The following is a 142,361-nucleotide window of genomic DNA, read 5'->3' as shown; positions in this document are numbered from 1 at the left end:
GTCCCTTAAAAACTTTATGAATTTTGTACTAGATGATGTAATTACAGAGTTATTAAACGTGATTTTTATTTTTTATCATATATTTAAAATGTTATAAGTTTATTTTTCGTGAATTGAAGAGAGAAAATATATACCTAAGGATCAAAGTATTACAATAAAACTAATGTTATGTTTCATTTACCTATTTTCACTTGTTTTAGAAAAATAAATCTAGTACGTCCATATAAAATAAATTTTGAAAAAATTACAAAAAAATAAAATAAATTCAAATTACGTTTACTCCTCTTATATGATTCCAGAAAAGTAGGTAAAATAAGTTTTATATATATGTCAAATGAATGAATATAACACACCTAGGGTGTAAATGAACGAAGATAGTCAATAAACAACTCGGTCTCGAGTCAACTAATGCTCGTTTATGTTTTTCAGTTCATTGATCGAGCTTGGACTGTTTTTGAAGCTCGTTTAATAAATGAGCTTGAATATGAACAAAACTATAATCGTTCATATTTGATTAACAATTTGCTTGTTTATGTTATTGAACGAGCTCGTTTATTTCTTATCATGAACAAGCTGATTTATTTATAGATCACCCAAGCACAAGCTCGTTTACTATTCAGTTATTTTAAAATTATTAAAAAATATTACTTGTACAACATATATATTACCATAAAGTTTCAATTTTTAGAAGATTGAATCACATGTATGCAACTTAAGTTTGATTACTAAATATATTCTGCATTTATAGAACCTAAATTAAAAGTATAATTTATAAGTAGATTTAACATGCTTAATTTATTGTTTAGGTTGTGACTCTTGTGAGAGAACAAGATGTAACAACAACTAATAAGGAATAGTAATACTTTGTATAAGGAATTATAAGGTCTAGTGGTGGATAATTTAAAGACAGTTGAAATTGTTATTTGACTTATTTCTTTGGGTGATGATAAAGGTCGCAAGTTGCGATAATATTTAGTTATCGCAATTTTATGTGTCGCAGCTTAATTGGTACATATAGGCGCCACGTAGGATGTGCGTCATCAGAATATTTTTACTATCAATGCAATATTTTTACTATAAAAATATATAAATAAGTTAATCGATGTAAAGAGGGAAACAAATTAGAATATTAAGATTTTTCTACCTTTTTATGAAACATATATAATAGATTATATAAGTTACATATTTTAATTTCCAATTTAAATAATGAAACATAAGCATGTCATGTCATCATTGTGACACGGCTTAAAGGTCGCATGTTGCGACCTTTATCATTTTCGTATTTCCAATCCATAATTGTTAATTTCAAACCGTTTTCTTGTTAATCAAATAAACAAGCGCAGTAAAGCATGTTTATGAAAAAAACCCGTTTATTGAATTTGACTCGATTTAATAAACAAGTGGTTTACGAACAAATGAATATAAAATTTCCTAGACGAACCATGCTTAGATAAATTATCGAGCTCGAACGAAATTTGGTTTCAAACTCGAAATCGCTTGACCTAGGGCGTGTTAGACTGTCCGATGATAGCGTTTTAGGTAGCAAGTAACGTTTTGACCTAGTCAATACACTACTTGTAAAATTTATAAGTGTTTGGTAAGATAGCAGTGTCTAGAAAGTGTTTGATAAGTTTTAAAATGCTACCGTTATCGAACACTATACTACTTAGCGCTACTATAACAGCTTATCATTATCCGCTACTCTCTCCGTTAATTTTTGTTAGACAAAAATATATTTTATTAAGGGTTGGAGCTAAATTTGCAAGGAAACGGAGAAAATATTATCTTTTAATCTTTATGAGTGTATGCAAGTGAGAGAAATAACGGGGACCTATTACTATATAAGAAAATAGGGCAATCTTTAAGAGACAGACTAAAATAGAATATGAGACAAATAAATAGGATCAAAGAGTACTATTCACCGCTAACCACTACCCGAAATGTAAAGTTAATTTTGTCGATCAGCGCCTCAAGGGTGCGTTCTATTCACCTAATTTTCACTTATTTTTTCTGAACTTATCTTATTTGAATTTATTTGAACATAATTGAGCTTATCTAAATTTATTTGAACTTATTAAAACTTATTCTAGTTATAAGTTGTATTTGATCAACCCTTATTTTTCCTTAACTTATCTTATATATACTTAGGCCCTGTTCTGTTCACCTTATTTCCACTTATTTCAGGAAAAATAAGTTCAGATAAGTTCAGTTAAGTTCAGATAAGTTCAGATAAGATAAGTTCAGGAAAAATAAGGGTTGGTCAAGTACAATTTATAACCAAAATAAGTTTTGATAAGTTCCAATAAGTTCAGTTAAGTTCAGATAAGTTCAGGAAAAATAAGTGAAAATCAGGTAAATAGAACGCAACCTTATCTGAACTTATCTACACTTATTTTTTCTGTAATAAGTGAAAATAAGGTGAACAGAACATTGTAAATTTGTAATAGTTAGCTCGGTGTTTATTAACACGCCTAAATATACCCATGTATTTTGAAACATAACTAAAAAAGAAAGCAAAATTTTAAATCGTTTGCGTCACTATTACTAGAGGTTAGGGGTGGGATTGTAATCTGGACAATAACGTCCCTCTAACAGATCTAACGGTTAGAATCACATACATCAGACACGTGTATGGCAAGCATAGAAGAAGGTACACTGTCATGAGGCTAGCTAAACGACAAAGAACAACAACCGCTTTACCGGAAATGATAAAAATGGATGTTGTCATTCGTCACTATTACCGAATTAGCCTCAATAATCTTACCGATAACATAATACTCCACTCGATTGTATTCTTCTTCGGGCCCATAATTCTCATTTCCAGGCCCACTTTTCACTCAATTACAGTGACAACAAATCGATGTATTTTGTTTTTATGAAAAGAAAAGGTTTACAAAAGTTAGGATATTACGGAGCGTTTTAGTGTATAAAAATCAGATAATCGGAATAAAAAGGGACGGGAATAGGGAGTTGATGAATGAGATAAGGATCGAAATAAAAAATGGTTTTCCTTTGTTTGGTGATACAATTAAAATAAGTGAAAGAAATTACTAAATTATCCCTACTTAAAGATAAATTTGGCATTTGTTTAGAACCGATAAGTTAAAAATAAAGGTTGGTTAGTCCGTATAAGGTCGTTACGGTATAGAATTACAGTTTGTGACTAATTTATGTTCTAATTCTAGTTAGCTCACATGCAATACAAAAGTTCATTAATTTCTTTGAACATTTAGTAAATTTCAAAGTGGGTATTGATTAACATTAGTTAATAAGGATTGTTAATTTTTAATTCAAACAATGAAAGAATGGAATTGCATTTAGATGCAATAAAAATACAGAGTAATAAAAAGAATATGATCTCCTCATAATTTAGTGCACAACAAGTATTTTAAAATCATTCGTATTTCCAAGAAGAATTTGTTATTGGTTGTACAACTCAACTTATAAAATTAAATCAATAATCTACTCCAACCCTACTTGTTTTATTACTTTATTTCCTTTACTTCTTCTTAATATTTGTGTCTGACCAAGTGTATCACTTAAATAAATACGGAGGAAGTATAAAGTAACTGACTTATTATTAAATAGGAGTATATAGTAGTTGATAGTGGGGCATTTTTAAATATAGATAGGGAGTATGTGTCAACTTTTTAAAGGGCGTAAAGGGAAAGGGGTAGGGTGCATGGGACCACAAAATAACACGTGAAGGGAGTAGTTGATATCATATTAATAAAAGTTTATCATTTATAGAAACGGTGCAAGTAATCCAGTATTCCGGGACGGAGGGAGTATATATATTAGGTTTACTAATTAATGAAAAGTCCAGAAATTATTTCTCACATGAAGACATGAAGTATAACATTCTAATGGTACATTGTCTTCACATGAAAGCTATGGAACTTTGCTAAATTGGCTAAAACTTAAAATAAAGATTAAAGTGAGTAAGTTCGACAGATTAAAATTATTAGACATGATTGAAACTTATTGAATTTAAGAAAGTTGTATTCACATAATTTACGGCGTACTTACCTGAACTTTTTAAAACTATATCTTTAAGCTTAGCTAAATTTATTTGACCCGAGAAAAATAAATTTACATGTTTGATTTTAGAAAATAAAGGTACTACGGAGTATTGTTTTTTTAATCGTTGGTGAACAATTGCGCAATTTATACAAAGTATTTTGGTAATAATATGGGACTTGCCAATGTTATGTCACTCACACAGTAACATTCAGGTGCTTTTAAAAAAATACACCTAGTGAAAAATTAAAATTGTCACGTCGTCACTCACTCAATTTCAAAAATTGAGCAGTTTTCACTTTAATAAACAAACAAATTTTAAAATTACGATCGCACCCTTGATGTATCTCAACTTTTTTAGACACAATCCTGTCCACTTTCACCTGTCAAAGTGTCAATCATCAACTTTTCTCCAGGTGCATTCCCGTCATTTCAACCCTCCAAAAAAACACCACAATCAAAATCCGCCACGTGTCGTAGCCTGTTTTGAAAGTCCCCGCATTACGAGGGGGTATGTAAAAGAAATTAAAAAGAAAATAAAAAGAAAACTACACCAACTTCCTCCATAAACCACCAAGGGGGGCACACTCGTCATTTCCCTACCCATGAAGCGTAACCAACACTATAACGTGTCTCTAAAAGGTCGTACCACGAAACCACACTTCCCGAACCATAAACTTGAAAATTAGGCGTGAACATGGATCGGGTACCCAAATCAGTAGTATTATCGGATCGGGTAATCGATAATCAATAAGTTAAATTGATATCGATGAACCGAACTGTTAAGTTCAGGTACCCGTATTTCGAGTATCTTAACTTTCGGATCGGAATCGGGCACCCGTTATGATGTCCAATTGGAAAAAATAGAATTTATAATTAGATTATTGTATTATCATTCAACACTAAACACCAACATCAACACATGATTTTCACTACATTACTAATGAAATTATAATTTACTCAAATTATATATCCGATTATTAACATTTTAGGATTTTGAGAACTTCGGAAAAAAAATTTAAACATAAAAAAAACTTATTAAAAGTGTTTATTGGATCGTTATTGGGTACCCGTTATTTATAAAATGATATCCGTAACTATATTCAATAAATTAAACGAATTTTGGATCGGGTACCCAAACCGATAATCATATCGGTTCAGAAACCCACTTTTTCAGATCATACTGGTTCGAATTTTTGGTTTTTCGGATAGTTTTGCTCGGCCTATTGAAAATGCTAACAACGTAGCTTCGGAAGACCCGAAGCGAGCGATCTTCGCCACATAGGATATCCACGTGGCGAAATGGTCAATCCTAGTCAGCTTCACTCTATAAAACTCACAAGACCTCCACTGTCTCTCCTCTTTATCCTTCTTCATTCACACATAACACTCACCTCTTCCTTTAAAAAAAAAAACAGATGAACTAAAACCACCAAACTCACAAAACCAGAAAAAAAAACTTCCATTTTCTCTCTCCTCCATGAAAATTCAGTCCAACCGCTTCACCTTTTCTCTGAGAAATAATGGCAGGATATTCGTGTGAGTTTGAACATTGATTTTCTTTTTGTGTTTTTTATTTCATTTTTTTTTCCAAATTAAGGAAAGAAAACCCTAAAAAAAAGTGAGTTTACTTAGCAGAGTTTACAAGTTATTCCATGCTTTACCTCGCAAATCACAAGGTGATGAAGTTGAACAATTTCTAGGGTATAATTTAAGCTTAATCTTTCTCGGATTCCGTGAATTATAAACCAAAATTTTTGTTTTGTTTATCGCTTTTTTCTTTGGAGATGCGAGAAATGGCGATGAAGCGCGATTTGAAGATTATCTACATCGATTGAAATTCGCGATTAAAAAATTAAATTCGAGCTGAAAATTCGTGTTTTTTGGGAGGTTAAAATGACAAAAATGGAGTTCCGAGGAATTGATAACTGTGACAAAACTTCATCAGAGTTAGTGTAGTACAGCGACATAGAGGAGAGTAGAAGAGGAGAGAGAGAGAAAGTGAGAGACTGCTCAGACTGGTTGTGGCTTTGATTATGCCTTTGACGATGAAGATTCAGCCTATTGACGCCGGCATCGGCGAAATTCCGGCGACTGAGCCAGCAAAGCCGCCGATGGTGAAGTCAAGGCTTAAACGGCTCTTCAGGATCTCTGTCTCTGAGCCGACGGTTCCATTACCAGTGGCTTCATCCGAGCTTTTCGAGCCGAGCTCAGTTTGTTTAGCTAAGATGGTCCAGAATTTCATAGAGGAGAACAACGAGAAACCCTCGCAATCCTCTGCGATGAGGTGCGGGAGAAACCGGTGTAACTGCTTTAACGGAAACGGAAGCGACGGTTCCGATGTCGAATCGGACAACACTGTTTCCTCGGCCGATGTCTGTGATTTTCTCAAGGTATGCCTAAATGCCTAATTTTATCAATTGAATTTATCAAAATTAATTTGTGTTTGATTTTGTTCAATTGGAAATGAACAGAGTTTGGTGGTGTGTGCAAGTGTGAATGAGAAGACTGTGTTGGCAGATACAACAAAGATAATCTCGGAGAAGAAGACATGCAAGAGAAAAAATGAGCTCAGGAAGATTGTTATTGAAGGTTTAATGGCTAGTGGTTATGATGCTGCAATTTGCAAATCTAAATGGGAGAAATCCCCTACTTATCCTGCTGGTAACTATCTTTCTCTCAGAATTAATCAAAGAAATTAGCTTAATTTGGTATTTTTTTGTGTGTTTATTCAGTTGATTATGTTCTTAATTTGATCTTTGAATCTTGAATGCAAGATATGGAAGTTTTAGTTATTGATTTTGTTAGAAAATATATACAGTTCCATTTATATTGCTAATACTATAAATTTGGGTTTTAATTCTCTAAATTCCTGCCTATATATCAGTGATTTCTGTTTTGGGAAGATCAATAAAAAAATAGCCTCTATATTTCTGCCAAAAAATAGTGATTTTTTGTAAAAAATCATTTACTGAGGATGTAATTGCGAAAAATCTACAGCTGTGTGTTTGCTGTAATTGATTTCTGTTGTTCATTTTTTCTACCTGAATTTCAGGAGTTGGATATTTTTTTTTGCTGATTTTGATTAATTAAATGCAATTCAATTGATTAAATTTCTGGGGAATTTGTGGAACAGGGGAATATGAGTATGTGGATGTGATTGTGGGAGGAGAGAGACTGATAATCGACATAGACTTCAGGTCTGAATTCGAGGTTGCAAGATCAACCAAGACCTACAAATCAATCCTTCAAACACTCCCTCACATCTTTGTAGGGAAATCCGATCGTCTTGCCAAGATCATTTGTATTCTCTCTGAAGCAGCCAAACAAAGCCTTAAGAAGAAGGGTATGCACATCCCTCCTTGGAGAAAAGCTGATTATGTTCAAGCCAAGTGGCTCTCTCCACCCACCCGAATCTCCACCATCACCACCACCACTGCCACTGTTACTGCCACTCCGCCACCGAGCCCACTCTCCCCAATGACCTTTATAATCAACTCCGACGGGCCGAGCCCGAATAAGGGTGCAGGGTCTGATCAACACCAGGCTGATGAGTCAGAGCTGAGCCGAAGCTCGCCACCATCGGAGTCTGTGTTCGAGATGTCCGAAAGCTCCGGCGAGGAGGATGTCAAGGAGAATAGGAATAACAACAATAAGAACAATAATAATAATAGCAATAATCCCAAGAAAACCCCTGAAGTTGAGGTTGAGGTTGAGGTTGAGGTTGAGGTTAAAGTAATCAATGGCTTAGCTTCTATCATGGAGGAGAAACCATAGAGATGAAGAACAAGAAAGAAGAAGAAATTTTGATCCTTTTTTTGTTTGTTTATTCCCCAATTTTTCTTTTTTTTTTTTGGGAGGGAGTTAATTTTTGGTAATTACTACTACTAAGAAGCAAAAAAAGTTAATAGAGGGTATTATTATGTTAACTACTACTTACTACATCTAGCTACTACTACTACTAGTCTATTACTACTACTACTTCTATGATCAAGAGATTTGCATGGGTGGGTGGTAGCTTTTAGACCTCTAGCTCTCTCTTCCTTTCTATCCCTTCTGGTTTTTTGTTGTAAGGGTTACATTCTACTATCTACTGATATCAATAATATACAAGAAGCAGAAAAATATATTGTTACATAGTACATCATCCAATCTCTCTATTTTTTATTCTTAATGTTCGATTTTCAGTTTTCGACTATATAAATTGATCTTGTTCTTGGTCATTTGATCTCTGTATCTTTGATTCTTGTTGATCTTGTTCTTGGTCATTTGATCTCTATATCTTTGATTCTTATTTCTTAATGTTCGATTTTCAGTTTTTGACTATATACATACACCTTTGATCTTGATCTTGTTCTTGGTCATTTAATCTCTGTATCTTCGATTTTTCCAGTTTTGAACTACATATGTCACACCTTTGATCTTGATCTTGATCTTGTTCTTGGTCATTTGATCTCTGTTTATTGACTCATATTGGATTACATACACGGATACACCTATGATCTTGTTCTTGGTCATTTGATCTCTGTATCTTTGATTCTTATTTCTTAATGTTCTATTTTCAGTAATACATACACCATTGGTCTTGTTCTTTTTTCATTCATTTGATCTCTATATCTTCGATTATTATTGTTCGATTTTCAGTTTTCGACTATTTAATACACCTTTGATCTTGTTCTGGGTCATTTGTACTCTGTTTATCCGACTTGTATTGGATTTACATACACCTTAATAAGTTAATTTGGCCTTAATGAGAGAAAGAACAGGGTTTTGTTGATTTTGTTAAGCTTTAATTATCTGATTTGCAGTAGCTTAAGACAATATAAGAGCACAGAACAACAAGACAAAAGGGAGAAGAAGAAAGGAAAAGGTTAGAATTCTAATTCCAGTATTATTTTTGTTGTTTAGCTACTACTATATCCTTTTGCAGATCAATTTTTAATTTACTTTTTTTTTATTTATTAAATTAAATACTTTCTTGGTAAGCTGCTAAGCTGGGAAGTGGAGAATCTAGTGAAGAAATTGGAATGAACCCTCGTGCTATCTCGATTATTACACTGTTTGAACATTATTTTAATAAGAATTTCTGCCATTTTTCTGAGTTTAGTTCTACTATAAAATAATCTCCCTTCTGGATAAGATCAATTGGATTTTAATTATAATTAGGACTACTTAATTAATTAGTTTATGAGTACAGATTCTGGTTTGGGTTTGATCAGCTGTACAGTAGACTTTTTCTTTTCTTCTCAGTTTAATTTGACTAATTTCTCTCTTTAATTTTTCATGTGGAAAACTTTAAATGGTTTTTTTTTTTCTTTTTTTCTTTTTGTTCTTTTTTGGTGCTTCTTTGCTTGTCTATTGGGTAGGTTGTGATTTTGATCTTTTACCTTCTTTTCTTTTCAATTTATGGTGAAAAAGATAAAGATTGTGTCATTCATGGTGTTGATTTTTAACACAAAAGAAAAAGGACCGTTCTTTACTCTTTTACTCTTTAGGGAAGCCCTCCTACATTCACTTGTAGACTTGTAGCAATAAAATCGAGGTCTTTAGCTTGGTCTCAGAAGTTTATGTATTGGAGCTAGGTAGTTCGTCTAATTTTATTTTCTTATCATAAAATTATAAAATAAAAGTAAAACCACGGTTTTTAGCTTTTGGTCAAACGTCAAAACTACTCAAAACTGAGGCCCGTGTATTATTGTGTGTACCCATGAGTATCAACATAAAGAATACAATTAGAAGACCATCCTTTAGAGCGGTAAATAAAAAGTTTGCGGGCTATAAGTATTGATATAACATAGATGAATTGCCATCCAATCTTTTGGTCTATTTTCTTCGCGATATACGTGTTTGATTTCCCAATGCTCGAAATGATAGAGAAATAATTTTATGTCGGTGATGATGTTCTGGATCTCCCATAAAGTGTTTCAGACGTTTTTGATCGTTTACAACTTGTATATGCTAATACTAACAAGTCGTACTCGTATACACTTGTTACGACATTGAATAAGATTAGACCATACAACGGGTAAAACTCGTTGTTTGTCTTGAATTATCGTTAGCCAATTAATAATCGAACGAGACATAAACTCAAAATCAAGATGGGGGGTTACCCACAAAATGGTACTATGTGGTAGTGATGATTTGAACACTCGAATCATGTTTTATTATGGTTGTGCAATCGTTTTCCTTAAGTTAATTTTTTTTTGGTTCTAAATGTTCTAAATTGCCTGGTGAAACGTTATTCTCTCCAAGCTTTAATCAAAAACTTTAATGGGGTTATTTAGGAGAGAGAAAGGGGGATATTTATCAACTTTAGGCTGACAAATGGGAGTATATTTGGTAACCTGGAGGAACAAACAGGGAGGAGAGGAGCCCACTGTTTGTGACCCATTGTACACGCAAAGAGGGTAGTAGTAAATAGTCGGTGGGGAATTGGGGGGAACCCTTTTCCTTTCCATTCATTTTACTCGAACCTTCTCTTTTTTTTTTTGCTAATCCATTATCCTTATCTTTGAACCACTGTATTTCTGGTTTAATTTACACGAGTAGGTCTTCTGTCAAACGGGCTAATGATGGTATTGGGATGGCTCGACTCGAGGCACAATACAATCCATCATGAAAAAGCATGTCCGATACGGGTTTGAAAAAGGATGTCCTACACGGGCACGAAAAAAACTAGCACTAGCATGGAGTCGTGGACTGGGTCCGAGCCATAGTTTTTCAGAAAACGCACAACAAGCACGAAGTTGACAAGAAAAACACATGCTAAAATAAATAAATATTCAACCGAATGCACGACACGAGAAAACGTGGGATTGGACCATGTTTGAGTCGTTTTTTTGAAAATTTTGTCCCGATTTGCATGAAGCAAGTTCATGGACCGGGCCCGTTTTAGACCCTAAGCACTTGGGCTCGGGATGAACCATGACCCGACCTGAACCACATCGGAAGATTAATAGAACTTGTCTAGTCATTTGACAGTTTTTTACAAGAATTTATATTCTAGTATTGATTTATCCTAGGCACTTGGGCTCGGGATGAACTATGACCCGCCCTGAACCACATCGGCAGATTAATAGGACTTGTCTAGTAATTTGACAGTTTTTTATAAGAATTTACTTTACTATTGATTTATCCTAGGCACTTGGGCTCGGAATGAACCATGACTCGGCTCGAACAACATCGGAAGATCAATATGACTCCTCTAATCATCTGACAGTCTTTTACAGGAATTTATATTTTCGTATTGTTTTTTTTTATATTTTTTAAAAATTTGGTGAGGTGGGGTCGGAGTGGAGGGGTCACCAACTTTGATGGGTTTTACTCAGATGTGAAGGAAGAGTCTTTAAAATCCTTATTTGAAAATAGTGTTTAGATAATAATAATTCGTGTGCTACACTTTGAGGGTCTTTATTTACCCTTTAGCTTTGGTGTTTTATGTGAACCTATTATTGATGGTTGTTGCGCATAAAGTTGTATTAAGGTGTTTGCTTGTTAACGGCTACATTCCCCTGTTTTTTTATCTCTACCTTTTATTCCTCTTTTGAAGGGCAAAATATCAAAAACTAATTAAATTGGGAAAGTTGGTTGTTTGGCTTTCACAATTTGGTTTAAGTCTTATTTGAAAGTCTTGGCAATTCATTCTAATTGTAGAAATTCGGTATATGTTTAGGAAATTACCCAACTTTAAATACGGCAATAGGTACTAAGTGTGTGAAAATATCTTAGCTCTTTTTTTTGGTTGTAAATGAGTTATAAGACCAATACAAATTATAAACGAAAGCGGAATGAATCAAATTTGAGACATATCGTGTACATTTTCTCAGTCTTAGGGTGCGTTCTATTCACTTGTTTTCACTTATTTTTTTTGGACTTATCTTATCTGAACTTAACTGAACTTAACTGAACTTATTAATTAGAACTTTATCAAAACTTATTTTAGTTATAAATTATACTTGGTCAACCCTTATTTTACTGAACTCATCTTATCTGAACTTATTTTTCATGAAATAAGTGAAAATAAGGTGAATAGAACGGGGCTTAAACTCCACTAGGCCAAAAATCTTAGCTCAAAATCCTAGTACAAACAGAATGTAGTGTAGTAAATTGGTACCCTTGATAATAAACCCATGCCAAAAATACCTTAGAAGTGGTATTAAACACACAAACTATACACAATTACCATAGTTAAGAATCAATAATTATGTGAGGGATGTTCTATAAATTACACAAGATGTGTGTGTAATGTGTTAATGATCTTTACTTAAACTTCATTTATGTATTTGAAGAAATACAATTGTAAGTATATTCTATTGTTGTTTAATAAATTAGATTCCTCAAGGCCGGAGTTATTCCCTTATTAGGATTTTCTCCGTCCAGAAGTAGGGTAACATAAACACACTCATATCTAGTGTTGTTTTCTTTTACATTAACCGTACCACCCAACGATCGAAATTAGAATTACCACTCAATTGGTGTGAACGTCTTAAATTATCAAGAACGTTCCTGTTTAACTTTTATATTATTTTTAACATCATGGGTTTACCCTTATTAGGCTTTTCTCCGTCGAGAATTAGGGTAACCTAAACACACTCATATCTAGTGTTGTTTTCTTTAACATCAACTGTACCACCCAACGGTTGAAATTAGAATTACCACTCAATTGTTATGAATGTCTTAAGTTATCATGAACGTTTCTGTTTAACTTTATACTATTTTTAACATCATGGGGTAACATAAACACACTCATATTTAGCGTTGTTTTCTTTATCATCAACCGTATCACCCAACGGTTGAAATTAGAATCACTACTCATTAGACTATACTACATCTTAAATTGTCATGAACGTTCCTGTTTAACTTCTATACTATCTTTGACATCATGGTCGAGATACACAACAAAATCCGCAACTCGATTTGCCCCCACAAAGGTGACAACCATACATGCCAGAGGTGGTTGATATCACTTGGCATTACATGCAAACTACTATTGTGTTATAGGGTTATAGCTCTCTCTGCATTCTGCATATTGTATTTAAAACACATTACTTCATCATATCGATCGAAAATGTGGTGATGTTATTACAATTTCATGGTTTAGAGTAAGCCTAAGTTTGATTATATAATTATGCACCTCGTACTTAAGAGGGTGAGGGTCCACATTAATTAAACAGAAAAAATTAGGAATATCTTGGAAATTGAAGCTTGTATATTTATGGAATTATGGAACTGCTCGAAACAATCATTGCGTTTTTTTTGGGGCTAAAATATTTTAGAGATATAATTCAACACCTCCATTTTTTCACCAATTTTTTGAAAGCTATATGCTTGTCCTTTTGCTCTTGCTTACATAATTGATTAAATTTATGACGTATGAGATTGAGATATAGAGAAGCATAGACTTTTTCCCCCCTAAGTAGATAAGAAAAAGGGAGTTATTGAACCAATATTTATCTCAGGTTAGTCATCATAATTATGTAGGTTAGTGATTGAGTTACTTTGAAGTACTTCGTGTATTGTAGTTGATGCCTTGATGGGATCGATGTTGTGAGTTTCAATACAAATTTTTATATAAGACGGTCTTACACAAAAAAACACTTTGGTGTCGTATAAGTAAGCAATGGAACTAATTAGTAAGCAATGAAACCAATTAGTTAAACACTGAAACCAATTAGTTAAACACTGAAACCAATTAGTTAAGTAATGGAACTAATTATTTAAGCAATGCAACCAATTAGTTAAGCAATGAAACGAATTAATTAAGCAATCAAAACGGTCTTTTCAATAAGACAGTCTTACACAAATCACAAATGTTGTCGGATCTTCAAGTAAGATTGTGAATTTCCCACCAACTCCACCAACTTATATCGGTGAGAAACATAGAGTTTTGGGTTTTTGGTTATTTTAAGGAGTTGTAAAGTATTAGAGTATAGGCAAGAAAAACTAATCAATTTAAGGAGTATTTAACAATAATTAAAACCATTTTAATGTGGAGAAAGCAATGTTTCACCTAACTTTCTGACATCTATTTCTCAGACTTAGGTTGTTTATCAAATTTCTTTCCTCTGTCAACAAACTTAATTGCTTCTTCCTGTCAGAAAATTAAACCTCATTTTTTATTTTGATTTAAAAAAATCTCTCTCTAGGTTTTCAAATTCATCTCACATTAACAGTTCACTTGTATGAAGACGTGATTCAATTTCAGAACTTGTGTGTCATAATTTCAGTTTTTAAGATTTGCGTGTCATTATTGTTGCGATTAATTTGAAATAGACGGATCGAGATCACGAAGTCTCCGTAATAAGTTAGGGAGTAGTTTTCATCTAGTTGTTATACTAATGTTTAGTGGTTATACATAAGTACAAGCAATTGCATGGTTTCGAGTTATTAGTAAATCTTGGTTGACCTACTATATCCACTACAAGAATTTATATCTTTAACGACAACCTAATTACGACGGGTCAAAAATCCCGTCGCAAAAGCCTTTTGCGACGGGGCTAACAACCAAACAATGACGGGAATAACTGTCGCAAATGTCTTTTACGACGGGTTTACGATGGATTTACGACGGAATTTTCTATTAACGATGGCCCCTTTTATGACGGATTCGCGACAGGAAATCCCGTCGTTAATCAACGATTATTGGCCTTTCGCGACGGGATTTCCCGTCGTTAATAGTACAATTTCTCGTAGTGTATATTTCCCATTGTAATTTTCTCATTACAAAATATTGTTTTCAAATACAAAGTATGCAAACTAAAAAAGTCAATAGGTTAGCTCAGACGGGAAACTGATTTTAGCATACCACTTTGTTGATTTTACATCTCTATGTGTGTAGAGACAATTTTTTATGCTCTTATAATGGACGTGCTAAAATAAATTTTTAGTGTGCCAAAATAACTTCCTATTCGATCAGATGATTGTCAAATCTATACGTTTTGGTGTAGTAGTCTTACTAACTCCTTAGAGAAAGGAGATTAATTGTTGTATTAAGTAACGTATTATAAAATTGATAATAAATTAATAAGTGGAGTTGATCTTCAACTCTTGTACTACGTACTACTTGAAATTTAGAAGTACCTGTACTAACTTATTCGTGTAGGATCAAGTTTGGCTCAAGGCTGGTGAGTTTTAGTCAAGTATGGACTAAGTTGACCTAGAAGAATTTAGGACATAATTATCCAACACAAAGCAAATTATAATGCTTTTTTTTAATCAAGACAATATTTAATTAGGATTCATCAACTTTGATTAGATTCGTTCTATCCACCTGATTTTCACTTAACTTGAATTGATTTTTTTCTCGCGTTGCCTACATCAGGCAGGCAACAGTACTACAATTATGAACTTGTTCAACACGGAGTAGATTTTTGGCCCTTTTCCAGTGAAAAAAGTTGTTCCCTCTTTATTGATTTTTTCTTCATGCTGTCTAGATTAGGCAGGTAACGGTACTACAATTATGAACTTGTTTAATACAGAGTAGAATTTCTGCCCTTTTTCCGGTGAAAATTATTGTTCCCTCTTTATTGATTTTTTCCTCGAGCTGCCTAGATCAAGAAGGTAATAGTACTTCAAACACGAACTTGTTCAATACGGAGTATAATTTTGGTCCTTTTCCAGTGAAAAAAGGTGTTCCCTCTTTATTGATTTTTTTTCTCGCGCTGCCTTTTTCAGACAGATAACAGTATTACAATTATGAGCTTGTTCAATATGGAGTAGAATTTTGCCCCTTTTCTATTAAAAAAAGTTGTCCCCCCTTTAGGATTTCAAATTGGTGAACAAGGTTTTAATTTCATGATCTTTTCAAGAAGAGTAACCCCTTATTTATTGATAAAATGTTGTACGTAGTACTTGGTATGTATTTCAATCAGTGAATGATATTAATTTCTGTACAAAATTAAAGAAAATGTCGTAAGGGAGCAATGAGCATCAATAACCTTTGAGTACACTTATTCTAAAATGGGGAGTGTATGCATTAACTATGACAATTCTTGCATTCAAGACTTATCAGGTGATATCACTTGTTTGTTGGTTCAGTGATGATTGAGGCTGAACTTGGTAGGGAGAACTCGTGTTCGATCCCCCGCAACAACAATTGGGAGGGGACTGGAACCTAACCACCCAGAACTCGCCCCGAATCCGGATTGACCCTAAGGGTGAACCGGTGCTAACACCAAAAAAAAAAAAAAGACTTATCAGGTGATAATTCAATAAAGCAAGAAAGGAGGGACGTACATATATTTGACAGATACTCCATAACCTAAGAAGTCGTACTCCGACCCTCAGCTACGTCCTTTAAAGATTGTTTCAAATGAATCGGATCGGACCGGACTAAAGATGGCCGTGGGCTGTGGGCCTAACCGGGCCGGGCCCACGTTGCTCGGGCCGGGCTTTTTTCGTATCGGGTCGGACTTCGGGCCGACCCGGCCCACATCCATCTTTAGACCGGACCAGGCTGAAGGCATTCGGTCCGGACCAGGCTGAAGGCATTCGGTCCGGTCTCCGGGTCGAGAAATATCAATTTCCAGTCTTCGATCTGGTCCAAATTGGATTGGCCGATTTTTCCTTAATCTAATATACATATATAAAGGAGGCATATTTGCTGAAATATTAGAGCGCCACCTAGGATTACTAATGGTTTCGGCTAATAAAAAATAAGATTTCTAATTTATTTTTGAATTAAAAAAATCGAGTGCCACGTAGATAATTAATTAGGTGCCACGTAGATATTTAAATTAATTAATTAATTACTAATATATACAATTCCATCCAAAATCAAACGCTCTAATAATTAAAAAAATAAATCTAAAATAAAATTCATCCAAAATCAAACACTAATCTAAAATAAAATTCAATCCAAAATCAAACATTAATCCAATATTAGAGCGCCGCGTAGGAAATCTAATGGTTTCAGCCAATGAAAAATAAGACTTTAAAATTATTTTTGAATTAAAAATTCGAATGCCACGCAGATAATTAATTAGGTGCCACGTAGATATTTAAATTAATTAATTAATTACTAATATATACAATTCCATCCAAAATCAAACGCTCTAATAATTAAAAAATAAATCTAAAATAAAATTCATCCAAAATCAAACACTAATCTAAAATAAAATTCAATCTAAAATCAAACATTAATCCAATATTAGAGCGCCGCGTAGGAAATCTAATGGTTTCAGCCAATGAAAAATAAGACTTCAAAATTATTTTTGAATTAAAAATTCGAATGCCACGCAGATAAATAATTAGGTGCCACGTAAATATTTTTATTAAATAATTATTAATATTTCTTATATACAACTTCATCCAAAATCAAACACTATAATAATTAAAAAAAAAAATCTAAAATGAAATTCAATCCAAAATAAAAAAAATCAATTTAATATAATATATAAAATATAGCAGTTGATATATGTAGGAGTTTTATTTTAACGTAACAATTGAATAGAAACCGTGCATCGCACGGGCTAAAGTCTAGTAAAATATAATATAAACTATTTAAAAATTTAACTCTCTCATTTAATATGTTGTAAATTACTTTCCCTCAAAAAAAAATATGTTGTAAATTACTACGTACTATATTAGAAAGAAAAAAAAATACAACCGGTATGGTCCGGATTTTAGACCAATTTTTCCGTTCCAGTCTTGCCCAAGCATAATCAGTCCTTTTTCCGGGTCTTAAATTATCGAAATATCGATCGTCGGCCGATGCGGGTTGGTCTGGTCTGATCTGGTCTGGTCCGAATTTGGACCGATAAACACACATAATTTGGGGCACCGTACTACGTACATAAACAGAAAAACAAGTGATCGAGAATCACATAATCACATACCAAAAATGGTGCGAGACAAATTCAAAGCTACACATCAAAATTTAAGTTGGTAATATTGAATCAAGGGGTGGAGGGAATAGTTGTTGGACGGGTCGGGGCGGGTCGGGGCGATCATCTTATATTAGTCCGTACTTTATAGGAGATCATCTTACATTATTGTATACTTTGTACCTTGTCCTAAGTCAATAGTGACCGTGTAAGTATTACTTGTTACTCATCTCTAAAACTAGAAAGTAAGTAGGTCACCTTGTCTTATAAATTACGACATCGATTTCATAAAGATTTTTATGGTTACTACTTGCATAAATTTTAAAATAAAAATGGAAATACTGGTTAAACATAATAAAATATGGTGAAGTAAAAGAAATGTGTAAAAATGTGGTAAATGTAAGAAAAAATGAATAAATAAGAGAAAGTGAGTGGAGAAATTGTAAATATTGTGGGGGTGAGAAAGGTAAGTTAATAAATTTCATGTCAAAAATAGAATAAAGTAAAGTGTAAATAACATTATGAAACAGACTAAAACAGAAAGTGTACAAATCATTTTGAAACAGAGCTAGTACCTAAGTTATTGTGATTTGTGAAGTTAATTGTCTCATATACTTCTTGCCAAATCGGTTGAGACTTTGTTTTATTCACTTTGTTTCCACTTATGAAAAACAAGTTAAGATAAATTCAGGAAAAATAAAGATTATTCAAGTATGCCTTCCGTATTTATTTAAGAGATACACTTGATCGGACACGAGTATTAAGAAGAAGAATTGAATGAAATAAACTAATAAAGCAAGTAGAGTTGAGTAGATATTTTAATAAGTAAATAAGTGGATACCATGTCATTTTAGGGGGGTGGGAGATGAGGTGAGTTTCTGAAATTATTTGTTTAATAAGATGGTGGGTCATATGGTAAATATGGCAAGTGTATCTCTTAAATAAATACGGTCGGAAAAGGCAAATGTATCCCTTAAATAAATACAGAGGAAGTACAATTTATAACCAAAACAAGTTTTGATAAGTTTATATAAATCCAGGTAAAATAAGTTCAGAAAAAATAAGCGCGAGAAACGGTTGAATAGACTCGAGTTGTTGAATGAGTACGTGAAGAAGGGGTTGAACGTACTGTGAGTTGGCGAAGGGGTGGTTCAATACTTGTGACCTAGTTAGAGATTTAGAAAAGGGGCTTTCCTCTTTAGAAAAACAGCCAAGAACACGAGGTATTCATCATCCTACGTTGGTTATTGGCTCCTTGTTTAGGTAAACATGCAATATTTTTCAATTTAAGGTCCAAAGTTTTTGTACTACCATGCATATTTAATTTGGACCACCTGTACTTCAAATAATGACGACATATATGATACAAAGTGAGTTAGATAATGAATATATTAATGAGACATACTACCTTCTTAGAGGTGATTAAAGTTCGGGTCGAATCGGGATTTAACACAGAAAATCAGGTCAAAATCTATAAACTTAATTTGGTGTGGGCTTTGTGGGCCAAAACGGGCCTCGGGTCTGGTTCGAATTTTGGTCTAAAAATGCATATTTTAGGGTGTCCAAACTCGCGATTTTCCGTCTCGGGCCGAGATTTAACACAAAAATTCAGGCCCAAATCCATACATTTGATGTGGGCTTTGCGGGCCAAAACGGGCATTTTCGGGCTTAGCTCGGGTTTTGGTCTAAACATGCATATTTTAGGGTGCTCAAACCCGCACTTTTTCGAGTCGAGCTATAGTTGATCAGGTCTACTCTCTTCGTCTTTTAAAATTGCCCCATATTTCTTTTTTGAATGTCCCTATTTGTCTGCTCATACCTTATTTGGAAGATACTTTCTCTCCTTTTCAAGGTTCTACTTATCGATCTATGAACATTTACCACCGGATAATTTATATTTCGAAGTTTGATTTAAGGTACAATATTTTAGGGACGGATGAAATAGTATATGGTTTTGTTGTTTATTCTAGATAGTTAGGTAGAGTAGCATTATATTGAACAATGTGTCATTGGGTGCATGGAAATTTGTAGTTATGGCATTTCCTTTAATTTCCAGCTTTTGCTTCACTTCTCACTTCTCACTTCTCACTTCTCACTTCTTGTGTCTCCCTTTCTTTGGCCGGTGCTCTTTATTCTACATGCGGAGAGTAGTAAATGTTTTCCATTTAACCATTTTTTTTATGACAACTTATTATGAGTTTATTTATGTAAGTTTCTCCTTCCAATAATTTGTGTAACACTCACGGTCGAGAAATTCTAAATCAATATTCCAAATGTATCAATATTCTAAATCAACATATGATGGTTAAAATGTGGCATTTTTGGAAAATAATGTACAAAAATAGGATATTTTAATAATTTCGAGCTGACGGAGTTTATGGGAATAAAAACGGTGTACTTTTTAAGTTTCTAACACAAATGTTGTTTTTTTCTAACAAAAAACTTAATACTCCGTAATTATTTACAAAATTGTCATCGATATATGCATTAAATGTGGATATATTTTTGTGCCTTGGGGACGCTTCTTGTGTGCCACTTTTTTCTAATCGTTGGAAAATAAATAAAAAATACACTTAATTTTGTTACTAAATCAACATTTTCTTCTTCTTATAGACTTAATTTTGATTTTTGATCTTCTCCAATGTTTGATGGCAAAGCCGAATAATTTCTAAATGTTCTCCAAATATAGAATTAATCGAATTAGAATTTTATTGTTGTAATAATCAACTAGATATTATGATAAATAAATAAACTATCTTAATTAGTGATTTTCTTCATGTTCACTTCTCCATACATTACATGTCTTTTCTTATACTTTGTATATATAATCGCAACATGTTATTTTGACACATATCACTACAAGAAATTGTACTATATACGACGGGAAATCCCGTCGTAAAAGGACAATAATTGTTGATTAACGACGAGATTTTTGACCCGTCGTAATTAGGTTGTCGTTAAAGATACAAATTCTTGTAGTGTATATTACTCCGAACGTTAAACGTAGTTTTTATTTTGTAAAAAATAATATTATAATGTGTGATTTCTTTTTAGGAAAATAATAATGTGTTGTTTGGTAGTGCGTACGTAATTTGTATCCCCAAAAAAATGTGATGATATTGAGTTGGGAAATGTACTAATTGTAAGACTACGCACAAAACAAAGAGTGCAGCGTAAAAGCATAATGCGTTCACGTGCAAATACAGATCCATCTGTTACACTATCTACGAGTACCATAATATTCCTCTAGTGTGTAACCAACAAAACCTGATTTTTTTTACTTTCACCAACGTAAATTTAATAAAGTAAAATAAATAAATAAATAAACAGAAATTTTTGTATAAGAACGCTAATAATTAGACAAGTTTTTTGTACTGAATAAATTAGTGTAAAACATAACTAAAAGTAATAAAATCATAACTAATTAAATAACAAAATATTTAAATTTATAAGTCGAATATTTATTACTCCGTATTTTTTAACAAGCTTATTATTAACTAAAACTCATAAAATCTTAATAAATTGATCTCATTGCTTAACTAATTAGTTTCATTGTCTAATTAATTGGTTCAGTGTTTAACTAATTGATTCAGTTGCATAACTAATTAGTTTCTTACTTAACTAATTAAATTTCAGACTTAACTAATTGGTTATTAGGTGACAATAAAACAGTCTTGTGTTAGACCGTCTTTTCTAAAAATTTGTACAAATATAAAAATGCTTGAGGATATACAAATATGGAATGACGTGAAATTATATGATTGGTAGAGTCACATTTTCGGCATGGGATAGTCTGGTGAAAAAAAAATACAAGTATAAAGTCTGTAAAAAAAATTAAAAAGGAAAAAAAAAAGCTGACAAGAATATAATATAATGTTAATTAAAGTCGTATGGCATAGGCATTGATCACTCAATTCTAGTTCCATTGATGCCTAACAAAAGTCATGACATGAATAAAGATCACCTTCATGGTCTCTAATGTCAAACTTCTATAAAGGTAAAAATATTAAAGTTCAAGGTTTAAAAAAATATGGAATATTTGGTAAATAGAATTTTTACTGTTGTTTATATATAAGAAAAATCTTTGTTTTTTTTGGTTGTTGTTGTTGCTGCTGCTGTTGTTGTTGTTGTTGTTGTTTTGTGGGGTGCAAATGAGCTAGACGCCTAATCAGGGGCGGATCTTTGTTGTGGCTGGGGTGGGCCTGGCCCCCCCGGCCGGAAAATTTTATAGTGTATTTTTAGTTACGGCCCCCCCCAAAATTTGTGTATAATTGTATAATTACATAGTATATTGCTTAATTTTTTTCTACCGGCCCCCTCGTAAAACCGTTCAAGGTCCGCCACTGCGCCTAATGAAATCACAAATGAAGAGAGAATTCAAAATAATTAAGAGTATAATCCGCAGTTGAGCATTACTTGTACCACGTTGAAGAAATATATAGTACTACTGTAATATTGACTAACATAGTAACATACTACCTCCGTTTCAAAAAAATCTTTACAGTTATTATTTGCACGGACTCTAATGCAATATTTAACTACTAATATATCCAATTTCGTATTTGAAAAAATTATAAAAATTTGATATTCTGAAAATATATTACGAGACCAATCTAACAAGATGTTACATGTAACGTTCTGATGTATATAATGGTGAGAATTTACGGTCAAAGTTTTTATACTTTGGACACATTTTCCAAAGCGTAAAGAACTTTCTGAAACGGAGGTAATACTCCATAAATTGATTGGCTAGTTATTCCATCTACCAGTTGATTTTAGGATTAAACCATGACATACATATATATATGGTTAGTCTATCCTCTTGTATGAAATGGGCCTATTGAATTTATCAGAAATGTTATCTATCGTACATAGACAGTTGGTCTTAACCAATTGGTCAAGACTCGTACATCGCATCCTATCCTATTTATGCATAATTACTACTTTCTCATTTCCTAAAAGATTATTCTGTTGCAATATTTAAAAGCTTAACTATGTTATAACAACTACAAAAGTTTTTCCTTCCCAATTATATAGTTGTTCAAGTTTATTTCATGAAAGTATAATATATGCATACGATTAAGTTTATATAAGTATAGGGTTAATGCAGATTCCATAACCGGATATATATTTTTCTTCATAAATTTCAAATCATGCCAATACGACTTTATAAAGTGAGAATGAATAATTGTGAAGAGAACTCAAATATAAAGATGAAATAAAAGTTTGACTACCATGGATTATTACCAGGGGCGGATCTTTGTTGTGGCTGGGGTGGGCCTGGTCCCCCGGCCGGAAAATTTTGTAGTGTATTTTTAGTTACGCCCCCCCCCCAAAATTTGTGTATAATTGTATAATTACATAGTATATTGCTTAATTTTTTTCTACCGGCCCCCCTCGTAAAACCGTTCAAGGTCCGCCACTGATTATTACCTACATCAAATATGCATGCCATTAAAGCTACTATGAACTATGGAGTACAAGTTATGATTGTTTGTGAAATATGCCATTAAAGGAATGCAACTATGTTTTATTTGTAATTATGAAAGTTTTGAGTGTCTCTTCATAAGGTGGCAAAGCAATTCCTCATCACTATAATTAACTTAGAAATCATTTCAGCATAATTTCATTGTTTTAAATCTGATCTTACTCAAAACAACCCACAAAAGCCCAATCGTGGTCTTGTTTAAAGATATGGCCCATGGGCCTCATAACAGTAAGATTTTCTAAGTGGGCTGAATGACCTTCTGGTTTATGGATTCATTTCGGCCTGCTTTTTGTGGATCCGAAATGTATCTCGTTGATAAATTAACTGAAAACCCAAATTCTTATGTGAGACTGTCCTCACCATCAACTGATGGTGAGACCAATTCACACTTGCGAATTTAGGTATGTTACTTCTATAGTTTAGACATGTTACTTTTTTTTTATATAATTTTAGAGGAGGTACGGAGTACTTTTTTTAGTTTAGGTATGTTACTTCTATAGTTTATACATGTTACTTTTTTTATACGGAGTAGTTTTAGGGGAGATACCTTCTTAATTTAGGTATGTTACTTCTATAGTTTAGACATGTTACTTTTTTTTTATATAATTTTAGATGAAGTACTTTTTTTAGTTTAGGTATGTTACTTCTATAGTTTATACATGTTACTTTTTTTATACGGAGTAGTTTTAGGGGAGATACCTTCTTAGTTTAGGTATGTTACTTCTATAGTTTAGACATGTTACTTTTTTTTTTAATAATTTTAGAGGAGGTATTTTTTTAGTTTAGGTATGTTACTTCTATAGTTTAGACATGTTACTTTTTTTTTAATAATTTTAGATGAGGTACTTTTTTAGTTTAGGTATGTTATTTCTATAGTTTAGACATGTTACTTTTTTTATACGGAATAGTTTTAGGGGAGGTACATTTTTAGTTTAGGCATGTTACTTCTATAGTTTAGACATGTTACATTTTTTTATATATAATTTTAGAGGAGGTACGTTTTTAGTTTAGGTATGTTACTTCTATAGTTTAGATCTGTTACTTTTTTTATAGTTTTAGGGGAGGTACGCTATTGGTTTCGCGCTCGTCACACCATCAAGTTGATGGTGTGACTGGTCTCACAGGGGACGCGCTGAACTGAAAAACACCTCATTCTTTTGGACTGTAATTCTCAAATGTAATGATATTAGTTGGTACTAGATTCTGTTTTATTCGACTTATTTTGACTTATTTCAGACAAAATAAGTCAAGATGAGTTCTGTTAAGTTCAAATAAGTCCAACTTAGTTCAGATAAGTTCATCAAAAATAAGTTCAGATAAGTTCGGTTAAGTTCAGATAAGTCAAGATAAGTTCAGTTAAGTTCGGTTAAGTTCAGATAATATAAATTCAGTCCAATAGGTAATGTTTGGATTAACGAGTAAGAGTGGTTTTTTCCCCCTTTTCTTTTTTGAGTGTGAATGAGTTATGAAAGACTAATATAAATTATAAATAGAAGAGGAGGAATTCGAACCTGTGTCTATCATACACAAGTCCTCAATTATAAACCATTAGGACAAAAATTCATGGGTCACAATTAGGAGTAGTAAATAATATCCTTACCCATAACATTTTATGATGAGTTGGTTTACAAAATTATTTTTATTACAAAGTATAAGTCTTAATGGATCAGTGTATCGTTGAAACTTGAGGTCACGGGTTCGAGTATTATATAAATTGTAGTTCTAATTTTAAAATGTAAGTGGAAGACATGGAATTAAGGAGAGTATCATGTGGACACATACTTTCTTAATGCACCTTTTAATGTATAGCGTAGATCGTTAACCACATCCTAAATGTAATGAACTGAGTCAAAACCGGCTTTAACAACATGATTGACATCAAGTCATCAAACTATGCCTTAAGAGCAAACAACCCTATTGTGGCAAGGTGCGGCGTAAGTGTTAGTGATGGCACATGTAACACATTTCAATTACAATGCAAACAACAAACGTAACATACATTGTAGCACGCATACATGTGACACATCATACATGTAATATAACGCTGTATGTTTAAAAAATATTCAAATTGACTTGTATATACTATAAATTTTACGACGAGTTATTTGTTATTGGATTAATTGACCAGAATAATCCCAATTTTAGGTGGTTTGCTTTTAATAATCCCAACTATAATTTTTTTTTTAATAATCCGAACTTTTACACCTATTGACTTTTAACGGGCCTAGCAGGTAAGTTACTTACTGTAGCAGGTAATGTATGGCGTGGCGCTGACATGGCAATAGAGAGTTAGTTTTTTCTTTTCTTTAAATGCATTTATTCCCCCTTATTTATTTTCCTTAATAAATCTCCTTATAACCCTTGTTTCTCATTTCGTCATTTTCTTTGATTCTCCACCCAAAATTTTAAATGTTTTCAAACCTCATATTTTAATGTGACATTTAATAGCTGAACGAAGTAAACCTCATATGTTAGATCCACCGGGTCATTTTCGGGTTCAAGGGGTGTATTCCTTTGGTTTTTTTTTTAAAGGATACAGAGTTCAATTTATTTAAATGGGTTACTACCAGTAACTTACTAGTAGTAACAAGGTTGATGACCTTTGATTTCAGTTATTTGAAAGGGATACAACCATAGCAGAAATGGTGGTTACCAAATGAAGCACGATGAAGATGATGTAGTATGATTTAAGTTTATTTACCTGCCAAATTAAACAAATAACACAAAGTAAAAACAAAAATGTCAAAATGAACCTCCTTTTACAATCAAAAAATTGTCAAATTACAATCTAAGGTTAAACATACGAGCATGGAAGGTGTTTGATTTTTGTTTTTATTTTATTTTACAGCAGATGAAAAACAAAAAGGGTTTAACTTTGGGTGAATGGATATTGAATGAATGACGTGTACCAAATTTTTTAGAGAGAAACTAAAAGCCTAAGTCCCAGTTTGCAAGTGTTTACCATTTTAACAGGTTACCGGTTTTTGGGATTGTTAAAAGTCATTAGGGGTAAAAGTTTGGATTATTAAAAAAAAACCATAGTTGGGATTAATAAAAGTGAAACGTTCAAAGTTGGGATTTTTCCAGTCAATTATTCCTTTGTTATTTATCTCTACGTAATTAGATTATACATTTCACATATGATTTTTTATTTATTAATAGAAGTATATAAAATTCCATTTGCATCAAAACAAATGATCTTCAACAACGAGTAATACACTTAAATAGTTACATCCACTTACAATCTTACATGAAATTGATGATCAAGTCAACTTGTTTCGAAAAATGGGCATATTTAGAAAAGTCTCCTCATCCTAAACTCCTCTCCTCCAATAGCTACAATCCACGTGTAACAATTTACATTTTAATCAACACAAATGACCAAAAATACCCCTATCCTTGTCCTAAATTACTCTCCCATCTTCAATGGTTCAAATCTCAGAGCTCATTCTCAACTCTCAAGATCTTCCACTTTCCCACTCTTCCACCGGAAGAACAACCGTATTTACCGTTTCTTTTTTCTTTTCTTTATAAACAAATTAATTAATTTTTAATTTGGAAGAAAACCTTAAACCTCCCTAACACAGAAGAGAAGCGGTGCAAGGCAAGGATTCTAAGCGTATTAAGACCCCATTTACAAAATTTGTGGATTTTGATTTGATGCCATTTTAATCTAACTGGGTTTTCTGGGTTGTTATAATTATCTATTACAATGATGGGTTTTTTGATTTGAATTTGGTACGACCTGACCCACCTGGGATCTCAGAGCATTTGGTTGACAAGAAGCAAAGAAATTAAAACATTGGGTTTTTGAATCAAGAAAAATGATGAAGATTTGCAGTTGGATTTTGATTGTTTCGATTCAATTATCGATTTTAGCAACTGGGGCTTCTTCAATTGATGATTTCCACCAAGCGTATGTCATAATTTCTCCCTGTCTTTCATCAAGTTTCTTGCTTTTCTTCATTTGTTTTATTGATTGATGCTGGTTAATTGAGGTTTATGTTTCTGGGTAGTTACTGGAACTTTGTTGTGCAATGTGGATAATTTCTTCTCCATTTGTGGATTTGGTCTTTTCCTATTACTTCTTGCATGTGTTGATGCATCTTTCATTTATAGAGCATTGAGTGAAGTAAAATAGGGAGCTTGACTATGGTTATAAGTCATAGAACATGCTATTGTTATTGATATGCTTATGGCGGTGAGGCGGTACGACCAGTACCTCAATGGAGCAAATGCCAGTAGAATGGATAAGTGGCACTTTCTATGTTCGACAAGAACTTGGTTTTAGCATTGAATAAGAGAATAGGAATAAGGAAAATTGTCAAGATTCAATCTTATTTAGTTAAATTGAGCCTGTCAGTTGTGAATATCTTTAGTTTTATCTTATGATATGGTGCCTATGGAAGTATGGAGTATCTTATTTAGTTAATATTTGAGCCTTTTAATGTGGATAGCTTTAGTTTTTATCTTATGCTTAGGAATAATTTTCTGTAAGCTTTTAGCTTGGCAATTTGAATTTATTGTTTTTTCATGATTGGAACAAAGAACTGGCATTGGTCCTGAAGTTTCAAATTCTGGTGGAAGTTAAAGTTTTTTGGCATCCATCTATATAACAAAGAACTCTTACTTGGAATTCATGGGGTAGAAGATGAACATAGTCAAATATTTTTCTCTACATGAGTAGAGGTTGTTTATGATGACCTCTTGAACATTATCTATGTGTCAAGAGGACTCTGCGGTTTCAGAAAGTTTGTACTCCTTTGGTCAGTAAATGATAGTCACACATAAAATGTTGGGATGTCTGAAAGTAATTGTCACCTATTGTAATGGTTTATTGGTTTATGATTGGAGTTGCTAGGATGCCTTTGTGTAGGTTGAGTGATTGATTGAGTGAAAGTGATTCCATAGGTCTCATTTGAATTTTAGTACTATGAAGTTATATCTTAATTACGAGGAGTTGGAACTGTATGACTATTGTTTCTAGGTAGAGGGACTAAGTTTACATCTTGCATAGAACAATCTATTCTTTCATACGTGTTCAGCCATTCCATCAGAATTCTAGAATAGCTTCTTTGTACATATTTGAAAGTTTATGACTTCAACTGATAAAGGTAGTGAGTTAAATGGCATTCTGTTTAACAGATGCTGTACAAGTGTCAAGAAATGTCTGTTATGAAATGCTAGTTACCAAATAGAGACGAGACACATGTTCTGCACCAACACTAAGATTTTGATTGGAAACAACATGGCGAAGTTGTGGTATATTAGTTGACTTAGTAGACCTCTTTGTCACGAGTACTAAATTTGCTAAAATCAACTGCATTTATCAGTGGATGAACTCTTTGTTTGCTGCTGTAGTCTCATTCCAATGTACAATATCAATAAGTCAGAGTGCATGCCAATAAGTCCTGCAGTCATAAAATTTTTGTGAATTTTTCTTAACGATTAAAAGTGAGACAGTTAGGTTAAGTCAGAGTGCATTTTCCTCCTTCCTTTATGTGGATATGAGCTTTAACCACAGTTTGTGTTCGAGGTGTTCTTTATTGACTGCCATAATACAAGAAAGGGTTGTGTTTTTCAATCTTGAATTGTTGTTATTTGATAATCATGCTTGTGTCGGATAAGGCGGTACAGCCAGTACCTCACTGGAGCAATGCCAGTGGAATGGATTAGCGTGGATTTTCTGTATTCGACCAAGAACTTAGTTTTGGCATTGAAAAGAGAATAAAAGTAAGGAAAATAGTCAAGATGGAATCTTTTTTAGTTAAAATGTTAGAATGTGGATTTCTTTAGTTTATATCCTCTGATTTGGCATAATTTTTTGTAAGCTTGTCATTTGGCAATTTAAATTTATTTTTTCATGATTGAAACAAAGAACCGATATTGGTCCAAAGTTGAAGTTTTTGGAATCCAACTATTCAACAAAGCACTTCTTACTTGGAATTCAGGGGGCAGAAGATGAACATAGTCAAATATTTTTCTCTACACGAGCACAGGTTGTTTATGGACCTTTTGAACAATATCGGATGTGACTTGTGTCAAGAGAACTCTGTTGTTTCAGAAAGTTTGTACTCATTTTCAAAAAGTCACATACAAAATGTTGGGATGTCTGAAAATAGTTGTAACCTATTGTAATGGTTCATTGTTTTATGATTGGACATGCCTCTATATAGGTTGCGTGATGGATAGAATGTGAAAATGGTTCCCTAATTGTAATCTGAATGTTAGTACTATGAAGTTACATCTTAAGTTATGAGGATTTGGAACTGTATGACTATTGTTTCCAGGTAGAGGGAGTAAGTTTACATCTTGCATAGAATAATTTATGTTTTCATGTATGTGTTTGGTCATTCCAATCAGAATTCTAGAATAGGTCCTTTGGATGTATTCTAAATTTCATGACTTGAAGTAGTGTTAATCCTCCAATCAGCCCACAAACCGAAAAAGCGAATTATAACATCAAAATGGTATAATTTTGGTCTAATTTAGCAAATTAGGTAGCGAATTGCGAACCCGTATCCAATCTCATACTAGCGAACCAGGTAACACTGACTTGAAGTGACTAAGGTAGCGAGGTAAATGACAGTCTGTTTTACAGATGCTGTACAAGTGTCAAGAAATGTCTGTTTTGAAAGGCTAGTTAGCAAATAGAGACGAGAGACATGTTCTAAATCAGCAATAGGATTTTGATTGGAAACCTCCAACACGGTGAATAGACTTCTGTATCAGGAGTACTTAATACAGCTAACTCAACTGCATTTATCAGTAGAATAACTCTTTGTTTGCTGCTCTACTCTCTCATTCCAACATACAATATATATTAGTTATATTCTTTCGTTTCAACACACCATTGTCCAGTAGTTACTCCTTGAAAGTAAGAAAGCAAGTGAGACAGTTAAGGCTATGTCTGAGTGCATGCCAATGAGTCCTGAAGTCGCAAAAAAATTATGAAAATTTCTGAATGATTTATGGTGTGGCACTTTCCGCCCTCCTTAATCTGCATGTTAGCTTTAACAACAGTGTGTGTTCAAGAATCTTTTTTTCGGCCTCCCATAAGAAAGGTTGTATTTTTCAATGTTGAACTATTGTAATAGTCTTGTTATTGTTGCTATTATGTCTCTACAACTATGAACACATATTATTCTCAATCATGTTCATTTTTTTCCAATGCTTCTGTTATTCTGAAGCAGTTGTTTTGTTTTGGACTTAGTATTTATGTCTCAAACTTGTTTTCATTGGCGGGGAAGAGCGTACTAATGTCCATGTAAGGCTTGTTATTATATTATATGGGGGCAACTTGTTGTTTTGTGCAAGTTTGGCCAATGCAGACCCATATTCATAGGTAGATACGCAGAGCTTAATGGTTGTGATGTTGTTCTTGACACACCTTTTATCTTGTTGTTTCTAGAACCTTATCTTGGGTAGGTTTTGCTTGTGAAAATTTTGTTCTGTGCTATCTTGATTCTACACGATTGACAGTTCATCTGTCGTATGTAGGATGTGCACTTTATACCAGGGATCTTAGCTTAATGTTAGCTAACTTAGCTCACTCCATACGGAAATATGCTTGTTTGATTCCCATATCTGCTCCTCTTTTTTAATTTTCTATATGTTCTTTTTTTGGGTGGTGGTAGTTCTTATGATTGAGGAATGCCATAGTGAAGACGATGCTGACAATTGGTCTCTACTTTACAGGTTTCCCATCGTAGAACCTGATCCTGGTCATACGAAATTACGCCTTTCTAGAGAAGGATTGGAGGCCATTAAGAGAATAGAGACACCAATTTCCGCTGTTGCTGTAAGCTATTTTTTTTGTTGAGTCATGGCTATCAACTTAGTCCTATTTGTTCTCTTCTACAGTCCCTTTATTCATTTTAATTTTTTTCCTTCCACATGTCAAGATGGTATTGTTGCCTTTGTTGGTGGATAAGTTTTTCTCTTTTTATGAATGCCGATTTCGGCACAGAGATTAGTGATGCTTAGCTTCTTGCCTATATAGATTCGTGTGTTTCTCTTGACTTCATTGTGGTTATATTGTTAGGTGATTGGACCTTATCGATCAGGAAAATCTTTTCTACTTAATCAACTCCTGTCACTTTCTTGTGATGAAGGTAATTTTCTAGTGTTTTGGCTACTATGTAAATTGTAATGTTGCTATGAAAGTATAGTTTCCTTGCATTTTGCATGACCATAATTACTTCTATAACTGTTTTCTAACAGGTTTTGGCGTCGGACACATGCGAGATACTAAAACCAAAGGTAATTTTGATATGTCAGAGTTTTACTCTTATGGAAATTTCCATAATATTTATGGTATTTGCTAGGTATTGTTTGTCCTTCCTGAAATTTCTTTATTCAGGTATATGGGTGTGGGGAACGCCAGTTGAAGTAATGGTTGATGGTGTCAAAACATCTGTACTTTATCTTGATACGGAAGGATTTGAAAGCATTGGTAAATCAAACGTTTATGATGATCGGTAATTTTTTACCTTGTTTTAACCTTGAATTTGGAGTTCAATGATTAAGTAAATTTTGACTAAAGCTATTCTGATGTTTACTTCACAGGATTTTTGCTTTGGCTACTGTTATGAGTTCTGTACTTATCTATAACTTGCCTGAGACGGTTTGTTCTCTCTGCCTGTAACACTCTTATCTCTTTTCCTTGTTACTGTGTATTTTATATTCATTAGTTTTTCCTACCCGATATCTGTAATAGTTAAGCATAGGCGTCTTTTTATTTATTTATTATTTTTTATCTTTTGACCCTTTCAAGTTTCAAGTGTCAACAAAATGATAATTGTGATCTTCTGATGTATTGTACCGCGGAGTGATTCATATTACTTGTTTCAGGTGCGTGAAGCTGATATATCTCGGCTATCATTTGCTGTAGAGCTTGCTGAAGAGTTTTATGGAAGGTTAAGAATATAAATTTACACATTTATCTAATAATAAGCTAATTTTCTTGGACTTCATATTTCTTAACAGCATTTTTTAGATATTCTTTTTACCTTTAAATGTCGCTAACTTTTTTTCTTCTTTTTTTGGTCTTGTATGCCTACTTACACACAAAACAGAGTTAAGGTATGTCCTGTGACATTTCAATTGATTTGGAGTTTCTGATGATACCCTTTTGCACTATTCGCAAACCCCACTTTGATCATGATTTTAATACGTAAATACACATGTTATCATGCAACATGTTATCGGATATGTTTCAATGTACTCATAGTTTTTACTTTAAAAAATTGTTAAATATATTAATGGTCAAAGTTGTGCGTTGGCAAGTGTTAAAGTAAAACCATATACAACCAAAAAAAACAATGGAGTTATTATTTTAAATGTTCTGATGTAGACTATTGTTTGCAATGGCTTCATTGTTTCAGGGTGAAGATGTTGCTTTTGAACCTGCTAAGCTTTTATGGCTAATACAGCGTGATTTCCTGCGTAAGTTCTTTACAACTTTTTATAGTGATTGCTTCTCAGATGGGGAGTTAATGATGAAAATTTTATAAACATGCATTCAGTAACACATACATAGTACTTCCTCCGTTCTTATTTACATGACACAATTGATTTTGGCACACATATTAAGGAGAGGTAAAAGAGAAAGTTAAAGGACAAAAGTGCCCCTTAACAACAACAACAACCAACCATCACTTTCACCTCTTTAAAAGTGAGGGCAAAGATGACAATTCATCATATAAAACTTTCCCATAATAAAATTGTGTCAACTAAAAAGGAATTTACCTAAAAGGAAATTGTGTCATGTAAATAAGAACGGAGGAAGTATAAGCTAAGGATGGGTCTCTATTGTTGCTTGAATTTCCTCAGCCCTTAAGAATATGAGAACCCAAAAAATCTTTGGACAAGGCTAGATTCCTGTGAAACTTAAACCTAACCTTAGATGTTAGTTGCATGGGTTTTGATGAATTATTTTTATACAAAGGATGATATTTGGTCATGCAAAGTCTGAACTGATTCATGTTGGTGTTTTACAGAAGGGAAATCTGTGCAAGAAATGGTAAATGACGCTCTTCAACGTATCCCCAATTTAAATGGTTTGTCTTGTTCCCAGTTACACCTGTCTATTAAGTTAATGAGTTAAATTCTTGAGTCTTGTTACAATTCTGACTATGGGTTTTGATGTAAACGCGCAGATGACAAAGATATTGAGCAGGTATGAATGCTTAACCAGATTAAAATGTATGCTTCTATGATGATTGACTATGTAATGGAGAGGACTCACAGTTGAATTTTGTTTATCAGGTTAACCAGATCCGTGAATCATTGGGTGTTATGGGGGACAGCAGCACAGCTTTCAGCTTACCTCAAGTATGTGTTATGTTTTATGTACTGAGTATTTCTTTGCATTGAGTTTTGTACCAAGGCCCTCCACTTGCTGCCTTTGTGGTTCATGATCAATAGTCAATATAACTAAATAAGTGACCTTATTCATGAGTGATTAATATCCAAGGTGTTCAATAGTACACGATAACTCGAGCATGCACCTCTGCATAAAGATGGCTGTAGCCCGGCCCGAGGCCCGACCTGGCCCGGCCTCGAGCACGAAGCCGTAGGCCTTGGCCGCATTTTTTGGAAAAAGCACGACAATGCACGACTCAACCCGGCACGACAAAGCACGCTAAATTTAGTAAAAAGTAGGCTTTGGCACGACGGTCCGTTGACCTTGACCCTGTTTTGAACTTTTGACCCGGCCCGATGTAGAGTGACCCCAGCCCATTTAGGGCCCACGGCCTGTTGGCCGGGCCGGGATCGTGCGCTCTGCCCGAAGACCAGGACATCTTTACCCCTGCATGCATGTTATGTTTTGGGGGGTGGTGGACTGGTGGGAGGTAATGGTAAAAAAAACCATTCAGTATACTCCTAAATTAGACATTTTTTTGCGGGGAGCTCTTAAACTAGATCTGAAGGCTGGTTATATGTATGCTGATATTTTCTGACTCATTTTCTCACCCATCCTTCTCCACTGATGCATACAGAGTATTTAGCTGTCAAATACAGTAGTTCATTGGCATTTTAGTTAGAATTTTTTGGTTGATTCTATGATTACTGAACCTAATAACTATTTTTGTTTTGAACTTAAACAGCCTCATCTACAGCGAACAAGACTCTGTGAAATGAATGACACTCAACTTGATCCCGGATATGTGAAAAAGAGGGACCAGATGAAAGAACTTGTTGCTTCTATCATTCGACCAAAAGTTGTGCAGGGTAAAATGCTAAACGGGAAGGAGTTTGTTACTTTTCTGGAACAGGTGCACTCTCTGAAATTCACTTGAACTGTGGCTATTTCTTTTAAAATCTATTTTAGGAGCTAACACTTATCCCAGAATGTGGAATAGTGATAATTTCAGCTAGGCTTGGATAGTTGGATGTCTAAATTCTAAATGTGTGACAAAATATGTAGTGTTCTGCCTTCTTTCGCTTGTTTTTAAACCTGAAATTAAAATTCTCCCATTTTATTTGCATGATATTAAATAAACTGAATGACTCCCGTTTGCAATAGCGGAACCAGGATTTCTTTGTTAGGGGGGGAGGGGGCTATTAGTTAAAGACAAAACTCTAAAATGTGTGTTAAACATTATACAAATAAGCAATATTTAAATATGATATTTTGCAAAAAAAAAAAAAAAGAGTTGGAATAACATGCTATTTACTAAAATATACTGCATTCCGCATGTGTTACACATAGTTTTTGGTAGAGTAAAAAATGTACTCCGTATAAAGGATTTTGAGCGAGTTGAGATGGGAGATGTTCATTTTGGCTTGTTTGATGTACCTTTTTACTTATTTATTCTGAAAAACTATTCTATTTTGATGTTTCAGATAATTGAAGCCTTGAATAAAGGAGAAATTCCATCCACTGGATCACTTGTTGAGGTTTTTAATAAGAAAATAATCGAGAGGTGTCTGAAGTCATACAATGAAAGGATGTCTGTGTTGAGTTTGCCTCTTTCTGAAGAATCATTGAAAAAAGCCCATGAAATTTCTAAAGATGCTGCAATGAAAGCTTTTGATCAACAGCATTTCGGTCGAAATCATGCTAAGAAGTCAGTTGAACAATTGGGTGAAGAAATTGAGAAGGTACATGTATCTGGTCGAACTGTTATTATAGCATCAATTGTTAGTAGAAACGTTGAAATGGCGTGCTCAAACAGCAAATGATTAGTTTTTCTCCTACGATTGTTAACTTAGATGACCGTTTTTCCAGCATATTGTGTTGAACAATTAGTAAACATCATACTCTATCTGCAAAGGGAATCTTATAGCAACTGTGCCTCTTTTTGAAATGCCAATTGCCTTTTTCAATATCTCGGTTGCACCACAAGCGTTGAAGCACATTTTGTATACATGAGTACATGCCAACATTTCATTTCATTCTCCATGTTACTGTTTTTTCTTTCTTTATATCCACGCTTAAGGCGCCGTTTGGTTTGGTATAAAACGTTTTCAGAGCAAAATGATTTTCCATGGAAAAGATTTTCCAAAGGAAAACATAATTCAAACTAGTTTTCCTTTGTTTGGTTCCTTAAAAGAAAATGGGAGAAGATGGTGAAGATTGAGGGGAAGAAGGGAGAGGGAGGTAAGGAGGAAATGTGGAAAAGTGATTTCCCTCCCTTTCAAATGGAAAAGGTTTTTCCACCTTTGATGAGGTTATGGAAAACTGTTTTTATCCCTTGTCAAACCAAAAAACGTAGAATGATTTTAAAGGGGTAAATCGTTTTCCATGAAAACGTTTTACACCCTACCAAACGGAGCCTAAATGAAAACGGTAGAAAGAAAGATGAAGTCTGAAGTAATTTTGGAATAATTTTAGGTCATATGACATGTACCTTATTTTCTGTGTGTATTGGATATTAGTCTAAGGATGAGTGTTGCTTTTCATGCAGGTCCTTCAAAATTATGTAATGACAAATAAATATGAATCAACAAAACTTTGCGAGATGCTGTACACGACTTGTGAAGACAAGATGGACCAACTTCAGGTGCTCAGACTTCCGTCCATGGCAAAATTTAATGCAGGCTTTCTCAAGTGTAATGAGAGTTTCGAACAAGTGTGTGTTGGACCTTCAAAAGTCAGCTATGAAAATCGGATGATGAAGGTTATGTTTCACCATTTATTCTTTGACAAATCAACTATTCCTCCGTCCCAATTTATTCTTTACGCTTTCCGTTTCTAGTGTCCCATTTTAATCTTTACACTTCAATCTTTCCTTTTATATTGTAGCATAAAGGTCCCTACTATTCTGTCAAAAATCGTGTCAAATGATTATTTCAACCAATCAAATTCATTGGGTCATTTTAACCATTAAATCTCTCGCACTTTTCCGTTGGAACATTAAAGCTTTCTCATTTTTCCAATGTAAAACTTTTGATAAAAATGAAAAATTATTTATAAACGTAATTTACATTGTTTAGTTAAACAAAAAAAGAATCTTTATTCACATTTATTATTTGTTAAATTGCGTGCATGATACCAAATGTAAAAAATAAAATGGGACGGAGGGACACAGGGAGTAGTACATAATGATTACTATAAAGAAGACATTTTTTTGGAAATGTCAATGTCTATGTGAGTGATTTAGTAATACTTGTGCAATGTTCTTACACAGATGATGGGAAAGTCGCGCTCCCTATTTATCAAGGAATACAACAACAGACTTTTTAATTGGTTGGTTGCGTTTTCTTTGGTGATGGTGGTGGTGGGGCGGTTTGTCATCAAGTTCTTGTTGTTTGAGATCGGTGCGTGGATAATGTTCATTTTCTTGGAGACGTATACAAGGATGTTCTGGTCAGCAGAATCTCTATATTACAATCCCGTTTGGCACGTCATAGTGAGCACTTGGGAAACGGTTGTTTACAGCCCCATCATCGATTTGGACAGGTAATCAAATCAAAACTGTCACTTGTTATGTTAAATAAAGATTTTTGGTCTTTTTCTAGTCTGTTTAGTTGGATTATTTCCCAAAAGTTCACAGCAGTTCAGCAATTTAGCAAAAAGTATGTTCTGAATCTTCTGATTGAGTCTTTAGCTAAACATTCAGAAGGCCTCTCAGAAAGGTTGATACTTGATCCTGCAATTCTGATTAAATTTTTTAAAACTTGGATCCAGAACCAGATTGGTCTAGAGTAAAGGAGTAGTACTATATACATTGAATCCCCCGTCCAATCTGACGCGTTTTAGTGCCAAAAATATCCCTCTTTTTAGACAGGAAAATCCCAAGACACCCTTTTGGATGTAAGTTTTATGGGAAAAACTAGATTAGATCCCGTGCACGTACGGATTATTATAAAATTATAATTTGACCATTTTTTCATAAAATATTTGATCAAAATATTGTCCGAAAATAATGTAGTATGGAGTACAAAAGATTTTGACAGATTTCAAAAGATTAATAAAATTTTAGTCAAATATACTGAATCTTTTTCATAAAAAGTTTTTGAAACAAATAAATGAATAAAAAAAAGAAAAAAAAAATTGGCGTCAAAATTTTACACCAGAAAGTGACACGTGTCATTCCCGGTGTCTGTTTTAGTATAAAGTAATAGATTCCCTTGAAATTAGATGCTTTTTGCTCGGTTCTGAGAAGTGTGCATCACAAAATCATCATCATATGTACTACCTTCAATTCTTCATTCTATTCATGTAATATGTAGAGTTATTTGTTCTGATTAAAATTTGTAAAACTTGGAATCCAGAACCAGCAGATTGGTCTAACAGCAAAGGAGTACTACTATACATTGAACCCCCCGTCCAATCTGACGCGTTTTACTGCCAAAAATATCCCTCTTTTAGTCAGGAAATTCCCAAGACACCCTTTTTTATGTCAGACTTATGGAAAAATGCCCTTTCGATTAAGACAGGAAAATCCCAAACCACCCTTTTGTTGTGTCAGATATATGGGAAAATTCCCTTGAGAACTAGACGTTTTTTGCTCGGTTCTGAGAAGTGTGTATACCTAACATTAATCATTAGTCAGTTAACTAGTGCACAAAATCATCATATGTACTATCTTCAATCTATTTGTGTAAATAATATGTGGAGTTTTGTTCTGATTCGGTATCTTTTATGCTTAAAACCAGGTGGGCGATTCCCTTATGTGTGATCGTAGCTCTATTCATTCTGTACTGGCGGTGTTGTGGGAGGAAGAAGAACGCGTCTAGTTGGTCATTACCTTTGTACAACACTCAAAAAAATAGTTCAAATCGGTCAAGAACAGATTAACCAATAATACCCTTGTATACCATTATGATGATTTCTCCTGATGTTGTTCAATTGAGCGAGCTTTTTGATGTTTCTTTTTTAATACATAGAGCTCTCTCATTTCGAGTCATCACTGGGATTTTGGGGTGACCCTTTTAAGTTACTGTAGTCTATAAACAGGTTTAAAGGATGATCAGATGCAAGGCTTTGATAGTGTTTACTTTAAAATGTAGCATAAAACTTCTCCATATGTATGATTATATATTACTATTAATGAAAATGTTCTTTTATCATTCGTTTTAAGAATTTTTTTATCTATGTTTCTGTTTTTTTGGATGTTGTTTTTGTAGCCTTCTTCTGTTGAAGTGTAGTTAGGCTCTGCAAATCAGTAAGAAAACCTAATTAATGAATTTGTGGAGCTTGAAATTAAAGCTGCTTCAACCTTTGGGTGATGCAGTTGCCTGCATCCTACTTCTTAGGTAGATGATCTTTTACTCATGCAGATTCGTGTCTGCTCACTCTATGTGATTCAACATCGCAATTTAGATGGTGGACCGTGGTGCACGTACCTCTACGTGCACCACAGTCCACCATCCACGAATTGGCAGTTTGTATACAGTGTTTGGTAAACTAGCTGTTACTCGTAGCTATTACCAATTTAATGAGTAAAATGACCATTAAGGACATTGACATAAAGACGTAGGTTGATAATGTTCTAAATTTAGACAATATTAGGACAAAAATGTCGTTTTACGCTCACTTCTTCAAGCCACTAATGCAAAAAGTTCATGATCCTTTTTGGTTATTGACACATCAAACAACTAACATAAATCAGCTATTTACCGAACACTTTTATAAAACCAACTTTTACAATTAGTTAGTCAAACCAGTTAATAGAAAACAACTATCCAAAACTGCTAACCGCTCAATGCCAAATAAGGCCCATATATTAACCTTTTTCAACATTAGCTTTTTTCATTCACAACTCTCTTCTAAACCTCTCATAACCAAACGCTCCCATTAGCTTTTGAAATGGTTCAAACCTCTAATTCACCTCAAAAGCTCTTTTTTCTCCAAACTCTCGTAACCATACACCCCCTAAACATGCTAACATTTTGGAAAGGGGATGAAACACATATTTACATTATTATGAAGGCAAAATTTACAAAGCCATCCAAGGAACTTAAGAACGAGATGGTCTTAACTTAAAAAACATAGCAATATGAAAAAACTGCTCCCTAGCTAGAACTCTAACTTGTCTCATATACTCATCTAAACTTATCACACCTTGTTCAAGACCCTCATCCAACCCATACACAACATCATCTAAAGCCTTATAAGAAGCCTTACAATCAATCATCTTTGACTTGTCACCAATTACTTGAACACAAGCCATTGATGCACCATTTTTGTTCTTTCTCAACCAATCCAATAACTTATCATTATACTCTCTCAAATCCACCACTCTTTTATTAAGATTGTCGCGTTCAACTTCAAGGATGGTAACAAAATCGTCTATAACATCTCTTCTTTTTTGCAGTTGGGCTTGGTTAGTGGACTCTCTCTCGATATCCTTTCGAGTTTGAACTTCTAAGGCAGCCAAATCGGTAGAAATCTTCGCAACAAGATCGTATAGGATGGTAGATTTCGACATAGGCATGGAGGGGTGATCATGTTGAAAGAGGTTTTCAAGGTTGTGTATAAGGTCACATAAGTTGCTCCTTTTTTGGTCCCAATGTAGTATGTAAGGTGGGGTAACAACACCAGACGGGTTAATGTATGGGTGGTTTTCGTAAACTGGACATTCTGGGTTTGATGGGATAAAGATCATAGGAGGGGCGGAAGGGTAATTTTCGTGGAGCCAGATGATGAGAGGCACCTCGGGTGAAAAATCAGAGACGTGAAGAAATCCAGAAATGTTTAGAAGATTCGTAGTTGTACCATCATAATGATCGAATTTGTTAGTTGATGGTATGAAACAGGGAAAATCTTTGAACAGTTTAAGAAAATGTTTTCGGATTATCCATTTTTGGGTAGGATTTTTGTATGAGAGTTCAAATGAACCACTTTCAAAGAGGGATGTGTCTATGAACTCCATTGAAGATGTTGGTTTCATGGCTAGAAAAAAAGAGAGTATTGTTTTGGTTTAAGGAAAATGGGATAAGATTTGTGGGATAATTTATATTATTATCACCAAATATATGGGGGTTATATTGTTATAAAGTATAGTTTTGGTTTTTAGTTGCTTGGAAGTTTTCTTGTAATGTTAAGGGGGGTTCATAATGACATGGACCGTCAAATTCATGATCTTGTTAATCTTAAGGGCTAAGATTATCCCAAGTCACACATCTTCTAGTAATATGAAATTAAGTTGTCTTGACCAAAGACTAAAACCAGCTTTGTTAGTCATTTTTAATAATTTTTGGTGAGCAATCATATGTTAATTACGCGTTAAGACATTGGTAACAGTGTAAGGAAGAAAAAAAATCGTGTGTGCAATATTTTTAGAGATCCTTCCATGTATTTCTAAATAAGAATATTTTTTTTTTTAGAAATTACAAAGATAATTTATACAAAAATCAATCATAAGTTTGACATTTCACCCCTAAAACTTTACTACAGAGTAAACTTAATTGCTAGAGTAATTGACATCCGCATATCACAAGCTTTTTAAAACAATTATTTTAGGTAGATGGTAAAATTAATATTTTTTGTATATTTTAAAACCATTTTAAAAGGCTAGTAGGTTACTTTGTATTATAATATTATTTTAGAGCTATAGTAGACACACTTCGATCACCAAAATATTATTACCTTTAGTGATCAAGTTGGTGTCAATAATTTGTTAATTACATTTAGTCATAAAAAGTTGAGATAACAGAGTAATTCAAAAGGTGAAATTGCTACCCATCTCTTGTAAAAGGGTTAGTTAGTCATAAGTTTGTATCACCAATTGTTATTTTTTTTAATGGTTTGTTGTAAACAAAACTCTATATTTCTTTTCCTAAAATTATTTTGAATTCTTTTATACGAAGTATAACATCAAACTCTATGTTTATCATAATAATTTAATTAAACACATTATTTACTTATTAATTATTTAGTGAGATGATACACTTATTTGAAGCTTTTGTATACTCTCGAGATTTCCTATTTTTTTCACTCTAACTATTGCACCATGTTGACTTTTTACTATTCACACGCATTACTTTTACTATTTATTACGGAGTAATAAAAAAATTATAGTTAAGTGAGATCTTGCTATATTCTTTTCATCTATACTTTTAAATTTTTAACTTTTTATACTTTTAAATTTTAAATTTTTATACTTTTAAAATTTCAACTTTTTATGCCTTTTATTTATTGAAAAATAAAGTTATATATAGTCAAATTGACCCGACCTATACCTCAAGTATACAACGCCCGGGTTACATACTAGTTTCACATTATAATCCGTAACATTTATAACTTATAAGTCAATTGACCCGACCTATACCTCCACCCGAAAGACCCCGTTTGCCACCTCTCCGTTTCGCCGGAAAAGGCCGGAAAACCGGGGTGAAATTTTAGCACTCCATTATTGTTTCCTTCCCGTAACAGGAAAACCCGACCTTTCTACTCTCATCCAATGGACTCCCACCCACCGCACCTAAACCCCGCCACCGCCGCCGCCCGTTCACGGAGTTCTCATTCCCACTCTCAATCCCAATCTCCTTCTCACTCCTCCGCCTCTGTCTCTGCCGCAACCTCCTCTCTCCACCACCACCCTCACCACAACAAACGCAAGCGCAATCCTCTTCCCACTACCACCACCACCCCCGCCAATGACGCTCCTCCCTCCTCTTTTCTCTCTGCCGATACCACCGACGATCTCGACAGTGTTTCTGCAGCTACACCCGCCGATAACTCATCCGACGACGCCGCTGCCGCTACTCCTGCCGATAACGAAGACGACGATGACGACGACAACGACAATTTCCCTCCTAACGACTCCTCCTCTATTCGCACCTTCACCGCTGCTCGTCTCGACAATGCGCCCAGAAGTTCCAAGCTAAGTAAGGTTGACGGTGCTGCTGTTAAGGTTGAGGTTCCTGATTCGGTAAAAGACGGCGCGAATTCCGGCGGTTCCACCCCTGCGGGTCCCACTACTGCGAGTGGCGTGACGGTGAAGGAGGATTCAGTGAAGAGTATTTTCACGGAGAATATTCAGACTAGTGGTGCTTATAGTGCTCGAGAAGAAGGTTTGAAGCGTGAGGTATTTCTATATTTGTTGATTTATCATCAATTCAGAGCTTCTTACTGCAATTCTGCAAATATTGTTGATTAATTGTGTTTTTTTTCCGCGTAAATTGGGATGTAGACTCGTAATCCAGTGTGATCAGCATATAATAGAATGTGTAATTATCATCTTGTTTGCCTTTGGTGATTCTGCTGATTAAATTGGACTCATAACAAACTTGATTAATTGTGTTTTCGTGTAAATTGGGATGTAGACTCGTAATCCATTGTGATTAGCATATAATAGAATGTATAATTATCATCTTGTTTGCCTTTGGTGATTCTGCTGATTAAATTGGACTCATAATATACTACGTTGATGCTATTGAACAAGTTCAGATTCAGATTCAAGAAAGAAGTGTATAGATTTTTACCGTATCTAGTCTTATACTCCACATACTTTGTACTACATTGATGTTGTTGATCCTTTAGATGCTAATTGAACACATTTTGGGGTGCTACTCGAATGTAATTTTATCAAATTGAATATTGAAATGAAGGGGTATTTGGTGAGCTTTTGAGGAATATCAGCTACTCTAAGATAATCAAGGTTTATAAAATGTTGGATAAATACAAAAAGGAAAAAAGAAGAATTTCTTAGGTTTAAGTATGATGATTGAAATATACTAATTCACAGGCACTTATTCAGGCGTGTATTGCTTTCATCTGCAGAAAATTATCTAGTTAGATGTGATTGTTGAACGAACTGTAAAGTCTACCTGTAGTTTCTTTTTGTGTTTAAGGCTAAACTACACTCAACATATGGAGTACTGTTGTTGTAGTTCCTGTGAATAGTCTGTTTAATGGTGTAAACCGGACTGGTACTAGCAAAAAAACTTTCATCGTTTCAGTAATCAGTCTTATCTAATTACCTAAATCTGAAACAGTTTTGTCATGCTACACCAGCAAAGGAATCTTATGGTCCGTTTCCCTATAGAAAACCGGTTTTTGTTGTTGGTCTCGGTATTGTAGTTTTACCTCTCTGGTTAGGTTTACATTTCTTACAAAGAAACCTGTCTGAATTTTGCAGGAAGAAACTGGAAAATTGAGATTCTTGTGTCTTTCAAATGATGGAGTTGATGAGCATATGGTTTGGTATCTTAATCTTACTCGCTGTGTGCTTTAACATATAGATTTTCCCTTTTGTAATTGTGAAAAAGATGTGATGGCTTACACATTCTGTCTTACATTGACTTTTATAAGTCAGGATGCCAATTGTTGAAATATTGTGATTTTGGTTGCTCAGGCTTATAGGGCTGAAAAATATATTTGCCAGACAACTTCCTAACATGCCAAAGGAATACATTGTTCGTCTTGTTATGGACAGGTATGTGTATTGTGTAATGACTATTGCAATTTTATGTTGGCCAACAGATTATCTATCCATAACATTCATATAATTTTTTTGCAAAAAGGTCTCAGATCTGTAGAGAGGGAAAGATTTTAAATGAATAGGGGAAGGAGGAGTGGATATATTGCAAGCATGGAATTATCTTCATTTTCTTTTTCCAGACCTTACTGATGCTTTCAAGAACTTCATCCATTATTGTGTTGTAATGTTTGCAGAAGCCATAAATCAGTGATGGTTATCAGACGTTCGACTGTTGTTGGTGGCATCACTTATCGTCCATACAAGAGGTAAACACCATGCTGAGGTTATTCATTATCCTTATTCTATTGTGCAGTGGGGATCCTGTTGTTCATGAATAAAAGGATGATGGAGGAGAAACCGAAACACTTGCCTTAGCTATATTGCTTTGATGTGAACATAATATTTTAGGGAGTGATGCTATAAACAGATTCCAACAAGTTTTCATCTGAATGTTAAATACGTATTCAGCATAATAGTCAGTAATGGGAAGACACAAAACACAATTTTCAAAAAGCTTGAGAAACGTGGGGAAGTTGAAACAAGAAATCAATTTCTTGCTTAGAAATATTATACTACGTACTCCTTAGTTGTAGTAGGGTTGATTTGTGTTTGTTTCAAGAGAGTATTAGAAGGAAAACATCATTTTGGAACTTCAAAGATCCATTAACTTGCTGGTCATTTAGAGAACAATTGTCCTCCAAGTTTCCTAGTTTCTAAAACAGAAACGTGGTCTTCAATATAGTTGATGTGCATCATGGCTTGTATAGTTGTATCCCTTCGAAGAATCCAATTATGCTTTGCCATAGAATATCTTAAGACAAATCAAATTGGGAGTGGCAGATTCTTTTGGAGTGGGCTTATTGTTCAGTTTCAGAGTCTCTCATTGGATTCACACCTATTAGTGCCTTAGCATGACCTATCTATAGTAGATGCACTGATGCAGTTTCTAACTTTATTCTCAAGTTCCTTTTATTGCTTTGCCGTGCGTGCATAATCATCACTTCTGCGTAGGTGTGAAATAGTCATTTTATAAATGCATTATGTTTATTTGTTTCTTCTAACTGTGCTGTTCACGGTATCTGACAGCCAAAAATTTGGGGAGATAGCCTTCTGTGCTATTACTGCTGATGAACAAGTGAAAGGCTATGGCACTAGACTGATGAATCACCTAAAACAGCATGCACGCGATGTTGATGGATTAACTCATTTTCTTACTTACGCAGACAATAATGCTGTTGGTTATTTTATCAAACAGGTGCAGTTCTCATCGATGTTTATTTTGGCGTCAATGATTTCATTAGATTTAGGGGTCACCTAGATCTAAGGAAACAATACAAGCTTCTTCCAACATGCCTTATTGTTCATTAAAATAGACGAGTTTTGACTAAGCTGGAGAAACAGGACACTCTAATTGTGTCTGTTGTAATCTGTCGTTTGTTCTATTATTGCCAAATGTAGTAGTAAAACATCCACATGCCACATGAAAACTATGATGGTTCTAGGCTCTCTTACTTACCTATATAGATGTCAAGTTGATGATCTAAATAAAGCTAGATGTATCTTTTATTATTTATTGTATATTTGCTTTAACTTGCCCGTCAAGTTATGTCAACAGTGAGTCTTATGTTAAAACTATAGATTTGTAAGAAAACTTTGTGGTATAACTGTAGTATTGTATCGGAGTATTATGCCCCTAAAAAGTCAATCGCACAAAAGAAGATACTGTGGTACTTATAGTGGATTAGTGCTGAGTCTGCTGACTTCAGAGTGTTAACAAATTACAAAACTTCAAATGAAGAGTGAAATGAAATGGTTTCTTGTTAATAAGATATAACAAGATATGTAATGATTTGGAAGTTTGAATATGAATTTATTGGACCTCTGAAAATGTGATTTTTCCTGAGATCAAAGTCACTACATAGGTGAGCCAAGGTACAAGTGCAGAACATGAAGACTATTAAATCAGCCTTTCAATTTAGGGATTTGTTTTCTGTTTATCAAATGGTGGTATAATTATATGGCTTGGCCTCATATTTGACTTCTAGCTTTGACTGTTATAATGGGCTTCAGTTGTAAAGAAGAGTTGGATTCATGACTCTTCATGTTGGATTTACCCCTCTTTTTTTTTGGCGATTTCAACTGATCGATGCTGCATTTTCTCTGTACAATTCGAGCTATGGGACTGTAATGAGGGCTTCAATTGTAAAGAAGAGTTGGATTAACGACTCTTCATGTTATATTTATCTCTCTCTCTCGTTTCTTTCTTTCGTTCTTTTTTTTTTGTTTGTTTATTTTGCGTTTTCCGCTGATTTATACTGCATTTCTCTGGATTTCACCCTTTTCTTTTACTTTCATGTTCAACGGAAACAGTAGTTGACATTGCCTTTTTATATTTGAAGGGGTTTACTAAAGAGATCTCCTTGGAGAAGGACATATGGCACGGGTAAGTTTTTCATGCTACTCCACTTGTTTTTCAGTTACACAGTTCTACAAGTGAATGATATTTGTTCACTGTCTTCCTTGTATTGCTACCATCTACTTTATGGTTTCATTCGTTGAAATAAAGCAAGATGCTCTACCCGTGATTGCTCATTGTTTGGACTTGTATGGCTCTGTATAGAAACTTTATTTTGGTTGTGATTAGTTTTCTATTTATATTTATTACAGTACCATCTTTATGCATTTATGTGTCATCATTAAGGTATATCAAGGACTATGATGGAGGAATTCTTATGGAATGCAAAATGGATCTAAAGCTTCCATATACGGATTTGTCAACTATGATCCATCGTCAAAGGCAGGTAAGAGATTTCGGACCTGTAAATGTAGTTTTGACGTATTAGCTCCTCTTTTTTGCTTTTTGGTTTCAAATTAATGAACAACATCAATTGTTATCAATAACTGTATAAGTGCCTCATGTAAACATTTTCTGGTATAATGTGAAGTACTATATGATTTTTTTTTTCATTTTCATGTGAGCGTGAATATTATAGGATTGCTCATTTTGTAGCCTCAATAAAACTTTAACCTACAGCTTTTTAGGATCGTGGCAATCATTTTGTGTGAGTAATGGGAGTAAGGTCATCATAAGGGTGTGTAAAAAGACATTTTGAGGAGTTGGAATGAAATTGTCATTCCTACTTTCCGTATTTGGTGTACGAGTATGAAGTACTGGAATGGAGTGAAACTAGCTAAATTGAAATTTATAATGACTAATGAATTTATATAGAAACTAGAAAGTATTTCTCTTATCCCACTCCCAAATTCTTTAACCCAGTACCTCCCTGGGAATTATAATGTGGGAGTCAAAGGTCTCTGATTCCCTCTCCCGCCCCCTTGCAATTCCATCTCCCTTGTACCAAATGTGGATTTTGCAGGAATCAACCCCTCAGAAGCGTTGTTCCTACTCCCATGAGTCCCATCCCATTTCACATACCAAGTGAGCCAAATGATAGCCTTTGAAACACAAAATTACTACTCTTGCTGAAATGGTTTCTCTTTCAGTTTGGTCTTTGTTATTTCATTTTTACAGTTTTTGTTCTGTTAGATTACAATATTTTGTTGTTGAAGTTCTTCATTTTTTGATATACAGGCCATTGATGAGAAAATCAGAGAGCTCTCAAATTGTCATACTATCTACCCTGGAATTGATTTTCAGAAGGTAACCTCACAACTCTACTTTCAAAAGGCATGAGATGCACTGAGAGGATAGATACTCTACTTTTAAAAGGCATGAGATGCACTGAGAGGATAGATACTCTACTTTTAAAAGGCATGAGATGCACTGAGAGGATAGATGTCTTGGAGAAGGCAAAGTCACATGTCTGGGTGAAGTGAGGCTTATACATCTTTAATTCAAAAACGTTATCATATTAAGAACATTTACTCAATCATCGTATAAAAATTACTCAATAAGCATTATAAATCACATAATTTTCATTGTAATTTTTGCGGACTATTTGATTGATTGTTATTCATCATAATAGAATATTTAACAAAAAAAAAAGATGCATTAAGTTGAAAGTTGCCAAAAGCTGACTCGCCGATCTTTTGTCAAGAAAGGCTGATGACAGAGACGCACTTCTAGGCTCCCTAAATGCAATTTCTTTTTGAGCTTCAGACACTTTTTAATGCACTATCGAAGCAGCTGAGCATATAATCCGTATTATTTAGTACCCGAGTATGTGATTTCTTAAGGATATTAGGTTGTGAAGGTGAGAGTGATAATTCTCAGTTTAATTTATTTAGTGAATGTTAAGAGGCATCATTAATGTGGTTTCATGCGGAGGTGACTGGTAGTTGTTGCCTTGTTGGGGACAAGAGGAATTTTGAATTGGAAAAGAGTATTAAAATCGAAACCTGACGGAGATGCCTCATGTGAATTATGATGACCTGGCAGAGGCCCCCGATAACCATCACCTACGCAAGAAGAGACAAGGGAAGCCGTAGAGAATGAAGCCAAAACAATTAAGGCAAAGCTGACAGAGGACAACAGCAGATAACAACAACGGCAACAGTAGTAGTGGTTTGGTTGGAGTAAAATCGTGTTAGTATTAAAAGGGAGGAGTGAAGTAAGAAGGGTATTGTGTTTGTGTTAAGACATTAGAGAGTTGTGACCTAAAGTCACTATTGGAGATTTACAACCTCAAGCTTTTACTTTTACTTTTGTTCCTGAGTATTTTGGAAGTTCTATCTTCAGTAATTAAATCAATCAACCTTCCTATATTTGCTTCTTGAATTATACATGGAGGTGTGAGTTTATTACATAGTTGTTGGGGACAAAGAGGAATTTTGAATTGAAAAGAGTATCAAAATGGAAACATGGTGGAGATGCCTCATGGAGTTCCTTACAAAGATGAGAAAACATATTGCACTTTGAACAACAAATACAATTACGTAGCACAACTAAATTAACTTATCTCTAGGGTGTTCAATGCTAGTACTTGTACATGTTTATTCATTAAATTGTAGTCGGTGGATCCGAGAGACATATACTCTTTGACTTTTCTATCATTTACTTTGTCTTTATTGTTACACGTGGATCTCTTTGACTTTTCAATCATTTACTTTGTCCTTTATTGTTACACGTGGATGTTCAAAAGACACAAATCTTGGATTATTTTTATAGAAGTTAATTTTCTCAAGATTGGATTATCCTACTCATACCGGCAGAATTCATCTAACTGTGTAGCATATGATTCAGAAGGAGGCTGGCATTCCCAAAAAGGTCTTCAAAGTTGAGGATATTCCAGGATTGAGTAAGTGATTTTTTCTGCACTTTGTGATGCATGTTTGATGTCTATATACATTTACTTATTTATTTCATATGCTTGGCATATAGTATTCTTTGAGTGGGGTTAAATATTAGACCCGTGGGTTTATAATGAGTTATAACTCCATACTCATACCTAAAGCTAGGTGTTTGTTAATCAAACAAAATTTAGAACACAATTGTCTAATATTTTTTTTAAAAAATAAATAAATCTATTTTCGACAATCAGCTTCATTTTCTCTTTCTCCTATCCTTTCTTCCTCTATGATAATGTTGAAGCTCCAACAAATAATGTTCCTCCAACAAATATCTTAATGTTTCTTCTCATTCAATTTTTTATTTGCCCATTAAATGTTCCAGATGTGAAACATTAACAACCAAAACCATAATTTATAAAGTCAAAAGACACATGTTGATTTTGGCCCTGGTGGTTGATGTTTGATTTTTCCACGTTCTTTTAGAGTTGTCTTATGAATTTAGCTGATATGCACCTTCTAATTTTCACTCTTAGCAAATCATGTCAACCAACATACTATTGTAGTGGTAAAGCTATTAAATATATTTTACTGTAACTGTGTGCACATATACCACTAATCGACTTTGTTAATATATGTTATTGTAGGAGAGGCTGGGTGGACACCTGATCAATATGGATATTCAAGGTTTAAACCGTCAATTGCACCAGGGGACAATGCCTCGTATCAAAAATCTCTGACCGTCTTCATGCGGACTCTCTTGAAGGTTAGGTCTCCTACTTAGGCATATGTTTTTTCCCCTAGCTTTGTAGCAATTTTTGAAAAAAAAGGCTAGTGCACTAGGTGGGTCCTTCAACTTAGGTTCAAAGCAAAGGATTGAGGCGCACTTTTTAATATCAAAGGTTTTAGTGTTGCGCTTTTGTGCGCCTGAATAAAACACCATACCCAGGATCCTTCTGAGTGTTTGGGAACCAGTGCAAAGTGTGCCTCGCGTGCCTTTTCAAAGGCTTTCTATATTGGTGGAGTTAAACTCCTGCTGGAACGAATAGCACAATTAAAACTGAGAACACAAGAGAGCTTTATGGGAATGTTTTGCTTGTATTAAAAACTCTATGCTTTACAAATGATGCCTTGGTGCCTATTTATAGGCCTCCATCCCTAACTCTATACAACTCCTTACAAGAAATGTCCGCACTATTCTATGTTGTTCCCACCTCCTTAGAAACTCCTAGACACATGGAGGCTTCTAGAGACAACTTATAGCATATACAAGAGTGTTCTAGACTCAACCTATCTAGAACCTTCAAGCTCCATTCATCCTAGAATGCTCATCGGAGCACTCTAGAACCTTCCAGACCCATGCACTACTGATCTGCTGCACAATGGTCCTCTGCGGGCCTGATCGGGAAATTCTGACCCGTCCATCATCTTCATTGGGGCAATTCTGGTGGGTCCCCAAAATTTCTGCTCGTTTGGACTTTGTTTGGTCCTCCAAACAACCCGTTATTATTATGTTAGTGTCAAGTGGGTGTTCACTATGAATTTATTCCTCATTCAAAATATTCTATACGGGGTGGGTGCTCCACTTGCTGCTAGCGCTCAGGCGCGCCTCTATGGCCCATGATGTTGCCTAGCACCCAGTGTCAGCGCCCACGATGTTGCACCATGATGCATCCGGCCACTCGACGACCCACGATCCGACCATGCACCATGTTATCCGGTGGTGCGTAACACCCTTGCTGCCTTGTCCGATGGTGCATCGCCTAGACTTGCGATTCCCATAGCCACACATATTGCTGCACACGATGGTGTGGAGGCCATCTGTGACATTCAGCTGTCTTGAAGCTACAATGCTCGAGCATTTGCTCGAGTTGGACACCAATGGCTTAACCTGTTTTTCTTTTTAGTTAGGGGGGGTAGGGAGATTAGATATCATAAAAGAATATGTTACGTTAAGTAAATGGAAAACAAGTTAAGTCATTCTTAGCCTTAGCCATTGTGTGCCTTACTGTTAGAATCCAATCTTCCTTTATTTGTATTTTGCTTATCTAGTCCTTTCTAGGATCTTTCTAATAATTTTCTAGGCTCTATATAGAATTAGTATGTTACTGCCAATCCAGTGTTCACCGGTAGTTTGTAGCTAATTCAAAATAAACCTATATGAGGGGTATGAATGAATGAATTCCTACTTCTCACCAATTGTTGTCATCGCTTTATTACTTGTGTTTTGTTTAGGCCTTTATAGATATTGTGCCGCCATTTGCTCTAAAGCATCCCAAATCCCACAAAGTCCCACAAACAGATAAATTCTCGTCGTCAGTCCCGGTTGTGCCTGCTGTGCGCACACAAGCGTCTCGTCCCTCGCTCTTCTCGCCAATAGGCAAGAGCGCCCATTCAGAATCAGACGCTTGCTCGTGCCCTTACGAGTCACAAGACACTCATTCCGCACAAGGCTCGCATCCTTGCCTCCAATAGGCAAAAGTGCGCCGCACGGATCCGGTGTCAAAACATTCGGACCGTGACACTTACGGTCTTACTAGACTTGGGCTCAATATTAAGGTTCGATGGTTGAGGTGATGACCTAAGTGAAGCTTTAACCAATATTAGTCACGGGCTCGTTAAGCTGGCTTGGATGCAATAACTGTCCTAGCTAATCATTATTTCCTTGTTTAGTCAGACGGAGTGCTCTACTTGTCTTTTGCACATCTGGTTTCCCATATTCCATCTAGCCATGGATTGTGAATAATTGTTTAGAAGCCTGAAAAGCTATTGGATCATTTGAAGCGTCCGTGAATCCTGCTATGACTCCTGCTATGACTGTGTTGCAACACCCTGCCATGATTTACTCTTTTAATGCTTCAATAATTTTAAAGGCTTGCGTAAAATAACTTGTCTCCTCTTTCGAACAGTTAACCATGACCATCCTGATACTTGGCCATTTAAGGAACGAACTACGTAAATCTTATACTGATTGTGCTGTAAAGTCCCCCCTCCCTGGTTTTACTTGTTTTAATGCTTGAATAATGCTGAAGCACTGAGTAGATAGTGATGATATGTTTCTACTCTCCTTAAAGCAGTCTATGCAAGATCATCCCGATGCTTGGCCATTTAAGGAACCAGTTGATGGACGAGATGTGCCTGATTATTACGATATCATCAAGAATCCTATGGGTAAATGCAATTTCTTTCAAGTTCAGTTTCTTTTGGCATCAACATCATAATAGTGCCGGAGATGACAAACTATATATGTCAATGGTCTATTTTTTTTGGCATCTATATACATCATGATCAAACACAGGGTGAGTTGGGGTTCGGGGTGTCCTGAACTCCTGATTGTGGAGTATGTCTCTAATGGTAGCTGTTATTTATGATTTACGCTTGACTGACTTGTAGACGCTAGTGAAAGACTCCTTCCGTCCTAATTTATTCTTTACGCTTTCCATTTCTAGTGTCCCATTTTAATCTTTACACTTATAATCTTTCCTTTTATATTGTAGCATAAAAGTCCCTAATATTCTGTCAAAAATCGTGTCAAATGATTATTTCAACCAATCAAATTCACTGGGCCATTTTAACCGTTAAATCTCTTATTGGAACATTAAATCTTTCTCATTTTTCTAATGTCAAATTTTTTATAAGAATGAAATCATTATAAATAAACGTAATTTGCATTATAAGTTCAACAAAAAGATAATCTTTATCCACATTAACTATTTGTTAAACTGCGTGCATGATAACAAACTTAAAGAATAAAAAGGGCCGGAGGGAGTATCTGTTTTTTGGTATACAACTTATAAGAGGAGAATTCATGCCTTGTGTTTCTTCTCTCCTCTATCTCCAACCCAATATCCCTTGTTTTAGACTTCTCCAGTCCGGTAAATTTTTGTTTCCACTTGAACTAGGTGATCACTTGCATAGTTATACTATATTTGCATGTCTGAACCAAAGTGGAATCACTGCATTTCAAATTCTTCATGCTCAACTTTGAGATTGCTGGTGGATTTTAATTATGATCTTGTATGAAGGTTTCAATGTGTAACACTAGAATCACAAATTTTATGGTGCAGATCTGAAAACAATGTCAAAGAGGGTGGACTCAGAGATGTATTATGTGACATTTGAGATGTTTGTCGCTGATTCAAAGAGAATGTTTGAGAACGCCCGCACCTATAATTCCCCCGAAACAATATATTATAAATGTGCAACCAGGCATGTTTTCATCTGTTTTACTACCATTCCCCATTTTAGGCTCCGCTTGGTACTGTGTAAAACGTTTTCATGGAAAATGATTTTCACCTTTTCAATCATTTTACGTTGTTTTGTTTGGCAAGGGATAAAAAACAATTTGAATGGGAGGGAAATCACTTTTCTACCTTTCCTCCATACCTCCATACCTCCCTCCCTTCTTCCCGTCACTCTTCACCATCTTCTTCCATTTTCTTTTAAGGAACCAAACAAAAGAAAGCTAGTTTGGAACTATGTTTTTCCTTGTAAAGTGTTTCCATGGAAAATCATTTTGCACTGAAAACGTTTTATAGCAAAACAAAAGAGCCTTAGTACACTATTGTTTCCCTGGATTTTTTTCATTTATCAGGTTGACTTTTCAGGTTGGAGGCGCATTTCACAAGTAAGGCAAATTTGCAGGCTGGAGTTCCATTTCTCAAGTGAAGCATCAGGCAATTGTGCAATCTGATCCAAACGCGGCCTTAGTAATGTGTATATATTGCGAGATGGACACCGGTTAGAAGCCTTAGAGAACATACTGAGTACTGACTGTAGTCTTTGGTGATGGGGAATTCTATTGTTAATCCATTGATATTGTTGTTAAATTACTCTGTAGTACTACGTAGATAATAATTAATCTCACGATTAAAATGCAGGTGATTGTTTAAATGTGTGATTATAAGTTGTATGAATTAGTTTATTGGATTTTGCTCGTGATGTTTAGTGATTTTAACGAGTTCCTAACTTCTGATAGCTTGTTCAACTCCCAGATCTTCAGTTCATTTGCACTCTATAGCTTATATTTTATGTACAGCTTACAGTTTAATGCTTGAAAATCAATTGTTTGCTGATTTGCATTATGCATACTTAAAGATGGTTGTGGGTCAGGTTGGGCTTTGGAGCTAGCTGGCTGTAGGCCCCGAACAGGCACGTCCCATGCCAAGCCACTCTGCATTGGACAGGGCCGACCCGAAAATTTCAAAATAGTGCCCATGCCCACGGGCCGTTGTGCCTAAGCCTAATTTACTTATTTTTGCAAGCTTTGTCGAGTCTTGTCGTGTCTTGTCATGATTTTTCAAAAAACTGCTTTGTGCTCGTGTTGGGCCGTGCGTTTTTCGTGCCCGTGTCAGACTGTTGTGCGGTCGTGCCTAAGCCTAATTTACCTAATTTACTCAATGAAAATGATTTTGTATGTAAATTTGTAACGAAAATCAATATCCATTCCCATGGTAATGATAATTTGCTCAAAATTATCTTTTTTCTTTATAGTCCATTGCCGTCTATTACCATGTTTGAATGCATAACTATGAAGAAAAAACTCCATGTTTGTAAAAAAAAGTTTCATTATCTGGACATCATGACGTTATTTTCTTTTCTTTGAATCACTGAACCCAACCATACGTACACAAATATTGAAAAGAGTGTAATTTATATTGAAGTATTAAACTCATGGCTCTTGAAAAGGAAACATAAAACATTAGCTTAAACTACTAAGATCATTCGATTGAATCTGCTTTATATCTGCATAATTAGTTATGGTTTAACCTGGGAGATGATACAGTTACACTGGGGGTAATTGGGGCCCAGGTACACTGCCATCTTAGTGGTCCAAATCAGCATGGATTAATTGAGTTTTAGGGGGAAATGCATTTGGTTTTAGGGGGAAAATATTTGGCATCAACCGCCCTTTAGTGTTTTCAAGCGGGAACATTACCTCCCCTTTCCTCCCCAAAACAAATCCCGCCCAAGCAGCAAAATAATTAAAAAAAAAAAGAAATAAAAATTCAATCTTCAACTTTAAAAAAAAAAGCTCATTCAACCTTCAACGGTAATATTTTCTGGAAAACGGTTCAGCAAAGAAAATAAAGGCAAAGCTGAAGGGGTTGTATCATCTCCCATTTTATCGAGTTTGCCACAAACAAAAACGCACAGGAAAGTTTTTAGCAAAACGTTTAGAGCTGCTACAACATTATTAAGCTTCGAAATTCAGCTTCGAAATCTCGCTTCGAAATTAATGTAAGTTTTTCGTTAAATTGTTTTTGTCAAATGTAGTTAATTAATTCCTGAAAATAACAATGCTATATGAATGTTTTATTTTTGGGTAGTTAAATTTGTTTGAATTAATGAAAAATTGGAGTTTCATGATATTGATGAATCTTGATTGTTTGGCAGATATTGATGAGTTAATGAAAAATTGTAGTTTCATGTTAATTTGATAAATTCGTTTTTGGTGAGAAAGTAGATCTGCACGACGGAGAAAACAAGGTGTTTTTTTTGTTTATTTCATACATTCTATAATTACGTAGTATTAAGAATGTTATTAAGTTGTATGTTATCCTATATGGTTAAACACTAAACTAAGTGGTTATTCTAAAATCGTTGTATATAATTTGTTTGTTTGTTGTATTTTATAAAACCCTAAACGTTTGGCAGCATTTTATAAAACCCTAAACGTTTTTCGTATTTTGTACAACAGTGATATACGTGGGAGTTCTGTATGGCTTGGGTAGACCTAAACGAAAGTGTCCCTGATCTGAATGAAAATGTTCCTGAAAGCTCACAATATAGATTAATAACTGATGGACAAGAAGTTATCGTTAACCCCCCTAGTGTAGGGATGTGTTTTACAACGGGCCATGAGTTTTTCGAATTTTGTCAGTTGTATGCCTTCAAAGAAGGATTTGAGATGTTTATCAAAAGTAATAAGCTGAAAAAAGAGTACAAAGAAAAGGGAGTATCTAAGTCTGGTGTGGGAAAGTATGAGGCAAAGCCGCATATGATGGAACTTATTAGATTAAAATGCAAGAAGGGAGGGGTGAAAAAAGGTGTTGGGTCTAATGTGACCGGTTGTAAGATGAATATTTACGGTGTAAGTAGAGATGGGCTATTTACTATATTGACTTGTGACTTGCAACACAATCATCCTTTAAATCCTGACTGTAGTAGACTGATGGTTAATTATAGATGTATAGACGGTACTACATTTAAGAGGGCGATGATCAATGACATGGGTGGTGTTAGCATAAGTAAGAACTTTGGTACGCATCTAATTGAAAAGGGAGGTTATGAAAATATTACATTTAATAATAGAGACTTGAGGAACGCAATCAACGTCGAACGTCGTTCATCAAGATTTAGTGCTGCAGATGCCGCAGGACTCGATGCTTACTTTAAGGCACAACGTGATTTGCATCCCGAGTTTTATAGCTCAATACAAGTAGATGATGATGGTGTTTTTACGAATGCATTTTGGTCGGATGCACGTAGTAGGGGTACATGCAAATATTTTGGGGATGTTATTACTTTTGATACTACTTTCGCTTGCAACCGGTACGTGTTTTAATTAAGTTTTTATTGATTAAAATTCTTTGTAATTGTACTTTGGTCCATTTGTTTGAAAAAGTAATATCCAATACATTTATATTGTTTTAGGTATCGGATTCCATTTGCTCCATTCATTGGTGTAAACCATCATGGCAAATCAATTATATTTGCTGCGGCCTTAATTTCCCATGAAAATACTCCCTCATTTGTTTGGGTATTTGAAGAATTCCTGAAGTGTATGGGGAAGGCACCACTAGGCATCTTAACCGACCAAGACAAAGCAATTTGTAGAGCAATTGAGCTAGTCTTCCCGGGCGTCCGTCACAGACTATGTTTGTGGCACATGCTCCAGAATGCTAGTAAGAACCTAGGTAGTCTCAGTGATTGGAAGAAAATAGACACCCTGATCAGAACTGCAATACATGATCTGATTGATCCAGATGAGTTCGATGAAGCTTGGTGTCATGTGATGGATGAGTACGGTTTAAGGGGTCCTGGGTGGATGAAGGACGCGTATGATAACAGGCGTCAGTGGGCTCCGGCATATAATAGAGGAAAGTTTTGGGCAGGTATGTCTTCTACACAAAGGAGTGAGGGTATGAATAGATTTTTTAAAACTCACGTGAACTTAGATTGTGGTTTAGTTTTGTTCATTCATAATTATGAATATTGTATGAGGATAAAAGCTGAGGAAGAGAAACAGGATAATTTTGATAACATTGATAAGCCTGCTAAGATTGATGTTGATAAGAGTGTTTTAGTTGAGTATGTATTGGTTAAGACGTACACTAGTGAGAAGTTTGCTGAGGTTGTTAAAGAGCGTAGAGGATTGACACACACAAATGTCACGAAAACCTCATGTCATGGATCAGTGGTGTTGTATAGAGCTGATGAAAAACTAACCTCACCGTTTTGGCGGAAAAGGTTTAAAAGTTATGATGTTAGGGTGGATAAGGAAAATGGTGATTTACATTGCTCTTGTAACTTGTTTGAATTTACGGGAATACTTTGTAGACATATAATGCGTGCAATGGATGTAGAGGATTTTCAATTTGTTCCAGAAAAGTACATACTACAACGGTGGATGAAGTGTGTTAGGTCGTACGAGAGCATTCGAGTATCTTACTTCGACCCTCTTGAATCTATCAGATTGGGCAAAGCCAAAGAGCTTTCACAACGGCATAATTACTTGTCTGAATTAGCTATGCGTAATGATGATGCACTTCGGTTGTACAAGGAGGCTATGGATGTTGTGCGGCTAAAAATGGAGGATGTAGTCGGAATACGAAAGACTGGGGAAAAAGGAGACGACCTTATATGTTGGTGGGACCCAGATGCGAGAAATGTATTTGGTCGTCGAAGGCTACGTCCACGAGAATTTGGTGAGAGAGCCAGATTAAGGGATGTAGAACCGGTCGTGGACGAGAACAGGATCAAAACACCGGTTGACAAACGGCATACTGGTAGGGCAAAGACAAAAAGGAATGCTCCTTTTGGTGGAAAGGCCGGTGGGAATTCTAAGAACAAAAAAGTGGTTACTGAAGAGGAAGTTATTGCTAATGAGGTAAAATTTATATTTTATTTGTTTGGTGATTCGTATCGTATATGCAAGTTTTCATTAGGAAATATAACTTTACTTTTCTACTTAAATGTTGTTTGTGCAATGTAGGAACTTATTTGCAACGCATTTGGAAATCTTCCAAGTTACCGTGCTAGGCAACAACACGCGAATCACGTTGGGGGTACATATGCGGAGAACGTCCCACAAAGTTCTAATGTACATCCTTCTCAAAGTTCTCAAGCACACCCGTCCCAATTACATTTGTCTCAGGATTGTTCACAGTCATTTGAATTTGATATTAACGATTGGCGCACCAGATTGTGAATGTTTTGTGTAAATGTAATTTAATTTGATTTCTTCAAAGATATATTTTCGTTTAAACGGTATTTTAAGAATTGAATTTTTTAATCCAATCCTCCCTTTTTGCTATGTACTTTACGTTATGTCTATATATGTAATTGATGTAACCTCAATTACTTTATCAGTGTAAAAAAAAAAAAATACAAAATGAGTTGTATTAGGCGTCGAACCCACAACCAACGGGTAGACAATATGCTCAATGAGGAGGAAAGAGTAACCATTGTGACAGTGAGGCTAAGCCAGTGATATTTGTGGGCAACAATACTATTTATTGTATAATTTATATTAATTAATAATGTACATACAACGAATCTATTACACTGGGAAACAATTATAAAAACAACGACTTCATTATACTAGTCTTACCAAATGTAAACATGATGTGTTTGGTCATTGTAGTCAAAAAATGCATTCCCATGTCATGCAAAAGTCAGCCCCTTATTTTTTGTAATATATGAATATTATTTATTGGAAACAACATGATCCATCAATGACATGTTAGAACTAGGTGAATATAAGGGTGTGTTCAATCCCTCCATTTCAAAGAAAAAGTAATTATAAGAGATTACTACATCACAAAGAATGGCTACTAGTGTAAACAAAATCACAACGAGATGCAGTGAAATCGATTCGATGATGAGTGGGGGAATAACAATCGGTGAAGTGACTGAGGTGTGTGGCGAAAATGCATCAGGTAAGACTCAATTTTGCCTTCAAATTAGTCTCTCTTGTCAATTGCCGCCTTCAAGGGGTGGTATTTGTTCCTCGGCTATATATATCCATTCACTTGGTCCCTTTCCCATACGTCGTTTAAGTAGATTAGTTCCATATGTTTTAGGGGACCTTGAAACATTAAATGGAAATCCTTTGGATTACATAACTACAAAGCAAGTTGACACTCCTCATGAAATACCGGATGTGCTAGAATGGACTGTAAAACTTATTAAAATGTCTCAAAATTCATCAATGCCAATCCGCGTTGTTGTTATTGATTCAATAGGTAGTATGTTCACTGGTCATTTTGAAAACAATGTTGTTGGCTCAACCGAAAGAAAGGATCTTATACAAGCTATTGGTTATGGGTTACGTACAATTGCCGCATCCAATCATGTTGCCGTTGTTGTGGCTAACAATGTGATTGACGTATTTCCATCTGATCACGATACAACGCAAAATTTCATTATATCGTCCGGGAGAATATATATGGCTATTGAGCAAGGAACACCCAATTCGGCAAATTCTTCGCGAGGCAGTTCTTGTAAGGCACATTAAGTTCAATGTTACCATGGTTACAAGGCCAAGCTACAAACATGCAAACACACAAAAAACAAGGGCCAACAATTTTACTCTTGCCCGGTATGGAAGGTAATATAATCGATTCATTAGGTAGATTTAAATCACTTTTTCCCAACATTTTGGTTTTCAGAATGATGATCGGTTTTTTTACAGGATGATACTTGTGGTTTTTTCTTTTGGGAAAGTGAGGTAAACGGTAACATTCTAGATGAGCTACAAGATGAGAATTGTAATCTCAAGCAAGAAACTGTGCGCTTGAAATTCCAAGTTGAAAAGATATTTCTAGAAAATAAAATGCTGTTGGAAAAAGTTGCATATTTGGAGGCAAGGAATGAGGATATCATGCTACGCTTTTATGAATCAAAATCAAATGAAAAACTAAGTTTTAGAATGTGCGTTATTTTGACATTCTTTGTATTATTTTTTTCTCTAAATACTTGGAGAGTGTAACAGTAGATAATAAAGTAGGGGTTTCTGTGGACGCAGTATATTTCTTTATTATTTTTTTGGTTACAGGTTTTTATTCTAGTTTTATTGTTAATTACCGAATAATGGAATGTATTGATTTAAATTATAAATTCGGTTCAAAAAAATAAAATAATAAAATACACATCATTTTTATAAGACATACAAATGTATAACATAATAGGGGAGGTATCATCATACATTATATAAAAACGTACAACACAATGATGGGGAGTCAAAATTGATCTACAACGTAAAATTAATTACTCAGTAACGTTTAGAACTACAAGGAGTGCTTAACTAGAAATTTGCATGACAATTGCCAATGGCTTTGCCTCACTGTCACAATGGTTACTAGCATTATCAATAGCTCTTTCATTCATCCACGCTGAGGTACAGGGTTCGAGCCTTGAGAACCTCTATTTTTCAATTTTTTTTGGGCACCTTTTAAAACTGAATATTTACATTACGAAGGGTTTTACACTGCTCGAGTTGCCCTAATACACGAGCCATGCAGTGATAATTTAAGCCTCACAGCAAATGTAACTTAGTCCTATTAATCTTCTCAGCTAACAAAATATAAATAGGATACTGTGCTACCTTTTAATTTGGATATGTTTTTATGTTTTACAATATTTTTAAATAATATTTAATTTATTCATATGATCATTTAAATTCGATATTGGTAATTTAAGGCGTGTTTGTTAAACGCTCGTTTATTAAGGCACGTTTGGTAATACCTCGGCTAGGCTCGAGCTTGAACTTAAACAAGCTACTCGTGACCTAAGCTAAAACAACGGAAAAATGAAAGCTCATTTAAGCTCCGCTCGAGCTCGAGATCGGAAATTTCTCATCAAGCCTAATCCTAAGTCGAACACCGAAATACTCGGTTGAGCTCGGCTCGTTGACATAACATGCAAAAAGATCTGATAACTAAAATTGTTAATTTATGGTTATATATTATAAATTATATACTTATTTAAATCAATAAATTTTTCATTACCACTCTTTAAAATATGAGTTTTTTACGATAATTTACATTGTTATATCTATCTAATATTGTTAATGTCGTTATAAAACTAACATGCGAAATAAAACAATATTTATACCAACTTATCTGATTTTTTCTTTTACTAGTAAATAAACCAAATGAATTTTACACAATTGTGAAAAAATTTACCAAAATTGTTTACGAATTTTTTCAGAAAATACATAAAAATGAACCCACTTTTATTGCATTATTGCGCTGGCTTCCTCTAATTTATTACATGCACCACGCGTCTCACTTATATCAATAAAGCTGATTTACTTTTTCGTTTTTCAACGAAAGTAAATTTGTTCAAAATCATATACAACAAAACTGTAAATAGCAACAATTAATTGTTCACAGCTGGGGAATGCTCTAACATCTCAATACAACTTAACTCATTTGGCAGTGTGAAAATAAAATCCGGAAGTTCAAAAGTTTCTCGTATTACAATAACAATTCAAGCCTCACATTATAGGTTACATTGCCCTAAAACACTTACTTGGAAACACATTATAAATAGGATCTTCAAGTTCACTTGAAAAATCCTACTTCACCTTTCTTCCACCCAACACTCTCCAAAACCCTCAAGTTTCCACCAAAAACCACTCAACAATGGAGGAGATCAAGGTAATTAAACATTTTCTTTTTTTTAGTTACTCAAATGGGAGGTTGTAAGATCATGATTTCGATTTTTTTTAGTAATAGTCATTTTTTGGTAATTTTGGCAAGTTTTTTTCGTAACAAATTTACCACTAAACTTAGGGTTATTTTTGTTAATTTTACTTCAATTCTATTTAGGGTCAATTAGGCTTAATGAGTGTTAATTTTAGTTAAATTATATTGTTAATTTTGACTTGAAAATAATATTTTGTACAAAATTTAAGGTGAAAATATTAGTTACTTTCTATTCTTATTTTTGGTTTTGGTACATAATTTAGGTGAGAAGTTTTAATTATGTTTGTTAGTGTTATTATTCCGAAATTTTGAAAATTATGTTTTGGTCTTTATTTTGATTTTAATTTAGGTTGCGTAATGTTAGTTTTAGTTAAACAACAATTCCTAACTAAAATGTTCAATGTTGTAGGCGCATGATGTGTTTTATAACGAACTCATTTTAGCTCTTCATATTTTCCCGATTTTTTCGGCCCGTCAAGGGAAAATAATTCGAGCTGTTTGCAAGGAATGGAAACGTATTTGGGACGACGACGATTACGGGGAGTCGTTGCGTAGGTTGTTCGCTGAGGAATAGGTTTTCGGCAATAGACTAATATGTAACATTTTGTTTATCGTTACTTATTAGTGTCTAATTTAAGTAGTAAAAACGGTACTTAATACTGTTTCGGAGGGGTTTAGGACTTTGGTATGACACTTTTGAATTTGTGTACGGTACTATGATGTAACATTTGTGTACGCAATTAGTATATAACAACGTACGACTGTGGACTAAAGGATATATATTATAAGTTGTTATTTTGATGTACTATTTGTTTAACAAGAAATTTTAATTATTGAATATTCTTATAACTTGCAATTATAGTTTATTAATGAAATGATTGATTTAAATTATAACTTCGGTTCAAAAAAATAAAATAATAAAATACAAAATAAATTTGGGCATCATTTTTATAAGACATACAAATGTATAACATAATAGGGGAGGTATCATCATACATTATATAAAAACGTACAACACAATGATGGGGAGTCAATATTGATATACAACGTAAAATTAATTACTCATTAACGTTTAGAACTACAAGGAGTGCTTAACTAGAAATTTGCATGACAATTGCCAATGGCTTTGCCTCACTGTCACAATGGTTACTAGCATTATCAATAACTCTTTCATTCATCCACGCTGCGGTACGGGGTTCGAGCCTTGACAACCACTATTTTTCAATTTTTTTTTTGGGCGCTTTTTAAAACAGATATTTACTTTGGAAACTCCGCAGTCATCTTCTCCGATTGGATCTTATCAAATCTGAAATGCAGAATTTTTTTTTCACAAATTAAACATTAATCAATTCGACAATATTGATTTCGTGCCCATAACAGCTCTTAATTCGAACAAAATAATCCAAAAACACGACGGAAATTGCAATCTACAGCACAGCTCTTAATTCGAACAAAATAATCCAAAAACACGACGGAAATTGCAATCTACAGCGATATTAACATGGTGACCTTAATTAAAATGGTGTATCGCCTTTCATCACCTACCATAGACAGAGATGAGATGAAATGGAAAAAAAAAAAATCCTTCTAACTTTGGTATCATCGACAGAAAATAAAGGAAAAAAAAAACCTCAGCCATTTGAATTTCAAATTCAAAGTGAAGCTGAAATTTCAAATTGAAATTGGGGGATGATGTGGCGATGCTGAGGTGGATTGAACCAATATATGGCCAGGGTACACAGGGACCACTTACCCTCTGTGTATCCATAGCCTTTGCGGTTTAACCTCCATCTATCTCGATTTCCTCTCTCTTCTTAATTACTACCTCCGTTTTAAAAAGATTTTTACAGTTATTATTTGCACGAACTTTAATGCAATATTTAACTATTAATATATCCAATTTCGTATGTGAAAAAATTATAAAAAATTGATATTCTGAAAATACATACCGAGATCAATCTAACAAGATCTATGTAACGTCTTGATGTATATAATAGTGAGAATTTACGGTCAAAGTTTTTATATTTTGGACATATTTTTCAAAACGTAAAGAACTTTCAGAAACGAAATGCTTGCCAGTTGCCATTGATTATCTTGTTCTTCTCAATCTTTCCTCCCCCTATAATTCTTGCGAATCATCCTGTTCTTCTTTGTAATCGAGCTTGTTTTTCCTCGTCTTAATCGACAATAATCTTCGCACCCATATCGTATATCAACCATATCATCATCACCATCATCACCATCATAATCATCATCATCATCATCATCATCACCATATCTTCTTCTTCCTTGAGATTCTTGGACTTCTTCACTCGATTATTATTATTACTCCCTCCGTCCCGGAATACTTGACATGTTTTCCTTATCGGGCCGTCCCGTAATACTTGACCTGTTTCTAAAAATGGAAATATTCTAACAATATTATATTATTTCTCACTCCACCTCTATTAACCCACCTACCCCCTACTCCATACAAAAAATAATTAAAAATTCAACCCCTACTCTCCCCCAACCCCAACCTCTTAACCCACCTCCCACTAACTACATTAAAATAATACCCCACTATCAACTACTACCTATTAAATTAAATAAGTCAATTCAAGTTCCTTAAACTCTGTGTCGGTCAAACAGGGTCGAATATTCCGGGACGGAGGGAGTATTAACCCTAACGTTAACACCATCCTTCTTGTTGTTGTTCTTGTTGTTGTTCTTGTTCCTCCATCATCTTCATCAACTTACAACAAGAAGCGTAATCGTCAATGAAGAACAGATAGAATCATGAAACTCGTTACCGTAAACTGTACGGACGAGTTCGTGAGTAGCCTTGTTGACGTGGACGAACTGTACGGGCAGAGTACGATCCAAACACGGCATAGCCACGTAGAGATCTTGAAGATATACTGGTTCGAAACTCCCTCGGGTTCGGGGTTCACTTTGCAGGAAATCACCTCTACATTCAATATATGAAGATCCGACCACACCACCCGATTCCAATACCGGAACAGAAACAACCCATCATCATACCTGGTCGAGTTTCGTAATGGTATAAGAGAGGTACGTTGTCGCTTACATAGGCCATTGTTGTCTTGTGTTTAATTAAGGTCAAGAAAAGGATATATTGTTAGGAAGAATAGAGATAACTATGGGAATTGAGAAGTTTGTATTGCTAATTACTCTCTCCGTCCCGGAATACTCGCAATGGTTTGACTTTTTGCACTATTCACATAATTCATTTTGACTCTATTTTCTTTATAGTATATGAAAATAAGAGTTAGCATATAATATATTGTTGGCTTCATCTTAATATATATTTTCAAAATATTAATATTTTATAAGTTTAAAGTTGTGCATTGGCAAGCGTATTCAGTCAAACCGTTGCGAGTATTCTGGGACGGAGGGAGTAAGTAGTAATAACTATACTTGTGTATTTATAGAAGAGATTGATTAAATTAAGTCATATCAACTTCCTATATATTCTCCCTTTTGGTTACGGATTAGGATTACATAAGTATATTCGGTTAAGGAAAGTCTAGGAAAGTACATTCAATATTTTGAACAAAAATGATAAATTATTAAATTAATTGCAATATTTTGATTCTGGCAAGCACGTTTTTAATCGTTTATATTTCTAATTCGATAAATAAAAATTTATATATATAAAAAAAAGTTGATATTCTGAATTTAACCAGATCACACATGACTGCTTATTTTAAGTTACGAATAAAACACAAAAAATATGGTCATATCTATTACTTCTATTACTTTACTACTCCCTCCGTCCCGGAATACTTGACCTGTTTTCCTTATCGGGCCGTCCCTTAATACTTGACCTGTTTCTAAAAATGGAAATATTCTAACAATATTATATTATTTCTCACTCCACCCCTATTAACACACCCACCCCCTTACTCCATACAAAAAATAATTAAAAATTCAACCCCTACTCTCCCCCAACCCCACCTCTTAACCCACCTCCCACTAACTACATTAAAATAATACCCCACTATCAACTACTACCTATTAAATTAAATAAGTCAATTCAAGTCCCTTAAACTCTGTGCCGGTCAAACTGGGTCGAGTATTCCGGGACGGAGGGAGTATATACTAAAAGAGACACCAGGAATGACACGTGTCATTTCCTGGTGTGATTTTTTCCCGCCAAAATATTTTTTTTATTTTTTTACTTTAAAATAAATAAATTACATTACGTTTTTTTAGGAAACTAAGATAAAAATATATTATAATTACCATAGATGTGTACTGCAAAATATATTATTAGAGGAAAGCTAAATCAATATTATTTTTTCCTTTATGATATAATTTTATTTATGTCGTTACCTAATTTAACAATTGGAACAAAATAAAAATAAATAAAAATAAAGGTTAATTCCGAGTAGGTGGCAGTTGAAACCTAATTCGATACGAAATCAATCGTGTTCTTAGGTAAAATTGTACAAGCACACCTAGAATTAGAGCTATCAAAACGGTTACTCGAGTCGGGTCCGGATCTGGTCATCTTGGATCTCGGGCCACGATCAAGTCTGGTCGTGCCTGGTCATTTCATCACCCGGGTGCAGGTCGGGTTTGGTCAGGTTGATTATTTGTCGGATCATGTCGGGTTATTTATCATTTTGGTAAAGGTCGGGTTCGGGTCGGGTCTTTTCTAGTCGGGTACAATTTTGGGTTCGGGTGTTAACGAGTCGGGTTTGAGTCAGACTTGTAGCAGTTAATTTCAGGTTCGGGTCAAGTTCGGATCGGATAATTATCGGGTCGGTTAAAATTCAGGTCGGGCTCATTGTCGAACATGGGTTAAGACCAGGTCTGATAACTATCAGGTCTAGTCAAGTCTAAACCTTATAATTAACTTTTATAAATTTAGTTAATTTGGTTTAACACTTTTCAGTTGTTCTAGATTAGGTATTCATAAAAAATAATATTAACTTGATTTAAGCTAGTTTATTATTTAGTTAGGTCAATGACAAATCGGGTTGTCAACAGGTCGTGTAAAATCAGATAACGATTTGTCATAAGTTGGGTCAAAACAAGTTTCATCGTGTTATAATCGGTTTCGGGTTGACATCGGGTCAGGTATTGAATCGGGTTCGTCTCATTTTTCGACCGAGTCAGTTGACTCAGTTCTGTTATCGGTTATATTTCGGTCAGGTGTCGAGTCGGGTCCGGGTCATGCATTAACGGGTTGAAATCGAAAGTAGATTTTAACAGGTTGGATACAGTCGAGTTAAGAATTTTCTATTTTAACAACATTTCGGGTCTCGGATGGTTCCGGATCCCTAAAAATACAAGTCGGTTTCTCAGGTCGGACCCGTTATAGTGGTGTCTTAAACATACGGAGTAGTTCCGAACCAAAGTAATACTCCGTACGGACCAAGAAGGCCACGTTCGGGGGTAAATAAAAAAAAAAAAAGAAAAAAAAAAAGAGAAAAATAGTAGTGTATTGTGTAGATGATTGAAGAAGCTCTTTCTTTATCGCAGATCTTATACAGAATCAGTGTTCATCATCCAAGGTCCATAAACTCCCAAATTCGACCAAAAATCCAGCTTAATCGGCATTAATCCCAGGTTTATCTCTCTGCAATTCTCGATTTATTTTAGCTCAATCTACATCCCGCAATTGTTTAATTTCGATTCGTTTTCAACAAATTGTAATAATTAATTGACGCCTAAAAATTTAGGTTTTTATGTGGATCGATTTGTTGTTCTACATGGTTTTCTTCGATTTTGTGTTCTTAATTAGTTTATCGTAGATGCATAAATTTGATGATAGCATGAGTATAATCCCTCTTCTGTTTTTCAGAAACTTTGATTGTTGACCCTGTTTGACCATGGCGAACAAACCTCAAATCCCGAATAAGAATTCTGCACTTATTGCTGTTATTGCTGATGAGGTATCAATTTTTTATTCTTTTTTCATCTTTTCTTCACCCAATTTTGGTTCAATTTTTGGTTTAGTTGTGGAGTTCAACATATAAAAACAGATGAAATTTTGGGTTGACTTGGTTAATTAAACAAGGGTTAAGTTTGTTTGTGCAATTACTTTCATTCATTTGAATTTTCTGAGGCTTGTTTAGCTTCAATGTTAATGATCATAGCTCAATACTAGTTTTTTTTTACTTGATATTGAGTGCTACTCATTGTATAAAGTTTATGAGGGTGATTCGATACTTTTATGCGGTTTCTCTAAGCATTGGTATAATTGTATCTCTAGAATAAATCAGATGGTCTCTATGATGCAAGTAATAGGACTAATCCTTGTCATCCTTTGGTTTGCTTTTTGAAAGATGCTCAAGATTTCTATCTGCAATTCCGTTAAAGCCAAGAATTTTACATGATATGCAAGGTTGGATGTTGATCAAACTTGAATATATCACAAATTCGAGCTAAAACGCCTTTTTTCTAAATTGCTATATAAGGGACTATGAGAACTTATTAAATCTATGCAATACCAATTATAACATGATCTTGGATTGGAGGTAGTGGGGTGGCGAAGAGAGGACTAACATGTTGGAAATTTTAGCTCGTTGCTTCTATGATTCAATTAGAAAGATTTTTGGTCTCAACCGTTTAGGGTAGTGAATTTTATGTTATATTGTTGCTGTTGTTCCTTATCCTCGAGCTTATCTTCAATGCCTTTTATGTAGGACACAATTACTGGCTTTTTACTTGCTGGAGTTGGTAATGTTGATATCAGGAGGAAGACGAATTATCTGATTGTGGACAGTAGTAAGTGCCCAAACCATTAAAATACGGAGTATAAGTATTTCTTAATGTCTAGTGTGCTACTGTTGGGCCTATTTTTACCTTATTTTAACCCAGCAACATTTTTACCTTTGTTGAACATTCTACTTCTGCTAGCCCTTTTTCTAGAAATAGTTTTGGATGTGATTGTGTGCAACAATAGTTCTAGCTTTGTACTTAATCTCTTTATTTGTGGTATACTTTTATCTCAACTTATGATTATTCTTCAAATTTATTCTACCTTTTACCTTTGATATCCGGAGGAAGACAAATTACCTGATTGTGGACAGTAGTAAGTGCTTGAACCCAACAACATTTTTACCTTTGCTGAACATTCTACTTCTACTAGCCTTTTTTCTAGAAATAGTTTTAGATGTGATTGTGTGCAACAGTAGTTATAGCTTTGTATTTAATCTCTTTATTTGTGGTATACTTTTGTCACAACTTATGATTATTCTTCAAATTTATTCAACCACTGTATAGGACAGGAGCATCTGCTCATACCCTCCCGAGTCCTGAGCCCTAGGGCAAGCCAGACCCTGCTGACAATTCCTGATTTTTTCGTTATAGTATATTCAGTTTTTTTAAGCTGCTAATTAATTCTAGGTAAACCTTCTTTATAAGTTGGTATTATTGTCTCATTGACCTTCTTTATCTTGCTTAGAAACAACGGTAAAACAAATCGAAGAAGCATTTAAGGAGTTCACAGCAAGGGAGGACATTGCAATTGTGTTGATCAGCCAATATGTAAGTTTCATTTGCAGTTTGAATTCCAATTTACCATACTTAGATTTCTAAGTCACTGGACTCTTTCTTTGTGATTGTTGCAACGGTAGATTCTCACCTGACTGTGTTCTATTGACTGTTTTCTTGTACTCCGTAATTGATGTTGCATGCCTCTTATCAGAAATAAAGTCACTGAGTTTCAGTTATGTTACTGTTATGTACGGATGTACCAGACTATCAGTACTTTAAGGGAACGCCTGGATTGTCAAGAATAGGGGTAGAAAAATTATGGGAGTAAAAATTATGATTTTTTTTATAAGCCTGGTTTGGGAGTATAATTTAAAGAGGGTAATTTACTCCCCTTAAAACAGGGTTAACAGTTACCTAGGCCCCCCCTAGAGTAACCTTTCCCCCCAAAACAATTATTGCCTTCTTCAACCTCCTCTCTTCTCTGTTCCTCTCCATTTTCTATCTCCTATCCTCATAAATCATTGATCGCCCTCACTTTCGCCATCTTGCTTCAAACCATGTCTCAAATCCTCCCATCCACCATACCTCATCTCGATTTCGGATGAGCTTGCTGACAACATTGTGTGAAATTAAATTGAATTATCTCTCCTGTAGTCTCTTCTATCTACAAGGGTTTTTTAATGAAAAATTGGAGCACAACTCTGTTTTGCGGTGGGTCGAATTTGAGAGGCGGCGGCAAAGTTGTGGTGGTTTGTGCGGTAGGTTTCTAAGTTGCTGGGTCAAATTGGGGTTGTATATTCCCAGGATAGAAATTCACCCCATTAATGATGCCAAACTTAAGAAAATCACATATTACCCCACTAACTAATCCTCCGGTAGAAATTTCCCCATAAAATTTACTCCCTTAATTAGTTCAGAGATTCCAGGCGTGCCCTAAGTGGTAATTACAATGAATAGTATTGTCAGCTGTAATATGATGCGGATTGGAGTAGCTGGCTTAGCTTGTGTTTCCTTACCAGGAATTAATATTGCTCCTGCTATCTATTTCTTTTATTAGAACTGCAGCTTACCTGTTCTGTGCCTTCTCTCCCATCTTGTTACAAACTACTTGTGATCCTTTTTCAAGTTGGGTGAACCGACAAGAAGTACACAATCCTTTGGTCGTTTATTTCCTTTGTTCTACTGCCTGTACTGTGGTTGTTTTTTATTGCTGAAGCATTCTGCTATGTGATTGTTTTCTTCTTCTCCTCCTCCACCCCCACCCCCCCTCGCGACTTTGGTTTAGAGTTGACAAAAGCTGACCCAACTCGAACCCAACCCAATAATAAAGGGTTGGGTCAAGATTTTCAACCCATTTAATTAAATGGGTCAACCAAATCCAACCCGTTTAATTAAATGGGTTGGGTCAAGTTGAAAATTCCAACCCGAAAACAACCCGCCTAACCCATTTAAGTTCAAACAAGTACGTAATATAGATATGTATAATGTATTTGAAAGATTTTATTTCTCATTTTTTAACGTTTTGATTCATGTCAAATACATATTATAGTATTAGTTTTTGCTATGAGATTTGCCTCAAAAAATTCACCTTGTAACTATATAGTCAAGTCAATTTACACTTAAAGAGGAAAAAAAACTTAAAGGGGTCAACTTTAGGTCAACCCTTTTATAGCTGGGTTGGGTTGAGAATCCCAACCCGTTTAAGTAAACAGGTTGGGTTGAGTTGGGAAAATCTCAACCCGTTTATAAATGGGTCGACCTGATTTCGACACAACCTAACTTATTGCCGGTTCTACCTTGGTTGCCCATAATAAGCTCAATTTGTCCTTTTGCAGATTGCAAATATGATCAGATTTTTGGTTGATAGCTACAACAAACCAATTCCAGCAATTTTGGAGATTCCATCAAAAGACCATCCCTATGACCCTGCGCATGATTCGGTTCTTTCACGGGTTAAATACCTCTTCTCTGCCGAATCATCATCAAGCAGATTTTAGTCATATGATGTTCGTCTGAATGTTGAATGTTTTGATTTCCGAGAACTGTTCACATTCTGAGTTGATATTCCATTCCTTTGTTTATGTTCACAAAATAAGGAGTGTAATTAATTTATTACTTTTTGTATGTCGACCTTAAACGAGTTTGTCTCTGAACAGCAATTCCATGATTATGCTCCATTCAAAGCTTGGATAACCATGTTTTTATTTCTCAGTTTTGTAATCAGGGAATACATTTTACTATATGAGCTATGCTTTAGAGGGATTGTTCAGGTCCTAAATCCCAATAATGAACTATGAAGTATATAATTTTGTGCTGAAAGTTTAGTGTAAATGTATATGAGTAGTGTTTGTCCACCCTAAATTCCTCGTTATGTTGGGAATTTTCATTTGAACACGAGTTTGAGATGAAGTTTCATTACAATATACTCCGTACTATATATTATTTTGTACATTTTTGCAAATATCAAAATTACTTACTTTACTTTTTTAGGTAAAAGAAATAATATTTTACGATGGTCCAAAATATAAAAAAGAACTTTTTAATAGAGTAATATATTTGAAATACCTATTCAACCTGTTGAGGGAATTGTAAAATAAAATCTTGTTTAAAGTCTCTTTGTAGAAGTGTAACCTTGAGTTTTCAAGGGTTCTTTGCTTTTTAATAAAATCATTATTAATTGCCAAAAAAATATAGGAGTATTTAATAAAGATAAGAAGTTCAACAATGTGGTTATATGATCAATTAAACACCAAGACAATAACCCTAAATCTTCACCAAAAAAATGGTAATCAAATTGAGTTCAGTTTTACAAAAACCCAAAGACTTCTCAGGATAGACTACAACAGAATGGTACGGCTCGCGGTTACTTGCTACATGATCTTTTATTGTATGATGAATCTATCATATTGTAATAGGTGAGAAGAAACTACATGTATTACAAATTACAATACAAATAACAATTACTATTATTCAGACCATTCTCTCAAACAAGGGCAGACTTTAAAGTCTTGGTAAACTTCTCGAGTTCTTTCAACCCTTCTTCAGGCGAACTCGCTTCGCCCAAGATTTTAACAAAGGCGCTGCCAACAATCACACCATCAGCTCCCCATCCGGCCACCTACATCGCCATCATAAAAAAGCATGAATTGAGTACCATCATAAACAAGCAAAATAGTTCATGTACATATCAAGCCCTGTTTTCGTAACTTACCTGCTTTATGTGCTCGGGTTTTGAGATGCCAAAGCCGACAGCCACGGGCTTTGTAGTAGCCTAAGTACAAAAAGGGAAAGTGTTAGTTAAACATCTTTTTGCAAATTTTGAAAAAAAGCCCGAAAGAGGAAGTGATTGCTTAAGTTTTATAGCTTGTTTGGTAATTTAAATGGAAAATGAAATGTGTGGAAATCAACGAGTTATATTTTGCCAGTTTTATTTTCAACACTTTTCCCATCAAAAGTGATGGAAAAACTGTGGAAAACAAAATTAAACAAGTGAAAAATGTGTCATATTCCATTTTCCGTAGTTTAGAGATTTACACATATTTCTCCGGATTTACTTTTCTACATATTACCATAGTTTTACATTTCCTCACATTTCCACAATAACTTGGTTTCCAAACACAGTGTTTATTAAAAATATGAAGTGATAATATTCGAACTGGACCTTAAGTGATTGAACCATAAAAGAACAAACAACAAATTATGAAGCAATTGCATGAGTAATATGTTGCAAATTTCACAAATGAACACACCTCTTTTATTTCAGCTAGTAGTTCTTCAACTCGTGCACCAACATCTGCTCGAGCTCCTGTAACTCCAACTTGGCTCACCTACTCACGAAGAGATTTTTCAGCATAAAAACAGCGAGGTTTGTCTAGTAGGAGAAAGAAAAAACATGTGCCTTTAAATTATAACTATCCTTGATGTATTATATAACAAGAAAGTGATCTTACAAGGTAGACAAAGCCTTCTGAAGCATCAACAATTGCCTTCATTCGATCCTTGGGGGTAGTTGGTGTAGTCAACAATACCTTATCCACAAACACAAGAAGTCAACTTAGGTCAGAAGGTAAAATTTTTATATTTTTATTTTTACCATTAAACACAAAGACAACAAATAAACAGATAAACCAAAGAAAAAGAAATTTAAGTAGTGTGTCTTACTCCTTGTCTCTACCATTATTCATGATTGTCCCTCTAAATATCTAATAATTTTTAGCTTCACAAATCAGAAAACTCTAACTTTTGTGCTGATTACCTTTCATAATCATTACTACAGATACCAATTATTCTAAACCCAATTTCTATTTAACAATCATATTCATTTTGCAGCATAAAATAGACCAAGCGACTTTCCTTAGTTTGCTCTAACAAGGTAAATCTCTCAATAGACTTGTTATTAATAGCCTTTTTTAAGCTCAACAATACAAAATAAAATAAATGTTTGAATATGATCTATTGAAAGTTCTAACTTGGACATCCAGGTTTATTATGAATCACAAGAGATCATGACCATCAAGTTAAATGTTCGTATCATGCAGTTCTCGGGTAGAATTAGAAAGAGCTACAACAATAGAGCATAAAAGGAGATGGACAGAGCTATAACAAGATTTCTTCATACTGTGATGAGAATGTGTAGTTCTACTTGTTATTTTTTGCTAGCCTTTTAGATACAGCATAAACTCACAAATAAACAGAGAAGCCTACCAATTCAATTCCATACTTAAGAGCTTCCTTTCTCAGGCCTTCTGTCTCCTCCAAGGGAACATCCGGTACCACTAACCCTGAAAGAATAGATATTGGACATTAACATCATACACATGAACACATGAACCAAAAAGTGACCAATTATTTCATTGTGATTTGATGAGGCATCTGGTGATATCTACCACACAACTAGACACCACCCCCGCTAAAAAAAGTTAACAATTTTCCCTTTTTTCCATTTTCCATTGTGTAAATTCTTATTAAGCAAGGCAAACTGCATAGGTGAATCAAACTGCCAAAACTTTCTCCTAATCGCTAAAAGAGTAGAGTACAATTATTCATGCAATCGCTCTACTGAAGTAGATTTGCTACTTTTAAATGTAGACCAAATGCAGCTCAGCATGAAAGTACTTTTAACTTCACTTCTCAAAGAAAGAAAGAAACCAAACCTACAACATTCCTCGGTATAAATGGAACCAATGAGAACAGCTACAAACTTGCTTTATCCTATAAAATATGCTGGTAATATAAAAAGCTTCAGGAATGAGAAGCCAGATAAGAGGGTAGATATAGAGGGAAAAGCATTATAGTTAGGAGTTAGGACAAATCAAATGGCAAACTCTGTGGCTCATCATTTTAACAACTAAGTAAAAGAGTATCACGTGAGATAGTCAGAAACAAACCAACACATATTCAAATACATCAACTTATTTTCCTGTGCAATTTGCCAATTGGTGACTAATGTCTTCTCTTCGTTTGTTTAGATTATTTTCATAATCTGTTAATTTATCTACAACCTTTGATTTGGGTAAAAAAAAATCTTTAAATAAAAGTTGAGGCTATCCTCTGAGCAATATTTTCTCTAAACAAAAGTCAAGTCTATCTGCCGCTTTAACAAACAAAATTTGGTGACACTAGTTGAAATTGTCATTCACTTCAATAGTTCAGTATGTACAAGAATAAAACATGACAGAAGTTCTAAAACATGGAAATTGTGACATTAAATTTTAAAATCATACCATGGACACCGATATCTTTAATGGTGGACATAAAGTTCTCAACGCCACGCTTCAGTATCGGGTTGTAGTATGTAAATAATGCAATTGGACAAGAAAGTTCTGGTATGACCTGGTTAGGGGAGAATGATATTAGAAAACAATAGAACTACTATCCATGTGAAATACTGCTTCAACTTTTTAAAAAAAAAATCAAGACAAAGGATCTTACATTCTTCAGCATGGAGATAATGCTATCATAATTGGCTCCCTTTGCCAAAGCACGAGTAGCAGCAGCCTACAAAGACATACTTCACCTTTAATCTCTGAAATTATTGGTTTGGTGACCGAATTCAGTAAAAGAGGTTTCTAAACTACCTGAATAACAGGACCATCTGCCAAAGGATCAGAGTATGGTACACCCAATTCTATTATATCTGAGCCACAAGAGTCAAGCACTTTCAGAGCTTCTGCTGTGGTTGACAAATCAGGATCACCGGCTGTGATGTAAGGAATCAACGCCACCTTTGTAATACATGCATATTCACAAAGAGTCAAAACTAAGAAGAAATTGAAGGGAAAAAACACAGCTTCATAGAACTTTTGTTGTGAATTCTTACAAGGCACGACAAAGGAATTTGGAAAGAATATAGTAACTAACATATGCAATTGAGGCATAGCAATTCTCATACTACTGAATTTTTTTTTTTTTAAAACCAAGATACATGTATAGGTGTAACTAGATACGGATTGACAACAAGAGTAACATGTATGTCTAGTAACATGACAAGAGCTAATGCTTAATGCAACAGGGGACAACACAAAGCAACATACCCACAAAGCTCGTTGGGAAACCACGGTAAATGGACAAATGAGTGCCGAACAGAAAAGATATGCATGATTTCCACATTGTCCAAATTGGCATCAGAGTTATGATGAACTTAGAAGGAGGAACTTATCTATGTCAGACACTCTATTTCACCTCGAAAAATTAGAAAACTCGGACACAAACGGTTATACCGAAGTACAAAGTACAACCATGACTATTTCTTTGCCTATGTGCTCGTACCTTGTGAGCACATGAGCGAAACAATAGAGGGTTGTACGGTGAAGATCTTCCCCCAAGAAAGGAACGAATATAACGCATAAATCAAACGCATTTGTACATTCACCTTCCCATTCATTTCAGCAGGAAAGATGCTTGAACATAATTACAGACCTTTGACACACATGTTTTGCCGGAGTACTAATTATTAGACCGTTCACAAAATGCATACACAACAATGTAACTAAAATAAATCCAAGCAAATCCAACATGTTAATTTTCCTCCAATTAGACAACATAGTAAAACATGAATCAAATCAAACATACATCAAAATCCCTCTAAAAGTAGAGAAATTTGGAGGAAGAGGATCATCAATCATAAGTCATCCCATTTTCTCCCCCTTCAAATGGCATGCTTCCCTGATTCTTATTAAACATGCACTGTAAATCACATACATTCTATGAGATAATCACCCAATCAATTGAACAAATAACATAAACAAACAACACCCACGATTTTCCCCATCATCCAATTCATCAACAATGAGGGTTACGCTTTTTAACATAGAAAATAAATCAAATAATTTCACAGCATTGAAAATACCCAAATGCAGAATCAATCAAATAAAAATAAACCCAATTGTAAAAGCCATCAAATTCAACAAGATGAATCCATAGATTTTCCAGAAAATTATTTAAATATAAGATAAAGAGGCAAAATGGGATGATTACTTTGTTTTGCTCCCTCAATTTTTTGAATGTCTCTGAAAGTCCGACGACTGGTTTGGCGGCGACGGCAAGGGAAGCCATTGTTGTGAAAGTTCTTCTTGCAGAAAGTCTGATTGAGGATGAAGATGCAGGGAAGGGTTGCGTTTCGAAACGTTTGTTTTGCAGAAAAATGGTTGATTTGAAGGCAATAGCCATTCTCTCTGTTAGCTCTTTATCTGAGAGAGGGATTCGCAACCTATTTGCTTTACTCACTTCTGTCTCCTTGGTTCAGGCACATGAATCAGATTAAATATTATGGGGGAATTTTTATTTTATTTTATTTTATTTTAATTCCATTATTAAAATAAAAATAATAATAATAATAAAAAAAAAGGAATCGGATTTTTCGGATTATTGCTAAAAGATGTCTAAATTTTCAAAATACCTTTAATAAATATTTTCTACCATATATACCATTCCATACCGGTGATTTTACAAAAAAAAAAAAGTGTTAATTGAATTAGTAATTTTACGGTAAATTTTGCAAACTTGTTGAGTTGGATGGTATTGGTGGGAACTTTTTGTTAGAGGGGTGTATTTTGGAAATTTAAATGTCTTTAACCATTATAGCGAGAAATCGATCAAAGAAATTCCAATTACAGTTTTAAATAGTGTACTCCAAAGGATATGGTTCATTTACTAGCATGTCAATATAATTAGACATGACATTTTGGTTGTACTGTTCGAGTTGAGTCAATTCAAGGTTGGATTATAGTTAGGTGATGGTTTGAGGCTTGAGCTTGTTTCGAGTTGAGTCGAGTCGAGTCAATTCAATTCGATTCTGCTGGCATATGAATTTAGCGTGATTTGATCAAGTGATTTGGAGTTGGGTTTTGAGTTTGCCAAGTCTACTTTCATTAGAAGTTAAAAGTCAAAATTAAAATTTAGTATTAACACAATTATTTCATATTGCAAACAATGAGAACCATTAAATGCACAATCAAGACCAACATGGAAGGTGTATCAAAGTTTTTTGGAAAGTAATCTATTAAGATCTTACCATGTTTCTTTAACTTGCTTGTGAATATACAATTTTTTTCACAACTTTGTATTTTGAATATCAAGCAGATACACAAAGCATGTAATTTGATCATGTTGAAGAACAATAATACTTCATATTCGATAGTGATCAACCTTAAAATATATGTTACTCCGTATGTTTCTTTTTTGGTTTAACAACACCTAGTCCAAACCTCCTCATATTGTAAAGGGTGAATTGACTTTTACCACCTAAAAAAACGAACACATTATTCTTTACAACTTAAAAAAAAAATATTAATTTTACCACCTTAATTTTTTTTTGTTACCATCTCTTAACTGCAAGATGGACGAAAACGTTATGCGGAGCTCCGTTTTGATGCAAATCAAACATAAATCACACCTTAAAACAACTTGATTTTCGTTTACAAACCAGAAAAAGAATTATGCCTCTATTGATTTGAGAAATATTACCAAATTATATGAATTAATGGAAAGCAAAGGAAAATGATAGATTATATACATAGAAATCACTGGAAAAGAGACAAAAAAAATCAGAAATATAACCGTTGAAATGGGCTTGCATAACATTTCTTTCCATCTTTCTATTAAAATATGATAAAATGTCGTTTTTTTAGGTGGTAAAATATAATTTTTATTTTTAAGGTAAAATGCAATTTATCATTTTTTTTTTTGTGATAAGGAAAGAAAAATCAGGTGGACAACCTGACACCATCCTTTCGAATGGGTGAATTACAAGGACTCCGAACTAGTAAAACACTTCTTGTAGAACAAAACGTACAATGAAACTGCGCTCTAACCTCGAACTACCCAGCCCCATGTAGTAAAAGTTAATTTTTATTGTAAATTTTAAAGCGAAAAAAGAAAAGCTTTCTCCTCCTCCTCCTTTGGTCCTTCCTCCGTCTCGACAATATGGGGAAGCAATAGCATCCTTGCAGAAATTCACAAAATCAAAAACTTTGAACAATAATTTTCATAATCCAGAAGCATAATCTGCACAAATTAACCATTTAAAACACGAAATTGAACCATCAATTTACGGGAAAATGCTGGGATTGTCTTATGCAGAAATTTTCGTTCTTCTTGGAGCAACTGCTGCTTTCATCGGTTTGTTTCCGTACTTTCTCTTTGCCCTAAATTCAATCAATTACTTCAAAATTAACAGTTTTATATTTTGCGAAGTTTGATTTTGATTATTCGAATTTTGCAATGAACTGGGAAATTTCAACAGGGCCTAAGGACCTTCCAATCATTTCACGAACTGCTGGTCGATTAGCTGGGCGAGCAATTGGTTATGTTCAATTGGCTCGTGGTCAATTCGATAATGTCATGCAACAAACTCAATTTCGTCAGGTATCTCTCAATTTTTATAATTTGATTATGATTATTTTTTGTAAAATGCTGATTTGTTGAACTTTATTATGCGGGATTGAGTTGATTTTATCTGTTTATGGCCATTATGGTCATTTCTTGTTGTAATTTGATTTATATTTGATGATTTTTGTATTGCGTGATTTCTTCTTGGTCAATTTGATCCCTAAAAGTGGTGAAAATTGACTTGATCCAAACCCCAAAAAATTTAGGGTACTGAACATGGGTTTTCGCCCCAGAAGTCGAAACATCTTGCTAATGGCAGCTGAAAAAAGGGTTTTGGTTCTGAAATTGATCCGGAATTCACCATGCCTGAATTTGAAATTACCTGATCAGATATGCTTAAACTGGTTTAGGCGTTTAGCTCTTGTTGAGGGTTTGAGTTGATTTTGTTAGTAATGTGGTGTATCTATCACAAGTTAAATCCTTTGAAGAGAGCACTTGTAGCCTGGCATGCTCTTTGCTTGTTATTATGGAATAGGGCTGCCGTTGCTAAACTATTGTGGGCCATCATCGCTCATAAAAAAGATAGGTTATGGTGTAGGTGGGTTGATAGCTTCTATATCAAAGGTAAAGCTTTAAATGATATTACTTCTTCCAAGAAAATGCCATGGTCTTTGAAGAAAATTCTGGATTCTTATGAGTTGATTGTTGATGCTGGAGGGTGGGATAATGTTATGAAAAACGGGGATTACTCCATACAAATGCTATATAAAATCATGAGAGGCCAACATCAAAATGTCCCTATAAGGCTTCCCATAGAGCTTTATTTGTTACTTGGTTGGCTATTTGGAGACTTCCCACCTTGTATAAATTGCTAGAATGGAAAATAGTTGATGTTAATAGTTGCCCTTTATGAGAGTCAGCCCCAGAATGCATTGATCATCTCTTCTTTAAATGTGCTTATTCTTCTGAAATTTGGAGCAATATTCTGCACCTGATGCATTTCCAAAGAGGTGCTGCCGACTTCAGTTCCGAGCTGCTTTGGGCTATAAAGATTGGGCAAAGAACAGGAGATAAACATAAGTTGTACTACTTGATGTTGTTCGGGGAAGGTATATACCATATATGGTTGCAAAGAAACGCTGAGGTATTTCGAGGAAGCTACAAATCTCCTGTTAGAGTTTTTAGAGAGATTTTGCTCAAAGTTGCTGCAAGGGCATCTGATGCTCAAAGGGAAATGCTTGTAATGCCTTAGTTTTGTTACTAGACCTGTTAGGTTGTAACTGTAGGGTGTGAGTGGTGCTGCAAAGGAAGAGTGGTTTTTTCCAGCCCTTCTTAGAAGGTAGGGGTCTAACCATAATGATTTGCACTGTCATTTGTTTTCTTTGTGTGTTTCTTTGACTTGGAGTTGTATTATTCTTAATTTCTCATTTTGGTAACAAAATTTATGTTTACTTGCCAAAAAAAACATATTAATATTTATCTTTTTGGTTTGTTTGCTTATCATTTTAGTGTTTCCTGTAGAAAGCGCTGATCGAATTGAAGTTTATTTTTCTTGAGCTTGATGTGTGTGTGTGTTTGAGTTAGTTAAGGTTGTGTTTTGTTAACAATGTGGTTGTCTTGTATTTGGGCCTATAAATGCTCTCATGTCTGTGTAATACGTCAATGTTTGGATGCCCTCTTTGGTAGTCCATGATTTCATGGCTGACACTTTATAAAAGGTCAAGTACTCAAATCTGTTTTGTTCAACTTGGTATCTAGGTAAATAAAGAATTGCAAGATACAATGGCTCAGCTAGAAGCAATTCGCTATGAAATTCGCAGCATATCCATCATGAACCCTGGTCCATTGACGCAGAGGCTGATGGATAATCCTGAACAAGATAATACTGACACAGGTAGTAGTAGTAGTAGTAGTAATTGAGATTATGGCTAAAATAACATGTGCTTGTCCCATTGTTCGTGCCATGAATGCTGTCTTAACTATTATATGGTTTGCTAGGGGCTACTGCCAATACTGGGCCTGTAAATATCAGTGAAGAGAGCACTGCAGCTAGGGTACATCATGTTCAACATCAACAAAGCCAACAACAGCTGCACGGCTTTAAGACGGAGACTAGCGTGTTCAAGGTTTATAGCTGAACAAAACTTAGGGTCCGTTCGGTATCGCTTTTTGTTTCCAGTTTTCTCTTTTTTAACAAAACTAAAAACCAAAATATGAAAACCACAAAAAATAGTTTCTAGTTTTTTGTTGTCAGTTTTCAAAATCAACATCATTATTACAAGTATGACTGTTTTTTAGTTCAATCTAAATCATATGACTTTCAAAATCAAAAAACCCAAAACTGAAAACTTGAAGTGATACCGAATTAGTCCTTAGTTTCTACTTCATGTTTGTAAAATGGTAACTTATTGAGATGTTCTTCTCCAGGAGCACGGCTCAGTAGCTTCTGGAACATCCAACTTGTATAGCCGAGCAACTGCGTACGCTAAGTTGGCAGAATCCCCTGCTCTAAAATCCGGGACAGTGGAAGGTAGTGTTAGCGTGGACACAGTTGATGAGAGACCTGGCCTTCTGTCAGTCCTTCCTGTATCTGCTGAGAGTGCAGGTTTACTGCCAAAACGTCAAGGTATGATTTGATGCCATTGGAAAAATGACTTAACTTTAATGTATGCTTGAACTGCTGATGAATTTATTGGAATCAACCGCGACTGATTTGTGTGTCATGGATCAGGTGAAGTAACAGGTTCTGACATTGTTCTTGAAGCAGTATTAGAGGCAGAAGTTGCACGCAATGCCAAAGAATTTTTCTCCCAGCCACAAAATGAGATCAAATTTGAATGATTTGGTAAGCTCTTTTCCACCTGCCTATATGCTCGGTCTAGTTATGCTAGATTTTTGGAAAAATTGCTGTATTACTCTTATTAATTTCTTATTTCAACACGTTTTTACCTTGGTGTAGCAAAATTCGGCTTAGAAAAGTTGATCAAGAATATCCATTACTACATGATCCGTTGATGTTAAACTGTGAGTGTAAGGATTTTTTATTTTTTTCCCCTTGTTGCTTGTAGGAGTAACTCACCAATTGAAGGGATTACATATCTTGTCTACATATACCTTCACAGAAAAAACATTAGAAATAGTTTCAAACATTTAGATGACTTCTACGTAGTCTTTACCTAGGACCTCTAGAGGTCATTGTTTACAGATTCAGCTTCTCAGAAGGTTGTCATCTGTGAGAAATATATGAACTTATTTTCACTGCTTTGTACGTTTGTACATGCTTCAGAGCCTGTTCAAGTTTCAGTCAATTGACTTGACTATCATCACCAGTTTTGTCATGAGACTTGTATAATTCTCGTTGATGCTGTCATAGTTTGTAATACCAAGGGATAAGTTGAATTGGTGCAGAAATTAGGGCTTGTTGTCTTAAATGGGTTGAATGCCTGGGGGTCTAGGTTGCTGGATAAGTTCCCTGTTCCCTTGATTATGTGGGGAATATACGGATTCATTGATTCATTCATCTTAAAGGGACGGGAGTAGGCACTAGGTGGAAACATGGGAGCATAAATGGTTTTTAATACAACATTCAGATGATTTAGGACAATCACACCCTTTTCTTCTCATTTGGTTGCTAATATGATTGAAGGGGGAAGGAGGGGAAAGTAGAAGGGGAACAGAGGCGAGGGAAGGGAAGGATTGAGTTTGCATTTTATTTTTTAAATCTTCCTGATCAGTAGACGGATTTGGTTTATTAATCTGGGAAGGAAAACAGATTATTCCAGTTCTTTTTTCTTCCTCCTCTCCACTAAATTCCAAATAAGGGAAAATAGATGCCAAATTCTCTCTCCCCTTCCATTCCCTCCAAATCCCCTCATCCAAACACCCTGGTAACCTAGTTCTTGCTCTCAATCCCTTAATCTTTCATTGCGTTATTGGCTATCCTGCTCTTTTAAACTTCAGAGACAGGCAAACTGCAGAACTTTGTGTCACCTTTCCCTCTGATCCTTTGACCTTTTAGTCATTGTATCTTGTATGTGATGGGCAGTATGAATGAACAGGGGTGGTGACGGTTGTCGAATGGGAGGAACTCAGGAAGGAGAGTTTAAAGGATGGATAATGAATTAATTGTTTAAATAAGGTAAATAAATTTGTCTAGGTAAGTAGAGACTTGTAGAACTTTTCAGAAAGAAAAGCTAGTCGTTGGCATGTGTACCCTGAAGACATTATATTGACTTGAGAGCTGATAGGATATACTTGAACTTGTTAAACATTCAAATAAGGTACCACTCAGTAACAAGGTCAGATGTTCTTACATTTGTAAACTCTCTTTTGGGTTTCAGGTTTTCTAGCAGTTATGCCCCCAAATCTTGATAATTTTTTTGCTTTGAGCCGAAGTTTGGAAGTCTAGCTCATGCAGGACAACCTTGATGGGCCGTTTGGTAGCCGGTAATAAAGGGTGGGAATGAAAATAATTTTAAGTGTTATTTGGTAAAAAAAATAACATCATAATGTGCATGGTAATGAAATTTTGTCTCAAACTTGGTGTTTTTCTTCATAAATTTGCATTCCCACCTAATACCACTCTCCAAATGGTAATGGATGGTATTGGAAATTTATAAAGTAAAATAGATAATTTCGAGTAAACTAACATTATCATGGGAATGAATATTGATCTTCCTTACAAATTTACATACAAATTCATTCCAATTGACACCATTTATGGTCGGCTACCAAACGGGTCGTGATTCTTTTCCTCATGGGACTTCCTACGACCTACAAGCAGTTGGAATCTTTGGCTTAACGGCAACGTGGAACGACTCTTGAGTGTTGACTTGGGTGAGATATATGATGCATACATCTTATTTTATGAAACGGTCTCATGATACCTTACTGCAAGCTCAAGGTAATTTATTTTCCGACTTGTTTGGGGATGGAGGTTAATTTTGGTGGAGTCTCCTAATAACTTACTGTGACAGTGTTGCCATGCTCCAAAAGACCGGTGTTCATTATTGTTAAATGTTAATGGATTGTATATACTCGGGAATTATCTGTTTCTCAGAACTGGTTTAGCTAAAGAAATTTTGAAGTTCATGTCTGAAAATTAGGGTGCACCATCTTGTATTTCGGAAAATATTGTTTTCTTGATCAATTTAGATCTCCTCGATTTATTTTTTGTGTTTTCATATTGTAGAACATAATGAAGATGAATCTATGTTCATTATAAATGAAAATTGAAAGAAAATGAAGATCTTGAAGTTGTAGCAATGTTTTAAAAATTAGGGTGTGCCATCTTGTATTTTGGATAATATTTTTTTTCTTGATTAATTTATGATCTCCTCGATTAATTTTTTGTATATTTTCATATTGTAGAACATAATGAAGATGAATCTATATTCATTAAAAATGAAAATTGAAAGAAAATGAAGATCTTGAAGTTGTAGCAATGTTTTAAAAATTAGGGTGCGCCATCTTGTATTTTGGATAATATTTTTTTTCTTGATTAATTTATGATCTCCTCGATTTATTTTTTGTATTTTCATATTGTAGAACATAATGAAGATGAATCCATGTTCAATAAAAATGAAAATTGAAAGAAAATGAAGATGAAGATGTAGCAATGTTTTGAAAATTTACAGAAATGATGACACTTTTGACAATCATCTGGTAAAAGATACTTACTCATTGACATAAACTTGACAACTTTTTTTACCCATTTTCCTCACGCGCAACTTCTTTTTAAATTTTATTTTATTATTTTTTAAAAGTGAACTCACTTTAAATGATACTCCAATAATAATAATAATAATAATAATAATAATAATAATAATAATAATAATAATAATAAATAATAAAAACAATAGTAATATTTTGAACTAATAATAAGGTAATCGACTTCCATGGAAACCTAACTCTCATATAGTCATATGACACGAGATTTGCATTGACATTGCGTTATATGTTGACTTGGAGTATCTTTTAACATTATCTATTCTCTTCGAGTAGAGGTATTGAACTTAATTAACACATCTAAGGTGTACTCGGATGAGTTCGGCGAGGCGGTATTCAGATATGTGCTATTTTTTCAATTAAAAATATATCAGTGGACAATTTGGTTATTTTAGAGATATAAAAACACCATTTTTTCACAAAAATGTCATTTTTCAAATAAAAAAACCATTGTTCTTATTTTATACAAATTTTTCATTTTTTCATACCATTCCTTGCAACAATATGTATTTACTAAGAGGGCGTCAAAATCGCAGCCAGGCATGTATTATGAAATACATGCCATGGGCTTGTTTGTAATTTCCCAGCCATTTTGAAATTGTTGAATAGTCAACCCCGTTTGCCAACTTGGATCCCATATAGAAAAATTGAGTACCAATTTTGTAATATGAATACCATTTTAAAATATTTAGCACCATTTTTGTGATATTAATACCACTTTATAAAATTTAGTACAAAACGAGTACCATTTAAGGAAAATGAATTTCATTTAAAAAAACTTTAGTACCATTTTTGTAATACCAATACCATTTTTGTAATACCAATACCAACTCAGCAATGCCAAATCACCACCCCGTTTTACAAATTTACAATTCCGTTATACATTTCCCCCCAAAAATATTTAACATTTACATTTACCTTTTTATTTGGGGTTGGCATGTTTTTGCAAATACATGCCAGGCATGTATTTGGACTTCCTCATTTACTAATACATATCTGATATCAAAATTTACTTTGTGGTACCCGTATTTATTTAATCGTGAATGACATTGGATTTAAAATGGTTATTACTTATTAGTAACATTCTAAACAATCATTCTTTTGTTGTTGGGTTACTTTTGTCTTTTACCCACAAATACAATTCCTTTAATTTTTGATTCATTGAACCAACTACAAGTCTACAAGACTACAACTACCTCAAACAACTTTTTCTTTGAAAATTTTACACTTTTTGTAAACTTGAATTTTATATACATCCCAAACTTCATATAAATTATAAACCAATCAAATATCTTTCAATCTATGGTATCTAGATTCACAAAAGATATGGATATAAGCGTGATTTGATCACAATTTTATAGTATCATTCCTGACAAGTATTAACTAAATTAGATGTCATTCGTGTTAAAAGAGCATGTAACACAATTTGTGTCATCTTGATATTCGTCTGTCTCTGTTTTATGAAGTGGAGCGAGGTGTACTTATATTCTTTCAATCAACATATATACTTTGTCAGAACTCAACCATTCTCTTTTGTACCAAAAAAAAGAACTCACAAAACTTTATTATTAGATTAATAAGTTCATACAACCCTACCAATTATGACATGGAATAGTTCAATTACACAATTAGTTTTTCCTAACTCTATCTCACCCATGATTAAGACACAAGATTAGATAATCCTAAACAACTCCAAAAACAACACGTTATTAAACATATCCCTTTAATCCCTTTATCAATTATCATTATTAATTATCTTCCCAAATTATAATCATAATTATAATTATTTATTATTATTTCTCCCCCATTTTAATTTCTTTACAGCTGCCTGAAATTAAAAAAATATATAAAATAAAATAAAAAGAATAAAAAAGTCACCAAAAAAGTCATCATTTTCTCTCTCCGCGTACTACTACTTAACAAAAAGAACCCAAACACTCTTTTCCTCCATTTTTTCTTCTTCACACCTCAAAAAAACTTGCTTACTTTCTTCCTAACAATGGCGAACAACCCAGATACCCCTAACCAGGATTTCCTTGAACAGCTTCTCGAGATGCAAACTTACGCCGCCGCTGCTGCCGCCGCCGCGGCGGCGGCGGGAGACCCTAATTTGGCGGGAACTGATGTCAATTTGGGTCCCGGAGCTCCGATGATGCTCCAGTTAAGCTCCGGCCCAGGTGGGTTTCATGGCCCGCCCGTATTTCCGTTGGGATTGAGCTTGGACCAGGGTGGTAAGCCCGGTGGTGGGTTTATGAAACATGATGAGGGTTCCAGTAGTGCTAATAAGCGTTTTCGTGATGACCCTCAACATCATCTTCTTGATGCTTCTGCTAATTCGCTTCATAAGAATGTAAGTTTTTTGAATTACTTTCTATTATAAATTTTAAGTTGGGGATTATTATTATTATTATTATTATTTTTAAAGAATTTTCCATTTTTATTCTTTTGCTGAAAATTGGAAATTAGTATGTCTGAAATAGTATAATTGTGCAAGAACTTTGATAATACTAGAAATTTAGCATGTATTTTCTGTCTTAATTTTGGGATAATTACTTAATTTTTTCAAAGAATTTTCCTTTTTTATTTTTTTTGCTGAAAATTGAAAATTAGTATGTCTGAAATAGTATAATTGTGCAAGAACTTTGATAATACTAGAAATTTAGCATGTGTTTTATGCCTTAATTCTTGGATTAGGGAGTTTGGAGGTCGAATTTTGAGGGAGGAGCTTGTTATTAATTAAATAAATGGTTTGCAGGATTTATTGGATAAGAATTACTCATGAATATGATATTGGTAAAGTTACAGGTTATAACAAATGATTGTTGATTTGTTGTTAAGTTCAAATAGAGGGTGTGAAGAAAGGCTTAATCTTTTGCATTGTTTAATCAAAGTTGCTTTTTAACTTTTTTTATTATTATATGAGGAAATTGAGAATATGTTTGGTGTGCAATTGTTTATAGGTATACCATGGCCAGCCAATGTCGAATCCGGTTCCTGTGGCACCGCATCAACCGGCTGTTCGTCCGAGAGTACGAGCTAGGCGAGGGCAGGCTACTGATCCACACAGTATTGCTGAGAGGGTGAGATTTTATTCAATTGTTTTTGTGTTAAGAGAGGAAAAAGTTGATTATGGTCATTAATCTCATGGCTATTTGTCTAATGATATGAATCCCATTGTGTAAATGCAACTATTCCTTCCATCATCAATAGGAGACATAAGGTTTCTTCTTAGAACTTCATGTGGATATACTTACGTCTGTCGGTTACAATTCTACCGTATTACTCCTTCCGTCCCTAAAAGATTGGACCATTGCATTTTTTTGGGTCAAACTTTGAAGACTTTGACCATGAATCCTCATTACCCTATAAATGTGGGGTCTTTCAATATATATTTTCAGAATATCAACTTTTCATAATTTTAGGCGTGTAGAATTAGAGATATTTACGTTTTAAGTTGTGTCTTGGAGACCGTGAAAAGTCAAATGGGACAATCTTTTAGGGACACAGAGAGTAGTTATGTACGTGAGGAAGCATTATTTCTAGGATAAGAGTATTCATTTTTGGTTGTTTTTATCAGGTGTTATAATGTATAATAGAATGGAGAAAATGCTTAATGCTTTTAATGTGTGCATAACATACTCTGATTTTGTTTCTGAACAGTTGCGTAGAGAGAGAATTGCTGAAAGAATCAGGGCACTGCAAGATCTTGTTCCTAGTGTCAACAAGGTCAGTTTGTTTTGGTGCTGAAAATGTCTTCCCCTTGTCATAGTTGTCATATGTTGATCAATGCCTTAGCTTTTATTTGAGACATGATTAATACCGTTGGATGAATTTGATATAATCCATGACATGATTTTGGGATTAAAAGTCTTTGATGCTTTACGCTCGCCGTGCTATTTAGCAGCAGAATACCTCTGTTTTTCAATAATTGGATTTGGCCTCTTAGACCTCTAGGTGACTTACTACAACTCTGCTTCTTAGACCTCAAGGTGATTTTTGTGCATGCATGGACAATTTCACAATATTGAAGGGTTTACGGAAAATTGTGGCCTTTGAAAGTGTTTACACCACCCTAACCTTCTCAAGATATCCGTAATCTATTTCAATTATGATTTTATTTTATTTTATTTTTGTCATTAAGCTGGTTTCTTGTCTTCTGAACCTTTCCTGACCTTCATCATGCTCATAAGCTTCAAATTGGTTTAAATTAGGTACACTAATACTGCATAACTGCTTATTTAGCTGCAATTTACCGTTCAAAAGAGTTCATTTGTGTCAGGTTGTAATCCTTGCATTGTGACGTTTGTTTTTTGCAGACAGATAGAGCTGCAATGCTTGATGAAATCGTGGATTATGTGAAGTTTTTGAGGTTGCAAGTCAAGGTAATCTTATGTTTGAGACTCTGGGTTGGGATTTGGTTTTCTTATTCCTTGTCACATGATGGAAGCAATTGTTTCGTAGTAGAAGATAACTCAAAATTGTTCATCATTTTGCTGCATAATGCTAGTATTATAATTTATAAATCTTAATTCAAAAACAATTTGTTAGGTTTCTTTTCCTCAATAGTTAGTATCCAATGAGTTTCTCCATTCATTATGCTTAACCGGTTAACACATCGACCCATATATCAAGTGTCCTAATTATTAAGCAAAAAAGCTATGATCCTAATATGATCTTTCATCATTTTCTATCATGACTTCATGATACAGGTTTGTATAATTCTTACACGAGACCCTCAATCATGGCACCCTATATTTAGCCTCTCAATTCTATATAAGTGTCTATAACCTGGACACTATAATAAGTATAATTAAATCATCATAATTAGATTGATCATTGATGCTATTATAATTTAACTTATTCTGCTGTTTTTTAATGCAATGTTTCACTCTTTACTTCAAGGAGAAGCTTGCACTCAATCATATATTAGTATGGTACCTTTAAAAATAAAGTTTGTATGAATGCTTATGATTTACCATTAATTAACAGGTTTTGAGCATGAGTAGATTGGGTGGAGCTGGTGCGGTGGTGCCACTCGTTACAGACATGCCTATATCATCTGTTGAGGTATAAAAAAATAGTGTATTACTACTTCTGTTTCAAATTATCTTTACACTTTCCATTTAAAATTTACTATCTTACCCCCCAATATGCACAACTTTCCACTCATTTTCTCTTACTTCATTAATTTTTTTTTCTTACACTCACCACCTTTTTACCCATCTACCATACTTAATCCATATTTTATTATATTCACCCATATTTTTACACATTTTTTCTATTTTTTCTTAATATTTGTGCAAATAGTAACCTTTAAGATCATTTTGAAACGGAGGTAGTATATCGTTTCTGGTACGAGATAAAGAAAAGGCAATAAAGTTGACGTTTTTCATCTCAGATTAAATGACATGTTTTCATTAATGTCGTTTTCTCTTCCCAACAGGAAGAAGGTGGGGAAGGTGGACGAGGTCAACCAGTGTGGGAAAAATGGTCGAATGACGGAACCGAAAGACAAGTTGCGAAGCTCATGGAAGAGAATGTTGGGGCCGCAATGCAATTCCTGCAGTCCAAGGCACTTTGCATCATGCCCATCTCACTCGCATCTGCAATCTATCACACTCAGCCGCCAGATTCCGGGTCACTTGTGAAGCCCGAGTCAAACCCACCTTCTTAACCCCGTAAGGTGATCAATCCCTCAGCTTCCCTTAATCATAACTCGCTAATTTGATCGTATGGTCCCCACAATATATACATATATTGCTGTCAAAATTCAACCCTCCAAAGAAATCAGTTCAGTCACATCTCTCAACTTTGAATTTGGTATCAAAAGTCAGATGCCAATATGCCATAGTGCTCAACTTTTCCCTTCCCTTGGATAGTTTTGTCAACAAATAGTGACTTATATATATCATGGCTAAAAAAATGGAAGCACAACTCTAACATAGTCTTTGTTGAGTTCAAGTAAAGGCAAGAAAGGGGAAGAAATTGTCAAAGTTGAAGTTGATTTTCTGATTTTCTGAATTTCTGAATTTTGAAATCTGATATGGTAGGGTTTTGAGAGAGTAAGTGGTGAATGACAAAAGCACTTTTTATGTAATATTTTTGTTAGTGGAGGGTTGTCAAAAATATGTTAGTGGGTGGTGGGACCTTGATAAAAAAAAAAAGGAATGGATGAGTACATATGTCTTTTGTAATATGTTATGTATTTTTCTTATCAGGAAAAGAATGCAGATTTAGAAAGGATAATGTTTTGGTTGTCCAGAATTGCTTCTTTCTTTCTTGTATAGTTTCAATTCTTACCATCTAATTATGTTTTATGTTTTAGGTCTTTATTTCAGAGGGGTGGTTGGCCTTGTGTTCTTAAAAAGTCGGCCGACGAATTTGATCACTTTTTTGCCCCATCCCCTGAATAATTATTTGCCTGAAGAATCAACTTTCCATTTGCTAACTTTGCAGTTTAGGTTGGTTTTTTACTTGTCATATTCTGTGGCCAAAGTAGGTGTTGATTTTCCTCACCAACCTCCCTTAAAAGGAGTTTAGCTAGGTGTAAAAACATAGTACATACCAGAGGATCCTACCAAGTTGCTTTTCTTGAGCACTATGAGTTTTACTCATTTGTTTTCTCATGTAAAGTGGGGTGGTTGTGTTTTTGCCACTCTAGTAGTTAGAACATAGAAAGCTAGGCACTTGGAGGGAAACTAAGTCTATAATGGTTTGTCAAGTGACTCAAATACAACCATGTTTGCGTACCAACACAGAATATATCAGTACATCAGTACCAAAAACGCAAATTAAGTCATTTGCGTTTTTGGTACTGATATATTCTGTGTTGGTACTAAAGATGTTGTATTTGGATCACTTGTGTACATATGGACACGAGCCACTTGAGGTTTAGAATTCCTCGGTGAGGGAGGGCCGGAGGGGTTAAGGAATATGGACATCTACCAATTGCTACAATTCGAAGTTGAATTCGAGTGGACCACTAATCCTAAACCGGGTTCCCTTTCTGGCAAGCTAACTTGTTTCTGATGATGACCAACTCGTTAATCTGGCCGAGTTAGGCAAGCTTGGGTTAATCCGGTCCATTAGCCGCCTCAGTAAGGGAATGTGTTGTGTTTTTTCTTACAAGTCAAAGCACATTGCTTAATCCAGAGATTGCCTGTTTTAGGCAATGTGCTTACTTTCAGATGAAGTTTGTGCTTGTGTGTGTAACGGTAATACAATTAGGGATGTCAAGGTGGCGGGGCGGATATGCGGATGTAGGTCTCTCTATCTCCATCCCCATCCCCGCCCCATCACCCATGGCGGATACAAACGTCATCCTCATCCTTGCCTCAACGGGTACAAACTAAAATCCATCCCCGCCCCACCAACCGCTTGGATATCCATCCATGTCTCATCTCCGCCCCATATCCGCGTCAAAAACCCACCTAGTTTTTTGTTATTAAGCAAACATTGTGTTAAAAAGTAACTTCCGTAAAAAAAAATTCAAGCAAACAAATCAAAAGTCTCGCCTTAATTCATATTACTCTGTATCACATACTACAACACAAATCCAAACACATAAAATAAAAATATTTAACTTTTTATCTTCTTTAAATTTTTATTTCACATGGGAAATGACAAACGGGTAGGATTGACGTGTATTAAGCGGGGTGGGTGGGGACGGGGTGGGGCGGGCGGAGATGGGGCGGGTCCATCACAAAATACACACCCCCACCACCAATGGTGGGTATGATTTTTATACCCATCACCAGCCAAACCTCCCTACATTCCAACCTATTTGGGGCGGATACAGGGCGGGTCTCCCATAAAACCCGCTCCACTGGCATCCTTAAATACAATAACACTAGTACGCGTCGGTAATGGTATGACAGTGATCCTGTTAGAAAACCCTAACGAAACAAATGCCACATGAATTATATTTTACGGATTTTTCATGAAATACCCCCGAATTTTGGCGTAATTCACCAAATGCCCCTCGACTTTCAGAAATTCACCAAATGCCCCTCACAAATGACTTAATACCCAAAATATCCTTACTAATGATGCGCCGTTAGTCCTCCGTTAACCTAATTTTCAAATTCACCAAATACCCCTATTTTAATACTTATTTCACCAAATACCCTTATTCAGAAACTTAATTCACCAAATACCAATAACTTAAAATTACTCATTTTGATGCTCAACGGCTAGTTTTTGTGTTTGAAAATTAGCCGTTGCTTATTGTTTGCTTATAAATACTCTTTTTCTGACGGTTTATTGTAGTTTTCCTATTATTTTGTTAATTTCATATCATTTTTGTCATGAGTTTTCTTTCAAAATCATCATCCACACCCAATGAGTCCACATATGTAAGAGTCCCAAATAAATTTTGTTATCATGGGAGAAAATTTGACATCCGAATATCTGATACAACACTCAATCTGAAGCTCCGGTACAACACTAAAACAGAAAACACTCCTAAAAACACCTCAAAACGTCGCAACTCTTCAAGAAAATAGCTACTTCTTTTGTACCTTATTCTTTATGTGACCAATTAATTATATTTACCACGCAATCGGAAGGTATTCCTTTTTCAATATGGGAAATATCTTTAACATATGCAAACAGATTAAAAATAAAGCTCTTATTAATTTTATTCTAACGCATATGTTCCAGCTACCTCGGCTTCTATTGCTTCCATGCCACATATTTAACGTTAACTCCCTTTTGTCTCCGGTCTCTACTGCCTCCAAACATCTTTCTTCAATCTCCTAACTTTCTCTCAACCTTACAGTCGAGGCATAAAGGTTTTCCCACTTTTCTTTTGAGCTAGGTCCTATTGGCATGGTCAGATTTATGGACAAATGTCTATTTTTGGATTTGAGGGAACAAGAAAAAAAAATGAAACTAAGGTATGTTCCAAAGCTCATGAACCAGTGAAAAAACATGAATCTTGGCACAAAGATTTGCCTCCAAACTCAAGATTTTCACATCATGAATCCAAGTTGAAATCGAGGTTGTGATAAAAATGTATGTGTTATTGAACTTGATTTCTTAGTTTCTTTACTATTCGGACAATAAGAAAATTAAGGTGTTAGCTTTAGATTGAATTACTTCAGCTTCACTTACATAAGATCCCTTTGAAAATGGGGTTTTTTGGCCTTTTGCTCAGCTAAAGTGCATTGTCTTTACTGGATGAGGCCTGAACTTATTGGATCATAATTGAAACTTACTGAGTGTTGTATCGGAGCCTCAGATGGAAATTTCCTCCCATAATATTAGAAATTGTTTGGGACTCTTACATATGTGGATTCATGGGTGTGGATGATGATTTTGAAAGAAAACTCATGACAAAAATGATATGAAATTAACAAAACAATAGAAAAACTACAATAAATAGTCAGAAAAGGGGTTTTTATAAGCAAACAATAAGCAACGGCTAATTTTCAAACATAAAAACTAGCCGCTGAGCATCAAAATGGGTAATTTTAAGTTATGTGTATTTGGTGAATTAAGTTTCAGAATAGGGGTATTATATGAAATAAGTAATAAAATAGGGGTATTTGGTGAATTTAAAAATTAGGCTAACGGAGGACTAACGGCGCGTCATTAGTAAGGGTATTTTGGGTATTAAGTCATTTGTGAGGGGCATTTGGTGAATTTCTGAAAGTCGAGGGGCATTTGGTGAATTACGCCATAATTCGGGGGTATTTCATGAAAAATCCGTATATTTTATGGCAACTTCTTCAAAACCACCTTAACGCAATGAAAAGGGCACAGTCAAGCTATCGTGACTTTTTACGTACATAATAATAACTCGTCATGATTCATGAAGTGAATATGTCATGTGGGCTGGGCCTGTAAAAAAGCTCGGCCTGGGCACGAAAAAAGCATGACCCAACAAGGAGTTACGGGTAAAGTTGGATGTGGGTCGGGCTTCGGGCCAAGCCCATAGGACATGGGCTAACCGGGACGGCCCCACACCATGCCCACGTTCTATTGTGCCGGCCTGAAAAGTTCAAAACAAGGTAGTATATTCCTTGGTCTGCATTGTATAAATCATCTATTCGCAAGCTATTATCTTACACATGCAGATTGGAATGGTTGTCCGGATACTAGACGTTCCACCTTCGATTATTGTATATTCCTCATCGAGTTTATGTGCTTACCTTTTATCATGAATGGGCACATATGGCCAATGAATGAGTGTAGGAGGAAAATTTATGTCCAAAATTTGAACTATCTAAAATATCTTTGCTTCCTTATTTTCTAAATTAGATTTTACATGCCTTTTGAAATGTCACATGTACCATGCACATTAATAGTCTGATCGCATGTTCTTGGGAGTAGAGTCTGATCACATAATTTTTTGATGGGTTGAGCGCAAAACTCATGTATTTGAGTACATACACAGATGATACACTATAACCAATTAATTAGCCAGTGGCGTCTCTTGGATTTTACGGATGGTGTCTCGTGTTACCGGATCTTTTACTACCAAGTACAAATTTTGTGGAACGATGCCCACTAAATCACTAATTAAGCAAGCTCATTGCTAGTCTAAAAACCAATATACTGTGGTCCAACTCCATTCAGTAATCTTCTCTAAATGCATAAATGTGGATATATTAGCTCAACAAATCATGCTCAACTCAAAGTTATTAGTTAAAACAGTATTAGGAAGGGCGGACCACAATTGCACAATTACCGTTCAATTGCTTCGCGTCCAGTAAGGTACCCCGGACCAGGAGGATGACGAACACCATCGGCACAATACAAACAGCCTTGACGATCAATAATATCTGAAAGATAGTGACAACAAGATTGCCAAAAACAGTGTTATAACAGAGTGACCGATCCACAACTTAATACTAAGTCTAAAGATGGTTGTGGGCCGGGCTGGCCTGAGGCACGAAAAAAGCACGGCCCGGCACGAGCACGAAGTCGTGGATCGGGACTGGGCTGCATTTTTTTGAAAAAAGGGCGACAAATCACGCTATATTAAGTAAAATTAGGCTTAGACCCGACCCGACCCGACACCATGTGGGACTGGGCCACATTTTTTTGGAAAAGCACGACAACTACAAGGCACGCTATATAAAGTAAAATTAGGCATAATCCCGACCTGACAGCCCGTGGGGCTGGACCGATACTAGACCCTTTTGAACTTTTTGTCCATGCCCGACACGTTTAGAGTGGGATTAGTGTGGGTCTGGCCCATAGTCTCAGCCCGACCCGGCCCATGGCAAAGCACATTACGTTAAGTAAAAACAGGCTTAGTCCCGACAGCATGTGGGCATGGGTCCTGCTTTGAATTTTTTGGCCTGGCCCAATACGTTCAGAGTAGGCTTAGTGTGGGCCTGGGCTCAGCCCGACCTGGCCCACGGCCATCTTTGACGGAGTCTAGTAAACAAAAAGTACCCGCCAAATAGGCGAAAAAGAGTAAAGATCAGACAAATGAAATCAAGTGTTATGTTCCAAGTATAATATAAGTACCTGGTAGAGAATCAGATGGCCCCAAGCATTTGCAAAACTCAGTATAGAGATAATTACGATTGCCAAGCACCTCGGCAAAGAAAGTATGTAATGGAGCATCAGGGTCATTTTTGCTCTTAGCCTCGAAATTTAAATGCATGACACGCCCTATAATCGCCAATGTGAATCCAAATTTGCCTTCTGACACAAGCTCAAAGTCTGTACCCTGAAAAATGCATAACAATAAAACAAACTAAGGACGTAGGCAATAGACCTGATCATCATGAGCCGAGCCCGAGCCGACCCAGCCTGAAAATAGCGGGGTTTGGGCTGAATTTGTAGGCCCGGCTTTTGTACCCGGGCCGAAATTTTAAATTTTTGAGTGGGTTTTGGAGAACTCAAATTTGCATTTTTAGTTATAAATATGACCGGCCCGAAAAGCCCGCTATTTTTGGCCGGGCAGAACTTTTGACCTGAAGTTTGACCAGCAGAATTTTAAAGTCATGGCCCAAACCAAACCCAACCCGGCCCGAAATTTGATCAGGTCTAGTAGGCAAGGATTGCCGTGTGCAGGAGAAGAGATGATGATATCAAGAAAAAGGAAAACGCACCTCTCTTTCATTATACAAGCGCAAGGCTACATTTGAATCTTTTATGCCTTTAATAGACTTCCCAAAGTAGTCAACTCCAGGATGCGCCAACTTAGGAACAAACTTTTCTTCACTACCGCTTTCTTTTATTCTGAAATCCAGCAATAGAAGATGAATGAATGAAACTTACATCAATTAATCACGAAAGTATTTAATTTCACTAAAAACTTTTAAGGAGGACAATTAACAATTCAATCAGGCTATATTATGTAAAGCTAGTAAGTAAGGAAGATCAATTAAATTAAAGGGTCTAAAACTCCAAGATAAGTAGTACTGCAATAGTACACAAAAAAAGTAAGAGAATGCCTCAACATTACATAATACATACCCCCCCTTTATGTACGTATTTAACTTTTCGATTTGGGAGCACAAGTTTGTCCAATGATCTTCCCCGCCCCTACGGAAGCTCAAACGGTGATCTGGATGGTGAATGTTGCGAGAACAACAATAGAAGCAACCCTTAGTATCAGCTTTCTCTGTACGAAAGTAAGTGTAACCGAGATTATCAGACCACATCAAGATTCAAGACAATACAAAGGGACATTTGTGAGATCAGATCAGATCAAATAATATATATATGGGTTGTCAAAAGTTAACCTGGTAATAAGTCAGCTGGACCTATGAGAACGACACGGTCAGGATAGACAACAGTCCTGTTAGTTACGATGAGTTCAGAGAAAAAAGACTGAACTGCAGCATCAGGTTCATCTTTGTTCTTAGCCTTGAAGTTTAAATGCAAAACACGGCCTTTCGAACAGCATCCCGATCCAAGGGGGCCAGACTCAACTAGCTCAAAGTTTGATGAATATTTCTTGTTATGCTTGCTTAATGCTATGATTGCATACTTGTCACTTCTCGCTTCAATATCTTCGTCTTCAGAATCCAACGATAACACACTGATCCATCCAAGTAATTGCAATTAACATCACTAAAAGCTCAAACAGCAGAGAAAGAGCTAGTAGTCAAAAGAAACTAAATACGGATTATCAAGGATAACCACTACTAACAGTCAAAGTAGTCACGAGTTTAATCCGTCTAATATACACCCGAGTGTAACCTACTTACATTCATTATATAAGGCGGTCTTACACAATGGAACCAATTAGTTAAGCAATCTAACCAATTACTTAAGCACTGGAACCAATTAATCAAGCAATGGAACCAATTAGTTAACCTACTTACATTCATTACAAACTTTTATCACAAAATACCGCATTGGTGTCATATAAGTTAAGCAATTAGTTAAGCCACTAGAACTAATTAGTTAAATAATTGAATCAGTTAATCAAGCAATGGAACCAATTAATCAAGCAATGGAACCAATTAATCAAGCAATCAAAGCGGTCTTTTTCATAAGGCGGTCTTACACAAAAGTTGTTGTACATTCATAGACCTCTCCATTACGCACCAACAGAAAAGAAGGAGGAGCTAGTGATCAAAAGAAATTAAATACGGAGTATAAAAGATACTCCCTCCGTCCCTTAATACTCGCACCGGTTTGACCGGTGGGGAGTTTAAGACATTTAAATTGACTTATTAATTTAATGAGTGTTTGTTGATAGTGGGATATTTTTTTAATATAGTTAGTGGGAAATGGGTAAGGGGTGGGGAGTGGTGAGTGAGGGGTGTTGATTTTTAAATGATTTTTTGTAGAGAATATGGGTGTAGGTGGGGTAGTAGGTAAGTGTGAGAAATAATATAATATTGGTAAAGATTTCCATTTATAGAAGCGGTGCAAGTATTAAGGGACGGCCCGAAAAGGAAAGCGGTGCAAGTATTAAGGGACGGAGGGAGTAACACTAATAACAGTAGAAGTAGTCACAAGTTGAATCCGTCTCATATACACTCGAGTGTAACCTCCATACGTTCATAGACCTTCTTCATTAAGCACCAAACTCAAACAAAACAAGCATGTCTATGAATTGGGTATGGAAAATTGACAAGAGAAAACGTTCATCGGCATCACTAAAGTTAAAAAACAGAGAAAAGCTAGTAGTCAATAACAAAAAAAATCAGGACAATCTAAATTCAAATCCGAAAATTGAGTTACCCTAGCAAACCCCACCAAGGGTTTCCCTTTGTAGTACTTCGTATGTTACAATCATTGTCAAGTCAAAAGAATTGAAGCAAATTTAAATTTTACAATCAATTTCAAATCATAGAACTGAAGATAAATTCAAAAAAGAACAAACAAAATTACCAGGAATACGTCGTCTCAAGAGAAATTGGTAACAACTCGTTACGAAAGAGAGCGGAGCTCAATTGAACCGGCATCGTTTCCGTCATCGTTTTCCTTTTCCGCAAAATCAATTCACTGCAAAAGATGATCACAAAATTCATAATTCCAATTGGAAAAAAGAATCATGAAAGCTCCCAATTGAAAACCTAGATAGTAAGAATGAAAAATAACAGAGAAAACATCAAAATTAACCTGGATTTCTCTTCCTTAGTGTCGGAACTCTGGGTGCCATAGGATTCACGGGGAACACGCTTATTACGCAACTTGCCACTGCGACTGCGACGGCACCACCCAACCCTCGCCTCCATCACCGCCCCTTCTGGCTTGTACCCCTTCCCGCGAAAATAATTAATTATGTAATTAGAAATTACAAATTTTAATTATATGGGTCGAAGTATTAGATGTCGGAAATAAGTCGATAATTTAAGACATTAGAAAAATATGTCCGCACATCTACACCTAGTATTTAAAAAGTAATACCATATATTATTAGAAGTCATGTGACATCTTATTATTAGAAGTCATGTGGCATCCCTCATTTCATCCATCATTTTATTTGTTTTTTTTTCAATTTATCTTTATTGTTTCTATAATTTACAACTTCTAATGCCTCTTCCACTCCATTTTCCTTATTCAACATCAAGTTATTAATAGTCTAATATACCCATTAGTCTCTTCCACTCCACCCCTTTAACATAATATTTATTCAACATATAATTTTTATATTTTTCCAACCTTCAAATTACGCCTCTATTTAATTCATATATTACCAAAAATCAGAAATACTCACTAATTAAAACTTCAAAAGATATCTGAACAACCACTATACAACCGCCCGTTCTATGAACAGGCTCAAAAGCTAGTTGAAGAAAAAAGAATTAGAGAAATGACCATTGACCAACATCTAAAACTGGGGGTTGCTCTCCACCTGTCAAAAATCGACTTGATCTGAAACCGACCCGAGAATATTGGGTTTTGAACAAGATTTTGTGACTCGTAACCCGATTTTATCCGAACCCAAACAACTCGAAAAGTAATTGGTCAAAACCTGACCGAACCCGTTTCTAACCCGACCGATTGAAAATCATTAAATTTATATTAATAAATGAAATTTGAGGAATTTTAAGCATAGTAAACACGTTGGTGTTACAACTGTTGGGTGTAATATGACTTTAATTTGAATTATACGTCATTTTATGGTTGAATTTGACTAAAGTATAAAGTTGTGTAGGAAAATTTGTAAATTTGTGATTAAAAATTGTATTTTGTTACCTAATTAAGGAAAATATAATACGTGTTTTAAAATCTCTCAACTCGTTGAGTAAACCAGAACCCGAAAGTGACCAACATGAATTAACCCGAACCCAAAAATAATTTTTTTAAATCCGACGTGACCGACCCGCTTGACAGGTCTAGTATTAACTAATGAAAAATGATTGTGTTTTATTAGTTACCTTAAAATCTTTTAAATTTGCCATAAGATGAAAAATTGTGTCCAAACTAGTTCCTAAAAAGTATTATCAAATGAGACCCGACCTACTAATTTTGACCTGTATCAGAACTTTGGTTTTTGTAAGTCATACAGGTCCAAATACATTCAGAAACGGAGTTAATACTTTGTATGGTTTAGGGTCCTTCCATACCGGTGTCAATCTACAAGTAAAGATAGTTGTGGGCCAGGTCGGGCTTCGAGTCGGGCCCACCCAGGTCCACCCCGCATCGTGCTGGGTTAACTTACAGTTCAAATATGGCCCAAGCCCATCGTGCCTAATCCTAATTTTACTAAATTTAGCGTGTTTTATCTGCTTTTTCAAAAAAATACAGTGCAGCCCTGGCCCGTGACCCTTTGTGCTCGTATCAGGCCGTGCCTTTTCGTGCCCTAGATGGGCTTTTCATGGCGGGTTGGATCGGGCCTCGGCCCAGCCCGGCCCATGACCTTCTTTGTCTACAAGCAATCTGAAAAACTGATGAAAGAGGTAAGGTAACAACAATGTTTAATCTGGTAGTGCATAATTGCAACAAGCTCTTTTATAGCAATAGTTCTGAGTTTTTTTCCACAAGGAATACCAAAAGTACATAACAAGGGTTACTTTTCCCATTATGGGGGCTCATGCAGTAATGTAGGTCAACAAGAGCTCATATCGAATTGAACAACGATAATAAATCTATAATTAAAGCACCATAAATAATGTTAAAATGGAAAAAACGGGCATCAATACAGCAAAAATGCTACAACAAGCTCTTCAGAGCGAAGGCGGGTGTATGGCACGTTATTTGAAGCATCCATCGTGCAGATGCCACCTCAGCAAGCGTCGAGATCTCTGCATGGAGGAGGCTTTGGTTCACCTAATAATGTTTTATGTCCTCCTTCTGGAGCACACTTGAATCGGTTTGGATTTTGGGTGCCCGGCTGAAACAGACCAATCAGAGTGAGAGATAGCTTTATAATTTACCTTTTTCTTCAAGATTTTAAATAATACATTAGTAATATATTTCAATTATGCATTCAGATATTATTAAAAAAAAAAAAGAGCGAATGCAACTCCGTCACACAAAAGCTCACAGCCCCATAGCATGTACAGAGTTATAGAAGATGCATGTAAGCTGAAAACTGTGTTAAAAATTCACAGTCAACATAATGAGAGAAAATAACAACAGTACAACAGTCAACAACAATTAATCATGTCTTACAATTAAAAAAAAATCGGTATTTCTTCCAGATCCGAAATTGCAGGTCGCAGGACGACTGAGGCGTTCGATCAAAGCTCCTGGAAAGACCATCTTTGATAAATTTCCAATAGCCTTTGACCAGCTTATACCAGTTGTCAGGGAGACCGTATGGCTAAGGAGGTCTTGCTGATCACTAAGTTTTGCCGGAAAGTACACACAAGAACCTTCAGAAGCGATTGAAGGCAGCTCAGATTCTTTTCTGGGTTTGACTTTTTTCTAGACTCGAGTTATCAATTTGTGTGTCCACATTCCAGTAGTTACTTTTTTCTCTGAAATGGTCCGAGGGATATTGGACATATTGTCCTTAGGGGTTCTGCTTGATCCTTGGTTGTGTTCAATATGGAGCAGACTTTTATCCAATCAGTTCTGATGGAGTTTCATCTTAATCGGGATGAGGATGAGGATGAGGATGAGGATGATGATGATGATGATGAATTTATTTTGAATTTCTTTACGGAACATAGAAACCAAGAGGTTAAATTACTAAGGGAGAGAGGAACAAACTATTTAGTATTTACGCACAAAAGTAGTCAAGTATAGGATGCTTGTATCATGCATAAAGGATATGTAAAGGCTTTATGCTTTGCATTGCCAAAGAGTGAGAATGATAATCTATTGTTATGTTGTACTTACGTAAACTTGCCATTTCTTTGAATCCCAACATGGCCTCTCTGCTTGTGCCATTAAGATGCAGGAGTTTGCAAAAGTTAGCGTACTTTGCTCTTTGGTCCTTGGTGTTAGAATATGACAACAACAATGTGAAAGCTCTATTTAGAAGCGCACAGGGATCTCTAAGTTAAGTGTGGTGGAGAAAGCACATGGTGATCTTGTCAAAGCTTCGGGGTTAGAGAGCCTAACAATCAAGTAGTAAAGGATTTACCATGATTTCAGGTTCTGATGAAATTGGTGGAGGGAGGGGAAGAAAGCTCATATGAAGTAGTTAAGTACTCCACAAAGTTGCAGCAGATTCTTCAAGGCTACTTATCAAATGATGAGAAAGCAAGAAAGGGAAAGGCAAGACAAAGAGGTTCTAAACCAGCATCCTTATTCTAAGTCCGTTTTGAAGGTTTCCCTCGCATGGCCTACTATCAACGGAAGCAGCGGTAATCTACTGACTCAATTGCCTCGATGAATGGGATGGAAGTACAAGACCCCCCACCACCACAAGATTGATGAAAATATGAATACAAGCTTGAAGAAACAAATGCATCATGCAAGGAGACAGCTACACAGGAGTAGACCTGTTCAATGGGCTGGGGCTCCAGTAAAAGCCCGTATCCAGCACGTTTGTAAACGGGCTCAGCCCTTAAATGTTATAAATGGACCAGGCTGTTAAAGGGTTTGTTTTTAACGGGATTTTAAAGGGTTGGGATTAGATCTTACACGGTTATGTGTTATAAGCGTTAGTTCTCAACTATCTCTCTCTCACCCTCCTGTCATGTCCACCGGTATTTAGCGACGCGAAGGAGAGCTGAGAGGCGCCACCGGTAACCTTAGCAACGCGAAGGAGAGCTCAGCCTTGAGATCCTTAAGTTGAGCCAAGAGATCTGCCTTGGGCTTCTGCCTCAACTCATGGGGCTTGATTCTCGCTGCACAAATTCAAACAATAAAATGCAGAACGAATCAACATTGAAAAGGCTTGCAATCGTCGAATATGGAGGAGAGAGAAGAGAGGAAAATCGATGGCGGAGGTTCCAGAGGCGATGGCAGCGAATCATGAGGTGCTAGTACCGCTTTAGAAAGGGTTTAATGGAAGAAGGGAAGTTCTTTATATATGTGGTTTGTGGTTGCAGGTTAATGGGCTTATGGTTTTGTAAAAGTATTTGAACTTCAAAATGGTTTTAGGGATTTTGGTATGAAACTCGTAGATAAATCAAATTGGTTAGGATGTCTTTTTAATTATTTTTGTTTTTTGGATTTTTTTTTTTTTTTTTACAGCACAAAATAAGCTTTGGTATGGTTACATTGCTTTGACTTTGGTCAGGCCCAGTGCGGCCCGTTCATATATAAAGCCATTTGAAGAAAATTTAGACCGAATAAAATACAGTCTGGCCCGGGCCCGTTTAAGCCCGGCCCGAAAAAAAGTTAGATACTCTACACAGGAGCTTGGAGATAAATGGAACACATTATGTATAGACAGCTAAAAGGCAGATACAAATCGAAGATGTCCTTCAAGATGACATCACAGTTAAGGGAGAAGAACCATTTCTCCTTCCATTTTCGTGTCCAAGCCTAAGCGCCATCAAGTGCTTTTTGGGGCATCTACCACTCTACCAGTACAAAAGCTTCACTACAATGTATTTAAAAGGTCTCGAGGGAATGGTAAGCATTAGTTTTCTAACGTAACTCGATTTTGTAGAGGTCTAACAGGAATCAAATTGAAATTAGCAGTTGAAGGTTTTTGTGCAGAATTCAGATCCACGCGGCCCATTCAAGTAAAATATTAGTGACAGAAGACATTAGTATTTCTAGCAGAAGTAGTGAAATACTTAACCAGTGCAATCCATAATTGGTGCCGAAACAAGGACCCTATAGTAGTGCTTAAATGTGTGTTTTTTGCTTTGAGCCAAAGTCTTACAACCATATCCAATCACTGAAGTGAAGCGTAGAGAAACAAAATATAAGGAGCAGCAAGATCAGGTTAGCAATGACGTGATGTCACGTGAAGCATTGGCAGCAACACAAAAAAGTGATGAGCAAGAATTGCAGCGTCGGGGAGGGAATTATGAGCACTTTCAACACCAGGTATACGTTACAGAGTGGTGGCAGGCTTGCAGCTCTTTCAAGACTAACAACACAAGCAACTATTACGTACCCCAGGGGTGTGAAGCAGGAGAGTAATCAGACTATTTAAGTCGCTATCTTTTAAAAAGCTCAGGGATATTCCTAGATATGAAGAAACTCACTTGGTGCTCTATTGCTACTAGATTATGGCTACAGAATGAAGTATTTATCTTCAACAATTGCAGTCTTGCAAGAAAAGAATTTGGAGTACTGAAAGTTACCCTAGGTAAATGGGTAGAGCCAGTAGGGGATAACTAACCTGAGTACTAAAGTGCCTCACACTATTATAATTTCATCAGGATTGTACCGAAACATATTGCAAGCAAAGAAATGATTATGATCAAATTGCAGAAGACCCTTTTTTCTTTTACAGTAAATTCTAGAAACACCTTGTAGCTTTGTTACGCCATAATTTGGGTGTCAATCTAAATTGACAGCTTAATCATGATTGTATCTAGCCTCTATTAAGTTTTTCTGAAATCCTGACTAGATAAATACATGATTCAGTTCCAGTTTTTAGCATAACAGTATAAGTTGCATTAATTAAAAGAGAATTAATTGTATTAGCTTTGTCCACTAAAAAGGCCTTTCTATTTGACAGAAAAAAGTAAACGAACAAATTTTCAAAAGAGTAATCCAGGGGTTTATCGGGGGATAAAAATGTCAGCTAAGTAGACTTACAGGTGGCTTCTCTCCCCTCTTCAACATCTCAACAATCTCCACAACACGCTTTGGAGTGACATCCTCCTGCATTTGACAGAAAGCCCAACATAAATTTCCAAAGATGCCTTAACTTACTATATTGATGACTAAACAGTGAGAAATGCAGTATGAAGGCCTTACAATGTAGTTGTAGGTATATCCTTCAGATCCATTGGAGTAGTCAGCAATGGTAATCATAGGGGCATTCACACAACATCCCTGTTAATACAAAGCACAAACTGACTTTATATTTTACTTACAATCACAAACAGAGACGTACATTAAACTGCATCAAACAATCAGAATAATGAAGGGAGCATTCACCATGCACTCCATTTCTCCAACAGAGAAAAGACCGTCCTTTGTCACTTCTGCAGATGAGAAACACAAACAAAAACTATTATAAAGTTCCTGATTTCATCACACAGGAATTTTGACAAACCATATAAAATAGTTAACAAGACTAACCATTTCGCTTCACCCCTAGATGATTCAACAAGGCTTCTTCAATTTCTCGTGAGCCACGGATCATACAAGGTGTTGTTCCACAAACCAAAAGATGGTATTTTCCCACCTGAAGAAATGACATATATTTATGATCAAGCAAGAGGAAAGTGTCATACAATATAATCGGGAATCAACCAATCATGAACCTCGGACCTTGCTTCGATTGAACATCGAGTAGAAAGTTGCAACCTCATATACACGGATAGGAGCAACTTCTATTATCCTGGCCACCTGCATTGCACACAACAATTAGTTAAAACGAAGAAGTTGCCTGTCAGTATCTTGAGCAAAAATCCTCAAATGCTACACTGCAGCAATCAGTCTCTTTTTTTCTCCTCCCCTCATGTGTCAAACCTCAACTCTCCACACACATAGTGAATTTTACAAAATCGAAAGATTCCCAGGACCAACATGCAACTTGAGTGAGACCGCATCCATATCAGCAGGTGAAACCTTGCCTCTCCCATTTCATGTTGAACACTATATTTCTTACGAGTTCAATATATCAGAAAAGTCCAAGTATAGATTATTCGTTACTACATGAGCTTGATAGATATCCCTAGTATAGAACATACAGATAGTGTTCAATGCTTCAATCTACAGCAGTGCAACAACAAGCCTAGTAATGAATTATATCTTCTTCTTTTTCGGGTTGGGTTGGGTTGTGTGTGTGTGTGTGGGGGGGGGGGGGGGGGGGGGGGGGGTTATTGAATGTGTTCAATTCAAGTATACCATAGAGCACTGCTACCAAATTGTATAATTTTCTATCAGACTATCACTTAAATTCTACTTACCATCACAATAATCAAAATATATTATAATTTAAAATAAGGATTTTTTTTTATGAAAATAGATTTAAATAAATTAAGAACAAGACCATTAGCAAGACACTTTCTGGGCATACCTCATTCATGGCAGAAACAGGTAGCCAGCCCCCATGCTGCTGTTGTGCGAGATCTAGCAAAGGAATAACAGCAGACTGCTTGTAGTTGGTTGGATAGAAAGACAATATCTCCTTCACCTACAAAATAAGATACAATCAAAATTTTAGAGCCCACAAACAGAGCTTAAACACGGCATTGCAGCATCTCTAACTCTGTAAAAAGACTTATCATTATTGAAGATTCAAACATACAATCGCTGCCAGGATTTAGATATGCACACATTTCAAGGAAATAACCCATCATCGTTGCAATGTTTGTCTCGCGACTACACTTTGGTTGTCACAATTTAGAGGAATCAGCAATAGAATTTAAGTTTACATGGAAACAGTTATGCTCCATAACTTAGTATACCTGACGTGAATATGGCCAGATATTCAGAAAAGAATTTGAAGGATAAAACTAATGTAAAACAGCCATCCTACAGTTAATGTACAAATGACATAAAGATACATGCAAGCAATAAAGATTACCAATAGTTAGGGCCATCAAGGAGAGAGGATGAAAAACTATAGAAGAAAATATCGGCATTGACAGAAAGACATAATAAAACTAATTACTTAAATTGAAAGACTGATTACTGATATAGTGATATGAACACACAACTCCTCAAGGACTGAGATTCTGTAAGACATCTTAACGATACCTAAAAATAGTTGAATGGAGAGACAATCAAATTTCAATTGATGATAAATTCTTCTAAAACCAAACAAGCCATGGGAATACTAACATCCCAATGTACATTGACAGATAATGGGTGCACAATACACACCAATCAGTATTAATTTTTTTCTTTATTCTTGGAGGCTGGTTAAATGCAGAACTAAAACCCTCCACTATCAACTTCAGGTATCAGTATATCTTTTGCATTTCTGACCTGAAAATTTGGACCGGCCAAACTCCTGAGGGGATACGTTATACAGTCTCATTGAGAGGGAATAAGATCATATGATTTCCTAGATCCAATATTTGAACATGACTCCTTCCAAGGGCTCTCAAAACATTTAACATATCAGCTATGTCCAACTAGGCTATGTTTGTGGTACAATTTAAAACCTTTACATCTTCGATGATTGAACTATAGTACTCAAGTTCTAGTCTCTCTTAATTCCATGAATATTGTATCCCTCAATGAAACGAATTCTAAACCTCGAGGCCCTAGACACCATCCATTCATGCTTAAACTCACTGATCATCATAATTAGCCGCTAGCCCATGGCACAGAATATCTATCTCAACGTGAAAATTCGACCACCAACTAGCTCGCGAAAGAAAATTATCTTCATATACCTAAACCAATTGATCCTTTGCATATAAATTTTGTACAATCATATACACATAGCGCTTCATAACTATTCGCAATTGCAAACATTTCAATGAAAAAACACACTTTATAACAATTAAATACTTAATTATACTCAAACTGACCCCAATTGCAACAGAATATGCATATAGAATCAGCTGAAAATTATGAAATTCAAGTTTAACAAAATTAAAAAATATCAAATTAATCACCTTTTGATTGTTTGTTTCACTGAACTTCCATTGATTGTTAGGATTGTTATCCGGTGTATCAAGGTGCTGCCAATTATATCAAAAGAAACAAATTAACTTTTACTCCAAAAACTAAAAATCTAAAATTAAGTATTTGCAATCGGAAGAAACGGGTCAACCCGAACAAACTACAAATCAAGAACTTACGAAGTTGAGAGCAGAAGAAAAGGATCGAGAAGCCTGCAAAAAAAATAACAGGAAAGGTAATTTTCTCAGACGTTTCCTTGCCGTTTGATTCGGTAGCAAATGCGAGAGATAATAAGCAAAAACCGACGATGAAAAATGAGGGAATTTGCAATTACCTGTGGAGATTGACGGAAAACTTGACGGATCTCCAACAGCCGTTGGGCCGCCCTACGAGCGAACATTTTCGGAGGAGAGAGAAAGCTGGGGAGCTTCAACAATGGAGATTTGCGGAGAAGAGAGAGAAAAAAGTGAAACGTTTTTCAGTCTGCTGGTGAAGAGCGACGAGGTGAGTGTGGTGGCCACAAATTTGGCCCGATAGAGAAGTATGGATTCCTATAGTCCAATTTGATTTGGGCTCAAGTTATTCATCTACCTATATATGGTTGTCAAATCGGTCATCGATCGGTTACAGATTGTCTAATGGGATAATATTTGTACGAGGTTATTGTATCCGTACAGATTGAATGCATAAACCTTTTATTTCGGGTCAATTCGGCTTTTGTCGGATGTTGGTCGGATTGGATCAGTTTTTGACTGTCCTCATATACGGATCGAAGATGTTTGCTTCTAAAATGGACACAAACCCTTACTCATTTCGTCTTTAATACTCGCACCGTTTTGATTTGACACGCTTGTTAATGTACAACTTTGACCACCAATATCTTTAACTACATATTATAAAAACTTATACAAATATTAATATTTTGAAAATATATATTAAGATGAAGCCAACAATATATTATATACTAACATTTGTTTTCATATACTATAAATAAAATGGGGTCAAAGTGAATTATGTGAATGGTACAAAAAATCTGAGTATCAAGGGACTAATGGACTATTGATTAGCTATCTTTCGATGAAGTTTTCATCATGTGATCGGGGGTACGTTAGTGCAAGTGTGCAGCCAAGGCTTTTACTTTAAAAAAATTCTCATTTATAAGCCTCAATTAACAAAAGAAACTCCGGAGTAAAAATAAGTTAGATGTACCTTGCAAGATAGAACCGATTGTAGCTTAAAAATATTTATTGTTTTGTGGTATTGTGGTTTATGGAAAAAAATGATATCATTACTTGTCATTCTAAAATATGGATGTACTATTACTTCATTCGATAGTCTTGTACTCCGTATCAGTTGACAGCTCAAAATATCAATATACAAGTATTAGATTCGAATAATACTTCCTCCGTCCCGGAATACTTAAACCGGTTTGACCGGCACAAAGTTTAATACAAAGTAATTGACTTATTATTTGATTAGATGATAGTTGATATTGTATTTTTTAATATAGATAGAGATATGTGTCAACTTTTTAAATGGGGTAAGGGGAAGAGGGGAGGGTGCATGAGACCACAAAGTGACATGTGAAGAGAGTAGTTGATATAATATTAATAAAAATTTACCATTTATAGAAACGGTACAAGTATTCCGGGACGAATTTATAAGAAAAACGGTGAAAGTATTTCGGGACGGAGGGAGTAACGTAGTAACCTATAATTTTATCATTTAATAGTAGATAAGCCATCGTGAGGTTAAAAAAAAGTCATATTCCGTACATAATAACTATTCCATATGCGTTACTGTAGAAATGAATACGATTAGCCATTTCCATCAATTTTGCCCGCGTTCATTGGATAAAAAATTCAATAGGTTTAGTGAAAGGGATAAAAAGAGTGGTGGTTGGTGACTGGAGTGTAAGTCAATTCCCCTAACCTTTTTCGTCACCTACATATTAGATTAGACCAAACTAAAAAATTTAGACTATATCAAACCGAACCATTTATACTTCTATTTATTTGTATTTTTCTATCGTAAAATACCTTTATTTATGTATGATAAAAGTTTTGAAAATTATAACCTTAAAAGTTTTAACATTATATATTTAACGGTTGAGCTATATCATCACATGTTTTTATTTTAAACTAAAATTTGATTAATTGCAAATAATAATGTAGTTCATGAAAGAACCCGTATATATTATTACCCAAACCCACAATAACCGGATTCAAGTATTGCCGCCACCAAGCTTTGGCGCGGAGAGACGCATAAAAACCTTACAAAAGGGAGACGAACCAGGAAAACCCAAATTCAGACAAAAATGGCAACCTTGACAACAATCTTGTTGTCCTGCAAACCTCAAAAACCCCTCAAAACCCTAACTTCCATTGCATGTTCATCTCAATCATCCCCTTCATTCATTTCATTTTCACTCAGGCAAAACATCAAACACCTGGTGTGCAAGACACTGCCGAGATGTTCAATGGACAATCGAGACTCCTACGACTCCATGGGAACATACCCAAGACCCTTAGAGATTCAGTGGAAGAAAGAACTGTGTAATTCTGTTCAGCTTATTGGGATTGTTGGGTTGCCTGTTCAATTTAATCAACTTAGTTCCGGGAAAGTTGTTGCTTCTACTCGTCTTGCTGTCCGAAAATCTCCCACTGATACTAGTTGGTAATTCTGAATTTGATAATTTTTTTGTTGGGTTTTTGTTTCAATTTGCTGAGTAAATGGTTTGGTTTTCTGAATTTCATATTTGACATTGTTGGGTTAATCTTTGAAATGGGGTGCTTTTAGGTTTTTACTCTAATAGTTGCGGTCAAGTAGTTGTAGTTTGGTGTTTTTCCTTATGGGCATTAAGATTATGTTGGATAAGTTGGAATACTGTTATACTTAATTAAGCATGTTGTAGAAAGCGGAATGATTTTGTTGTAATGTTTTTATGTTGGGAAATTGACATGTTATATGAGTAAACAACTAAATTCAAAATGTGTTTGTAATTGGCCTCTAGTTCCTTAGGGTTATGAGATTTAGACATCGCCTTTCGCCCCTTCAATTTATGTACTCCGTAATATTTAGGGTGTAATCTGAAGCAACAAAGATCTTTCTGCTGTTACTTTATCTAGACTCTTAGAATAAAGAGTGTCAATACCATTATGTATGATAGTTTTATGTTTCAAATTAGTGCAAATTTTAGGTTTTTCTTCTAAAGTTTGGAGCTTGAGTTTTTGCTTATGGCAACTTCGGGGTTTAGATGGAAATCAGAGATAAAACATGTGCATATTTTGCAAGAAGTATGTATTTGAACTGACATAGAGGTGTTAGTCACCTAGTGGGTGAAATTGATCTGTGGTTAGAGGGTTTTTTTGGAGGGAAAAGCCATGGTGCTTTTTATTATATAGATAAAGGATACATCGTTAGTCCGTTACACAAGGAGAGACCTCACTTGGACAATGATTCTCCCAAACTTGCTCATGACCAAAAGGAGCTAAGCGAGCAAGATGGTGAGTACCATAACTACCATCTCATGGCAGATTGCACCATCTATTGAAGTAAAAAAAAAAACTCATAGAAAGAACATCCTCTAAGATAGAATTCAGGTGGTTGAAGTAAATTGAAGCATTGCAAAGGCGGGAAACCAAGACTTGACTATCGGCTTCCACACGAGTAACCTTGCATTACGCCACCAACGAAGGCCAATAGGCCTTCATCCTTCTTGTGGCAGAAAATATGACATCTCCCTTGTAATCCTAAGCCACCCCACCCAACATCACAAAGGGAAGCGTCACAATTAATTTTGACGACCCAGGCGAAGGAGGCTTCCACAGTCTTGGGCTGCTCGCCGTAGCTCTTGCCTTCAAACTCCATAGATTATTGCACTGCATAGGCATAATCATCAACTAGCCTTCGAGTACGCTCCTAAATGACAGAATGTGGAATTTCTTTGCCGATCAATCTTAGAGATTGTGGACTTAAGTATGTGACTTCTTTAGAGCTTCGAGAGAATTTTCTGATTGTGATAACATGGAAACAATATCCATGTAGCAAGGGAAATAAGGTTTTGATGTTTCAGTTGATTAATCATGTTTAAAGACAATAAGCTCGGCAACTGTAATCTCAGATGAGGGCACTGTAGTCTACTTATGAAGAAACACACATGTTTGGGATGTTAGCATGGACATTCACTGTAGATGTGACTATAAAATCATTAGCGTTAATGCTACAAATCAGACAATGGAAGTATCCTTCAAGACTTCACTTAAGTTTCTCTTGGATTCTTGAGATCATGCCTCCTTTCAAATTCAAGATTACTGATGTAGCTGTGTAGGCATGTGGTGATGGGATTTAGGTGTAATGTCTTTGGGCTGCAAGAGAGGTGCTATGCATGTTAATATGCTAGTCTCTCTGTCCATCCAAAAATCCTCTTACGCTTTGTTTTGGATAACAAAATAGAAGGGAAAGGAAGGGGAGGGGAAAGGCGGAGCTCCATTTTCCCTTCAAATCTCTCCAATTTTGGAGAGATTGGTGTTTATTAAAGAAGGAGAGAAAAATGATCCCCCCCTCTCCCTCCCCTTCCTTCCTCCAACCTCTTATCCAAACAAGGTAGCTTGTTCCTTTCCCTTTTCCTTCCCTCCCTTTCCTCTTATCCAAACATAGTGTTGAAGTCGTAAAAAGTGTTATCAACTGAGAGTAAAGTGGGTACTTTGGGGTCCTGAGTGAGGTCAGAGCAAAATATTATGTTTCAGGTATTTAGAGGAACACACATGCCAGAGGGAGATTTCTGGGATTTCCTTGCGCACATTAATGAGTGCACTTGGAAAAAGGATAAATTTATAAGTGTGGCTAAATTCTCCACCTAATAGCTAACGCTTTTGGGTTGGCATAATGGCATGGAAATTGGCTCACTCATAGTCCATCTCTGCCAAATCCAATCAAATTATGAAGGATACTTTCAGTTGGTATTGTAAAACTAAGCATCTTAGTGTTTACATAGCCACAGACAAAATATTTCCCATTTCCGTTCTCTGATTCCTCATATTCTCTTAGGGAACTATGTGTTTATGATGATTACCTCTGCCTTTATTTTAAATCTTTTCATAAATTTTCCGAGGTTGGTCGACCCCAAATCATTTTGGCCTTTTGGGACTAAGGCTTTGTTGTAATTTTTTTTTCTGGGGTTCAGCTAGAAGCCTAGAACACTTATCTGTCAAGCAACTTTGCTACCAGAAATATTATGGTTTTTAGTAGATACTAGGTATTAGGTAGACGTCAACCAGTTTTTTCTGTCGGGGTCCAGAGTAGCCTGCTGTTGGTTGCGTTTTAATGGCACTTCTTCTACCTCTTGCCTTCTACAAAACCTTAGGTTAGAGATTATGATGTGGCCTGTGTGACTTGCTGGTAAAAGTGAATGTTCTGCCTTACAGAATCGGGGTCTACAGCCTGCATGAGTCAAGACTCTGCTGACAAAATCCAATCTCCTTGCTAATTACTACTCCATGCTAACTTACCATTTTGTAAAATGCAAGCACTTTTTTTTGTGGTAGAAACATTAGTCTCTTTATAAGCGGATGAAGGCAGTCAGTGGTACTTTTTGTTGTAGGATCAATTTGACATTTTGGGAAGAACTGGCACATGTAGCTCACCAGCATTTAGAGAAAGGTCAGCAGATATATGTCTCTGGCCGTTTGGTGTCAGATACTGTTGAAAGTGAAGATGGGAAACAGCAGACTTACTACAAGGTAATTTTGACTTTAGTTCTTGCAGCCTGCTTCTTAGCTTTGAATAAGGTTTTCTAATACACACTCACAATTCATGATTCCCAGGTGGTTGTTCAGCAACTGAACTTTATTGAAAGGAACTCTTCTTCTCCAGTGCCCTTATATGATGGCAGCTCTGACTCGACAGCAACAGGTGATTCATATCTTTATATCAGCTCGGTTGTATAAGGATGATTTTTGGATTTTTCTCTTTTTTTTGGAACTTCCGGCTGACCTTACATGCTTTCTTTGACTGACAGTTGCGAAGTTTGACAACACTGCTGCACCTAGTAAGCTTTCCACTCAAGAGTTGTGGCAAGCGTTTTTTGCTAATCCAACGGAATGGTGGGACAACCGGAAGAACAAGGTAGTCGATTGAGTTGTGATGTCCTCCACTAATTTTAGGGTATTCTAATAGTTTTTGTTGATGGGCTCAAATATGACGAGGACTCACCTAAGAATAAATCTAAGATCAACTGTCAGAACTAATTAAAATTTCGTAAATTTATGTTATGAGCGAGCTCACATAAATCCAAATTGTGAAAGAAAAAACCCCACTCCAGTTCTACACCCCCTCTTCCAGCAGCATGCCAGTCCCACCACTAATGAGTAATGATCACGTAAGCCATGGCAGCTTCCCAGAGAGAAACAATTTGCGCGTTGTTGCTGCTGTATTTTTGTCTTTTCTAATATACTCACGATAAACACCACGTCAGAAATCTCAGAATCATCTGCTTACCGTTCTTTTCTTTGAAAAAGTGTTATTGCCCATTATGACCACATTTCTTGTTAGCATGAACACATATAATATCGACTAAAGTAGATAAAAATGAAAAGTCACTCACCTCGCAATAGTCATAAGTTTGAAGATAAGTTCATATACTACATGAATACTTTTTGTGAAAGGACAACAAAGAAACTCAAGTATATGAAATTAAATGAGAAATTTAATTCTTAGTGAAGTGGGGTATGTGTTTGTAGCATTTGAAATGGGTTTAAACTAGGTCAATTGTAACTTTGTGAGTGCAATATCATATCTCTACCGGTCATGGGTAGACCTCGGTGGCCTTACAAACTTTCCCCCCATTTTATCAAGAAATTCCAGTGGTAGTCTTGATGCTTTATTTATGCACTTATAGACTTCATGTAGATACCTGTTCGATTTCCAGTTAAGTTTTACAAGCAATGAGTTAGAGCCTTCAAATTCCTGTAATGATATTTCCGATGGATTTCTCTGAAACTAATGTCATGGAGTGTTCTAAATTCCAGATGGTAATTGCACGATCTATGTAATGTGTGAAGCCTTTGGGAAATATGTCATTCTTAAGAAAGATCTTGTGAACATGAGTTCAATATCACCTATGGTCAAAATGGCAACTAAAGGATCTTGTAACTCCTCTTCTATTTCTTCTTGAGCAGCAATTATTCCCAAATATAATATTAGAAAGGCCTCGTGAACATGAATTCCATATCATGTATGTTTGAACTACCTTGCCTTTGCTTTCTTTTGGGCATTTGATGGTCTTATAGGGACATGAGCTATAAGAGCTATCAGGGATGAGGGATCTTAGAGAATCTTTTTTGATTGCTAAATGAAATCTTGCATTTCAGTACAGAGAGATCTCATAGAGTCATTGGTGTGCATTGCGAGCTTTAGGTTGAGATTTATCATTAACATTTTTGGTAGTGGTGTGTAGGTTATTGCTATATTTGGCAGTTTCAAATGTCTTCTTCCCATTAAGGACCGAAGCCTGAAGGAGTTTTTTCGGGTAGTGTCATCGACTAAGTGTATTAAGGGACCACATGAGTTTCCTTCTAAAATATCCGCCAACCTATCCGCCAACACATGAAGGACCACTTGAATCGTAGCCTTCTAAGTTTTGCTCTGTCTTAGACGATTTTATGGCTGGTTATATTTGTTGTCTCAGATATTGTAACGAACCCTATATTCTCTCCTAAATTCTTTTGGGAGAATCCATCTGGCTTCGAAAGAGTCACACTAATCATTGCATACATTTGGATACCTCAAGTACAATAGGAGTTTTGAGGTCTTATTGGCATGAGGTGCAATGTTCTAAATAGGCTTTGCTAAGGATGTTTTTAGTTTGGTTAAGGGGCTTAAAAATGTCTTTCCTTCAATTTTTGCCAAGAGATTCCAATAGCAACGTGAAGGGCCTCACGGGTATGGGCTATGCCTTCAATGGGGCTATGTCAGATGTGGTATACCTTTGTCCTGATAGACATCAGGAGCTTTCGGCAATCTGAAAGCTTGTTATTAATATTTCATTGGCATTTTGCAAGATCTCATAGGAAGCACTGGGATTTGGTTGCATACATTTGACTCCCTTATCTTGCTTCAAACCGGAGTTTCTGTAGAAGCATTCGGATTATGATATTTTTCTTACAAGACTTCGTAAAGGTCTCATAGAGTAAATAACCTTGAAAGCAGGTTTTTCCTTGGAAACTTCTCGCATGATGTCATCTATAGTAGTAACTAGTAAGGGAACTAGGCCAGCCTTAGGAACCTTTGCCCGGCTCCACCTGGGAAATGTCTTCAACCTTTAGGGTTTTATGAGCATTGGGTTATAGTGTTTGAAATAGGTGTTCAGTTGAGGCATGGGGCGAATGAAGGGCCCAGAAAAACCTGTCCTTTAATATCTACCGAGAAAGGCTAATGAGGTATGAGTTATAACCTTTGAAACAGGAAGTTTGTGGTGCCATGTAATAGTGTAAGACTGTAGTTTTTGTCGTCATCGCTAGTAGAGCTATCAGCAACTCAAGGGCGTTTACAAAAGACTTGTCCTTTAATTTCTACGAGAAGGGTGATAAGGTATGAGTTATATCCCTTGTATTGCATGGGCCACTTTCAAGTAGTGTAAGACTGTAATTTATTATCTTGATGGCAAGAAAAGCCATCAGAAACCTAAGGCGTTTTTAAAAGCTTATGGAGACTTGTGAGTTGTAATCAAACTTTCAGTTTGTAGGAGTGGAAGACTATACTTTCAAAGTGGTAGACAAGGGCACTTAGTTTGTAGGAGTATAAGACTGTACTTTGAAAGTGGTAGACAAAAGGCAATTAGTTTGTAGGAGTATAAGATTATACTTTAAAAGTGGTAGACAAGGGAAATTTTGAGACATTGCATTAAGACTAGCTTTTGAGATGGGTTCAATGGAGTATGTTTAAGGCCATCTATGATTCCCCTGGCCATTGGCCCATTAGGGGACCTCTCACTTAAATCATGATGGTATTAAGACATGTGTTATAACTTTTGAAATAAACTTCATAGAAAATATAGTTTTACTCATCTATCGTTGTCATGTACGTAGTACATCTTTAGACCTGAGGCTTTTACACCAATCTTTTTGGGATTTTCTCCAACATTCAGAAGGGATTACAGGTGTGAATTATAGCCTTTGAAATAGGATGCACCATGAGGAATTCAAATGCTTAAGGCACTCCCAAGTTCAGTTGTAACTTCTCATTGGGTGTCGACTGGGTTTTGTGGCATGCTGATTCATACACTTCAATACTTCATGATGCAATTCCTTGCAGGAATATTTGGTGCCGGTATCATCTATTTTCTTGAGTGCCATATGAGGGGACTTTTCGGAGGCATATGTTCTTTCCCTAGAAATCATATTAAGAAAATGCACAGCCACATAGCAAGGTCTCGGGGGTGCGAGTTATGTAACCATCAAAGCTGGTTTTACTGAAGCTAATTTCATGTTCATTGTTATTATGGTCTTAGCGACGAAAGCCTTCCCTTGAATATTGGCCGTGAAATATATAAATATAAAAAATAATGGTACTTCAGTTTGAGTTTGTGTTTGTAAAAGTAGCTTGAATTTATTTTTACGCAATCCTAGTTATGAGGAGATTATGCACACTCTCCACTTCCACTCTCCACAAAAATCTGACAGGTGGGCTGGGAAAAGGGAAAACAATAATCCCCTCCTCATTGTCACTCTCTTTCCTCCACCCGACGAGTTTCCTCAGCACTGCTTCTTGACAGTTTCCCAAAAAAGGCACCATGGGTGAACCGTTGAGAAAGAGAGGGGAAAATGAGTTTGGTTGTGGAAGGATTTCGTTGGACATGGCCGGAAAAAGGAGAACATCCTGTTGGAAAAGTGAAAGGTGGGAGGAGAGAGACATTTAGGGGAGGGAGGAGCTTTTTGATATATATTTATATTTGCCACTTGTTAGGTTTTTGTCGTGAGCGTATGTGGAGAGTGAATTTAGCATTTCTTTCTTATCATTCTGTAGAGATCTATTTTCAGCGGTTACAAACTTGTGTACTAGTATGTAAATATTTTATGACAACGAGAGGGAAAAAGAACTGGAACATCTTACATTTGATATTCGTTACTACATTTTTAACAGGATCACGCTTAAAGTAGTTTGTTTCCAAGTTAGTTTGACATAAACTGAGATACTTCAGTTAGTACATCATTTAGATGAATACATGTAGCAATAATTTTTTCATTGTGCAATTTTGTTTCAGTTTACTTTTAAAGGTTTCTTTGTAGGTCTTTTGCATTTTGCATTGGATAGTTTTAGCTAGGTGAAATTTAGGCAAAGTCATTTGGATTTCCCTAGATCCTGCCAATGAGGGATTCTTGCTGGCTTGTTGGTATTGGTGTGCCGTTGACACTCTTTGGGTTTATTCAATTTCTCACTCGTTGTTGCTGATTTGTTCTGCAGAAAACTCCCAAATATCCCGATTTCAAGCACAAAGATACCGGGGAAGCTCTGTGGGTGGATGCCAGGTATAATCCACCATGGGTGAAATCTCAATTGGAAGTATTGGATTCGAGAATGCAATCTGTTCAAAAGCAGGAAGACACAAGTTTTTCCAACTATTTCAACGGAGGTTACTAGATGCTATGTTTGGCGACTTCTATGGTGCTGTTGGATCATTTCTGTATAATGTGCTAATTTATTGTCCATTTCTTTCCTTTTTTCTGGGTGAATTATGGATTTTGAACTCAGCACCTTTTGTTGTACAGGATTTAACTATGGTATTAGGTTTGGTTTTTCATAGCCTTTAAGTGTAATGTACATTTTCTCCAGAAACTATCCCTTTTTAGGTGAACTTATTATCACTGATCTGTGCAAAACAATCTTGTCGAGTAATTGTTGTTGTGATGAATTATGTAGCACTATTTACTTTTGGATGAACCAAAATATCATGGAAGATCAAGTTGGTGTTAGACCTTGATGGATAACCATGTGAGTATTGGAGGAGTGGATACCTCCACTAACGTTTACATGATAATTCTGTATATGGTTGGCAGGATGTCAACATGACTACATGGTAAAGAATCTAAAGCCTGTCTTACATTCTCTCCCCTTTTATCAGTATATATGCTTTGAAGGGTACTTTATGTGAGTCTCTCCTTTCATCTCTTAACTGATAATAATCGAAACATGTGATTTATTTATTTGGAATCTCTAATGACATGGTTGATTCTCTGTTTCCCTTAGATATGACGCTGTGGATTTCACTTCACTAAAGGCTGGTAAGAGTTTTGTATCCTCCGGATTCCGGTCAATGGTAACTTATGATGAAGTGTTTTATTTACTTTTTTGACTTCTGTATTGTGTTTCTTAGTTACATGGAATCTGTGATCTGTTTGACAAACTAGGGGTGAAATCAGTTGGCTACTTAATTTTTGCCCAGAAATGAGTGTAACTGCAATTAACTGGATCTCTTTGTCTATTACTTTTTATTAGACAATGAATCAAACCCTTGTATTTATGGGGGAGCCACTGAATTGTCTGAGGCCGGGTCATTGTCCTGACAGACTGGTTTTCTGCTACCTTTTAATTATTTTTGTAAAGCCATATTGTGTGCTCCTAAGCCTTAAGGGTAGTTTGACTAAACTTATCTCACATTCACATACACTGTACCTTTCTGCATTATGCTTTTTTGATTACCATCAATGTTTGAAGGATTAGTGTTGGCCTCCTTGTTAACAAAGTACCTATTAAGAAGGGTCAACACTGAAATTACTCATAATTATTTTCACATCTAGTTTTGGTTTGCAGTCATAGGCTTTACTTGTTGATGAAGTATTATGTTCCCATACAACTTGCATTTTTTGCTGCCTATTTTTTGCACTTCATCTGTCGATTTACAGTGTTTTTATTAAAAAGGAAAAAGAAAAGAACTTTCAGTCTACCTTCTCTATGGAGTCACGGTGACAAAGTTTAATCCATGGCATGGATAACAAGTGGGATAATGGGTGAAATGGCTTAACAGAACCTTTGAGCAGTGGGCTAACCTAACTCAAAAGAGTCTTGTTTGATCTTGAATTAAGCTAGTTGAGCAACTTTCCACAATAAAGATCCCATATAACTGGGTTGGTGTTATGAACTTATAATATCTGAGCGTAAAATGAATCTTCAATTCCATGAACTTAAAGGCGACCTAAGAATCTATGTTACGGTTTGGTGCAGTCTGAATATTTACTTGTGTAATGTCTTATAGTCATGCTTAATACTTTTTTTCTAGACATGATACCCTAATACGTTGTTGCAACAGTGGCAGTGACAAGATTTTCTGAATTTTGAGTACAGAATTTGGCACTCTGAACCGGGTTTTGAAGGATAGTGACCGTTGATACCATTTCATAGTTCATACTGAGAACATGGGAGTATGTCCTGCTACTCCCTTACCATCTCTGTAATGGAACCTACTGTTTTCTTCTTATTAGTAGCATTTTGACAGAATAGATGACTGCATGTCTGGATAAACCTGCAACTTGATCTTCGTCATGGGGGGCTGGTTGTTCTAGTTATAAAGAGTTAAAGTAGCTCTATACTCTGACTGATGAAATCTGATTGAAGTGTGATATGTGCAACTTGGATTTGAATCAAGAACAGAATAGTAGTTGTGTACAGGTAGAAAACGTCTATTTCCTAGGCTTTCTCGTTCTTTTTTCTGAGATTCTGGTCTAATCAAAGTGATCCTAGTGTCATATTACACTCGGGTGTGGGATGGTTAGAACTTAGAATTAGACACACTAGTTTGGAATGAAGAGTTTACGTAACTTACACTGCAATTGTTTACAGCTGATTCAACCAAGCTTTACCTGTTCTAATGTCTGAACTCATTGAACCTTTTGGTATGTGATTCTATGAACTTTCTCCCAAGTATTTCTTGGTTGTGGCTAATTGTAGCTAAATATTCCCAATCCTATGATTCCTTTTGCTGAGAGATAATGTAGTATCTTGTAGAGTGAGATACCTGTTTAGTCATACATGATATGGTTGCTTTAATTTTTTTGAACTTCTAAAATTTCCAAGTTCTGGGTCTTAAATTGGAGAAATCGTTTTTGTAATATATGACCATCAGAGAGGCTGATTGATGTCATATCCTGACTATGAAAGTAAATTCTGAGGATATCTGCAGAAGTATTGACAGAGGAAATGGGGGGAACACTCTAGAACATAAGTGTATATGTATTGTCAACAATGTTATTGTTACTTTTGGCTTTTTTCTCTGTCAAATCTATTTTTTCTGCATTTGTACAATTGAATCTCAGGCGAATACATATATATCCAAAGTATAAGAAAGTACAGGGGTTTTGACTTTTGTTATCAGTTTGTTGCTGCAAAACCAGAATGAAACTCAAAACCATCCAAGAACGTCACAAGAAACCAAAAAAGAACACAAAATGAAAAAAAGAAAGTGAAATTTTTTCTGATCTGACAATTCTCTGTATGTATTCCTAAACCAAAACAGAAGCTTTTTCATTGCTTGGATTATCTGCTGATCTATGTTGAATTTTAGCACCTTTGACAGGAATTTCTCTCTTTTTCTCATAGACACCCAAGTCCCTTTGCTTCTGAAGACTTCATGATTCGAAGCCTTTTGCAGGAAGTGTTGAACATCTCCCATGGTACATCTCCAACCAGCATCCAGTCACCATCTTTGTCTTCATAGGTAGGTGCAACATCAGAACCGTTGTATCCGTCTCTTTCGGAGTATTGGCCGATACAGATCCTGAACATACTTTCTAAGGCCTTCAACAGTTCTGTATAACTCTGGTACAACTTCAGGTCAATCTTCCTCAGGTATGGTGCTCCATCCATGCTTACTTTCACATACATCCCAGAAACATCAGACTCTGTCTTCTTGGGTTGGAGGGTGTTCTTCCTGTATGATCTGATTGGTGGCCATCCAACAATTTGTGCCCTGCAGATTTTGATAATGTAAATCGTTAAGTTTTTGCTAATCATTTTTCAATTTATTTTTTTATTTTTTTATTTTTTTATGGTGTGTTTAGGATTTAAAGGGAGATTGTGAATCAATACTTACTTGGAAGGAGGGGGGCAATCTTCATTTCTAGCATCAGAAACACTGGAATTGTTTGTTGAAGAGGAATCCTCATGCAGTTGATCAGGTGATGATCTCTTGTTACTTCTTGCCACATTATTAGAAGTTGATTGTGGCTCTTTGCTACCAGGTAATCCTAATCTTAGCTCAGTTGCTTCAAGATGAAGATCGTTTTCGTATGTCTCAGACCTTGCCATTGTTGTTTCTTGATTGATGATATTCCCTTAAACTTAAAAATCAATCCTTGTTACAGAAACTCTGATTTTGGTTGTTGAAACAGTTTGATCAATTTGAATATATAACAGCTTGTTGAAACCTTTGTTGTTGATGATCAGAAAGAAACTTGAGAGAATGAGAAATATGCTGAGTTGTGGTGAGGAGATAGGAAGAAGGTAAAGGAATACTATTATATAAACAGGATTGATTAGGTAAAGGAGACAGAATAAAACACACATCTAAGTCGGAATTTATTCTGCTTTCTGTGTGCAATATACAAGGGAATTATTTTATTGGCCCATCCACACACACAAGAAAAAAGCTATCCCGAGCCGCGGCCCCGGGCCCACGCGCCTCGTGTGGACCGTTTGATCAGAACGATCGGTGGGGATGACCTTAGATGATGAACCCAAACACCAAGCAGTTTTATTTGATTTGTTTAGTCTTTGGTGGGGTTTAGTTTATGGTTAAGGGGTTTCCTTTTTTGTTTACCTTTGTTTATGGGCACAATATAAAACAGCTAATGGGTGTTGGGATATTGCATTGTGGTGAGGAGACAATGGAGGGACAAAGAACAACCAATTAGTCTAGAAGACTGTGGACCCGGTTTCGAATCCTACGGTCGAGATCGATCCTTGAGTTGATTTCTGAACCGTCCGATCACGAGGAGAGAGAAAGAATAGAGAGATAGCTTAACCATGTGATCAAAGTCCCCACATGGATGATTATGATGGATGTTTGCAATTGCATACCAATGTGGAGAGCATGGCCATGTGGTTTAGAGGTTGGTGTTTATATTAAGGGACCTCTAAATTGGGTAATATTGATTATTGATTAGTGTTTTGCCTCATAGGCTACCTTGACATGTGGGGTTTAAGTTTAGGTGATACCTTGATTTATTGCAGTTTTTTTTGCTAACTCATCAGACAATTTTAGAGTTTGACTTATAATTGCAGTCTGAATAATTATCATATTCTACTGTTATTATATAAACTCATTGAACCTGAGTTTTAATTCCGGGTTGAGGGCGATTTTAGTCAAATTTTTGTAGCACCCTTTCTTTGAACATCTAGTTTGATTTCAATTTTACCTAATAATTAGCCAAATTTAGAAAGAAGAAGCTTCTGAGGGACTTTCTGAATTCTGATGCCCTACTTTTCTCTTACAAAGTTGTAAGATTTTCAGGTGTCTTCAATTATATCAGCAACTTTCTTTCATCAGCATTCCTTTTTCTTTCCTAGTTAGTGGAGGTTGTCTAACTAAAAACTTACTGTTATTTTTTTAGTAACTGCTTTGTTCTTGACATATTAAACTGTCATATCCTGAAAGATATTCTGCGTTGGACAAAGCAAGACATCGACATGTCATTTTCGTAATTTGGGGGGGATCTGATACTCCCACCTTATAAAAATTATTGCAGATCTGGGATATTTGAGGATGTAGTTGAGCTGATATATTATCAATTTATCACTTTAGGGGTGTGATTGTGTGAAGCATGCCTATTTTACATGACAGAACCGAAACCCATTGTTAACATTTACGCGCTTATTTACACCAGTTAATCCCAACCCCTCTGAAAAAGACGAGGTAGACCGGAACATTGTTTTGTACTGAACTTAACCATAAAGATGGTTGTGGGCTGGCCAGCCTGAGGCCCGAACCATCGCGAAAAAAGCATGGCCCGGCACGAGCATGAAGTCGTAGGCCGTGGCTGGGCCTGGGCCGTATTTTTTTTGGAAAAGCACGACAAGGCACGAAACGACTCGACCCAGCACGACAAAGCACGCTAAATTTAGTTAAATTAGGATTAACAGCCCGTGGGCATGGGTCCTGTTTGAACTTTTCGGCCCGACCCGGCACGGCCCGATATAGAGCTGAAAAAATCGAACTCATCACCCAAATATAGCCCGAACCCTATCATATGTAAACTAAACCGGCCTGATCTAAACTATCTGTTTGCCACCTCGAGGAACAAGAAACATGACTTCTCCATTGATCATACCTCACAAGTGTTTAAAGTTTCAAAATATTTTGATGATGTAGTTTCCAAAGTTACATTTTTGGTGAATGTTCATATCATATCTGATCAATCTGTTGTGGTCCTTGGATTAGGCTGCAATAAATCCCTGAAAATCAACTGCAATTTTTTTTTTGCACATTCCCACTTTAAGATTTGCCACTACATTTTCTTATGATTATCACTGATTTGCTGGTACTTATCACAACAAATGCTGAGATTTTCACAGGCAACTATCCTTCTTTTAACACCCTTTTGCAAATTATAACTTGATGTTGAGATTTCTTTGCCAGATTTTCAGATTGATCTGTGGCAAAAAAGCGCGTAAATGGTGCTTTTCATTCGGGTTGGACAACGCATATAGGTTGAAGATAATCAATGCAGGATTCATGGTCGAAATTCTCCCATCAATATCAGGTTTTGTTGTCCCTTTTTTTTTGCTTACTTAACAAGTTGCTAATCTTTCCCTGAAGATTTTTGCCTGCTTCTTCAATATTCCTAATTATTAATTAATTGCAAGTTGGAAAAATAATAACTCTTTTATTTAGAAGTTCAATAATAATAATAATAATAATACTGAGTTTTATTCTCAAGAAACAGAAAGCATCAGCCATTTATTTGATCTCCCAGCAAACAAAATCTTGTAAATATCAGGAATTCAGGATAAGTGATGATTAATACCATTTCTGCAAAATTATGAAGATTAAATCTGATTGCTTAAGAAGATCGTTTTAATTAATTAATTAATTAATACCCGTAAACTAATTAAGCTTTCCAAGGGACAAAATATATATGGGTTAGGGTTATATTTTTATTTATTTTTATTTTTTATAATGGGTTAGGGTTACATATAATTAGCTGTGAATGTGATATGTTATTTTCTGCGTGCAATCTGGCTGTGATGTTTTTGGCAGATTATTTGAGTGAACATGTAAAACTAGTTCAACTTCAAACTACTAAACTACACTATGAAGACATGTTCCACCATTGCCAGCGACGTACCATTTACTTCTTGAAAATGATATATCAATGACAAAACATTATTGACATCTAGTTACTACACTATGTAGACAATGTAGTACTCCGTATTGCTTATTGTGTTTTTATGTATGGTGCCAAACGTTTTTTAAATCTAACCTTAAAGAGTACGGACAAGGGCGAAGCCAGACTTAGTTGTATAGGGCCATAGGGGGGCCAATCAAAAAATTTAAACAAGTCTTCGTTCTTAACTGGTTTTAGTTAATGTAACCAGTTTCGTCACATAAAATACTTGGTAGTTCTTTCTCAATAGTGCTTATTTCCTATGACTCATTGTAACTCCAACTAACCAACATAAGTTGGTGGGGAATTCACTTTATGATTTTGATGGTCAAAGGGTCGAGTCCCATCAGCTGTGAAATGTTTGGGAGTGGCTCAAGCGAAGACCTGCGTAGCTACTGAACAAGGGTTTTCGTCTTATCAAGTGTATTTTCCATGATTTTGAAACTGTTAAACTTCTTTATTGCGTTGCACACACATAATTAAGGGAGCCATTGAAAAGTGACGTACTAAAACACCAAAAAGCGGGGAAAGTGAAAAAAAAAAGGGATAAGTTTGAGCAGATGGTGCATGCTCGAACTTTAGTGCAAAGTTCTCCCTTCTAGGACCAATGTCGATCCTAAGATCCAACGTTTTGGCTGTTTTTCAATCCAGAGTTGGAGAGAATAATGCAATTCGAACTTTGAAGTGATAGGATTTTGGTAGTTATGCGTGAATGTTCAGTTATAATCTGTTTTATTTCCTCTGACACACAGAGGCAGGTTGGTTCAAAGTCAACAAAATTCATATGAAAGCGCTTTTGTTTTTCCTTTCAAAAAACGAAAACGGAGCAACAAGTTGGTATGGAGACCAAGAAAAACCAGTTAATGCAAGCCTAGATTGTCATCCTTAGCCAAACATGAATTTTCATTTATACTCTGTTTTATTATTTTCTCATACACAGAGGCAGATTGGTTCGAATTCAGCGAAATTAATTTTTCCTTTCAATAAAAATGGAGCAACAAGTTGGTATGGGACACCAAGAAAAGCCAGTTAATGTAAGGCTAGTTTGTCTATCCTTAGCCAAACATGACTTTAAGGGTGTTACGTCCAAAGAGCTAGTGCACATTGAAAAATAGATGTAAAGATGGGTTAAAGCCTTAAAGGAAATTGGATAAACAAAGGACATATTTTGAGGTGTCCTTTGTCTTAGGATTCAAAGATATGCCTTGTCATTATTTGAGATTATGTGCAACTCATTCTATCGTGCCAGATCCCATTAGACATTCGAGGTCCACCTTTTTTTTTTTTTTTTTTTTTTTTTTTTGGCATTTGAGATTATGTTTTTTTATAGGTACTTTTGAGAGTGTAGATTAAGTCTTTGTTCTCACAAGTTTGGTAAATAAAAGAGGAAATGAGGATTGAGGAATGATATTTTCATGTCCATGGTTGAGTGATATTAATAGTGCGTATTTTATATAAACTTATCTGAATTTAATAGAATTTATTTTAGTTATAAATTATACTTGTTAGCCCTTATTTTCCCAAATTTATTTGAACTTATTTGTCCACATAAGCTAAAAGTTGAAAACTACTTCTATTGGATTTTCCTAATATTCCCTTTTTACTCGGTGTATCATTTAATAAACGGTGATGATATACCACCTCCGTTTCGGAATAATGGTGACAATTTACCTTTTTACGCTTGTCAATGTAAATGTTTGGACATTAATATCTATACTTTTGTATTCGTAAAAGTTATAAAATGTTGGTATTCCGAAAATACATATCGAGACGAATCAAATAAGATCTCATACGACTATATTTCTCCTTACCCGTAAATCACAAATGTAACACCCCGAATTGATAGTCAAATTGAAATTTGTGAATAGTGTCAAAAGTCAAAGTGTCCCTATTATTTCGAAACGGATGGAGTACATAATTGTTACATCCTATAATTTGAGGAATTGTTTTTACGATTAATGAAAATTTATTGAAAAAACTACATAGTATAAAATTGGATTCAGAGTTAGGCTATGTTTTGTTCACCTTATTTTTACTTATTTCAGAAAAACTAAGTTCAGATAAGTTCTAATAAGATAATTATAGGAAAAATAAGGGTTTTCCAAGTACAATTTATAACTAAAATAAGCTTAGATAAGTTCTAATAAATTCAGATAAATTTGATAAGTTTAGGAAAAATAAGTGAAAATCAGGTAATTAGAAGTATAGAACGCACCCTTAGGCTATGCTATGTTCGACCTATTTTGACTTACTTTAGATTAATAAATTCAGATAAGTTCAGTTAAGGCTCCGTTTTATTGGACTTATTTGCTGAATTTATATTATTTGAACTTAACTGAACTTATATGAACTTATCTGGAAAAAAAACTTATTTTGTCTGAAATAAATTTATTTGTGTGTGAAAATATCTGAAAAGCCTTATTTTTTTTTCTGAACTTAACTGAACTTATTTTATCTGAAATAAGTCAAAATTAGTCGAACAGAACAGAGTCTAAGATAAGTTCGGAAAAAAATAAGTTATTTTCATACTTTTTCACACGCAGATAACTATATTTCAAACAAAATAAGGAGTATAAAATATAGCCTCACATTATCAAGAACATTAGAGTTATACGTAGTAGTTTCCTTGTAAAACTACATTTAAATTTCATTCTCATTGTTTATAACTTAACTAAATGCATGGACGATCCTTCTTTCTGCCCTAAGTAGCTAGTAGTGAAAATTTTGTCTCCACTTGAAATTCAAGTATAATTGTGTAAAATTAAAGTCTATGAAAATTTGGTAATATTAATCCAACCTTTGGCCGATTTTCTTTTATTAATCCCACCTACGACATATTTTTTAATAATCCCACCTTTACTACCCGACGACTTTTATTGGGCTTAAGTGGCCGGTAATCGGTGAAAAAGTCAACGAGATGGTGATGAATTGATGATGATGACTGAATATATCGAGAGAGAGTACTGCCATGTAGAGAAATAATGCCGCTTACAACAGTTTTATGACATGTTGGGCCCAATAAAAGTTGTTGGGTAATAAATGTGAGATTATTAAAAAATATGTCGTAGGTGGGCTTAATAAAAGAAAATCGATCAAAGGTTGGATTAATATTACCAAATTTTCCAAAATATTGTCTAATTTTTTTACCGATCCTCCTAGTTAAACCGTTTAAAATTCGTCACTTATCAAACAAGTTGTTCATTAGTACTGTACTACGTAGTTTGTATCCTTGCAAAAGAGTATTATAACATTATTCTAAATTTCCAATTCTAATATTGATTTTGATCTATAATGTGGAATTGTTTAAATTTGAGAGTGCTTTGTATATACGTAGTAGTACATTTTTTTCTACTGGTAAATTTAAGGTTAAATTATTTTTTACTATCTAAAATATTGACAAGTTGTTTTTTACCACCTAAAATAAAATAAAAAGTGTCTTTGACCACCTTTTAACTACATAATGGATGAAATTGTTATGTGAATTAATGAGAAGTAAGGGAAAATGGTAGCTTATATGCATGAAAATAGTGGGAGAAGAAAAGAAAACAAAAAATATAGTCTGTGAGATGGATCCACATAATGTTTCCTTGTATTTTTTCGATTAAGAGATGGTAAAAAAAAAAAAAAAAAAAAATTTTACTTTTAGGTGGTAAAAAACTACTTTTATTTTTTTAGGTGGTAAAAAATAATTTGTCACTTTTTTTTTTTTTTTTTTTATTATGTGGTAAAAAACAATTTAACCTAAATTTAAATTCCCACAAAAAATGGAGGCCCATGGAGTAATCAACCCATAATTTGATGCTCCCTAAAGTTTGTTTGAGTATTATTGCAAATGTTCCCAAGCCTGCCATCACCGTCGTCTCGACCGTACGTCCTTTTTGGACTCATCTTTAACTCCATAAAACATTGGTGAAAATATATGTTAATTAAATGATTGATTTGTGTTTCTGATTAATGATCAAATTAAACATTTCTTAATTTATTTACAAACATGATTAGCTAGGCATGCATGTGAAATGAGATACTTAATCATCGTTTTGATCAATAGTCTTTTTTGATGATTTTTGTTTTAATTAGGAGCATCATATGGAATACAAAATACGAAATAGGATAAGGTATTCTATTTATTTATGAAATACCCTTACTTATGTTTCAATGTTTTAATTATTACAGATTCTATAATATATTTTAATGATCCTAACAGAATACGTAGTATATAATTAAAAAAATTATTTACTCATGTATCGGCTTAAAATATTGAGATCGACCGAGATAGTATAGGATGTGTAATCGATGTAGAAGTGTCAAAGAAAACCTATTATCTACAAAATTAAGACTATATAAATATACATTATCCAATAAAAGTAGATGGATAAATAAGTGATACAAAAATCCCCACAAAACTTAATGGAAAGACTTCAATGAGAAGGACTAGAGCACTTTCAAATCCACTTGGTAAAAAGGGTTGAAACTATATATATTCCTTTTTCTTTTTCTTTTCTTTTATTTTATTTTCTTTTTATGAAGGAAAATTCTTATTCTTTTTGGTAGCAAAAGCCAAGACTTGTCTGTATTTTATGCTCAATCATAGTTGAATGGAGCTAAAAAGTTGAGACAAACCATGTTCACAAAATTAAAAGCAAAATAAAAGGCAATATAATTATATAATAGAGCTGATCGTTTGCGGGTTTGGACGGGTAACGGACGGGCAACCTTCTCAAAAATCTGTCCAACGGGCTTAAAAATGCTGCCCTTACCCGTCCGCCAAAAATATATTTATTACCCTTACCCGCCCTGTACATAAAATGCGGGCTGCCCGCGGGCTAACGGGCTTATGAAAGTGTAATACATAATTTTTTCAGCACTAATTAACCTTGTTATACCTACTAGATATTTGCAATAGAGTAAGAGAGTAGAGCAAGAAGAGGAAGAAGAAGAAGAAGAAGGAGGAGGTAAGAGAGTAAGAGAGTGGAGGACTAAGGGTGGCTGGCGGCATTTTTGTGAAATGAAAGTGTTAGTCTATTAGATTGCCTTTGGGCTTTAAGGTTTCTTTTAGGCAATAGGAAGTATTAATTAGTTACTCTAGAAACCTAGAATGATCTACCATCAGAATTGTAAGCAAGTTTACTTCAAAAAAAAAAGTAAGTTTATTTTAATTTAGCGGGCTGGGCGGGCTTGCCCGTTAATAAATTTTGTGTGCCGTAATCCGCCCATTTTTATTAACGGGCCGGGCCTAGCCCTCCCAACTTTCAATTTTTTTTAAAAAGCTTTGTCCAAGCCCGCTATTTTAGCGGGCCGAGCGGGCCGGGCCTAGCGGGTTACCCCGCCCATGATCAGCTCTATTATATAATTACTTATCTTGTGTTAAAATATGCTGAAATATTTTCTTTTTTCTTAAACAACTAGTCTTCTATCGCACTATCTTGCATATATTCAGATTATAATCGAGATTAAGTTTCTTCCTACCAGACTGTCTTGTATATATTGAACTGTCAGATTATGATCTAGATCAAATTTCTTATGCTAAATTGTGTAAGAGGTGTACGTGTGATCAATGTTCATGCAGCTCCACAATTTCTTAACTGACAGACGATCTTTTACGAGTTTTTCTTAAAATATAATGGCATACACAAATTAAAATAGGAAAAATTGATATTATCGGTCCCAACTATGGCCGATTTACTTTAAAAGGTCCCAACTTTTGATTATGTCAGGGTGGTCCCAACTATAGAGAGTGTTTTCCAAAAATGGTCCCTTAGTTAAAATTAAGTGCTAAATAACTTAATTAACACTCATATCTCTCGTGCAATAATCATATTTTTTAATTAAATGAAGTAAATGGAACAGTATGATATGCTTAAATCAACTTAATTAATAGTTTAATAAACCAAAGGACCATTCTTGGAAAACACACCTTAAAGTTGAGACCACTCTAGAATAATCAAAAGTTGGGACCTTTAAAAGTTAAACGGCCATAGTTGGAACTGTCAATATCAATTTTTCCATTAAAATAAGAAGTGAGCATGTTCATGCTCTTTATTTATTTTTGTATTTTTTTAATGAAAAAATATGTTCATGCTCATCTTACCCATCAATGTCAACTAACACCCACGTACGTGTGGAGTAATAAATGATGAAAGTGAGATGTGGGAACTAATCCACACGTGGGATAGTGGGCCCAAGTAGTTGTTGGACCCTTTGAAGAAGAATATGGGTCATAGGCCCACAGCCCATATGGGAAGGCCCTAAAAATGTTTCTACTTTATCTAAATGAAATAAGGAGGATGATGGTATGTGTATATATGGACTTATTCCATGTATCCATTCTATGTATGCCATGGCCAACCACCACGTGTTGTGGACTATCATTGGTCGTTTGTTATAGTGTTAATGTCATTGAGATGTTCAATGTATATTATGCTTCTTTTTTTTTTTTTGGGTATGATTTTTCTTATGTAAATTGGGCTTTTGAAATAAAGATGTTGTAACATCAATTGACCTAAAAGTTATTTTAATTGAATGTGTTATATTTTAGTGTTAGTGGAGCTGTCAAAAACTGATCCAATACGATATGAATTCGGCAAATCGAACCAATACGATTTCAATTCGACACCAAATGAAGGTGGGTTGAGAAAGATATTCACATATTCGATTTGTATAGACACAATGACCTCGCAAATGCCATTATCTGATATGGCTCGTCCATTATAATCATAGATTCGATTTGACAACTCCAAATACGAAGTATCTATATTATTATAGAAGAGAATGTTAAATATTTACATATGCAAAAATACGGGAAAATCGTAATACATTATATTGAACTTAAAGTTTTTAATATTGATTACAGATAAGTATTGAAAAAAATAAATTAACAAAATATGGAGTATAATCTTCTTTTTACCATCTTCATCGACAAAAATGATTTGTATATCTACTTGCATTGTTTATTTGTAGGGTGTATTTGATACAACGATAAGTCAACACAAGTCATACAGTTAAATTAAAACGAGCCTACTTTATTTTTTATCGATATTATGGGTTTGTCAAAATATGATAACACATGACATGCACGTGATGTTTAAAGATCGAAAATTTAAAGTCAATGTAAGAAAGTAGGAGCATGTTGTCTCTCACAACTAAATTTTAATTTAATGTATAACTTTGCCATAAAATATTATAAGGTCATTTCTCATAAAATTTGAGTTATAAATGGTTTTTTTTTTGACAAATTTGCCTAAATAAAACAAAGAAGCTGCAATTATGACTGATGAGGCTTCAAACCCAGGAAAAAGGTAAGGAATGCACAAACCTGTGAACCAAAGAATCATTGTATGTTATATTTATGCACAAGCTTTTGTTATATATCTGTTTTGGTCGAACTTTTTTTCTTATATTATGCCCAAGGTGTCTTCGCCACTAGCGGTAGTTATTTCAACTCCAGAATTATAATACTTCCTTTGTTCTTTAAATATTATATTGGTTGATTTTATGCTCTATAATACATGACTTTGACTATTAATATCTCGAATTATGCGATGAGGCCAAAGATGGTCGTAAGGTCGTTATCTCTAAGGTTTCATACAAGTAACAAGGGGTCGAACTCTCGGAGATCAACCGTTTTCCACACTAGCAAAACACATGCAATCAATAGCACACTTCACTTTAAACACAATCGGTAATTTAGTTGTTTGCATTACTTGTCACAAATTGCATAAACGAGATAATCTATACTAAATAGTTAAGAGGGATTAAATATTGTGGGGTAAGAGGAATTAGATAGATAATACATAAATTCATGTCCAGAAATATAATAAATCACATGTAAAGAACATTATGAAACAGACTAAACAAAAAACGTACAAATTATTTTGAAATGGATGTAGTACTGGTATATATAAAGAAAAATTATTAGAGGTAGAAGATGGCGTAGTGTAGTGGCATTATTTGCCTGCTTACAAAACTAACTACTCCCTCCGTCCCAAAATTATCTTCCTGCTTTCCTAAACGAGCGTCCCAAAATTATCTTCCTGTTTCTAATTTTGGCTACTAAGGTCCCCACTTTCTCAAGTAATATATTAATTAAAATTGAATTGAAAACCCCACACATGTACTATATTCCACTTTTCCCATGTACTATATTCTCTTTCACATGTACTTTATTCCACTTTTCCATACAACTCAATTATCATTTGTATTTATTCCACTTTTTCATGTACTATATTCCACTTTTCTTAAAATCCATATTTTTGGTCAAACAGAAAGATAATTATGGGACGGAGGGAGTAGTAGTAAAGTGTGTAGAGAAATCTAGTGTATATAATATCAAGAATTTACTTAAGAAATATCTAGTTAAGTAAGTGTCTAGAAAAATCTAGCTAGCGATGGAGGTAGAAAGTTCTAGAGAAGGAAGAACACCAACAATGTACACTATAAATAGATGTATGATGTTGTATGATGAGGAGAAAATGAAATGAAATACAAGATACTATCTCATACTATGTACTTACTTTGGCTCTTCATATTAACATAACATGCTTAATTAATCTGAATAAAAAGAAAATAAGATGAGGCAACAATATGCATGGAATCAATATTCAACAAATAAAAGCCAACATGCATGATCAATAAGTAAGTTATAGAACGGGTGGTAGTTTATTAAATCAACATGCCTAATTACACCAATAGAAATTAAAGTGTCTAATCACTCCTATATTAACGAAAATGTTTTTACCAAAAACAAAAACAATAACAAAAAGAAAATGGGATCATATGAGTTGTTAGCCTATTGGATAGAATTCTAATCTATTCTGATGCATACGTCTAATGCTAGTTGATTGGTTAATTATATGTTTAACAGTCGGCTCAAAAGAGCAAGGTGTTATTCTATATCTTTTTGTTAATAATATCTTGTTTCGAAAATTGTCCAATTAAAAAGTTTACATATTGTAATAGGGTTAAAAGATCTCCTAAATTAGGGCTAAAATTCTAAAATTCCACAACTCCTCAAAGAGGAGGATAACCCAAAAACTAAAGCCAAATCTACACCAACAATCGAAGAAGATCAAAGAAGATGAACATGAGAAACAAGAGTATAAATTATAATGCCTTTCCCCATAGAAACAAGAAACTTGTAAATAGGTACTTCAAATTTCTCTTGAGCGGAAGCATAAATCCACTTCAAATTTTTCAAGACTGAATTTTCATGAACGGGTCAAGGAAAGGCCTCTTGTAAATTGAAATTACATGAAATAATTATTATATCATTATGAATATTGATTATGAATTCTTAATTTTTTTATAATAATAATAATAATAATAATAATAATAATAATAATAATAATAATAATAATAATAATAATAATAATAACCTAATTTGTTGCCATAGTTATAGATTCTATCAGGGCAGCAATTAAGAACATGTTTATCAAATACCAATTTTTGGTGTTTAAGAAAGAGAATTGAATAAAAAAGGAAAAGAGAGAGTGAAACTATTTAAGAATTGATGTTTATGAACACCAAACGAAAAACCAATTTCATGCATGGAAAACTTGACATGTGGCATATGAGGGGTCCAAACAATATTGTTTATTGTTTTTAAATGCAAAGTGACAATTTATAGGTGGTATAATAATTGCAAAATGACATTTTAGAACTGGTATTTGATACATGTTATTAAATATTGTTGGTGTTGGGTTTGGTGTTTGGGAGAGAGAAAATACAAAATATTATATTATTGGGTTGAAAGCCAAACTCTTGTTGTTTGATAAACATGCTCTAAAACGAAGAGTAAATAGGTCTGGAGGTCCCTTAACTTTGCCAAAAGGAGCAGTTAAGTCCCTCAAGTTTCAAAAGGAGCATTTAGGTCCCTCAAAATGGATGGAATAAGCTATTTTTATTAACACCGTTACATTTTCCGTTAAGTTCAATTAAATAATAATAAAACTGATTTTAAATAAAGGGAAATCAATTTACATGTGTATAAATGATTTAAAATAGCTTCTTTTGATTTTGACTTAGCTTTTTCAAGTTCCTTAGCCTTTTCATTTGCTTTTTCACCCTACACATTTCATCATAACAGAGCAATTTAACCCTATACATCTACAATAAAAAGTAACAAAATATATTAAAAGAGATGCTAAAATATTTGATCTTGATTAATTCCGAGAAAGAAAAAACTGAGATCTAATCCCCCCAAACAAATAGATTGATCATTTGGTGGAAGATGGCAGTGTATTCCATTGAACAATGATATAGGGATTACAATATGATCGAGTCCTAATTCATTAATATGACTAGAAATCTAATATACATCAAATATCCCAAGGCAAAATCCTATGAGATATCTAAGTAGTTAAAAATCAAGTGTCGATGTGATTACAAATAGTTCTTACACTTAACTTATTAAACACAAAATCACAACATATATTAATAAAGGATAATCTAGTTACATGACAATGGTCCTTCCCCACTGTACAAGGCTAGTAAATACCCGTTGCCAACCCAACCCTCAAAAGGGTAATACACTTGAACCATAACATAAGACCAACCGAGTAACGGATACCATTTATGCACAATTTGATCCGACTCACGTTTGTTCGGCCCGGGATACAGACATTCTGGGATACAGACCAACTGCCTCGCGTACCTTCTGTTCACATGCCATCCATTCGTTTCATGTACTGCTTGAAGCCTTGGTTTGATGGCCATCATCTAGAACTCTCGAGGTGAGGCCCCACGAGGTGGATCCCTTCACAACACGCCTTTGTCGAACCCAAGCTTCACTTCATCGAAAAATGATTTCCTCACCATTCGATGATCTGCTTTTCAGGATTCTCCAACATTCACAACCCCTTTGAGAATGACTCAACAAGGGGTCATGGAAGCATGACATTGGAAGGCTACTTAGACAGAGAAACTACGGTCGTGTTTTTTTTATGACTAATTTTTATTTTCTGATATGGGGGGTGATATTTGTATACGAAATCTTCTATGGTTAAGAAGATATTCATTGTGTTGTGATGAATTGAAAGGGAAAAAAACTGGGTTGTTGAGTAGAAGAAGAAATATATATGGAGTATTGAATACAAACCAAGATATAAGAGATGAATATTGTTGTAATGCTTTAAGCCAACCCCCTTGTGTTTATATAGTCAAGGAAGACCAATGGAAGATAAGTTGTTTCTCACATCTCAATGCTCCTCATTAAATACTTAGGAGTAGTTAGTAGACCAAGGAAGACCAAATTAAATATAGTCTTGTTGTAATGCTTTAAGTCAACCCCCTTGTGTTTATATAGTCAAGGAAGACCAATGGAAGATAAGGTGTTTCTCACATCTCAATGCTCCTCATTAAATACTTAGGAGTAGTTAGTAGACCAAGGAAGACCAAATTAAATATAGTGCGTCTGAAATGCAACTTGTATCTAATACAAATGTTTAAATTTCCAGAACAGTGGATACATACTCCGTATATGTGCCTAGTTTGAACACATACTCCGTATTAAGGTTCATTACCTTACTCAGACGAAGCTCTTTTACGTCCTCTTATCTAACGAGTATGACCATTAATTGAATTTCGTTAAATAATACTCTGATGAGCGAGCTTAGCTTTGAGACGAGATAGAACACAAAATGAGGCTCATTAAACAAATCAGTTTGGACATGATCTGAACACAAACATGCTCGTTCATGTTACAAGCTCGTGAACAAGCTCGTTTATGTTCATTTATTTAATTAATTAGACGGGCTTGAACACACATCTAAACTTGATAAATAAATTAGATTCAGGAGCATGAAATATTGGACATATCGGTAAGTGCAACGTCTAATTGTAAATTGTAACAAAATTCATAATTCACGTTCTACAAAATTTTTAAGTGTTTTATTTGCCATGGAATGTTAAATACTCTGTTTTTTGAGAGCCTCAACGGCTATATTTTTGTAAAAAGCTAACTGAAATGAATTTCCCTTTATTTAATTATTGGTAAATGGTAAATGTAACTGTTTTTTTGTCGTTTAGTGCCTTTTATTTAGTTTCCTTTTAATTTAATTGAATTTTAACGGCCGTTAGTAACAGAAGTCAAAAAGCAGCGGTTTCCATCCATTTTGAGGGACCTAAATGCTCCTTTTGAAACTTGAGGGACCTAACTGCTCCTTTTGACAAAGTTTAGGGACCTGCAGATCTATTTACTCCTAAAAGGAATGCTAGACCTGATTTCTACTTTTTCCACTCTAATACTTACATTTCATTTTCTCTCCTCTCATTCCCATTTCTATGTTATTTTCTTTATAATTTTTTTGTGAGGAATAAACAAAGAAAAATTATTTTCCCTTAAAAATAATTTTTCATAAAAAATTATAATTTCAACTCTTGTAGAAGTGTAGAACCATGCATTATAATATATTTCGTAAAATATAGTGATCCTTTGACCAACAATTTTTTTTTTTTTTTTTAAAATGGCTGAAAGGATTAACGAACACAACTACCAACTATAAATTGCACCGTCAACCAACAACATCGGTGTGTTGAGCTGAGGAAGTACAAGCGCATATTAGATATGTATGGGCAAATACATATCAGAATAAAAGATAAAATAGGAAAAAGGACAAAAAAAAGAAATTAAATAGTACTTTTTTAAACAAAAATGGTACTTTTTTTACAGAATGATACTTATTTTTTTACAGAATGGTACTTTTTTAAACATGAATGGTACTTCCTTTTTTGTCTTTTAACTATTTATCTTTTAGTTGATATGTGTGTTTATCAGATATGCGAAAAAACAACCTCGTGTTGAGCTATAATGTAAACTCTGGCCGCAATTCTTGTTTACTTATTTTTTTTATTAGGTTAAGTTATTTTTTACCACCTAAAAAAATTGATAAATTATTTTTTACCACCTAAAAAAATAAAATAAAAGTTGGTTTTTACCACCTATTAACCGAAAAAATACAAGGAAACGTTATGCTATAGAGATGAATTCCTATAACCATCCCTTTTGAAGGTCGGGTCGGGTTATTTTATTTTATTCAACAGTCGAAAATGCTATAGAGATTGTTGAAGTTGATAATGAAGTTGAAGATGGTGAAGTTACCAACAACGGATTGGAGGATTGAAGATCTTTTGAAGAACGCATGAAGAGAAAGATTAAGTCTTGGCGTTTTTATGTTAATTACTATTATGTTTATATTCAGAGATTATAGTTGTATAGTCCTTAGGAATAGGGCTAGCAGGGGCGGATCTTGGGTGTGGCTGGGGTGGGCCTGGCCCCCCGGCCGGAAAATTTTGTAGTGTATTTTTAGTTACGGCCCCCCCCTAAAATTTGTATATAATTGTATAATTACATAGTATATTGCTTAATTTTTTCTATCGGCCCCCCTCGTAAAACCGTTCAAGGTCCGCCACTTTATAGGGGTATATTATCTTGTGCTACGAAGTGGGTTCGGGTAGGAAGTATTACCCTTTTTGTCAAGTTTTTGGGTACGAATGGGGTCTTCATAGTAGTAGGGATTGTTTATATATCTCGTCGTTTTGGGTAAAAAATTAAATTCCTTTCACATCTGTCAATTAATTAAGTTACAATCAAATCCAAATAATACAAATTAATTTAAACAAGTTGTTAAACATGAAAGAGTGGAAGAGTTCCATCGATCCCCATCCATAACTCATTTTGATGATTGATTAACGGGTCTTAAGTGTACTTAATAGTTTCCTTGATGTCGGCAATAGAATAATAAATCAATAATCAGCCAAAAACTTGCCAAAATTGTCAAGTCATGGTGGGTGTCAACGTATACAAGCAACACTTTGTACAGTACATAATTTACTGCGTACATTTTTTTTTTTAAGGTAAGATGAAGTGTCTTACCGGGTCGGAATCCCGCACGGGTCAACCTGCCCGGGTTAGCAGGCTAGACACTTTGAGAGTGGTAGGATGATAAGGGGAACCCACCCTCAAAGTGCCCCTAGTGGCGATCGAACCCCCAACCCTTTTGGTTGAAAGGTGAAATCTTTTCCACTAAGCCAAGGCATTTCTTGGTACCGCGTACATATACTTGTACTCCGTATAACTTTTGTTATACATATACATAAGTACTTCATTTTATTTTATTTTGACGGAATACGTAAGTATTTTATGTTTGTCTATATACATGTAATATTTTATTTAAATTTGAACCACCACCTATCTCATATTAGCCAGTCTAACTATACAGGTCAACACTTAACTGCTTGAGCCACTCCTAAACCTAACGCAACTGATGTGGCTTGATCTTGTCACCTTCAAGTCACAAGGTGAATTCCCATTGATTTCACTGTTATATGTGCATATATGTAATGCTTCTCGAAATTAATTATTGTATATGTACATACTCTTGCATATACTTGCATATGCGATTTATTTTGTCTCAACTTATATTTTCTAAATTTATGCGAACTATAAACTTATCTTATTTTATTTGAATTTTTTTTATTTCTAGGTAAAAACGTAACAATAATGTAACATATAAAGTAAACTTATCTTATCTTATCTTATACTTATGAAATAAGATAAAATGAGTCGAACAAAATCGAGCCTGATAAGAAAATTCTATAGCATTTTTTCCTTTGACAAGATAATGAAAATTTGGTTAACTATAGGTCGGCCGGCAAATCTTTAGTGACTACTAGTTCTGTGTACACTTCTAGTACAAGCTAGTATCATATCGGATTTGATGAAATTTGATTATATATATCGTATAGTATCATATAGCATTTGACAATTTCCAATAATAATAATAAGAACAATAACAAGACATGATGGAATTAATTAATTATTGAATTAATAGTACTTCCTCCGTTCCGGAAATATCGCACCATGGTTGACTTTTACTCTTCTAACCATTACTTTGACCCTTATTATCTCAAATCGTGTGCAAGTAAAATTGTAAAAAAAAATATTTAGAAAGTATTTATCAATACGAATTTAACATGACCTCACATGACTAAAATTTTCTTATGTACGAATCACAACAAATGGTCAAAGTCGTAGTGTGAATAGTGTAAAAAACAAATGGTGCGATATTTTCGGAACGGAGGAAGTATATGATTGGGATATATAATTGATGAAAATAGGATGTTTCCCAAAGCCAAAGGGCAAAAAGATTGGTATATATAAAGATGATAAGTGCCCAAAGTTTAAGCATTGCATAGAGACGTCCAACATAAATCGATGATCAAATGGAGTTGATAATTGGGTTGTGCAGGTACAGGGGGGAAACCCCTGCAACAGTGCACATGGGATCACCAGACCACAGTTTTTGAATACAAAGGGTACGTTGACACTCTCCATTATAGTACATGGGCCGGGCTGGGCCGGGATGGGATGGGATGGGCTGGGCCGGGGGTTCCCACTTCCCATCACATGCTTTCCGAATTGCGACCTTTTGGTTTGGAGTACATTCGTCTCTCCATTCACATGTTTAACTTACACTTTTGTCCCACTCTTTTTCCATACCTATATATTCCTACCTTATTTTTCTTCTCCATAGCCATGTATTTTTTGGCTTAATTTTAGTTTCAGGATTTATTTTTCAGTTCATTTCAGTTCAGTTCAGTTCATTTCAGTTCAGGAGCATTCAGTTCAGTTCAGTTCAGTTCTAAAGAACAGGGCCTTACATCCATCCCACGGAATACTACGAATTTGCTATATACTCCGTGCGATAAAGTTTGGTAGGAAAAAACCGAAAACCGAACCGAATAAGAAATACGGTTTGGTTTTTTTCCCTATTCGGTTCGGTTTGGACTAAGATTTTTTTTAAATGGTTTTATGGGTGGATTGGACTGAAAATTCTGAAACTGAATAACTTGAACTAAAACCGAATAAGAAGGTACAGTAATTTAGGCCTAATACTCATGGTTTAAATAGATAGAAAAATATAACAAATAAGGTCTCGAAAATTGGCTAAAAACAGTATAATATAGGCCCAAAAACAGGCCCATGAAAATTCGATTTTATAGTTTGTTTAGGGTTTAGGGTTTAGGGTTTGGATTAAAAGGTTATTTGGTTTGGATTC

General features: G+C 35.1%; 14 protein-coding genes across 17 annotated transcripts; 9 read left to right on the top strand and 5 right to left on the bottom strand.

Annotated features, from left to right (window-relative positions):
- The first annotated feature begins 5,376 nt into the window (after positions 1-5,376).
- Positions 5,377-8,162, top strand: LOC110783692 (uncharacterized). Its single transcript, XM_021988038.2, has 3 exons — positions 5,377-6,413; positions 6,495-6,684; positions 7,157-8,162. Exons 1-3 carry the CDS (start codon positions 6,057-6,059, stop codon positions 7,795-7,797), a joined length of 1,188 nt encoding a protein of 395 aa, XP_021843730.1. The 5' UTR covers positions 5,377-6,056; the 3' UTR covers positions 7,798-8,162.
- An 18,496-nt stretch (positions 8,163-26,658) lies between these two features.
- On the top strand, positions 26,659-38,853 carry LOC110783702 (uncharacterized). Its single transcript, XM_021988049.2, has 17 exons — positions 26,659-27,247; positions 31,030-31,132; positions 31,376-31,445; positions 31,555-31,593; positions 31,694-31,811; positions 31,900-31,957; positions 32,185-32,249; positions 32,409-32,415; positions 32,718-32,778; positions 33,333-33,392; positions 33,492-33,511; positions 33,601-33,666; positions 34,443-34,610; positions 35,182-35,439; positions 36,246-36,458; positions 36,969-37,240; positions 38,440-38,853. The coding sequence occupies exons 1-17, from the start codon at positions 27,156-27,158 to the stop codon at positions 38,579-38,581; spliced, it is 1,812 nt and encodes a 603-aa protein (XP_021843741.1). The 5' UTR covers positions 26,659-27,155; the 3' UTR covers positions 38,582-38,853.
- Positions 38,854-39,743: 890 nt separating this feature from the next.
- Positions 39,744-40,676, bottom strand: LOC110781784 (protein ELC-like). The gene has a single exon (XM_021985841.2). It carries the CDS (start codon positions 40,674-40,676, stop codon positions 39,744-39,746), a length of 933 nt encoding a protein of 310 aa, XP_021841533.2.
- Positions 40,677-41,982: 1,306 nt separating this feature from the next.
- On the top strand, positions 41,983-54,425 carry LOC110783711 (histone acetyltransferase GCN5). 3 transcript variants are annotated; one of them, XM_021988069.2, is made up of 13 exons: positions 41,983-42,815; positions 43,869-43,933; positions 44,085-44,165; positions 44,405-44,476; positions 45,297-45,465; positions 46,610-46,653; positions 46,912-47,011; positions 47,803-47,871; positions 49,414-49,468; positions 50,105-50,223; positions 52,535-52,628; positions 53,525-53,666; positions 54,065-54,425. In XM_021988069.2, exons 1-13 carry the CDS (start codon positions 42,189-42,191, stop codon positions 54,123-54,125), a joined length of 1,698 nt encoding a protein of 565 aa, XP_021843761.1. In that variant the 5' UTR covers positions 41,983-42,188; the 3' UTR covers positions 54,126-54,425. The 3 variants fall into 3 exon arrangements, with proteins under 3 accessions (XP_021843761.1, XP_021843770.1, XP_021843752.1); XM_021988078.2 differs by having other exon boundaries at positions 42,043-42,815; positions 49,417-49,468; XM_021988060.2 differs by having other exon boundaries at positions 42,043-42,815; positions 49,402-49,468.
- An 803-nt stretch (positions 54,426-55,228) lies between these two features.
- On the top strand, positions 55,229-59,072 carry LOC130460675 (protein FAR1-RELATED SEQUENCE 5-like). The gene is made up of 3 exons (XM_056828072.1): positions 55,229-57,011; positions 57,114-58,569; positions 58,675-59,072. The coding sequence occupies exons 1-3, from the start codon at positions 56,179-56,181 to the stop codon at positions 58,888-58,890; spliced, it is 2,505 nt and encodes an 834-aa protein (XP_056684050.1). The 5' UTR covers positions 55,229-56,178; the 3' UTR covers positions 58,891-59,072.
- Positions 59,073-59,508: 436 nt separating this feature from the next.
- LOC130460790 (uncharacterized) lies at positions 59,509-60,198 on the top strand. The gene is made up of 2 exons (XM_056828342.1): positions 59,509-59,620; positions 59,765-60,198. Exons 1-2 carry the CDS (start codon positions 59,509-59,511, stop codon positions 60,196-60,198), a joined length of 546 nt encoding a protein of 181 aa, XP_056684320.1.
- A 7,615-nt stretch (positions 60,199-67,813) lies between these two features.
- Positions 67,814-72,084, top strand: LOC110783727 (V-type proton ATPase subunit F). Its single transcript, XM_021988090.2, has 5 exons — positions 67,814-67,972; positions 68,208-68,298; positions 69,052-69,133; positions 69,813-69,895; positions 71,680-72,084. The coding sequence occupies exons 2-5, from the start codon at positions 68,236-68,238 to the stop codon at positions 71,839-71,841; spliced, it is 390 nt and encodes a 129-aa protein (XP_021843782.1). The 5' UTR covers positions 67,814-67,972; positions 68,208-68,235; the 3' UTR covers positions 71,842-72,084.
- A 530-nt stretch (positions 72,085-72,614) lies between these two features.
- Positions 72,615-77,590, bottom strand: LOC110783734 (tryptophan synthase alpha chain). Its single transcript, XM_021988103.2, has 9 exons — positions 77,321-77,590; positions 75,922-76,068; positions 75,776-75,841; positions 75,568-75,676; positions 74,549-74,625; positions 73,795-73,872; positions 73,594-73,671; positions 73,056-73,115; positions 72,615-72,962 (listed from the first exon to the last, which is right to left on the bottom strand). Exons 1-9 carry the CDS (start codon positions 77,510-77,512, stop codon positions 72,828-72,830), a joined length of 942 nt encoding a protein of 313 aa, XP_021843795.1. The 5' UTR covers positions 77,513-77,590; the 3' UTR covers positions 72,615-72,827.
- Positions 77,591-79,216: 1,626 nt separating this feature from the next.
- LOC110783743 (uncharacterized) lies at positions 79,217-84,927 on the top strand. Of its 2 annotated transcripts, XR_002532141.2 has the most exons (8): positions 79,217-79,462; positions 79,587-79,708; positions 81,431-81,566; positions 81,671-81,798; positions 82,100-82,298; positions 82,404-82,517; positions 82,632-82,696; positions 84,013-84,927. XR_002532141.2 is itself a non-coding variant. In XM_021988115.2 (7 exons), exons 1-6 carry the CDS (start codon positions 79,402-79,404, stop codon positions 82,511-82,513), a joined length of 756 nt encoding a protein of 251 aa, XP_021843807.1. In that variant the 5' UTR covers positions 79,218-79,401; the 3' UTR covers positions 82,514-82,517; positions 84,013-84,927. The 2 variants fall into 2 exon arrangements, 1 of the variants encoding a protein (XP_021843807.1); XM_021988115.2 differs by lacking the exon at positions 82,632-82,696 and having other exon boundaries at positions 79,218-79,462.
- A 2,353-nt stretch (positions 84,928-87,280) lies between these two features.
- LOC110783755 (transcription factor UNE12) lies at positions 87,281-91,723 on the top strand. The gene is made up of 6 exons (XM_056830112.1): positions 87,281-87,749; positions 88,360-88,479; positions 89,060-89,125; positions 89,716-89,781; positions 90,389-90,466; positions 90,843-91,723. The coding sequence occupies exons 1-6, from the start codon at positions 87,399-87,401 to the stop codon at positions 91,071-91,073; spliced, it is 912 nt and encodes a 303-aa protein (XP_056686090.1). The 5' UTR covers positions 87,281-87,398; the 3' UTR covers positions 91,074-91,723.
- A 4,271-nt stretch (positions 91,724-95,994) lies between these two features.
- LOC110782231 (uncharacterized) lies at positions 95,995-100,148 on the bottom strand. Its single transcript, XM_056830111.1, has 7 exons — positions 99,941-100,148; positions 99,710-99,823; positions 98,107-98,405; positions 97,838-97,985; positions 97,471-97,600; positions 96,881-97,085; positions 95,995-96,186 (listed from the first exon to the last, which is right to left on the bottom strand). The coding sequence occupies exons 1-7, from the start codon at positions 100,054-100,056 to the stop codon at positions 96,089-96,091; spliced, it is 1,110 nt and encodes a 369-aa protein (XP_056686089.1). The 5' UTR covers positions 100,057-100,148; the 3' UTR covers positions 95,995-96,088.
- A 1,593-nt stretch (positions 100,149-101,741) lies between these two features.
- LOC110783765 (NADH dehydrogenase [ubiquinone] flavoprotein 2, mitochondrial) lies at positions 101,742-109,499 on the bottom strand. The gene is made up of 10 exons (XM_021988140.2): positions 109,269-109,499; positions 109,114-109,146; positions 108,928-108,993; positions 107,376-107,492; positions 106,625-106,702; positions 106,433-106,538; positions 106,289-106,335; positions 106,106-106,183; positions 105,944-106,009; positions 101,742-102,158 (listed from the first exon to the last, which is right to left on the bottom strand). Exons 1-10 carry the CDS (start codon positions 109,332-109,334, stop codon positions 102,051-102,053), a joined length of 765 nt encoding a protein of 254 aa, XP_021843832.1. The 5' UTR covers positions 109,335-109,499; the 3' UTR covers positions 101,742-102,050.
- A 1,650-nt stretch (positions 109,500-111,149) lies between these two features.
- On the top strand, positions 111,150-119,796 carry LOC110783775 (protein OSB2, chloroplastic). The gene is made up of 5 exons (XM_021988145.2): positions 111,150-111,610; positions 114,537-114,675; positions 114,760-114,847; positions 114,954-115,060; positions 119,396-119,796. The coding sequence occupies exons 1-5, from the start codon at positions 111,252-111,254 to the stop codon at positions 119,570-119,572; spliced, it is 870 nt and encodes a 289-aa protein (XP_021843837.2). The 5' UTR covers positions 111,150-111,251; the 3' UTR covers positions 119,573-119,796.
- A 2,434-nt stretch (positions 119,797-122,230) lies between these two features.
- LOC110783783 (auxin-induced protein 22D) lies at positions 122,231-123,519 on the bottom strand. Its single transcript, XM_021988153.2, has 2 exons — positions 123,018-123,519; positions 122,231-122,894 (listed from the first exon to the last, which is right to left on the bottom strand). The coding sequence occupies exons 1-2, from the start codon at positions 123,230-123,232 to the stop codon at positions 122,519-122,521; spliced, it is 591 nt and encodes a 196-aa protein (XP_021843845.1). The 5' UTR covers positions 123,233-123,519; the 3' UTR covers positions 122,231-122,518.
- Positions 123,520-142,361: the final 18,842 nt, after the last annotated feature.

Source organism: Spinacia oleracea, chromosome 5, assembly GCF_020520425.1.
Source record: "Spinacia oleracea cultivar Varoflay chromosome 5, BTI_SOV_V1, whole genome shotgun sequence".
Classification (NCBI taxonomy): Eukaryota; Viridiplantae; Streptophyta; class Magnoliopsida; order Caryophyllales; family Amaranthaceae; genus Spinacia; species Spinacia oleracea.
Note: the sequence above shows the minus strand (reverse complement) of the source record. Positions and strands in the feature narration are given on the sequence as shown.

Bases quoted from the DNA above. Each gene is read 5' to 3' on its own strand.
- LOC110783692 (XM_021988038.2), top strand. From the start codon at position 6,057: ATGCCTTTGACGATGAAGATTCAGCCTATTGACGCCGGCATCGGCGAA. The intron at 6,414-6,494 runs GTATGCCTAAAT...GGAAATGAACAG, and splicing joins ATGTCTGTGATTTTCTCAAG to AGTTTGGTGGTGTGTGCAAG. The intron at 6,685-7,156 runs GTAACTATCTTT...TTTGTGGAACAG, and splicing joins ATCCCCTACTTATCCTGCTG to GGGAATATGAGTATGTGGAT.
- LOC110783702 (XM_021988049.2), top strand. From the start codon at position 27,156: ATGATGAAGATTTGCAGTTGGATTTTGATTGTTTCGATTCAATTATCG. The intron at 31,446-31,554 runs GTAATTTTCTAG...GTTTTCTAACAG, and splicing joins GTCACTTTCTTGTGATGAAG to GTTTTGGCGTCGGACACATG. The intron at 33,512-33,600 runs GTATGAATGCTT...TTTGTTTATCAG, and splicing joins ATGACAAAGATATTGAGCAG to GTTAACCAGATCCGTGAATC.
- LOC110781784 (XM_021985841.2), bottom strand. From the start codon at position 40,676: ATGAAACCAACATCTTCAATGGAGTTCATAGACACATCCCTCTTTGAA.
- LOC110783711 (XM_021988060.2), top strand. From the start codon at position 42,189: ATGGACTCCCACCCACCGCACCTAAACCCCGCCACCGCCGCCGCCCGT. The intron at 44,166-44,404 runs GTATGTGTATTG...TAATGTTTGCAG, and splicing joins GTTCGTCTTGTTATGGACAG to AAGCCATAAATCAGTGATGG. The intron at 52,629-53,524 runs GTAAATGCAATT...TTTATGGTGCAG, and splicing joins TATCATCAAGAATCCTATGG to ATCTGAAAACAATGTCAAAG.
- LOC130460675 (XM_056828072.1), top strand. From the start codon at position 56,179: ATGGCTTGGGTAGACCTAAACGAAAGTGTCCCTGATCTGAATGAAAAT. The intron at 57,012-57,113 runs GTACGTGTTTTA...ATATTGTTTTAG, and splicing joins ACTACTTTCGCTTGCAACCG to GTATCGGATTCCATTTGCTC. The intron at 58,570-58,674 runs GTAAAATTTATA...TGTGCAATGTAG, and splicing joins AGGAAGTTATTGCTAATGAG to GAACTTATTTGCAACGCATT.
- LOC130460790 (XM_056828342.1), top strand. From the start codon at position 59,509: ATGGCTACTAGTGTAAACAAAATCACAACGAGATGCAGTGAAATCGAT. The intron at 59,621-59,764 runs GTAAGACTCAAT...CATATGTTTTAG, and splicing joins GTGTGGCGAAAATGCATCAG to GGGACCTTGAAACATTAAAT.
- LOC110783727 (XM_021988090.2), top strand. From the start codon at position 68,236: ATGGCGAACAAACCTCAAATCCCGAATAAGAATTCTGCACTTATTGCT. The intron at 69,134-69,812 runs GTAAGTGCCCAA...TATCTTGCTTAG, and splicing joins TTATCTGATTGTGGACAGTA to AAACAACGGTAAAACAAATC. The intron at 69,896-71,679 runs GTAAGTTTCATT...GTCCTTTTGCAG, and splicing joins TTGTGTTGATCAGCCAATAT to ATTGCAAATATGATCAGATT.
- LOC110783734 (XM_021988103.2), bottom strand. From the start codon at position 77,512: ATGGCTATTGCCTTCAAATCAACCATTTTTCTGCAAAACAAACGTTTC. The intron at 73,873-74,548 runs GTAGGCTTCTCT...TTTGTGGATAAG, and splicing joins TTAAGTATGGAATTGAATTG to GTATTGTTGACTACACCAAC. The intron at 72,963-73,055 runs GTAAGTTACGAA...ATGGCGATGTAG, and splicing joins AACCCGAGCACATAAAGCAG to GTGGCCGGATGGGGAGCTGA.
- LOC110783743 (XM_021988115.2), top strand. From the start codon at position 79,402: ATGCTGGGATTGTCTTATGCAGAAATTTTCGTTCTTCTTGGAGCAACT. The intron at 79,463-79,586 runs GTTTGTTTCCGT...AAATTTCAACAG, and splicing joins AGCAACTGCTGCTTTCATCG to GGCCTAAGGACCTTCCAATC. The intron at 82,299-82,403 runs GTATGATTTGAT...GTCATGGATCAG, and splicing joins TTTACTGCCAAAACGTCAAG to GTGAAGTAACAGGTTCTGAC.
- LOC110783755 (XM_056830112.1), top strand. From the start codon at position 87,399: ATGGCGAACAACCCAGATACCCCTAACCAGGATTTCCTTGAACAGCTT. The intron at 88,480-89,059 runs GTGAGATTTTAT...GTTTCTGAACAG, and splicing joins CACACAGTATTGCTGAGAGG to TTGCGTAGAGAGAGAATTGC. The intron at 90,467-90,842 runs GTATAAAAAAAT...TCTTCCCAACAG, and splicing joins TGCCTATATCATCTGTTGAG to GAAGAAGGTGGGGAAGGTGG.
- LOC110782231 (XM_056830111.1), bottom strand. From the start codon at position 100,056: ATGGAGGCGAGGGTTGGGTGGTGCCGTCGCAGTCGCAGTGGCAAGTTG. The intron at 97,086-97,470 runs GTGCGTTTTCCT...TGCATTTTTCAG, and splicing joins GCTTGTATAATGAAAGAGAG to GGTACAGACTTTGAGCTTGT. The intron at 96,187-96,880 runs GTACTTATATTA...ACTATCTTTCAG, and splicing joins GCCATCTGATTCTCTACCAG to ATATTATTGATCGTCAAGGC.
- LOC110783765 (XM_021988140.2), bottom strand. From the start codon at position 109,334: ATGTTCGCTCGTAGGGCGGCCCAACGGCTGTTGGAGATCCGTCAAGTT. The intron at 106,703-107,375 runs GTATGCCCAGAA...TGTGCAATGCAG, and splicing joins CTGTTTCTGCCATGAATGAG to GTGGCCAGGATAATAGAAGT. The intron at 106,336-106,432 runs GTTAGTCTTGTT...TCTCATCTGCAG, and splicing joins TCTAGGGGTGAAGCGAAATG to AAGTGACAAAGGACGGTCTT.
- LOC110783775 (XM_021988145.2), top strand. From the start codon at position 111,252: ATGGCAACCTTGACAACAATCTTGTTGTCCTGCAAACCTCAAAAACCC. The intron at 114,676-114,759 runs GTAATTTTGACT...CATGATTCCCAG, and splicing joins AACAGCAGACTTACTACAAG to GTGGTTGTTCAGCAACTGAA. The intron at 114,848-114,953 runs GTGATTCATATC...TTTGACTGACAG, and splicing joins CTCTGACTCGACAGCAACAG to TTGCGAAGTTTGACAACACT.
- LOC110783783 (XM_021988153.2), bottom strand. From the start codon at position 123,232: ATGGCAAGGTCTGAGACATACGAAAACGATCTTCATCTTGAAGCAACT. The intron at 122,895-123,017 runs GTAAGTATTGAT...CAAAATCTGCAG, and splicing joins GATTGCCCCCCTCCTTCCAA to GGCACAAATTGTTGGATGGC.